Consider the following 144,179-nt stretch of genomic DNA (forward strand, 5'->3'; position numbering starts at 1 on the left):
GTATGCCCCCTCCTGTTCCAAAATGACCACACACCATTGCACAAAGCAAGGTCCATGTAGACACGGATGTTTGTGTGCACCAGTAAAGGTCTTCTAACAGAGTCCTGGCCTCTCACCCTTTGAGATTATTCATAGCAAAAATGGCCAGCTGCCTTATCCTCCAACAATAGCTTCGGACTTTAAAGATCTTCTGGGAGAACGGTCAAACATTTTGATGAACACACTCTTTTACCTTTATGGAAAACCTTTCTAAAACAATTGCAGATGAGTTGAAAAAGGTGGGCTGATGTCATTAATCTTCAAAAAGCATACTCTAATCGGGATGTCATTTAAAGATCATGTAAAGAGAAATGATCTAATACTTTGGTAAGAGATTATTTTTGCGATCACAGAAATTTAAAATGCCCCATATAAATGTCATATTTCAGTTTTACGCAATTTTTAAAATATGAAAATGTTATTTTTACTTTATATTTGTTCCTTATCATTTTATTTGACTATTGATCTTTGAGAAGTGTGTTTGGTTTTTATAATGTTTAATTTTTCTTTTTTTTTAGTGTGTAGTAGATTTTTTTCTTTATACATTTCCTCTGGTTTTGTCTATGACAATGTTTTTTTTTTTAAGTTGTGTTCTTAAGTTATGCGTTCATAATTTTCTCTTTTCTTTAACACACACAAAAAAATTGGTTACTGTTCCTTTAAAATGTGTGAGGTTCCTTTTTACGCACCAACGTAATGACGAAACGGTCATAGCAACCAGCATGGCGACGGAAAGGCATTTCTGTAGCCCCGTTTAAGCTACTCGTGGTTACGGCTTTTGCGTGGGTTCGTTGATTCATTTACTGCGTGGACATGTTCACAGTGGAGCCAGCCGGAGTTCCTGCATTTGACCGCACACTTCCGGAGCTAGCGCGGGATAAACCTGAAGAACATGGGATACGCTAAACTCAGCATAACTATGGAATCGAGAACAGGTGTGAAGCTACTGTTAGCTTTAGCTAGCAGTAACTTGATCTCTAACTAAGAAAACTTGATAATTATTTTTGCTCGTAGCGCATTGACAGCTTAGTATGAAGCCATGCTACATATACCAACAGTAATTTAGCGATAAATAATTGGAGCAGTTGATTAATTGTAACATTTTTAATGGTTAAAAGTTTGTATTTTACGTTTTTCTTTTGTTGCTGTTTTGCACTTGTTTTGATTGGTCATTTATTATCGATAAAAAAGCATAAACTAAAACTTTTTAAACTTTATTTCGATAATATACCTTTATGTAGTACCTGATTTTCCTCAGAAAATAGGACACTTACATTAATTTGGATAAATAAAACAACTTTTGCAAAGCAGGTTGCCAAATATTGTGCTATTTATTTTACTGTGATTTCTTTTAAAGAAATTGTTACTCTTTTTAAGGAAGTGTATCATCTGGACGAGCTTTTAGTTTTAGCCCTGAAGTGAGAGGTCAGGCTTTAAAGAGTAGTTGTAAGTATCTGTTGTATGTTTTTTTCCTGAGATCTTTTTCATTTGTAAGTTCAGCATTGACGTATTTTCCTTTTCTTTGTAGCTTTTCATCATCACTCCTCCAGCAAGCTGACACAGTCCATCATCAAAGACCACATGGTGTCTCATTACAAAAAGATTTACTCTGCCAAAGGTGAGCTACACGGACGCCATACAGTCAGGAGTGGTTTTTCTTTTGCGTTATTCTTAATATTTTGATTCTTTGTCCAACAGCGGCAGTTGATACCTCAGTTCCCAAAAGCTTGCTGCACAGTGTGAAATGTGAGTTCATTCATTCATCCATTCACTGACTTATGCTTCAATGAGATGCTCACAGAAAAGTATAGCCTTTTCACCAGAAACTTGGATGAAACCTCCTTTTTTAGGATTTATGAAATGGTGTTGTATAATAAATAACTGCAGTATTTTTTTCATCTTTAACGTTGTATGTACGGTAAGAAGAAGGCGTCTGTCTCCTTCCCCTTTCTAAAGTTGTCCCTTCATTCACTCTGCATGTATTTGTTAGGAATTAGACATTAGAGTTGAGGGAAGGATAGATGTTTAGTTTTTCTTAATTACATTGGTGGTGAACTTTTTTTTTATATATAGAATTAGTTATATGTGATTGATTTTACTGATTCTTGTTGGTGTATTTTATTTATTAAAGACAATACATTAGGGTTTCACATCTTTTCCTCTCATGTGATTTGATACTAAATTCTGTCCACAAATCGATAAATAAAAGATTCAGTTATGCAGTCCAATTCTTTTACCAAAATGGATGTAATCCAGGACTCCCTTGGAAAAGAGGGTTGTAATATCAATGGGACTCTCCTGGTTAAGTAAAGGTTAAAAAACACTTTAAAAAATCCAGATATGTTAAATTAAAACTACAACTGAAAATGACGTTCAACAGAGATGTTTTTTTCCCTTTACTGACACTTTTTATTTTGATCAACAAAAACTAAATGTCTAAAGGGCATAACGGCGACTAACATCAAAACCTGGCATTTTGGGTCTTTTAGACTGTTTTGTTGTTTGTGGTTAAAAAAAGTGAGTTACATGAATTTATTCAGGTATTGTTTGCAGTGCTGTGAAAATAAAAAGGGTTATCATATGTTTAGTGAACACAACACACATGTTTTTTCATACCTACAGCCAGTAATTGACCTGACTTGGTAGAAGAAAGCCTTTGATTGGAGATCTTTTTGTTTGAATCAAGTTCATAAAAAGGTTAAAAACAGCATAGACACAACAGGAAGAAAACTTACTAAGTCTGCCAGAATTCAATTATTTACCCTCTGACCAGTTTCATATCTTTTTACCAACATGATCTTTTTTGTATCTGTGGTTTTCAACCCTCATAACTAGACAGATTTTTTTTATACTCTTCCATCCCTACAATACGTTTACACTTCAAATCCATTTATTTTTTTACTCTCGAAGTTCATGCAACAGCTGTATACAAATAGTCTTTTCTACATCAGAGGATCTTCATTCCTTTGATTCCTGTTTACAGACAAAGACCAGATTAGGCGAGAGCAGCAGAGGAAAGATGGACGTCCTCAATCTGCCTACTCCTTCCCACAGAGGCATAGCAGAGCTTCCTGCTCCTCGGCCCAGGTATGAAACGAACAAAGTTTAGTCATGCATATCAGCAGCACTAAATGATTTGATGTTGAGATTTAAATATTATTTGTTTGCACTCTCATTTTAGAGTAAATTGTCATTGCAGTATGATGACAGCCCCTACCTCTGCTCAAGGAGCTCCATTCTCTCCAGCCCTCGGTTCAACACCTCTTTTAATCCCAATGAAACAGTTTATCCGTCTTTTAAAGTCAGCTCCCATCACACCCGTGCAGCATCGGAGACAAAGTACCGGAGCCCAGATGTGGCTCTGCAAAGAAAACATTCAGCATCTTCACTTGCAGCTTTGAGAGATCAGCATGGCTTCCAAACTTTCCAGGACCCCATCCAGAAGACATACAGTGGAGATCTGCTGCAAAAACATTCCCAGTGCTTTACTCAGGAGAAGCCTTTCACTCCCAAGACACTGAAATCAGAAAGGAGTTCATACCTGTCAAAGTATCGCTTTTACAGAGCACCACAAAGAAAACATGTCCAGGATCAAAAACCTTCAAAACGGAAGCAGGAGACCCACCATGAAAGGTATCGACCAATTACCACATGGCAATTTTTGTGAAAGATTTAAGAAGGGGTTTATCTTAAAGTCAGATTTGATATTATTTTGTGTAGCACAAATAACATGGACTACAACGAAGAACTGGACGAGCCATCTCAGGTAGTTTTACAGTCTTACTATTTAGACCTAAAGACATACAAAAATTGCCAAAATAACCATGCGAATCATCCACAACACTTTAGACATACCGGATCGGTCGAGGCCCGGGTTAACAACGACCGCCACCGATGCTGTTAACCTACAGGGTGTCGGTGGAAATTTGACTACTGTTGGTCGAAGAAAGAGGGGAGGCAGAAGGGTCCATGGCCAGAGAGAGAAGGGAAAAGGCAGGAACATAGGTTTGAGAATAGGGACTCTTAACGTTGGCACAATGACAGGGAAAGGCAGAGAGCTGGCAGACATGATGGAGAGAAGGAAGGTAGATGTACTGTGTGTGCAGGAGACAAGGTGGAAGGGCAGCAAGGCACGTAGTATTGGAGGAGGATACAAACTGTTCTATCATGGCGTTGATAGGAAGAGAAACGGGGTAGGAGTGATTCTGAAGGGGGAGTTTGTAAACAGTGTTCTAGAGGTGAAAAGAGTCTCAGACAGGATGATGAGCTTAAAGTTAGAAATCGAAGGGGTGATGGTGAATGTAGTCAGTGGGTATGCGCCACAGGTTGGCTGTGAGTTAGAAGTGAAGGAGAGATTCTGGAGTGAGTTGGATGAGGTCATACAGAGTTTCCCCAGAGGAGAGAGAGTTGTTATTGGAGCAGACTTTAATGGGCATGTTGGTGAGGGCAATAGAGGTGATGAGGAGGTGATGGGCAGGTTTGGTGTGAAGGAAAGGAATCTGGAGGGACAGATGGTGGTGGACTTTGCAAAGAGGATGGAAATGGCTGTAGTCAACACTTACTTCCAGAAGAGAGAGGAACATAGAGTGACATACAGAAGTGGAGGTAGGAGTACCCAGGTGGACTACATCCTATGTAGACGAGGTCATTTGAGAGAGGTTATTGACTGCAAAGTGGTGGTAGGAGAGAGTGTAGCCAGACAGCACCGCATGGTGGTGTGTAAGATGACTCTGGAGGTCAGGAAGAAGAAGAGAGGGAAAACAGAAAAGAAGACCAAGTGGTGGAAGCTACAGAATGAAGAAACTTGTGAGGAATTTAGGCAGAAGTTGAGACAGGGTCTGGGTGGTCAGGATGAGCTTCCAGATGACTGGGAAACTACAGCAGAAATTATCAGGGAAACAGGTAGGAAGGTGCTAGGTGTGTCATCTGGAAAGAGGAAAGACGGTAAAGAGACTTGGTGGTGGAATGAGGAAGTACAGGAATGCGTCCAGAGGAAGAGGTTGGCTAAAAAGAAGTGGGATGTAGAAAGGACTGAGGAAGGTAGACAGGAGTACAAGGAAGCGCAGCGTAGAGTGAAGAGAGAGGTGGCAAAGGCCAAACAGAAAGCTTACGATGAGCTATATGACAGGTTAGACACAAAGGAAGGAGAGAAGGACTTGTACAGGCTAGCCAGACAGAGAGACAGAGATGGGAAGGACGTGCAACAGATAAGGGTGATTAAGGACAGAGATGGAAAGGTGCTAACAACCCAGGAGAGTGTACAGAAAAGATGGAAGGAGTATTTTGAGGAGCTGATGAACGTGGAAAATGACAGGGAAAGAAGGGAGGAAGATGTGGTTGTTGTGGAGCAGGAAGTAGCAGAGATTGGAAAGGATGAGGTTAGGAAGGCTCTGAAAAGGATGAAGAGCGGAAAGGCCGTTGGTCCTGATGACGTTCCTGTGGAGGTATGGAAGTGCTTAGGAGAGGCAGCAGTGGAATTTCTAACAAGGTTGTTCAATAGGATTTTAGAGAGTGAGAAGATGCCTGAGGAATGGAGGAGAAGCGTTCTGGTCCCGATCTTTAAGAACAAGGGTGACACGCAGAACTGCAGCAACTATAGAGGAATAAAGTTGATGAGCCACACAATGAAGCTGTGGGAAAGAGTAGTGGAAGCCAGGCTTAGGAAGAAGGTGGAGATCTGTGAGCAGCAGTATGGTTTCATGCCCCGTAAGAGCACCACTGATGCCATTTTTGCTTTGAGAATGTTGATGGAAAAGTACAGAGAAGGTCAGAAGGAGCTGCATTGTGTGTTCGTAGATTTAGAGAAGGCGTATGACAGGGTGCCGAGGGAGGAGCTGTGTTACTGTATGAGGTCGTCTGGAGTGGCAGAGAAGTATGTCAGAGTAGTTCAGGACATGTATGAGAGAAGTATGACGGTGGTGAGATGTGCTGTAGGTCAGACAGAGGAGTTCAAGGTGGAGGTGGGACTACACCAAGGATCAGCTTTGAGTCCTTTTTTGTTTGCTATGCTGATGGACAGGCTGACAGATGAGGTAAGACAGGAATCTCCCTGGACAATGATGTTTGCGGATGACATTGTAATTTGCAGTGAGAGTAGAGAGCAGGTGGAGGAACAGCTAGAGAGGTGGAGGTTTGCTCTGGAAAGAAGAGGCATGAAGGTCAGTCGTAGTAAGACAGAATACATGTGTCTGAACGAGAGGGATCAAGGTAGAAGCGTTAGGTTACAGGGGGCTGAGGTGAAGAAGGTGCAGGAGTTTAAGTACTTGGGGTCAACAGTTCAGTGTGATGGGGAGTGTGGAAAAGAGGTGAAGAGGCGAGTGCAGGCAGGTTGGAGCGGTTGGAGGAAAGTGTCAGGAGTGTTGTGTGACAGAAGAGTGCCAGCAAGACTCAAAGGAAAGGTGTACAAGACAGTGGTGAGACCAGCTCTGCTCTATGGGTTAGAGACGGTAGCAGTGAGACAGAGACAAGAGGCTGAGATGGAGGTAGCGGAGATGAAGATGTTGAGGTTCTCCTTAGGAGTGACCAGGTTAGACAGGATAAGGAACGAGTACATCAGAGGGACGGCTCATGTTGCCTGTGTTAGCGACAAAGTCAGAGAAGCCAGACTGAGATGGTTTGGACATGTTCAGAGGAGGGATAGTGGATATATTGGTAGAAGGATGTTGGAGATGGAGCTGCCTGGCAGGAGGGCAAGAGGACGGCCAAAGAGGAGATACATGGATGTCTTAACAGAGGACATGAAGTTGGCTAATGTTAGGGTAGAAGATGTCCATGATAGAGTGAGGTGGAAAAGGATGATTCGCTGTGGCGACCCCTGATGGGAAAAGCCGAAAGAGAAAGAAGACTATTTAGACCTAAAGCTTGTTCTTCTTACAATTAAAATGTTTTTTTTCTAACTTAGTAAAATAAAAAGGGACCCAAAAAATAATTTCATACTAACTACAGTTTTAGTATTAAATGCTGACCAACACTTCCCCATTTTAAAGGAATATTCTACAGAGCATGAGTGGACTGAAGATGAGGCCAATGACACTCAGTTGTCAGGACGACTGAGCAGAACAACTAAGAGCAGAGATTGTTTGTTGGAGTCACTAAGCAGGTAGAATAATGAAGCCATCGTACCATGTTGCATTTGATGCTAAGGCTTTAGTTTCATAAATGAAACAGTTCTAAAGGCATTTGTACTCCCTCTTTAGGGCTTCACCAGAAGATAATAAATCTGCTTTTAGCCAAGTGTCTGCAGAGTAAGTTCTCTACATTTTCAAGGTTAGGTGTTACTTTAGAAAAAAACGTGTATATGCAATTGGTTTAAATGTGATTATGACATTATAAATACAAATGTTAAATCAATGTGTTTGTGTCTACAGGGAGGAAGAGTTGATGTATCTTGAATTTATTTCTGCCGTAACAAAAGATATTTTGTCAAGAGGGCACATCTCTAACAGGTATTTGTTTGTTTACCCAAAATATTACTTAAGTTTCTGTTAAAAACCCACTCCAATCATCTTTTGATCTATTTTAAAACCATTCCCTGTGGTCTTTTAACTATGATTATTGTTGTTTTTAGCCAAAATTTAAAAATCCTCTGCCATTTTCCAGGACATAGTTTCTGAAGAGCGGCAGTAGACAGTTCGCCTCGGAGTTGTGGGCGGGATCCTGTCCACTTCCCGCCATCCATCTATTTCCGTGCTTCCCCACTAGCTTACAGCCCCTCACACACCCACAACCTAGCATTAGTGGTGCAACAAAAAAGGGGGCCATATTGGAGCTAACCAGCTGTACAGTCATCAGAAAATTCAACAAGAACATGATAAAAACACCAAAAACATGACCCTAATTGAAGTGGATCTTTAAGAGGTATTTTTTATTTTGAGAAATGGCTCATTTGTGTATTTTTGTTCACCAAAAGGGTCATCGACCGTGTGATGAAGAGGCATATCGAGATGAATCTGCATAAACTCGATGAGGTCGGTGTTTAATTTGATGTTTTGACTTGAACATTTTGAGCAAATCTTGTGTCTTAAAGATGTTGTTGTGGCTCTTTTAGGGTAAAATGCAACACCTTCTGGAAGTGCTGCATAAAGAGCTGGAAGATCCATCCAACACATTCCTCCCATCAAAAGAGGCTGAGAGCAGAGAAAATGATATGGTCGGTGCAATATTTTCCCATCTGGACTTTGAAGGAAAGCACAGAAAGGCTAAAGAAGAAGATAACGACTTGTTCCCTTATGCGTCATTTACTAAACCTGGTATTTTAACAAATGGAATTGATTTTTTGTCTTCAACACCTGTATGCTCCCCTGAAAACACTACTACCTCTTCAAACAAGTTATGTGGAAAATTCAATGAGAATGTCCGAGAGAAGAGCAGAGCCAGTTTTTGTTTATCTAGTGAAGAAGATACCAGTGATGTGGGAATTGGCCAGCAGGACTCTGATCAGGTAGATGTCCCTGAAAGTAACAATGAAAAACAGAAGCACACTTCGGAAAGCAGTGATACCAGCATTCTTTCTGGTAGTCAGTCTAAAGAGCTGGATGATCTGGGGAAAGGTCTGTCAGAGTGGCGTCTTTCCAGCAACACGCACTCTGAAACAGAAGAACCTACCAAAGAGCAACACAAAAACTCTGTCAGTGATGATGAATTTTAAATGTAACTGGATAAAACAAGGTTTAAGTCAGTGTTATTTCTGAAACAAAAAGTCAAATTAGTCATTTTTGATTATATAGATTTCTCAGACGTACATATTTTACTGCCATTTTTCATTGTTTACACAACCACTAAAGTTTGTATAGTTCTCATTTTATTAAGTTACACAATTTGGATTTAGATTTTTTAAGTTTAATTTGGTCTACTTGGCTAAAACTGCAACCTCCTTCCAACCAGCAGAGCAATGCTCTGCACTTTTTTAATTATTCACCTTGTAGCTATTTGTTAACTGTTATGTATGTTACTTTAGTTTTCAGCTGATTTCTTAGTTTATTTGTTTTCTATGGTTGTGTGGCTGTTCTGATTTAAAGCATGCCTCTGAAATGTAGCAACTTAAAAATGACTATCACCAGAAAGTGTCTTTCAATTAGCAATAAATCTGTTTTTCCTTGCTTCTTGTTTGCTTTTATTTGACAAGCAAAGTCATCAGCAAAAGGTAGTACACTTGAAGTTTATTGAGTATAAGTATAGCAAGTATAGTACACAGACCATTAACGAGTCAGAAGAGTAGGCTACTTAGCGAATACTTACTTAAAAGAAATGGGAAAATTTTAAGTTTAAAATGTATAGATGGTATATAAAAGTTTGCATCTTTAGTGTAGTTCTGGGCTCTGCAACCTTTAACACTAAATGAGACAATCAGTCCAGTTTCTAACTGACCAAAACTCGGTGAGACCCCCAATGGTTTAGCTCACTGTTTAGAAAAATACACCTTATTTATGTTAAACTATTCCTTTATCAAATGTATGCCTTTTAAATATAGGCAACTATTAAATTAGAACGACACATTTCTTTTATATGTAACAATTTATTTTTACTTTTGACACATGCACATGTTCCTTTCAAAATAAAATACATCCTGTGTTGAATACGATCCCATTGAAGCAGATTTACTTGTTAAAATGCAAAAAAAAAGTCAAGTCAAACATGGTGTTTTAAATCATTGAACTTTAGTACATCTTCCTACTTTGTCTCATTTTACTATTTAATATAATCTTGACAGCAATAAAAAGAAATCAATTTTTTAATGCAATTATATATTTTAAGAACTTTGCTTTGGAACAGCAACTAGACACTGTTGTGCAGCAGAAGATAACAATGTGTGATCAGAATAATTTCAGATTATGATTATCCTAGTGAACAACTATCACAAAAAATAAAAAACCTAAAACACATACAATTTCAAAATAAGGTTCCTTTTTTTCTATGAGTAATCATCAAGCGTGCTGAGACCACCGGGCAAAACTGCATTACGGGTCGTGATTTGGTTCAAGTTAAACTGAGTTTAGGCGAAATTCGGTAACCGCAGAGCCCGATGCAGAAAGTAAACAAACAGGTCAACCGCCCGCAGTTTGTGTGCCATTCTGGCATTTTCATCGTCAGCATTCCAGCCGTCTGATGTCATAGCACTGAAAACTCCCACATATCCTTCCGCAGTGGCGATAATATAAAGTGTTGCTTTTTGTTTTAGGTAATATTACCAGTTATGTAATTCAAGTAAGTTTGTTGCAAAATTCGTGCGTTCGGTAGCTCCATTTTGACGAATAGCAACGTTTAGGAGGATATAGGTCTGATATAGTGCTGCGGATGTAGACGGAACCACTTGTTGCTCTTCCAATCCCAGGAAGCGAAACACGCTTGGAGCTGGAGTGAACTGTTCGACCAAAGCATGGGGCGCTTCTTTAGTTTTGGTCCACTGAGGAACAACAGACCATATTACAAGCTGCATCAAACTCTTACCCCTACTGAAAGCACCTATATCAATTGAGTTCGACGACAAGATCTTTAAGGACCGACTAATAGTTGGACTTCTACCCTGCATTTGGCAGCTAACGGTAATGTTAACTTTTTTGTCCTCCCCCTTTTCCAAATATATTTATCTGCGACCCTTAGCCCTGGGGGTTCCGTCTATTTGCTGGATTAAAGGTTGGCGGGTCACCAATAGTGCTTCAATTAGGGGTAATTTAAGAAAAACGACCCTCTGAAATAGGTAGTTATGTTTTGTGAATGTCAAATATTGTCTTAAATAGTTGAAAAAATAAGTTTTAATTGCCAGGAAAAGCAGGACCTGACGGGGTCAGAAGGTAGTCATGATTTTCTGCAGTAGCCAGTAGGTTGCTGGGACGGACGGTGTCGGTTCAGACCATTCTGTGGAAAGGGGTCGTCTAACCGTTTGATTTATACTAGCGATTGGTTAAATAATCATCCTTTAAACAAGCAGAGACTTGTTTGGGTGACAGGATACATTTCTGCGTTCTTGTTTTTAACTCCGGGAACTGACCAACTGTCAAAGTTCATGTCAACTCGGTTGCTAAAACTATTAAGTTATAGGTAGAGGATTACTTTGCGTCGCAGATTGGTGTCTTCTAGCAAATGTTTGACGATAACATACTAAGTGGGCGTGTTCGTGTCACATACAGAGGCTCCGTGTCATATTAGTTCGTGATGAGTGAAGCTAAAAAAACCTAAGCAGTGAGTGTGTTTCACGCTGCTGCTGTGATCATGCGAGGTGTTCTGAGATGTTCCCTCTCTTTTATATTTTCAGGTCTGTCAGTTAGCGATGGTCCCGCGCGCGCAGAGGAGAGGAAGGCTTTCTATGGACTAAACCAACAGCAGGCCGGCCCGTGAGAAGCGTGAATCATGCCCTTGCCATTCGGCCTGAAACTCAAAAGGACTCGAAGGTACACCGTGTCAAGCAAGAGCTGTCTTGTCACTCGGATTCAGCTGCTCAATGGCGAGTTTGTTGAGTTCACACTGTCGGTGGAGAGCACCGGACAGGAATGTTTGGAGGCAGTAGCCCAGAGACTGGAGTTAAGAGAGGTATGTATGCGGTTTCATCCAATACAAGCGCTGATTGTCCCTCTGATAGACTCCTTTTTTTTTAAGGACTTCTCAGCAAGAAGGTATTTTGGCTAAGAATGTCCTCTGCTCACATTCTTTCTTTAAAAGCAGAACAACAGAATCATAGATGAGCAGTTTGTCACTGGTTACTCTCATAAAGATCCTCCTTGTGTTATCAGGAATGTGTTACCTATATACTGCAACTTTTACACAAATAAACAACCCATCCGTCTGGTAAACAAGCAAATCCTATAATTATTTGCATTTTTTTTTCTAGCTATGAGTTAATTACCTTCAATTAATCTTTTCATTTGCGCTTAATCTAGAATATATAAAGTATTAGTGCAAGTAAACTAAATTATTCATCATCAGAGTATTTTTCTGGAATCTGGAAATGCTTAAACAAGCCACAGAATGAATCACTTTGGATTCACAATTACATTTACCGTTTAAAGGTCCACTCTGATTAAAGTCATGTTGGGTTTTTTTAAACGTGTTCTTTTGGCATTTTTGCTTGATATATTAGGAAAATTAAGATGAGGTCTTTTTTTTTTATTCAAATTGTTGTGAACCAGGAGCAGACAAAAAAATTCAGCTTGAAAAAACGAAGAAACTTGAATGGGTGGGCCACAGGCTCCCTGCTCTGCTCCATTCTGATGCATCCACTTGTACGTCTTCCTCGTCCAAGCTGACATCAAAAACCGGACGTCTGGATGGCTGTGACATTGCTCCCCATTTTTGTTGCACCTGCAATGTTAGTTTGGGGTTGTAGAAGCTGTAAGCAAGCATGTAAACAGATGGGTGACGGGAAGTGCGGACTGGTTTGCTTCACGCCAACAATCTTGCCTCAACTCTACAACTTGGAGGGGAATTTCTTACAAACTACTGCAGAAACTATGTCCTAGAACAGTGTTTTTCAACCAGTGTGCCGCGGCACACTAAGTGTGCCGTGTGAAATTGCCCTCATTAACTGATCTAAAAACATTTCCCATCTCCAGGATTTCAGCTCTGTGTTCATCCAAACAGGCCCTGATAAAACACTGAGGAGTTAGGAATATAAAAGATCGTAAAATACTTTTTCTTTGCGTTTATTTTATTTTATTAAAGACATTTTGATAAGAATGACGGCAGCGCGATTCAGCTGCAGCTCCGGCTGTATTTAGGAAAAGTCCCGCCCCTTTACTTGTCTCCACCAATCATTCATGAAGGCTTAATCACATGTCATCAGTCTGCCCAATCAGAAGTGGTTAAAGTCTTCACTTCCTTGTCCCGATTTAGCTCGTAAAGTCGCTCAGTTCTAACAAAAATAGCAGCTAAAGCTCATCTTTAGCGGTGTAGCTTTCCACAGAATCCAGTATCAGACCGTGGAACAAGTGAACAAAACCATGAAGCTCCGAAAAGCGATCTCCGCCGGCCGTTTTTATGCACTACATCTCCCATGATGCATTGGGTTGTGAGAGTGACAGCGTAAAAGGAGTTCTGTTGTTAAACGTCTTGAAAACAACGAACACACTTCAAACTTTTTTAAAATCTTCTAACTTAACTTTTATTGCATCTTTTAGAAAAACAGCTGCAGCTTCCAGCTTTTTCTGCAATAATTATCACAAAAATGCATGTGAGATTGTGGAGGGGCTGTAGATCAATACAGACTATGAGTTTCTCCTTTTTTTTTTTCATTTTTGGATGCTGGTGTGCCGCGGGATTTTTTTTAACCTTAAAGTGTGCCGTGGCTCAGAAAAGGTTGAAAAACACTGTCCTAGAAGACAACATGTTTTTGGATTTGGCTGAAAACAGCATGATTAAATTAAAAGACCACTGGGAACACTTGTCAATGAACTCAAAAGAGGATTGGAGGGAGACAAATTTCTACTTATTTTTTCAAATTTCCATAAAAAGTTAATTATTTTTTGGTTGTGAAAAATCAGTTTCACCAAAACCAAGTGAACAGAAGTGGAACTTTCACTAATCAAATGAGAAATATTACTTTTAAAACAAACTGGAAGCAACTTTTTTTGACTGGAAAACCAATAATCCAGCTATAGAAACAAATTGTGATTTTTGTAGCTAAACTTGATGTCCAAAAACCTTATTTATTTATTTTATTTTTTCAAACTAGGCAAAAATTTCCTTTCTTTGTACTTTTTTAACAAAGATGTCGAACTATTCCAAAACTAAATACAAAGTATTAGTTAAATGTATAAAAAAAGGAATGTTTAAAGCTTAGTAAACCAAACAGTCTGTTTGCCAAAATAGAATAAGGGCAGCCCATTACAAACATAAGTAAGAGCATAAAAGCAGAAACCTGTTTGTCTGCCTACAAATGCTCGGCATGTCTTTGGAAAAGTCTATTTCTGTCATTTTCGGTTCAATCCCTGACCTTTCCAGACCACAGGTTACTGATTGACCCAGATGAGCAGTTTTCCCCCAAAACCCGGTATTTGTTTCCATTCTTAGCTTACATTTAGTTATTGTTAAAGGAGGTAGAATCACTGCAGGTTCCCTGCACACATTAGAAACCTGCAGAAACCTTCTTTGCTGAAAGTTCAGAGCGTCTGCTCTGCAGTTCTTCTCTCCATCCCAGTGACCTCTTGTAAAATGCTAATTACAAAGTTGTTACATTTTATTTGCATTTATATCTGCTGGTTGCAATGTGTGTGATTGTAACAAAAAGCATTTTCAAATCCAATAAAGAAATGCAGAATAGAGTAAAGGGCAAGTTATGAAAAGTTGTAAAACTATAAGTGACTACACGACTGAAGAGAGTACAATCCTCTTTAACTGTTTTCAACAGAAAAATCCAGTTTGTAAAAAAGTCTAATCTTTTACCCCAGAATGTTTTTTTAAAGGGGATCAACGATACGGACACTGTTGTGACACTTTTGCTTCACAATACCTTCAGCCTGAACCTCTGGCATTCAACTAAATCAGTTGTCACATTTGCTCGGATTTGTACAGATTTTAAATTGCTCTTGTGTTTTTTGTTGTTGTTTAGATAGTAATATAACCCCTGGTATCCAGAGATGTCTGTACTTTACTGAGAGTTTAATGTTTGCTTTTATTGATTTGGAAAGGAGCTTAGAGTTTTCTGTTAACCACAGTCTTTGTTACTTGACCAAAAATGATAAATGATGGAAGATATTTAGCAAAAACAATTATATTTTATCATGTTCTTAGGAAACTGGCTCCAACGCAAAGTTCAACTAAATCCAAGCTGTAAGAATGTTTGTAGATCAATGCGGCTGATGTTTTGTGAGCTACCGCTAGCTTGAGCATCTCATAGAGAGAGATACTAGAACGCACTCGGCGGAGTGTTTTTGGTAGCAACAGCCTTGAAACAGATTTTGCTGCATTTGGATAAAGTCACACTCACAGTAACCAAAATCTCATTTTTGATTCACTGGCAAAGTTGGCTGGTAGATTTAAAAAAAAAAAAAAAACTACCAACCAAGTGATTCCATTAAATGCAAACATAATGAAAACATGAGATAAAAACAACAGTTTTTTTAAGGAACTCCTGTTCTGGTGTTTTATCCATCTTTGCTCTCTGTTTTAGGCGTTTTCACGCTGTCCATGAAATGTTTTATTTTCAATCACAAATGAGTTGTTTCTGTTTTCCTGAAAAACGCCCCCATGAGCTGAGGGGTTTCAGTCAGTCCCCCGTAGTCTGAATCAACTGTAAAGTCAAATTCAAACCTGCTGAGAAAACGAGGGCAGATTTACTAAAGGGGAGCAGATTGACAGAAAATGCAGCTTTTTCCCAACTCTGCATCCAGGTGATATCTGTTTTTTTGGAAATCATAGCAAAAAACATGATAATGCATTGGACTCTTGTTACGATGTCATAGACAGTAAAGACACGGGGCTTTCATAAGGGGGGGCTTTTTTAGTAAATGTAAACAACCTAATGCTTTAAATACTGTTGTTCTGATCATAGTTACTAAGGCCCTTATGCATCCTCTTGTGCCTCTTGTGTTTTAGATAACGTTCTTCAGTCTGTGGTACTTCAATAAACAGAACCAGCAGAGATGGATTGACCTGGATAAGGCGCTGAAAAAGCAGCTGGACAAGTATGGGCTGGAACCCACAGTTTACTTTGGAGTTGTGTTTTACGTTCCCACTGTCACCCAACTGCAACAGGAAATCACAAGGTGATTATTGACCCGAAATGTCCCGACAAAGCCACAAAAACGACTTTGATGCTGACGTTTGAAGAGTAACGTCACAAGAAGTTTCCAACAGCCAAATCAAGGGCTTGAATGTTAGTTTTCTTTTTAAAATGATGCACATTTTTTAAAATAGTTGTTACTGTAGCTCATCAGATGTATATAACATACCACAGTTCTCCTCCAGTACCAGTAAATGAATCATTTGCATCTAAAAAAGAATTTTTGCTCCTCACACTGCACTACTTTAAACTGACGCTCCTACCTGCAGATATCAGTATTACCTACAGGTGAAGAAGGATATCCTGGAGGGGAGGGTCTCGTGTTCGCTTGATCAAGCTATACGTCTGGCTAGTCTGGCTGTGCAAGGTAAGATGCATGGCTGATATATAAAGCTTTGGACATCATTATTAAATGAAGAGGAAAGGAGAAAAACGTGTTTGCCCCATGCATGACTACATGAACTTCAGCAGCAACTGCAGTCAGAATTTTGCTAAAAGGGAAACGTTTTTTTTAATTTTTTTCCACCACTGCAGCTTCACTGGATAACTTTCAAGTAGGAAAGATCAGTTTGGGTCATGCCAAAGCTTCTCTTTTAGATTTCATTCTGGACTTTGACCCCAGAAATTCTGTCTTTTGAAATCAGCCAGTTAAAAGTGTGTTTTTGTTGTTGCTGGGCTTGGATATCTGTTCCTCTGCAAAACTCAGATGCTCTCCAGTGTTCGGGCATCACCTAAATATTTCAAAATCACTTTTATATTTTTAAGAAAATGTGGTTTTGTAGATACTTATAATTCACTTGGAGATGTAAAGTATTTCAATTAAGGTTGGGTAGCTTGCTTGGTAAGGTAAAGGGCTGCCACACAGGAATCCAGGCTCTGGATTCCCGGAGGGGAATAAACAATGGTACTGGGGCAATTACCATATCAATGGCGAGCAATTAACATCACTTTGGGCAAGACACTTGCGCTACTGCCTCACTGCTCCCCCAGGGGATGGGTCAAATGCGGAGAAGAATTTTCCCATTGTGGAATAAATAAAGTATCAATTATTATTATTACATTGCAAATATAACCACATCAGTTCAATCAACCTTTTCCTATAAAAAATGTAACAATCAAATTAAAGCAAATGTTTTTTTTAAATTGTACTTAAGTCATATTTGGTCAATATACAAATATGCATGTGTTACAAAATGCTAAAAACCTTAAAATACATTTTTTCTCATGTTTATAAATGTAAGGCAGTGCAGGCTACTTTACCACTGAGGTAATTTTTTTTTTAAATAATAGCTTTACAAAACATGTTTCTTTAGTTATTATTCTTAACTTAATTTGTTGGAAAGTTTAGTTGGAACTTTTTTCTCTTCTTCATCCCAAATGTGAGGGTCATCTGCAGCTGTCAAACCCGTTTTCCTGCCAAAAATACCTACCACAGCTGGGAATGCTGCCCAAAGGCTGCTGGAAGCTATTATAGCCTCAGATATCCATGTTGTCTGAAGCAATAATAAACGGATCTGTCCTCCTTGAATAAGTCCAACATGTCATCATAGGCTGCTGCTTTCTGAAAGCCATGACATCATTCTGGCTGTTCAGCTTTGTTCTAAATGCAGCGGAGCTTGTCTTACCTTCATCCCGTCTTTGTGTCCACAGCTGACTTTGGAGATTTCAATCAATATGATTCTCAGGAATTCCTTCAGAAGTTTGCTCTGTTCCCTATTGTAAGCATCAACTTTGAATTGCTCATCATCATTTCTGAAGATTGGATCAGATTTCTTTTTTTTTTTTTAAATAACAAACTCTGACTCTTTTCTCTGCAGGACTGGATTCAGGACGATCGAGTCCTGGAGGAGGCTACTCAGAAAGTGGCTCTTTTTTATCAGTCTTTCCGGTGAGCCTGTTTTCAGAGCAGAAATGAAAGAAACAAACAGGCCATTGACAAATTAAATAAAAAAAGAAGAACTTGTTTCCATTGCATTTTGATAGTTATTCAGCACATGTAAATGGCTAATGTGTAAAAAACAAAACAAAAAAAACTTAACATTTTTTTAGTAAAGAGAAAAGCATCGCACCAACAAGCAAGAAGTTTAATTATTGTGTAACTATTAGAATGTAATTGTTTGCTTGTTTTTCTTAAGCTCGATAAATACATATTGGTGTTATTAATCTGCTTTGTTTAATAATGTGTGGAAATGATTTCACAAACATTGTCAAATGGATTTGATGATAGATTTCTGCAAATGTATAGAAATACACTTTGGAGCCCAGTTATAGTTACAGGGTTTGATAAAAAATCAGAATTGAAATCAGCAAAAAAAATACAAAAATTGAACACCATTTATAAAATGTTTCCATACATGGGCTAAGGCAGACATGCTGGTACTTCTGCAGGAATGCAACAACTAGAGTGGATGCGTCTTTGCTTCCATGGAACTGAATGAGTAAAGTGATTCTTAAAAGGTTTTGGAAGTGGGACCAACTCTGACCTTAGTTCAGCAGAAGCCCTGAAACCGAGGGTGGAGAAGCCACTCGGAGGGCATTTACTAAACTGTAATGCACAAATCTCTGGATAAGTATCACAAACAAAAGAAAGCGCAGGAAGCTGAAATGTTGGTCTGAAAAAGACAAAAGTGATGGTTTTGAAATGGCTGAAGCCGTTATTTTTTTTTCTCTGTCTCAGAGGGTTACCTGCTCCAGATGCAGAAATGTTGTACATGCAGGAAGTTGAGAAAATGGAAGGATATGCTCAAGAGAACTATCCCGCAAAGGTAAAGCTGAAGTACCCAGTCGTCGTCCCCCCCCCCCCCCCCCCCCCCCCACACACACACACATACACACACACATAAAACAACAATTTTCCTTACATTTGTTTCTGTTGGAGCAGGACAACACAGGCACAGATGTTACTCTGGGTTCCTGCCTTGATGGTATCTTCGTTAAGTATAAAAGCGCTCGCCCGCCTCTGTTGTACAGGTACGTCTGGACCCCGTGTATGTTTTAAAACCTGGGGGGAACTTTGTGTGCTTTCTTTGTCCTGAGACTGCGGCTGCTGCAATTAAAGAAATCTGTGGAGAAAGTTTGAGTTTTGTGGCACAGCTCTGAACTATTCTCAGAATGTGTCATCTCCATTTGAAATTCCGAATTGAAAGTGGCTGAAGGCTAAATGAGTGAAGATGGGAGTAGAAATTGTGGTCAGATCATTTACCCGAAAAGCAGGAACACTTCAGAGTTGTTGTTGTTTTTCCCCCCATACCACCGTGATTTCTAAATATCTATCAAGTGTTCCTGCATATTTCTATTTTTGATTATGAAAAGGCAACAGCAGACTGAAAATGCTGCAGGGTTTTGCTGTGATGGGAATAATGTTTTTTCTTTATTTTCCCTCCCTCCCTCCCTCCCTTTATGTGGCTCTGCGTTAATTGGCTGTGTAGGTGGCATGAAATTAACAACATGAGTCACAATAGGTCCTTTTTTGCCCTGGAGTTGGCCAACAGAGAAGAAAGTGTTCAGTTCCAGACAGTAAGTTTCAACGGCAGCAGCACCAATACTACTCTACTTCGTACTAAAGAACAAGTTCAATTAAAGAAAACATTTAAACATTCTTACCATCAACTGGTTTAAGTTTGAAAACAGCATTTTAATGAAACTTATTTCCTTTCTTCTCATTCGTAGGAGGACATGGAAACATCTAAATATGTGTGCCGGATGTGTTTGGCCAGATTAAAGTTCTATAAGATCAACAAGAGCAGCCTGTGAGTGTTTGCTCAGAAATCCAGCCCACTTCCTGTCTGTGTGTGTCCTGCATGCGTTCTCCTCTTTGATGTTACTTCAAGTCTGTCCTCCTCTCTTTAGAGAGGAGTGTGACACCCAAACTTCTGAGGGCTCCCAGAAGTCTCTTCTTACTTTGTCCTTTCCTCGTTTTCCCATGCTCTCTCGTACCTCTCTGCTCTCTAATAAGGGGTGAGCAACACGTTAGCCACCACCTTCATCATGGTGCTTGCTGGGACGGTGCTTCCCTGTACAGTGTTCCCTTGCTACTATCACCTTTCGCGGTCTTGCTTTTTCCTGTATTTTTTTTTTTTTAGCGCAACTTTGCATGCTTATTTTTTTATTTTTTAACACAGTGAACTGTGTTCTGCATCCTGATTGGCTGTTGACAAAATGCATTCAGGTTGCCACGTTTCTATAAATCTTCAATCGCGATCAGGTCTTTGTTAGTCCTGGACTTATTTTTCTATGAGGGGTTTGAACGTTGAACAAGAGAGAAAAGTGTGAAAATGTTCATGTGTGTCTGAGAAAAGTCTGTAAAGTGTTCAGCGAGGGGTTTAACAGCTTTAAAACATTTGTAATCCTGCATACGCCCTGTGATAAACGAGGGAACACTGTACTATGTAAAGGTTTAACATCATCATTTTACTGACTAACTTAATTTATAATTTACATGTGTGTATAACACACATGTAAATTTTATTTTTTGCTGATCAGAAAAATATTTTACATTTGTTTTTTATCTTTATTTGCAAGGGGAAGTTCTTAAAACATCAAATTTGTAACATTTCTGTCAAACATTTTTGTTTTTTGTACTTCAGATAATTGAGCTGCAACAAATGTAGTTTGCGTTGTAAAAAAAAAAATGAAGGCACTTTATTGTATAAAGTCATGAGATTACGAGTTGTAATGTGGATTTATGATTTATTTATTCTCCTTTTCAGCCAAACCCAGTCTACAGCTCTAAACACAGTCAGACGGAGATCTTCCACCAGAATATCTCTGGTAATGTCCAAATGTGTGCTCACGCAGTGCTCTACATAACCATTCTATGGATTTATGTTCATATAACTGCATAAATCCTGAAAACAGTCTTTTAGTTTTTAATCTCTGAAGAATTGTTCATTCAAGTCATCGTCTGCTTTTCCTGTGTTCTTCCATCATTTTTGAAGCATGTGAACGTTGACTGAATCGCTCTTCTTTGTGCTCGCAGTCCAAGCCTCAGGCTTTCATGATGCCCCCCCCACAAATGCACTACAATGGTCATTTTACAGAGCCTTACTCATCATCACAGGGTAAGTAGTCACCATGGTTACGGCTGCAACTATGGGGCTCCAAACAGGATGTTTGGGGGACTAAAGGTCTCTGGTGTTCCTGCTGCTTTTGTTCCTCATGATTCTGGATCATGACATGTTCTGGCCTCTTCCAGATAACCTGTACCTCAACACTCAGAATGGGCTTTACTACCACTCTCAGACCAGCCTGGACCGGTCTCCCCTTGAGTACGGCAGCGGAGGCCGCTTGCGTAACGGCAGCGTGTACAGCGCCCACAGCACCAGCTCACTGACCAACCCTCAGCACTACCTGCAGCCCTCACCCATGTCCTCCAACCCCTCCATCACCAGTGACATCACCAGACCCGACTACGTTCCGTCCCATCGCCACAGCGCTCTCATCCCTCCCTCGTATCGCGCCACTCCTGACTATGAGACCGTGATGCGTCAGAAGACCCGGGGCACAGGGGGAGGAATGCTTCTGTCTCAAGAGCATCGGCAGAGCCACTCCATGAGGAACTTGAACATTGGGAACTCTTATGCTTACAGCAGACCAGACCCTCTAGTTTACAGCCAACCAGAGATAAGGGGCGAGCACGGAGAGATGTCCCAGTCGCACCACTACCCTTTTCACCTCGGCTCTAGTTTCCATAGCCCCTCACCTTACCCCTACCCTCCAGAGCGTAGGCCCGTTGTGGGGGCAGTCAGCGTCCCAGAGCTCACAAATGTCCAGCTGCAGCAGGCGCAAGAGTATCCCGCTCCGAACATCATGAGGACACAAGTGTACCGACCACCGCCTCCTTACCCGTATGCTTACCCTCGTCCTGCTAACAGCACGCCAGATCTGTCTCGCCATCTGTACGTCAGCAGCAGCAACCCTGATCTGATCATCACCAGGCGCGTGCACCACTCAGTCCAGACTTTCCAAGAGGACAGCCTGCCCATTGCTCATTCTCTGCAGGAGGTCTCCGAGCCTCTGTACAGCGGACCTCCCCCCAGGCAGCCGTACCACAGTCACAAGCGCAACTCCATTGAGATCGCTGGTTTGGCACAGAGCCTCGAGGGGGTGAGGTTCCAAGAGCGGACGTTACCCTCCTCAGCAGCAGAAACGAACACTCCCCCTCCAGCGCCACATGGTGGTCCCTCCCAGGGCTCGCAGCTGAACGTGTTTCTGGAGCATTCGAACACCGAGGAGAGGGGAGACGTCAAACAGGAGGTGCGATACGGACACAAGAAGTCCCTCTCTGATGCCACCATGCTAGTTCACAGTAGTGGAGAAGAGGAAGAGTTTGAGGACGATGGCGGACGTCACACTCCACTTTCAGAGGAGGCCATATCCGCCATTGTTCCCGAGCAGCAGCCACAGCCCCGTCACAGCCTGCCATCTCCTTCACCTCTCCCGCCTCAACATCAAACCCACATAGAGCCTCCTCCTGCGTATCCTATCGGCTCAGCGCTGGACCCTTCCATGACCAGCTCTATAACCTACAAAGTTCACCCCCGCATACAAGAAAGCGAGCCCCTTTACCTCCTGCAAGACCTGAGGCAGCCCAGGATTATGCCCTCGGTGTCGGAGGGAAACCTGAGCGACCAGGCCAAGATGAAGCCAAAGAAAGAGCTGAAGAAGAGGCCCGTGTCTGATGTTCCTTCTGGGAAGAACACTGTGGAGGGTCTGCCACCTGCGGTGAGTGCTGCTGCAGAAAGAAAAAAAAGAGGCAGGTTTTCTCCAGGGTTTGGAAAACTTGTGCTTTCCCTATTTAAACTTGGACAGAAGCAAAAGTTAGGAATGTCTCCATTGCGTGTTTGAAAATTGGGGCTGATCACATAGGATCAGACTATTGGAATTTGATGTTGCGTCTTGATCAGGGATTGGACATTTATTGTATTCCACCTGAGCGACAGTGGCTCAGGTGGTTGAGCGGGTCGTCCAATGATCGAAGGGTTGGCGGTTCGATCCCCGCTCCCACCAGCCAAAATGTCGTTGTGTCCTTGGGCAAGACACTTCACCCTCCTTGCCTCCAGTGTGGCTCCACTGGTGTGTGAATGTGTATGAATGATCCCGGTGATGGTCAGAGGGGCCGTAGGCGCGAAATGGCAGCCACGCCTCTGTCAGTCTGCCCCAGGGCAGCTGTGGCTACAACCGTAGCTTACCATCACCAAGTATGAATGAGGAGTGAATGAATAATGGACATAATGTAAGCGCTTTGGGTGTCTTGAAAAGCGCAGATAAATCCAATCCATTATTATTATTATTATTATTATTATTATTATTATGATATTTCAAGCCTATTCTGCATTTCACGAACAAATCACAACGTTTTATTGCTGTAAAACTTACAGTGGAATACAGCTCGAGGAGTCAAACAAACAGGAGTCAAACAAAAACGGTTTGGTAAAGTTAGCAAGATGGTGCCAAGCTCTGGGTAGAGTCATTTAAAAATATCCATGTTGTCTCACAAACAACCTTAACAAATAAATGGTTAGTCATGAATAATCATCATTTATGCTACAACAGATATTTTATAAGAAAGTCATTATTCATTTTAAATATTTTTTCCCTACTGGTTTATGATTTTTTTTAATAGTGACATGAATCACATGTTTGAAAATGTTCAATAGTTCTGAAGATCCTAAAGTTACAGTCACCAAACATCTTTACTTGACTAATTATCACCTATTTTACTAGTTAGTAGATAACTAGTCCATCTAGTTAATAGTTGCACCATTTTTTCTTGATTGTTGAAGCTACTCCACAGAAGTGCTCTGCTTAAGTGACGCATGATACAATAAGGCTAAAATTAAAATAAATAGGGGGAAACCTGGATCTGTTAATTAGACTTGTCAGTTTGTTTTAATGATTTCAAAAGTATCAACAGATACTCTACGTCAAATGACCGAATCAGATTCGGACCAAAAACAAAAGATAAGAAATAATCATGTGATCTCTGTAAAACTGGTCACGTTTTTTTTCCCGTTCTGTTGACAATAGTTTCAGACTCCATCCAGGCTCAGCAATGTACCAGAACAGCTGACTTCTATTTAGCTTCATTTTGTTCTGCCTCTCAGTAACCTGCTTAATCTATTTCTACTTGATCTCCATTTGCTGATGCCAGTTTCTATCTCATCAATAATTTCAAGAGATTATTCATTATTTTAGCAGGTTTCTCTTTAGTAAATCTTCTGCATTTGGACTGTTTTTGTATCTGAAATATGTTCATTGGACTGTCGTTCCAAAGTACAACTTTTCTTTAATTTTCTTTTCAATGTCATTAACCTGTGCCAGCTCTCACTTTCAGGTATTATTTACACAAATAGTCTCACTCTGACGAACTGGGTTATGTAGGTGTAGCAGCTGGATAGACCAGACAGGTGACATATTTTTCTAGAACCGCCCCGTTAAGCCGCAGAGATCCTCCCCCTTTGTCCTTCTTTGCTTCTCTCTCTGCTTCAAATGAAATTCCTGCTCACCTTTTCTGCCTCCGCTCTCCCGTCTGCCTAGGGAATGAAGAAAGGACTGAGGTCAGAGGTCAGGAACATGGGCCCCCTGAAGATGGCACACCTGAACGGACTGTCTGTGTCCAGACAGCCGGTGTATGAGGAGGCCAAGGATGACCCGGAGCGAGCGTCTAACGATGACAGGGTAGGACCAGAGGGCTGAGAGTGTGTCTGTGACTTTAACGTCAACACTGAGACGGTTTCAAGTTGAGTCTTTGGTGTAAATGTTAGGCGTTTATGGTCTATAGTGGAGGTTGTGAGGGTCGTCCAACAAGAAGCAAACTGTCGCTGCTTCGACTGTCTCTACCCTACTGTCAATCAAGATGATTCCACAAATGGAAATCCCTGTAAAGTTCAGTAAACAAACTGAATGTTTACTTTTAGATCATTGAGGTTATTTTAAGCGTTTAATTATTTTTGTTTTTTATGTAAAATCTAAAAGTCAAGCAGCAATTCCACACACCAGTTTACAGTAAACTGTTCCAAATGTTTGTTCACTGAAATTAGAAAGTAGAATTCAGTCACGGCTGCTGCAGACCTGCTCTTTGGAAAAGGGTTTGTGTGTTCGTATCCGAGTGCCTTTTGGTCCTGATCCTTGAAGTTATACTCCTGCAAAGAAGCAGCCCCACAGCATCATACTCCCACCGCATAATTCACAGTTGGAAATTGTTAGACACAAAAATGTAACAAAAAAAGGAATGTCACTGAATTAGTAATGCATGTTTAAAGAATGAACTAATGTTTACATATGGACACATGTTAGAATTTTGAAGATGTGCCGCTATTACATCACCTTTATACATCTCCTTAGTTCATTTTATTTGTTGTTGAGATTTTTAATACTTTCCACATTCCAGCAAATTGACAGAGTGGGGATTTGTGGAAAAAGACTGAAAACACTTCAAGACATTCTGGAAACCTTGTGGTGTTCTCTAACCAAAGAGAGTCATTGTTTCCGTTTGCATGTCAGGGTCAGCAGACAACACACACCTGAAAAACTCTGCTTTCTTATCTACGCTGTTAAAGCTGAACTAGGAATGATGCTCAATAAAACCCCACAGAAAGACCCTCAAAGTCATTGAACTTGATGTTAGACTGTAAAGAAAGGAAAAGATTCAACCTCATTTTTGAATTTTTAATTGTGTTTTTAAAATTGAAAACAGTTAAATCATTGGAAAATGATTGAAACTGCTTGAAAAAAATACATATTTATAAAACACACAAACACACACACCTTTGCTGCCAAAATACACTGTTTTTGTTCGAAAATAACTTTTTTACTCTGGAAAAAACAGAGGAAGAGACGGTTGTAAAAACCGTAACAGTTTTTGAAGTGTTTGAATTTGACCAAGAAAAGTACAGTGGACATGTAAGTGTGCTCGCTTTAAGGGGCGACATTTAGTAATGTTTGACCTTTGTGAAGTGTGTTAACGTTAGGCTGTATCTGTTTTCAATGCTCTGTCAGCACCTTTAGCTGGCCTTTGCAGTGCTGACCCGCACTGATAAGCAGGGAAAGGGAGACAAAAAAAGCACATTTCAAAGCATATAAAAAAAAAAAAGTTCAAATGAATTTATAAATTCATCTCTTTTATATGTTTTACATATCTATGTATTCTTTAAATGTTTTTCTTTGTGCTTAATGCTTGAAATAAATCAAAACCAAACTGAAATAAATGAAAATGCATAGACTTTCTTTCAAAAACATGTGAGTGACCTCTCCTCTCCTGTTTTCAGTGTAAACTGCTGGAGCAGCACATGGAGCGGGGCGAGCTCCTACGAGAGTTTGAGAACATCCCCAAGCGTCGCCCAGGGGGGGAGTGCACCATCGCCCTGCAGCCGGACAACGGAGACAAAAACCGTTTCCAGGACGTTCTGCCATACGATGACACTCGCGTGGAGCTGGTTCCCACTAAAGAGAACAACACGGGTTACATCAACGCATCACACATTAGGGTGAGTTTGCTCAAAGACATCGTGAGAGGATTTCGTGCTCTGGTTCTCAAGGACAAAAAAATGGCGGCCTCTTCATTAGGTGACGGTCGGTGGACAGGATTGGAATTACATCGCCGCGCAGGGTCCCCTCTCAAACACGTGTCAGGACTTCTGGCAGATGGTGTGGGAACAGGGCATCTCCATCATCGCCATGGTTACGGCTGAAGAGGTGGGCTCATTTCTCATGAGGCGTCCTTGTTGTCTGTGGTGTGTTGCTGCTGCCTCACATCTGTTTCCATCTGCAGGAGAGCGGGCGAGAGAAGAGCTTTCGATACTGGCCCCGAATCGGCTCACGGCACACCACGCTGACTTTTGGTCGCTTGAAGATCACCACGCGCTTCCGCACCGAGTCTGGCTGCTACGCCACCACAGGGCTGAAGATCAAACACCTCCTGACGGGACAGGAGAGGACGGTGTGGCACTTGCAGTACACGGACTGGCCCGACCACGGCTGTCCGGAGGACTTCAAAGGCTTCCTCAGTGAGTCTTGTTTTGTCAGATTCTCACACCGCAAACCTTTCAAATATTTTGGAAGTTTATTCCCAACCTTCCACATCTTTTCCCAGCCTATCTGGAGGAAATCCAGTCTGTGAGGAGACACACAAACAGCATCAGTGACCCAAAGCAGACCATCCCGCCTGTGCTGGTCCACTGCAGCGCCGGAGTGGGGCGAAGTGGGGTCGTCATCCTGTCTGAGATCATGATCGCCTGTCTGGAGCACAACGAGGTAGCGAGTGGTTTTTGTTCTCGCCCCGTCGACTCAGTGCTTTCAAATAAAACCAGCTCTTCCTTTCAGACGCTGGACGTTCCAAAGGTCCTGATGGCGCTGCGGGCTCAGAGGATGTTGATGGTTCAGACCTTGTCTCAGTACACCTTCATTTACAAAGTCCTCATCCAGTACCTCCGTAACTCCAGGCTCATCTGATCTGGGGTGCATGTAGCATCAGTGTAGCTTTTCCACACGACGAGATGCTGAAACCAAACTTCTTTTGAATCCATTTTCGGCCAAGTATTAACTTTCTTTGAAGGACGCTTGGAGACACGAAGGATAAAACGGCACATGAAGAAACTCGGACTGTGATCTGCTTCTAAACAGTGTTATAAACAGATGTGCTTCATACCAACCAGCACTTTCATAGTATTGAGCTGCACCTAGAATATTAAGCAAATCCTGGAAATGTATAGATGTCTACTGAAAACGGCTGATTACTTTGCTTTTGACTTGGGTCACTTTTTTAAAGCCGAATGACTTGGAGTGCTTTGAAAATGAGAAATACATGAAAGGTATGTGTCATGACGCAAAGATAAAAACTCAAACTTCTGGATATGACATATTTACTTCCTGCATTATTAACAGGTTTGCTTTTCCCTTAAAGGCAGTTTACAAAAAAAAGCAGATTTGCTGAAGGACGGACTGTTGGCTTCATTCTGCACTGACGGGAACTGTGATGTAGTGACGTGTTGCACATTTTCATTCTTAACTGGAAAGCTTTATCTGAGCGTTCAACTTTTAAAGCTATTGTTTTTACGACAAAGTGCCGAAATGTTAGCGGTGGCACGGCAGAAGGGATGGTCTGGATACGGGCAAAGTATGAAGGAGAGCAGCATTCTAGATGAGGCGTAGCTTCAGAGTCCTGCTGCTGAAACGACACAGCGTTGGTTCATGAAGGAGCAGCTACAGAAACGGGAGGAAACGGATGCTCAGGAGAGACTTTTTCACACTTAAACACCTTCCATGGTATTAATGAACGCCTGTATCATCACGCCAAACTAGAGTCAGACTGAGCGTTTATTTACCGAGGCTGTAAAATAGGAACTAAATCTGCACAAAAACTATGTTTACAGACGCTACGCATAAACTAAAGCTATCCTCTCCCCAACAATTACAGGTCATTTCGCTCTGATTTCTCGTATCCAAATCTTTCCTGGTAGATTTTTCATTGCCTTTTTTGTGTCTTTTTTTGTGCAATTTTATAAAAGATTTGAGTAAACAGGAGGGGAAAAAAATGCTTTTGTTATTGAACTGTAAACGTTTATGTACAGGAATGCTGTTTATAATGTACACTATGTAAAATTCTGCTTTAACTATTGGTTACTGTATAAACTAATGAAAAACATTTTCAAATTGTCTCATGAAAGTGATAGGCCATGAATAAACATTTGGAGAAAAGTTGATTATTTTGTTCTAGAAAACAAACATGCCACCTTGTGGTACATGTTTATCATTACACATCCAATAATCACATTCCTATTTCTTTTACTACATTAAATCAAACATTATTTAGTGTCTTTAATTCAATGCAGATTTATTTAAAAATAATTTGACATTTATCCTTTTAAGTTTCCAATCCCCCCCCCCACACACACACACACAATGCTTGAGTGGTTTTAGTGAAGGTGAAGATTTGGCTGCAGTATGACTACTCACATTTCCTAACATCACTTTAACAAGTGTGGGTTCTGTCAAAGGGCTTTATAAAATCATTTAAAATAAAAAATAAAAGATGCTTTCACTGAAACCAGGAAGTGCCCATCAGTCCACTTCAATGTAGTACGGTGTTTCCCAACCCTGGTCCTCGGGGAACCCTGCTCAGTCACCTGCCTTTGGTGACTGTTGGGCTTCTGCAGAGCCTGATGATGAGCTGAATCAGCTGTCCATAACCCTTGTGCTATCCTAGGCACTTTGACATTGGGAGTAATGGTCATCTAGACCCCACAACACAGAACCTTTTTTCTTCAATGATATGTGATCTTCACTGGTGTCCATGGATTACATGAAATCTTTCCACCTTTATCCACCTTTGTCGTGGTAGGGAGAACATGTCAATCATAGGGTCATAGGATAGCACAAGGGTTAACAGACGCTTTTATCCAAAATAACTTAAAAAAATGAGGAAAAAATCTTGGATAGGCAGTAGCGTGACGGGTATTGCTGTAGGACCCAAACTAGATGCTGGTAACAGTTGCACCTATTTTTCTCCAGGGAATCAAACCCTCATCTCCTTGTGTCCCAGTCTATTGAGCTATGCAGCTGCTGCTCTAACACTTGCTGAGGTAAAATTGCTGTTGTGTTTAAACGACATTTGCTTCCACTGATGCTAATACTGGTATCGTCCCCTCTTCCCTCCATGTCCTCCGTGATCTCCATGTCTGCCGTGTCCTCCTCTCCAACCACCTCCCCATCCACCTCCCCTTCCACGGCCTCCTTGCCCCCAACCTCCACCTCGTCCTCCATCTTGCCTTTTCTGCCAGGGCGGCATCTCTGGAGGTGGGGGGCTTATCTCGGAGGGTCGTCCTCCTCGGTCTGGTACTCTTCCCATTAGAACCTGTGGTGAAGTGATGGAAATGCATTTATTTACCACCAAACCGACAAATCCATTTTTGGTTGAAAAACGATTTACCTTGTTGACCGCACATGCAGTCTTCTTCCTGCTGGAGCCGCTGCTGGTCTTCACCACGTTGCAGAGATCCTCCCTGGCGGCCAGCAAGTCGGCCACGTCCACGGTGGACTTGGGCCTCAGAGTGTGCCTCCTAGGCTGGTAGGCGCTCGCCATACTGTCCACCTTTACCTGGTTTAGGACAACAGTTCTTTATGTAACAGAATCAGTCAAAATTCTCATACAAATGCCATGGGCTCAGGGGACGACGGCGAACGTGCCTTAGCTCTGTCCGACCACCCGAAGGACTGAACGGTGACGTCCAGACGCTTGATCAGCATCCTGCGGCGACTCTCGTACTCTGACGACAGTACTTCATTGATGTTTCGCAGCTTTTCCTGCAGAAGCAAACAAGGGTCAAAAGTGTCCCAAGTTATCTAGAAACAATAACTATGTTTACATGCACATCTTTTTCAACATTTCTGGATGTTCTTTTCTTATTCTGAACATTTTCCATATTTTCTGCTATGGCAGAAATATAACAGTTTCTCAATCTCCTAGAGGTCTGCAGCCTTCAACACTTAGAGAACCATTCAGTTCAATTTCTTACTGAAACAGGAGCCACAAGACACTGCGTTGAATTACTGTTACACTCTGTACTATATCGGATCATCTCAACGCAGCAAATGTAATGGTAATGTCAGCACTGGAATTAGTTTAACCAGTGTTGGTGCATCTCAGCCAGAAAAAGGTAAATCAGAACTGTGGTAAGTGACCCTTAATGGATTGTTGGAGCATTATGGGTACTGTAGTCTGGAGTAATAGGTACTACTGCATGCTTCAACTCTTTGTGAATAAAGTTTGGCTGTTTTGTGTTGCTTCACGCACTCTGTGGTCCAAAAAGAAAAACAAAACAAAACATTACTTTTAATAAATGACGTGAGGATATCAGGATGCATACCCACTGCTCACTGCTGAGCGACTTCTTCAGGACTGGTTTTCCTGCAGAACCGACGGGAAGTTCTTGAAGAACTTTTTCAACCTGCAAAAGCCCAACTCATGTCAACGTACAGCTCATCTTCTTGTTTACTAATATACTGCTTAATATAAAATTACAAATGATGTGCGTTCCTATTTTTAACAAAGGAGCAGGTGGTGTGCCTGTGGAGATTTAGTCATTCAGGTCATGTTTTCACTGGATTCTCCTCTTTAGGGCAACTGCAGTTTAAAGGTTCATGGAGGAGCACGGAAATACCCTGAAATCCCATCGGCGTTTAAAACTGAAGCAGCCGCTCGGATGAGCAGCAAAGGAGAAAGGAATCCTGGGAAAAGCTCATCTGTGGCATCTATTCCTTAATGTTTAAATGTGTGTGTGATTTTTTTTTCCTCTCCAAGAGAAATTGAAGTAACTGTGAACTGAATGTGTCAAATAAGCAAAGCAAAGACAAAAAATCTCAGAAAATTCCATTAGCAGAGGAATGCAGTGGCAAGAACCGGCGAAACCGGTTTGGCGTGAACAAACTTCAAGTGCAGTCAACCGCTCTTACAGCACACATACCAGCAGCTGCCACATAAATATATGTGCATTCATAGAGTTTTCTGGAGAAGCAGAAGCAAAACATATTTTATTCTGAAAGGTAACTATAGAATAAACAACATTAACGGTTTTGGATGGGTCAAAGACTGAGAACAAATGTCACATCCAGGATGGGACAGATGATGATTTATTGATTTAAAAATACCATCACCTATCCTACTGCCCCCCAAAAAACATGTCTCTTTTAAAATATACTATAAAATCTGCTTTCCAATTATTTTTATTCTATACTAAGAGGAGATCAAATAGACTCACCCTGTTCTGGACAGCAGAGAGGACTTCTGCAGCCTCCTGTCCTCTGGGCTCTGGCAGCCGCAGAGCTTCACAGACGGCTGAAAGCTCCCGATAAACCGGACTCCTGCTTTGCTGTTTATCAGACGCCTGCCTGCAGCTCACAATCTGGGCTGCCTGAAGCTCGGAGCTCAGGAACACTAAAAGAGAAAACAAATGTTTCAGTTTTCACAGCTCACCGTGACCACACAAATACAATTTGGATTAAGGAAGGTGAGTAGATACAGAGGAACTGGAGATGCTTCTTGGTATTTCCCACGGTGCCTTTAGGAGTTCCAGAGAGGCCTTCTTCATAAGGACAGTGAAGTTCCCTCAGAAGCCCACTCATCTCAACCTGGAGGCTCTCCAGGTCATCTAGAAGCAATGAGATTGGTGCATCTTCAAAATCAAACTTTTCATACTCATGTAATGCAAAGTTATTTACATGTTAAAAACATTGTAAATTAGAAAACCATAAGTAAAAACCAACATGTTAAAGCATAAAATGATTTATAAATAAGATGCTAAGTAGAATTCTGGATTGATACTGGAGTGGGGACACAATATTATGGGGGACCCATCATCCACACCAGTGACACCCACCCACTAACCCACCCACAGCAGATGTTTGTAAAAATTGAATAAAGTATCGCCATAAGTTTTGGATGTAATTTTAGGAATTGCTAAGGGTTAATTTAGCAGAACCCCCTCACTGGCATGAAGGATCCAAACTCATCAGCCCCTGAGGATGTCACAGGTTTAAATCAATAGAAAAAATGAAAATAATATTTATAACTATACTATATAGAAAAATAATTAGAATTTGCCAGGTAACAAATCTGCTCCAATCTTCCCACAAATGCATCTTCTTCGCTCTGACACCACTTTTAAATTGGAAATAAACAGAGTTTTCATCAAACTGTGTCATAGGAGCGCCTTTTCAGCATCAAAAATATTTTTTCATTTTTATGTTTATTTTATGCTACGGTTCCATTGTGGAGTTTCTGGTGTTGGTGCAGTCAGATGGCTGACCTGATCCGGAGGTGATGCTCTCCTCCAGGCTACACAGCGGCTTCAGTCTGGACGCCAACCAGCCGCAGAGGCTCACGTACTCCGGCGAGGACAGGCCGCTCTCTGCGGCGCGAAGAAGCGCCTTCTCCTCCAGGAGAGGCCCGTCATAGCTGCACACCGTAACAAATGTCAAAATCGATTATTACAGTCAGTGTACATGGTTATATTCCGCTAAGTACGTAACGTTATTTATAAACTAACTGCTCACGGGTTCGGGTAGCGGAGACAGTTACATGCTAATGCCTGGCTGGTTAGCTTACCCGAGCTGATCCAAAGAGTCCAAGATGTCACATTCCATTCCTAACAGCGTGAGTTTTTTATTCCAAGTTATTTAAAACTCGATGATGTGAACACATGTATGTCAACAAACAGCGTTTCAACCCATTCATTTCCTTTGTACACCAACGGACCCGCTCCGGTTAGAAACGGAGGCATCACAAATACATGGTTCCGCAGTGGAACTATTTACGTCGATTCTAGTACAGTCCCAATTTTTTTAAAATAAAATGTACAATCATCTAACCGCAAGAAAGATTTATATTAAAATCTTTTTTTTTTTTTTACTTTTGAAAAACAAAGTAAGGAAATTTGTGTGTGGTGATTTCTCTGTTGTATCAGGACACCTGGCCATGGTAAACCACTTTTAAAACCCTTGTGCTATCTTAGATGACCCCACCCTTACATTGACGTGTTATTCCTACCATGACAAAGGTGGATAAAGGTGGAAAGATTTCATGTAATCCATGGACACCAGTGAAGATCACAAATCATTGAAGAAAAAAGGTTCAACGAACTGTCTAGTGGGTCTAGATGACCCAACTCTCAATGTTAAAGTGCCTAGGATAGCACAAGGGTTACAATGCATCTGTGTTAGAAAACAACAAATAAAATCTCCTGCATAGACTTGAAAATAAAACTATAATTGGATAGCCTGTTTTTCGTCCCATTAAAGTATGTCATGTTTTAAAGCAGCATGCATTCATAGTAGCTGAGTATTAATAGTGCTGCCATGACAATTATTGCTAGATCTTCCAGATCAGCTCTATACATCTCATTCTGTTTCAGATTCTTCTTTGGTGGTTTGAAAAAAGAAAACAAACTGACAGATTAATAATTCATCATTCAACATATGTAAGCTTTAGTAGCATGTGGAAGACCTTTACAGTCATTTCCTTCCAGGAAATCAATAGCCTCATTTGCTCCTCAAAAAGATGCTGCCCCATACCATCACACTCTCAATCAGTACAGCACAGCATTCTCAGTGTCCTACAACTATTTGTTGTTAGCTGAATCTGAACATAATGTTCCTCTACATGTTCAGGCTTCAGAGCACGTGTTAGAGACAGCAGCACAAACGGGCCTGAGGGTAAAGGGCAGGCCACCTGGAAACCTGTATGAAACTGGTGATTGACTAGCTGTGGGAAGATCCTTGTGCAGAAGCTTTGACTTAAAATCTGCTGAAAATAATATACTGTATCAACAAGATGACAGTATTTGATGACTCCAGTTTGCAGAAGCTCAAAATAAGAGTCAACAATGGCAGAAACATGAACTACTTCGTATTGGTGAAAGAAAATCAGACAAATATTTCATGGGCACAACCCACATGCAGTATTTAGGTTCTAGTACTTCTCCTGCATGGTCCCCACAAATGAAGCATCGTTCAAAAGGGAAATAAAGGATTAAAACCATTTACCAAACATAATTTCCCAATTTAAATGACACACTTCAGGAGGAGTACCATCTTAAGACCATTCCTTCATAGCCAAGAAGAAGGAGACTGAGTAAATGTATTGATGATGATACCTTATTTCTTTCATATACTTTAAGAGGAAAGATAAGGGGAAAAAATACAAGCGATAATCCCAAGGGAGTGGGAAGAACACACATATAACAACACTTATAGGTAAATATACACAATACACATAGAAACATACACTCATGGAAACATCCGACACACATTTGTCATGTATGAATACTCATTTCGTCCCATTTAAATCCTATATACCAACTCATATACAGATTGTTTGTATATCTGCGTGTATATTAATAATTCTATATGTATTTTTTTATGTTTAAACATGGTTTAAATCCATTTTCTGTTGTGCGTGCCTTGTGTATAATAAATTTACTGTTTTCTCTAGTAATGAATAACTTTTATATATTGTATAGGGTTCAAATACAATATTCTAGGAGTTCATAGTCACAGATTTATCTTTTTTTTAAAAATCCCAGTTGAAACCCTTTTGGGTCATATACCACAGGAAATAAGTAGGAGGGAACTCTTCCCTTTGTTTACAACAGTTGTTATGCCTTGTTGCTAAGCTGAAGACCTGTAACGTTACCGCATCCATCACCCACGCAGAAGAATTCATCGGCTGACAACAGCTAACCTTTGTTTTCCATCCTAGTCTTCCAGATTACTCATCTTCATCACCCTTCGTATATTTGACGATGTAATGTTTAGATTGGCTCAAGGCTGGGTATTGTTTTGTGAGCATCTGTTCCGTGCCGACTTTGCAGCAGAGCGTCCTGGGACCCGACGTTCAGAGCGAGAAAGAAATATTTTCACACAAAATATTGTCCGACTTCTCCAGACAGGAAACAAATAAACGCACGCCACCAAAGAATAAAACTCACCATTTTATTATGATAATGTTATTTGATATGTCAAATTACAAGTGTATTATGTAACATAAAAACAGTTACAAACATATGTATGCATATTTACATTACACATTTATGAAAAGTAACAAGCTACATCTGTATAAAGAAAATACAACTATGACATGAGTTATTTGTACTATAAATTTTACATCAGATACTTGGTATTCTCGAACCATGATAAGAAATACCTAGACATGTAAAAACCGATCAAACCGGAAAGAGAGGTGTTAAAAACGAAAAGTAGGATGGACGTGAGGCACTTTTCTGAGGTTGTCAGGATGCGAAGGCCGTTGGCACTAAAATGAAAGGAAGAAAAGGCAAAAATAAAAGGTATCTCACAGAAAGGAAACATGCACAGGAAGTGCCAGAAAGAAAGAAAAGAAAGAAAACAGGCAGTGTTTACAGAATAATCAAGAGTAGTACCATTTATACTGCAAGTTTCAAAAACACAAATGTCCTCCACTATTTAGAAGTAATCACATAAATGTTACACCAAGCGCCGTAAGATGGGAGAAAAGCTTACACGTAGTATCAGTGCACCAAAGCATCGGAGAATCCAAACCACTCAAATGCTGTGAAAAGTAACCTTTTTTTTAAACAATACACTGAAGAGAAACAGGATTTATATAGCTTCTTTTGTTTTTGTTTTTTTTTAATCTACACAAGGTCAAGAATGTACACTTGTATGCATTCACAAAGATATGCACAATTTCCAAGATTGAAAGAGAATAGAAGACTAGCAGCAAAGTGGTTAAAACTGAAGTCTTATATAATGCAGATCAAAAAATATATATATTAAAGCAGACAGACACACGTTGCATATATAATACAGTACATGACAGGAGGTTGCCCTGTGCTGGTTAATGCAGAAGAAGAAGGGGTTATTTCAGCATTCTCTACACTTTATAAAAGCACGCCCTCTTTTGCTTCTCAGCCAGCAAGTTTTAATCAGGTTCACCACACCTTGGTTCGACTTTCAAAATAAAATAATAAAAAAAAAAAAAAGCAGCAGGGAGGGAGGAGGGGGGCAAATATGACAGGCAACCAGACTTTTGGTTGCACACCAACCCCACACAGCCACCAACCTGGGTGCACGCACACACACACACACACACCTGTGGGTAAAATAAAATGCACAGAGGAATCGAACGCATGACTGCTGTAAGATGGAGATTTAGGTTTAACAGTCGATCCTGCTGATTTTCTCTGTCAACACAATAAAATTAGTGATTGTATCTAGCAGCTTTATACGTGAATGTACACATGTGATTTTATATATAGAGTAGTACATGTATGCATATCTACTACTCTATATATGTATATATATATATATATATATTTATATGTCTTTAAAAAGAAGCGAACTGTCACTACTGTACTGTGTTAGCACTATCCTTCTGTCTACCATACAAAACTACAGAAGCTCAATAGTCCATCAGAAAGCCCTCTACCTTTCAATGTGAAATAATACTAAAATGTGACCTATGTACAAAATGCTGTCATTCCAAGCTACAAGATATGCTGACAGCAACAATAAATACAGCTCTATTTTCCAAATCTCAAAGACGATAAAGCTGGGATTATTAGCAGTACTTAAATATAGTATTACTTATTTACAAGGTTGTTTAGTTTGGTACCGAGGGTTGGTCAACTACCTACAGAGCATTAAAGTGTCCTGTTTCTTCACTGACTCAGTTTGCAGAGAGGTCAACGTGTTTGCCACACTTTAGAGTTTGCATAGAAAGTAAAAGGAGCATTGACCAGAGAGGAGTAAGGAAAGATCGTGTGCTTATGTCCAGATTGAAGTTGCATTCTATCGTTTTAACAGGGAGTGTTCAGACGTTTTGGGGGGAAACGGGGTTTAACCCTCATTTACACAGGTCTGAGTGAGTTAGCTCTTGTGTTGGGGGTCTAGATGTGGGAAAATGTGGAAAGAATGATCACATACATAGAAAGACACACGAGCAAGCTCTGACCCTGTTTGTTTACGTTTTTGACTGACTGACTGACATAACTCCTGTCTGTTTGCTGATATTACCGTCGTTCAGCCAATCGCTGCTTATTTTGGCTCCGCCCTGGAGATGCAGAAAAGAAGCCTGGGTCCATTTCAAGTCCAAAACGCTCTAATCAACATGGCCTGATCATGCATGTTCCATCACCCTCCAAAAGGACCCACTGTGGTTTTACACAACATGTGGGACCAATTTTGGGATCTCCAGATTGCCTTGATGTCCAATCCCAACACCAGGAATACTCAGCCCTTGTAATAGAAAACTGCAGCTTTTTTCTAAAAACACACATTATTGGAAAACGTGTATTAAACCTGTTATCTAACTTTACCTAGAACTAAACGAGAACCCTGTAACATGTCCAAACAAAAGGAGGGAGGCATGGATCTCATCATCCGAGTGTGATTCCTTCCTTTGTTCAGACCTAAAAAACCCACATGCCATTCTCCTACCAGTCGTGGTCAGCGGTGACATTATAACATGAAACCGGCTGTGAACAGGAAGACATGTGACATAAATACACCCACACACACAAACACAAAGATAACTTTTTTGTAAGAGTGGAGATAAAACGCATTCATTCGGGGTCTTTCACATGAAGAAAAGAGAACATGGAGGAGAGGAGAGGAACAATGGAATACCACATTTACCAAGTACATGAAGAACAAAAAGGGAAAACATTTAGAGGACAAAGGGGAAGATCCGGAGAGGGTGCTGCAACCAAAGGCAAGCAGTGCTTTAAGGTTGTTGTTTTTTCCCCCCATTCCAATCCGGGTGTTAAATTAATGACATTCATCTACAGACTAATTCAGAAATCTGAAGGTTCTCAATTTTTAAATATATCCTAATTAAGTGCCTCATCGTTTAACCAAGGAGCACTGGAACCCCTTTAATCACCAAAACAAAACTTGCTGGTTGAGTAACATACCAACCTTTGCTTCAAAACTAATTACAAAAAAAAAAATAAAAAATACAGGAAAATGGTATTTCACTACAGCAGTAAATAAAATCCTGAAACAGTTCACCAAATTCAATCATATTATGGGTTGATTTCAATTCAAATAGCTAAAGATGTTTGTTTTTTTTCAATGCTGGGGGATTCATAGTTGTAATGTTGATGTTTAGCTCTTTCTTAAAATGGAACCAGTCCCTTTATTTTGGAATGAATCTAATGTTTACAATCAGCCAAGCAAAGCATAGCTAACATGTTACTACAGTGAAGGTTTGTTGCCAGATCAGACCTTCTAAAATAAGAAAAAAACAAAAAAAAAAACAGGGGAGGGGGTCAGTTGGCCATACGTCCACCCAAAAAAAATCTTTTTAAATGTTAAAGTTGCACTAAACATGGTAATGTACCACAACAATTCCTTAAAGGTTACTTTTACTTAGGGGGGGGGGATACCATTTTAGTGCACTTTTCCCTGTCTAGTCATTGCATTGTCAGTGAATGCTCGAGCCACGAAGGAAAGGCCACTGTTCCCCAACGGCAAATTCACCCAAAAAAAAAAAAAAAGAGTATATCCCTTTTAGCATACTCAAAGTACCTTTTACCGCAACACATCAGAGTTTTGTTTTGTTGTTATCGTTAGCTTTTTGTCTGTACAAGGCGTTTTCCTTCATAGTTACACTTTACTTGCAGTAGGATTCTGGTATGTGGCCTGGCTTTGTCAACGTAGAAGACAGAGTAGGAGACGAGTGTATGTGTGTTTGTGTGTGTACAGGTGTATGTAGTAGCATCTTCAAGTCTATTGATCATGATGTCTTTCAACTCAGATTAAACTCCTGCACTTAGCTTGCTGCTCAGAGCCCCCACAAAGCGCATGGTTTGTCCTCCACAGCTGCTCGACAGCGACAAACTCAAACTGAAATCTCCAAAAGCTCTCCCAGAGCTGGGGTTCAACATCACATCACCCCATCCGAGAGGGGAATGAAAAAAGGATGCCAGCTATTCATTTTCCGCTTCTATGCTCTGCCTTTGTTAGCTAGCTTTGAGGGTGTCCCAGTGTTCGACGCGGGGTCACCCTGCGGCCTTGTGCTTGCCCCCGCAGCAGTGGCAAGCCTCGCCGCAGTGGTGGCAGGCGCGCAGCGGCAGGTAGCAGCACATGCAGGGCGCGATGAAGGAGAGCGCCACCAAGGCGAGCCAGCGGAGGCAGAACTGCTCGTCGGAGGTGTCGCACGAGCAGGGGTCGGAAAAGTCCCCCTCGGAGTCAGACATACAGTGATACAGCATGCTTTCCGCGCAGAGCATGCAGCTGACTTTGTAGATACACTGCTTGATGGGGTCGGGGGCGTCTTGGCACTGCCCCCGCCAGTTGTCTTCGTGGTTGAACATCTCTCGACAGTAAATGCAGCGTGAACGCTCGCCGTCCTCTCTTCGTCGACGACCCTTTTTACACTTGAGCAGGGGTGACGGCTGAGTCTTAATCGCCGTGTCCTTGCCGAGACCCAGGCCCATACCTGTTCCTATGCCCATACCAGGGCCAGAGTGGGAGTCTCCACCGGGGCCGTCGGGAAACAGGTACTCGCACTTCTTACTGTCCAGTTTGGGAGAAGGAGAGGAGAAGTCCAGGTCTTCCCGGTCCGCATCGCGCCTGCACATGACGGGGTGGCGGTAGTCCTCATAACCTCGGATGAGTACGTCTTTGCGCGGGTTTATGCGCACAATCTCCTCCTCATCTATACGGAAACCCACGCGGCGAGTTGACTGAGGGGAAACCGTCAAAAGAGAACATTTAATCGAAGACTTCGACACAAAAAGGAAACTTTCATGCACACCAGAAAAGAAAAAAACACACCTGAGGTGGCAGGTAGCGGCGGCTGTCATCGAACGCCTGAGCGCGGACATAGTAGCCCCTGAATGGCTCGATTGGGTTTAGAGGAGAGAAGGGCTCTTTGATTGGGGTACAAATGGAGGGAGGCTCTTCACATACCTGAAGGCACACAGTTTCAGATTAGTCAACAAAAAAGTTCAACTGAGATCGGAATAAAATAACACAAATATAATCCAAATCCAGATTTTTGGGATAAATGTGCTTTGCTCATGTTGTACAGCAGGGGACTAGAAAGTACGGTGGCTCTGAAGTTCAAATCGCATCAACAGGTCACTCAATGCAGAAATGCATTAAAGAAATATAAGGCAATTTCCAGAAATCAATATGAAATGTTAAAAAAATGACACACAAAGAAACCGGAAAAGGTGATGATTGAATGATGACGTTTGTCCATCATTTTTTGGCATGAAGTGAATCACAATATCACCATCCAAACTGAGATGTCCCATAGTACAAACCTTTTCTGTTTTTTCTTTTGTTTCGTTTTTAACATTTCATTTAGATTTCTGGAAATTACACTTGTTTTCCAAAATTGTATTTTGGTTTCTGGGATTTTGCCTTGATTTTCAAAATTTAATGTTACTTTTTCATTATTTATCTTTTTGTCGTTGTTGTTGTGATTGTTAACATATTTTTGGGTTGAGTGATTTGATGGTGTGATTTGCATTTCAAGACCAAACAAATCTCAGTGCATTTAAACTTTTTACAGATATAAATTTCGGCTTTGATCAGAAAATAATCAAAAAAGTCCAAATGATGCTAAAAATACACAGAAGGGAGAGCTAAACTATCTGAACTAAAGCTGCCAAAGACATAGATGAGCAATTTGGCTTTTATTATAAAATCAGTTTTATTTAAAGGCCTGTGAACTTATCTTTGTGCTAGTCCCCCTATAGCCACCAGGGGGCATCCTGCTGCTGCACTTTGCCTAGCGACTGTTGTGTGGCAATGACTCAAGGCCCTTCTGTTAAGAACTAAGAGTTCCCATCAGGCTTGCATGTGTTCACAAACAAACAAAAAAATGAGGACAGAGAAACACGCTTCCATATTCCCACCACCTTGTGCCAATCCATCCCATGATTACACATAGGAAGCTGCCTCATGTGTGAGAGGAGGACCTCCACCTCCTAAAGCCACAGATGGCGTCAAATAAAGTTATTTTTGTATGACATCTACGAAACTTAAATATCTCCATCTCCATTTTTATCATTCAGAAAAGTCAAATATAGCAATTTAATCCACTTTGAGATACTTTAGGCTGGTACTTGAATGCAGCCACCTTCCAAACTTCCAGCTTGTTTCTGTGGCCGGTGTTAAGTACCCTCATATAGCTTCAGTGTGAGCATAAGCGCTGTGCTCTGTGGACGGTTTACGCTCTTTTCTCACACACATCCCGATATCATCAAGGCAAGGTTAGTCCTCCTCTCTGCTCCTCTGCTCTCCTCTCCGTGTGGAGGAGGCTGCTGGCTCTGGTTAGTCAGTGCTGTGTGTAAAGTAGCCCACGCTTTAACGCACAGCGGAAATCTGGTTTGCTCCCAGCTGCTGCTACAGTAATTACTGTCCTGTGGTTGCTAAGAGATGCTTCCTTTGACTCCCCCCCCCTTATTTTTTTTCCCTCTTTTTCTCCTCCAACTGCCCCCCCCCCAGCTCGTCTCCCTAGACTGCTAACACATGGTACGTGCATGTGTGATTTTTGCTCTTTCTTTGGCTTTGACATAACCAAGCGGTGTAACACACGTCCAGCGTGTCTGCAAGGGAATGTGAGGAAAGGGAGAGAGCAAAGAGAAAGAACAGAACAGGAAAAAATGAGATTGTGTTGTATTCTTGTGTGTGTCTGTGTTTGAGAGCCAGAGAAAGAGGAACACAGAGAGCACCAGAGGCCATGAGTCTGCAGAGGGAATGTCATAAACCAGCTCCAGCTGGAGAAATGCAGCTCAGAACTTAAAAGCCAGATGACAGCTGTGTGCGTGTGTGTGTGTGTGTGTGTGTGAGTGTGTGTGAAAGAAAGAGGGAAAAAAGAGAGGGGTGGAGAGGTAGGGGGCGAAATGGGAAACAGATTTGGGCTTCCTTTTAAAGCGCTTGCCTAAGCCCAGCCATTCAAAGGCATGCGTGGGGCCAATCTGGAGCTGATCTGACCCTGGAGATGTGGCTGGGTGAGGGAATACAGGAAGGGGGGCTGAAAGCCAGAGGCAACCTGGCTCCACACCAACATCAGAAGTACATGCACTTCCGCCCTTAAAGGTACAGAGGTTCAGGACGGGGAAGGCTGAGGTCAGGCCACATGCAAAAACTCTTACTGAGAGCGCAAGCTTTGGTTTTAAAGGCATCATTCAAAGGAAAGTTGAAGTGATATTTAAAAGTCAATACTCCAACTCGGACCAGAACCACGTCTTAGCCGCAGAAACAGACACGCCAAAGTTAGGAGAGTACAGACTCGATTGTTTCGATGCACAAAAACTACCATATAAGTCACTTTTTTTTAGCATAGTTTGGTCGGAGGTGGGGTTCTACTCAGGTGCAATCTATTTGTGACTTTTAAAAAAGAAATAGCAACAACCACTAGAGGGCACTGTAGATGTGTATCGGTATTTGTAACAGACGGCAACGAAGCGCCGCTCAGTCTTACGCCGTATTCAGCAGAATTGTTCCAAAACGACTCAAAGGTTCCTCCTATGTTTCATGAAGCTAAATAAGCATCAATGTGTAACGGTAGTGAAGCGTGTACATATATTCAGTATGTTGTTGTGATGTATTCTGTTATTAGTATTTGTCTTTCAAGATAAAAGGTTCCCGTATTTTGTTAAATACATTTCTCGCCAAAGTGCAATTTGTACTCCAGTCCCATTTAAATAGGTTTTCTTTTTTATAATGCATTTTTAGGCCGCTGCGACTTTTACTCCAGAGCTACTGGTAGTCTGAAAAATACAGTACTCCAGGGGGTAGAATCTCTCTAAGATGAGCACAAACAGCACCAAACAACAACACAACAAACAAAAACTCTCCCTAACATTAGCATTATGTAGTCATCACAACTTCAAGTAAAAGACGAACCACAATTAATTTTCTAGCAAAACAAACCTGACGTAAGCTGAAAGGACTTTTAAAGAACCACTCCGATATAAATCTTGTGTCTTTAACATGTTCTTGTGGCCTTTTTCAGATGACGGAGGACATATTTTAAGATAATTTAGATTAAAAATGGAATTGTTGTGAATCAGGAGCAGAGGGAAAAAGATGCTGTGTTTGTTACGCTGGATGAGCCAAAAGCTCCCTGCTCCGCTACATGTTGATGTTTGCACTTGCAGATGACTAGATTAATCGTAACGATTACAATTTTCAAAAACCATAAGGGACTTTTAACCTAGTTTCTGTTTGTGAAACCATACTGTAAAGGTCAACTGACCAGTAAACAGTGCTTGCAGAAAACCGATGGGACAAAGCTTCCTGCCAGTTCTAAATTAGATGTGGACGTCTTCCTGTGGCATAAGGAAAGGAAAAAGACAACAAAGTTGACTTTGTTCTGGTGGAAGGTGGTACGGCGTGACTCCTGGCAGGGGGTCATCACGGCTGAGGACGGTGTTGTGAAACAACTTTAGAATTGAAACGTGTTGCGTTTGCACACAGTGTGTTGAGTCAGTTTGAAGTGAGGAGAAGAATGTGGTAAGTTTGTGAAGGGCACACATGTGGTTGCTCAGCCTCAGTGGGCAGGATGTGGGTGGAGGAGACCAGGAGACCATCATCACTGCACACACATGCGTGAATGTGCCTCATTATACACGGACTGGTTAACTGGTTTGAAAAAGATACCTGAGGCCAGAAAAATGAGCAGAGTGTCCATCATTAATGAAAGACATACTCTTGCTTGCAGACAAACCCTGATAAAGTACACTATTCGGCTTCACAGGAACCGTTAATATAACTAGTTACTGTCTGGTGGTGTTTGCAGCTCCTTGCAGCACTTGCCACTGGTTCACTTCTCCTTCCCTGTAGCCAAAGCCTCCTGACCGCAACATTCGGATGCCAAATCACCATGGTGACACCCTCAGTGGCTCACTGAACCCCGTGAACACCCCCTTCTTCCACTCTCTAAATGCATCCCCCCTGCTGCCTAGCAACAGTGGTGCCAATGAGTTTCCTGTATGTTCAGCTTGATTCTTTAAAGAGGAACTTTGCCACGAGAACAAGAACGTAGCTCTCCCTCCTGTTCTGGTGTTCCAAAGCACATGATGGAGAATGTGAGGTGAAAGGATGTGGCAAAAACTAATTCTGTTTCTGAACTAACCCAAGGATACTGTAAAGTAGTTTAGAAGAGCTCTAGGGTTGCTTTTGGTTAGCAAACCAGCTAAACATGCTATTTTTATAACATTGTTTTCGTTGTCTTACTTCTGTAGTAGAACATAAAGGAATATTTACAAATAAAACCATGCTGAAAAATAAAATTTAAGAGTCACATCTAAAACAGTGTTATTATCCAGAAAATATCGTTCAAAAGTTGAAGGATTTTGTACAACGCAGTGGTTCCAAAAACTTCTTGTTAATACAAATTTTTTTAAGAACTGCTTCTCACGTCTGTGATAAGGTCTCACCGTCTTAACAACCCAAAGTAGAACAGATGACCGACTTTTCTGTGACAGGCGTGATAACTTAGACAAATGATAAAGGGCGTGTTCACACAAGCCTTTTTCTTTGCTTAAGAAAACAGAGCATTCATTACAACTCATACCTACAGACTATCCTGCCACATGACAGGTGCTAAGCACTGCAATGATGTCAGTGTACACAGTTGTGCAAAACTGAAATATAATGTAATCCAGGAACGGTAAGTTGTTCACAAACATTTGATGAAATCTAAAATGTAGAAAGCCACCTAAAGATAAGGATTACACACTGTGGGACAAAAAAAGAAAATCAGCAAGTTGTCCCACTTAAAGTCTGCATTGTTGATCATAGGTGCACTTCAACTGTTGGAGACGGAATGTAAAAAAAAGAATCCAGGAAATCAAATGGTTTGATTTTTAATGAATTTATTTGTATAATGGGTCAGCAAACAAGCAAGACATCTGCCCCTCACTGAAGTTCTTCTATCCTCCACTTGTTACCTAAAGTAATGTCACTTGTTTGAACTGGTTATCTGTATAAAAGACGCCTGACCACGCCCTTAAACAGTCAGACTGCAACCTGTCCACCATGACCGAGACCAAAGAGATGTGAAAGGACACGTGCGATGAGATTGTACAACTGGACAAGACTGGGATGAACTAATCTACAATAATCAAGCAGCTTTGTGAGAAGAGATAAACTGTTGGAGCAATTATTAGAAAATATGAAGAAATGCAAGATAACTGACAACCTCCCTTCACCTGGGGCTCTATGCACGATCTCACTTGATGTGGAACAAATATACAAGGGAACTGGACAGTGGTCTGAAGAAAGCTGGGACCACAGTAAAAAAGGTTACTATAGTAACACAAAACTTCATCATGGATTCAAATCCTGCCTTGCTCCAAAGGTCCCTCTGCCAGCACATGTCCAGACTTGTCTAAAGTTTGTCAGACAACCTCTGGATGATCCAGAGGAGGATTTTGGAGACGGTCATGAGGCCAAATGAGACCAAAAAGGAACTCTTTGGTGTAAACGCAAACCGTGTTTGAAGGGGGAAGAATGCTGAGTTGCATCTCAAGAACAGCAGATCTACTGTGAAGCACAGAGATGGAGACATCATGGTTTGGGGCTGCTTTTCTGTAAAGGGGACAGGATGACTGATCCATATCAATGAAAGGATGAATGTGGCCACGTTTGAGATTTTGGTCAAAAACCTTCTTTCATCAGTAAGAGCACTAAGGGTTGAAATGTGGCTGGATCTTTCTGCATGACATTGATCCCAAACACATTGCCTGGGAAGGAATGGCTAAGTAAAAAAAAGCATTTCAAGGTTGGTGAGTGGCCTAACCAATATCTGGACCTCAAGCTAACAGAGAACCTGAGGAGAGAGTCTGTGTTGCCCAGCAACAGTCCTAAAACATCACAGCTCTTGAGAATCTGCATGGAAGATTGGACCAAAATACAGGCAACTGTATGTAAATCTAAAGCAGTCTTAAGGTTATCAGTTATCTAAAAAAATGTGTTGATGTCAATAAACTTTTTTTTTATCCCTGTTTTGTCACATTTAAAGACATGAACAAAGCTTAACAGCATAGAGAACAGACCAACTTCACACTACATCTACAAAACTGGACCAAGAAGGGATCAAACTGGTTTAAATCATCATGTAGTGACAAAAGGTTCCTGCTCATTTTTACATCAGGCAATAATACACAAAAAAGTGCCAAGCTCATCCCACTTGTCTCTTTGACTATCAAACTTTTGTAACCTGATTCAGCCTCTTCACTAAAGGACACACTTTCAACTGTTTCTTTGTCATCTATGTGGTAGTTTTTGTCTTTTGTTTGACATGTTGTCTACAAAGTCAAGACTCTGAACCTACTTACCGGTAGTACATCCTCAGGAGTATCTCCTTCCCCAAATGGACGACAGCCTTAAAGAAACAAGATGAGAGAGAATTACTTCAGCATTTTACTGGTTTAAATCAAACCAATAAACTCAGTTTGATGCGTTACTAAACCTTTGTTTTGATTTAAATATCGAGTCTTTCTTCCATTACATAAAACAATTTAAATGAATGAAATCTGTGTTTTGATTTTTCTTTAAAGCTATTTCTTGTATTTTTCAGACAAAGTCTGTTTTTGTTAGTTTGAAATTAAAAAAAATCAGAAATGTATTATGGAAGCTTTTGTTAAAATGGTTAATTTGTTAGCTTTTTGAGAAATGTTCGTAAAATTGGTATTGGAATAAAAATTTGAACAAGTGATATTTACTTCATTCATAAATTAAATTTTATTAAAAAAAATCAGCAACACCCCTGTTCTTTTTTTAAAACTGGATTTTGTAAGAAAAACAAAAAAACTAAATAAATATCTGTAGCAAAACCCAATAATCTCAACTTTGCAATAAATCAAATGAATGTATTTCATACTTTATACTACATACCTAAGAAAAATTATATTAGAAACAATATAATTCTGCTTAATGTGTTACTAATTTAATCTGATTTTAGCTAGGTCACAGCAGATCAAGACTTCTGCTTTCCTATATCTGTAATCTAAAAGGGAATCGAAAGCTGCTAAGTGTTGGTGTGGCCTAAAGAAGTTCATAATAACATGTAAAGCTAGAACCATTTGACCTCAACATTGAAAAATGTATGGGCTACTCTAAAAAGATGTCATCTTGCTGATGGTGCAGTCCAAAGCTTTTATTTTAAATAATACAGTTTCTATGGTTTTGATTGGTAGACTATTTACTGGCTAATGTAGCAGCTTTTTATTATTTCATGTTTAAAGCAGGCATGTATTATGGACAAATGCACTGCAAAAACGCAATCCTAGAATAAAAAGACCACCATTTCTAGAAAGAAATTCTTATAGTGTCTTGCATGAAAAATAATTTTACCAAGAAAGATTAGCAAAACAATCTTAGTTTGAGAAAACAAATTTTAGGCACTAGAATCTTTTCTGAAAATTAGAACCTGGTCAGACCATTTTTCTTACCCAATTGGGAGATTTTTTTGCTTATTTGAAGAAGATCTGTAAATGGTGTAAGAATTCTTGACTTATTTCTAAGAGGCCTGTATTTGCAGTGGGATTTGGCTCCAAGAAGAGCAGATATCAGCCAATACCATCACAAATATTAGTTTTTAGTTGAGGTACACAGTGTTGGTTTTTTTCTAATATGTCATTTTTTTCAAAACATGTTGGATACAATCAACAACCAAGTCCAAGCAACCTCTAAAAAAAAAGACCAAAAACCTTTCCAGCGAACAAGCACTTTGCAGAACTTGTCAAATTGCATTAAAGGCATCAGGCCAATCGTCGTTTTCTTAGACTTTGGTTAAATAATAACATAGACATCATTGAAGGGATGGCTGTTGTGATCGGTCTCAGTTTGTTTTTTCCTTGCTGTCACAGTGAAGACCAAAGATGAACAGGGCTTGTGGTAAACAGTCTGTTCCTCAGTCTGTACATAAGTCGCTCAGAAAGGTGTTTGTGTAGGCATTTCTCCAGTACTGAGCAAAAGAGGCCTCCTGCAGCACGACTTAAAAAGTGATGGGCCACGAAGCTGCCTGAGCCATGTGCCCGCCGTTGCCATGACAACAGAGGACTGCAAGACTGATGCACACACGTGCTAACGCACGCACGCACGCGCAAGCAAAAACATATTCTCCCTACACACACACACACACATTCATAAAGCTGTACAGCAGCACAGCAATGCAACCAGAATACAGAAATTCTCGCCTGCCTTTGCTGATGAAAGGCATTCACAGCACCAACAGAAGACAGGCGAAAGAGTAAAAAAAAGAACGACAGCAGGGGCAGCGAGGAATGGGAGAGACAAGTGTGGGAGCTTGGGAGTCAAAACCTATCATCCACTGCTGCGGATTATAATCACAGGAAAATTTGGAAGCATTTTAAAGCGTGTCAAAATCGGTGTTAGGAAGAATATGTATGATATACTGTACTTATTCCACATGAAAGAGACATTCTGATTTTTATTTTTGTTTACTGAATAGTGAAGTCTCAAATACTCCTTTTTTATTCTGTTGTGAAAAAAACGTGATTGTGAACTTAAGTTGATGATTAATCGTCTGGCTGAACCACTAAAAATGTCCAGCCAGGTTCCTCCCTTCACCCTATCAATATGAAGAATGACTGTTCATACAGAACACTTGTAACCAAGTTGTTGCAGAAATCTTCCTTCTTCTAGTCTGTGTCAAATTGACCAGAAACACCGTTTATAAAAAAAAAAAAAAAAACTTTCTCCAAGATTGTGTTTGCCCAGGAAGTTCAAATCTTAGATAAATGCTTGCTAGCAAGAACCAACTGATGGCCATCAGTGATAGGCCTTTCTTTTTTGTTCTGTTGTTCTTCCTCTGTGCTACCCAGGATTTTAAGATCTGGAGAGCAATAAACATTATAGCTCTGCAGCCAGCCAGAAAGCTCACCTCTTGTGCAACATGGAGCTTGGCGGCAGATTTCAGAGCTGCCAGCTTCCTGGCTAAATGGATGACTTTACAACCACGGGTTCTATTTGTTTATCAGAATCCAAGGCTTACAGTTTGACTCAATGTATAAACACAGCACACGACACCTCCATATCCAGTTCTCACATGTACCTGAGTCTGACTGACGGACGGGGGGGGGGGGAGGAGCCGGGTCAGGTTTCTTTTACCTGAAGCTTGGTCGTATCTCAACCCCCTCCCCTCTAACCACCATAACTTACCTCCCTTCACTGTGCGATCCACTCCTATATCTCTTATATCTGCCACAACAAAGTGTTGAACAGCCAGTCTGTACAGGAAGTAGCAAAAAATGTCTGGGCAGCTGGGGCTGATAAGATAACACAGGAGTGGTCACGATTGGGTTCAATGAGCAGGTAGCAGTGGTGATGGAGTCAACAATGCTCATAGAAGCTAGGTCAGCCATTACACAGCAAAGATAAACAAACCCAAATTACTGGCAGTAAATGCTCACCATTCATGACATATTCACTTTGTCAACTGAAAAGGCTGCTAGTGTATGTGCACCAACAATTGGAGGTCATACGAAGTATATCTTGCTATTTGCAGATTGAAGGAAAAGGCCAATAAATGCTTCATTTTGATGCAAATATTTAAATATTTACCTTGTTTGATGTCTTCGATGGCTCGGCGTATGCCTCGGTCAAAGGCGCGGGCGTCAGCAGGGCTCTGGAACGTCAGACCAAATTTCTTGTCATTGATCCTCCAGTGGTGGAAGATAGGGTTGACCTTGTTGTATACCAGATCTCTCTGCAGAACACACTCCAGGACCACCTGAAAGTAAACAAGAGGGACTCTAGTTCACAAAGCAGGAAGCTGGATTTGAATCTCTAAACTTTACATGTGGGTTGACACTAAACGTTACACAGGAACACATTTAATTCTCCATCCTGCTTGGTTTCATCTGGTCTTTTCAATTTTCCTTTAATGCCACATGAAAAAAGCAACAAAAAAAGAGTATCGAACAAGATTTCCACATCTAGAATTAAATATGTACCTCCAGATCTATCACCGAAAACTGAGCTTAAACCCTTTAATTTGTCTAAGATTTTTTGGATAATTTGTAAAACACATTCTTAATGGCAGGGTTCTGATTACAGATGATGTTAAAATTGAAGAGCAAGGCAGCAGGGGGGTGGGAGTGTGTGGGTAAGTTTCGAAGCCAGGAAGTCTATGAGCAGTGCAGAGAGAGGCTAAGTTTCTAAAGCCTATTATTAATCAGGGCTACTGAGCTGCCTCCTGGACTTCTCCTAGGCGGATTAAATGAAATGAGACGGCCATTAAAATCTGTGAGGTTTTAACTGACGTAAAAAAAGAGGTGGCTTAACAGGGTGTGAATGTGTCAGCATGTGCAAATGGATTGACATGAGACAATATGTAAGCATCGGAATTATTAAGACAAAAGGCTTAAACGAAAGCGTTCCGAAAGGAAACTATTCACGATGACAATAGACGACGGCAGAAAAATGGCAACGATCCATTTCAGGTTTGTGCAACTAATAGTTTAAGAGGCTGATGATAGAACGAAATGTGTCAGAGGAGGAGTGTACCCGTTTTCTATACACGTCACTCATCGGTGTGAGTTGTTCTGGAATCTCAGTGCTTGTGTGTTTGTAACTCACAGCTTTCATCTCCGTGCAGCGATTGCAGAATGTAAGGACCAATAAAAGAGGCCAAGGTAATGCCTATGCTCCTGGAGCTTGTAGGTGAGGTGAGGGAAGACAGCAGGAATGTTTGGAAGAGGATGGGGTGGCAATGAATGGGGGAGGAGGGCTCCACAGTGCCTCTGGGAGTGACTGTCAAGGCGAGACTGAATGGAGCCAAAGCAGGAAAGGTGAGCATGCAACAAGGCCTGACGGAGGAGGAAGTATCACAGTTGCATGGCAGGATGACACTTAACACCACATTCCACAATGTGCCCAAAGAAAAGAAGAGAAGACGAGCCACCTTTCAAGAAAGAGAGACAGAAAGGGAACACGGACAGGATATGTTAGAAGAGAAGAGGGACAAAGACGGAGGGATGTGAGACATGCAGGAGATAGCAAAGACATTGTGTGACTGCAAAAACTGGGAACGGAGGGAATCCCTTTCACTGCTCGTCCACAAACACACAATGGATATTATGTCTGTACAAATACACATACACAGAGTCTACACGTATACATGTCATTTTGTTTATTCACAAATGATGTTACAATAATACATTTATTATCGTATTACTAAACACCACACTGACAAAAAAATTGACAAAGGAGAGACATTTAAATAGCATAGTAAAAAAACTTAGCGTGAGATTTGACATAATTGAAGAGCCGGTGCGTTAACTAATCACCAGCCAGTTATAGCTGTACTTTTCACAGAGCTAGAGAATCAGAGTAAGAGGAAAAGGGGGGGGGGGGGGGCAGGAGGAGACTGATTGGTGGCTATATGGAGAGCCAGCTGAGTCATCACCAGCACAGTCTGTGCCGCATCACTGCGCTTATAGACAGAACCCCTCCACCTCTCTCGTCATCTTCTGTCTCCCATCTCATTGGATCCTCCCCTATTTCCTCTCCCCTACTCCATTCTCAAGCCCTCTCTATCTTCTGCATCCCCATCACATCATTCCAATATAGCTACACATGTCCTCACTGTATTTTTATGTGTGTATATACGGTATACATACAAGTTTGTTGTACACTGAGCATAATCACACTAAATAGCCTTCAGGTGTTTCCTTTCCCTTCTTTTGGCATTTCAAATTTGAAGACCAAAGGTATATCTCTTTAAAAATTATTACTGTTTTCTTCACTGTGTGATTAATGGAAACACAATAGGTGGATTCTGACAGACACACACATGTTTTAGTGTGTCCTCTAGCAGTCATTGACAGAAATGCTTTTCTATGAACCACAGTTTTCCATTCACACCTTTTCCTTTGCTACTAACACATACAAATATAAACACATGGAGTGAATTGAAATAAAAAAAATGCTACTTATGATGTTTTAAAGAAAAACTTATCTGTTTTAGGATGTAACCATTTCTTTTTACCTATGAGGCCCTCTTTATGTATTCATCAAATCCCACTTACATCCTCCGACCTTATAGACAAAATTACTTTCTAACAGATGACTCCTATCTGCATTTGTTTTTTAACTCCAGGATTTAAAGTTTCTTTTATAGTAACATAATCTAAAAGAATAATCATTGATATTTTTAAAAAAATAACAGTCTTCAACCAACAGGACAAAGGCAAAGTTACTGATCCAAGCAACAGCCTTACAAGGGAAGGAGGATGAATGTAAAGTGGTGGGGAAATGGTGGTGTTTTATTTGAATTCTTTTATACTTCATCCTTAGCTTTGTTTCCTGATCTTTGTTTCCCACATCCATCTACCCACATTCTTTTCTTGACTAATCCGCTCTTTTTCCTTCATGACGTCATGATGCGTCACACATTTATTTTCAGGAGGAAAAAAAAGGGAGGAGGAAGGCCAAAAACACTTCCTGTGTGTTTGAGAGAAAGATGGGAGTCTTGTATAGTGAGGTTTCATGCCATTTCTTGCTCATACAAATATTCGCAGAACATGCATGCTTAACATTTTCTTACCAGTTTGTCCTTGAGCCTTTCACCCTTGATGTGAAACTCCACAGCAGTGGGACTTGGACTAGGGCTCGGACTCGGACTAGGACTGGAGCTACACGGGCTTAGGTTGCTGCCACTCTCACCGCTGTGAATGCTGCCATTGTCCTCTGCACGGCTAACCTTGTAGACAGTGACACAGCTGAGGCCTCCACCTCCCAAAGGAAGCCACCCACCACTGGAGTCATCCCGAGTCATGACCACTGCTCTCACGCGCGCGTAACTGTCACTATATGGGAAAGAGGGGAGAAGATAAGAGGAAAAATGGGGTTAGTTTCCAGAATGAAGAACAGCCAGCATATGTTGAGATTTCTGTCAGGAATCTTTTCTTTGATTTGATCATTTAGACCACAAAACTGTAATCACAAATAAACAACCTACATGAACCATCAGCCCACATACTGCAGCTGAATCAAGCACAACAGAGCCTTCCCAAAACACAATTTTTGGCATTTCAAAGCCCCATGGAGAACTTCCCGTACAAATGCGAAAGTCTCAATCATAACACAAATACTGGATTTTCTATATTAATTATCATAAAAGCAAATTAAGAAAACAAAATTCTAATCTAAACCTCCAAACATAACAGGCAGTTTTGTGATTTTAATATAGGAAACTGTCACTTTAGTAAAGCACAAATTACCTGTACATTCAAATGGGAGATAGAAAAACTATTTCTAGTTTAAAAAGATTCTGCAATGTAAGAAAATGTTCCTTTTTACCTTTTAAACATTTACAAAAGACTTAAACTACTTGCCAAAACATTTAAAAGGCACAACAGCTTCTGATTAAAACTGGTGAGTACTGATTTTCAAATATAATTTGTCCCTTGTATGCATCAGATCAACTGACAGGATATTAACTGTCTAAAACCGAGTATATTAACCCCAGCCAGAGGGTACTGACCATGTGGTCAAGTTCAGGTTTTGGCCAGTGCTGATTTCCAGCTTTCCCTCTGAAGCGAGCTGTTTTAAACCAGATAGCACACGACTTGGTCTCCAGCTTGCTTTGACCTCTTTCCCACTATTACTGCTCCCTGTTGGTTCAGTGAGCTGTCGGTTATTTCTGATGCCCTGACTTCAGTAGATCTGAAGGTCACCAGGTAAGAAAATGGTAAGAAAATGTCAGATCTACTTCAACTGTTGCTTATTATTTGTTTTACTCTATCCCATTTCCTTAGTGATAGTATTTGAGCTTCCTACACAAGCTAGTCCACTCCAGCTGTAGTCTGTAGTTTTAATAGCAACGTTACCACAAGTTTTAGAAAGTCTGGTTTAGTTAAAAGCTTTTGGGGGGGGGGGGGGGGGGGGGGCAAGGAATTCTAATTATTTGCTACCACCTTCAGAGTACACTAGAAGACAAAAATATGATATCATCATATTTCTAAAGGAGAAACTGTCAGTCCAAAAAATGTCAATTACTGATACAATAAAGGCATCATGGAATGCTTCATGTGGTAACAACTTAGGAAGCCTGGATACCGAGGACTTTGCCTAAATATTTTCAACTATTAGAAGAGTGGCACGTGTAATGTGTGTGAATTGTAAAATTTCTGTTTTTTATCCTCGTGTTTATTCTGTCACCCCTGACTTTCCTGTTGTGGCCCTGCTGCCGTGAAGTTGCTGCCCACACAACTGTCTTTTATATACTCTATCTTTCCGTGTTGATGTCCATCCATAAACACAGTATTTTTTTTTACCTCGTATTTGGTTTATTTGGTGGTCCTTTCCAACTTTACACAAACATGTGCAATCCACACATTATAAGACAATTATTTGTAACCGTCCATCCATTTTCTAAACCTGCTTTATTCGTGTTTGGGGTCACTTGGATGCTTGAGCCTTCCCAGCTACAGAAGGCCGAAGGCGGGGTACACCCTAGTCAGTTCCCCAGTCCATCATTGGGCTTGTTAAACCATCATTAGTTGTAATTTAAAAAGTGTAACTTGTGGGTCTGCAATGTGTCACTTCAGTTTTGGCTTGGACTCATTTAAGAGTATGTAAACCATTAACATAGGAACCAAGATGAAAATTGTCTTGTTTGGCCAACAGATCACACCAGCTGAGAAACAAAGGCTGAGTCATCATTGTCAGCAAACCAGGCATTACCTTTACACAGGCCTGTGTCATGTTGTGTGAAGAAAATCTCACAAATCGTTCTCCTTTCTCTTTTATGTATTCATTTGTGAAACTTTTTTTCCTCTAAGATGAAAAAAAAAGGTATGCCAGAAAGAAAACTTGTTTTAAGAAAACTAAGTACACATTAATTTTTATTTTTAAAGAAATGCAAGACTAGAACTTACAAACAAACAAAACTTTGTTGGAATTTTCAATGCTATAATTTTTTGCAATGTCATGTTGAGGTTACTGAGTTTGCCTTTTTATTTACTGAGATCTGGTGCCTTTATTTAACAGTCCGTGAGGGCAGAAAGGTGTGGGTGGACATGCAGTAAGGACTGACAGGTTGAGACTCAAACCTGCACTGACTGAAATAAGGACATTAGGCCTCAGTACATGTTACACCTCCCTAGTTACTTGTGCTAAAAGGTGCCCAGAGTTTTGAGCGTATCTGACAACCCAAAGTTGATTTTACACAGACTTAGCGTAAGGGCTTGCAAATTCTTTGTGATGAAAGGATAATAATCTATAGTCAAATCTGCGGAAGACACATAGGTCATTTTAAGATTTGCAGACATTCTTTAATTAAAAAAAAAAAAAAACAATAAAAAAAGTAATCAACATTTTTTTACTTTACAATCTGCACGGTATATTCACAACATGAAACCCCTTATCTCTGCTACAATGTTTAATGAATTGCAGTGTTGCAGAACAGAGCAACATTTCTGTCCACCTCTGTGTTCTATCATGAGGCTGAAATGGAGGCAAAACAAGCCTCAGGCAATCAGGCAAGCAAAAGTTGCAAAACAAGCCACTCTTCAATAAGGGGCCAGCTATCACTCAGCTTATTCCATGTTGCAAATTTTGCTTTGCAGCATTGTTCTGCCTATCTGGTTGGTGATAAGTAAACTACTAAAACAAGCAGCAATGTTTAAACAAGATTTTTTTTATTTCTTTTTTTTTTTTAACCAACATATGTGCAAAAGTTTCTGGCATGCAACAACATTTTAAATGCTTTTCCCCATTAAATGACAATCAAGACAATTTCACAGGATTCTGTTATCCAGGCCAACAGAGCAACTTGTATGTGGGTAACACATGGGTAAAATCAAAACCCAGGACGTGGAGGAATTTTCTAGCCACATCAGTGCAGTGGACAGATCCATCAAGGATGGCTGTTTATCATTCTTGGACTATTCTGTACATATTAAAGAATTCGGTAATCTGAACATTGAGGTGTGGAGGAAACCCACCAATATCTCATGTTTTGACTTCCATCACTCACTTGAACATAAGATAGAAGTAATTAGAACATTAAAGCACGGAGCAGAAACCATACCAACAAATTCAGAAAAAAGCCACAGCTGGGATATCCAGTGCCTGCTAGAATAAAACAGAGAACCAGTAACACCACTGATTACTAACATCCAAATCTAGTGCAGATAATTTTTTGTGTAATACCTGACACATTATATTTAAAAAAAAGCCATTTTCAAACACACAAAATAAATTGAAATTAAAACCTATCTAATGTCATAATTTAAAAAAAAAGTAAAGAACAGACCAAAAGTTTGGACACACCTTCCCATTCATTTGAATGAAGTATGTCCAAACTTTTGGTCTGTACTGTATATTCTAATGAGTCCCTGATTAGGGGGGGTTGTGGTGGGTATGGGGCTCTTTTAATGTTCGTGCTTGTTAAATTAATTTTCGTGCTTGTTTTTATATTATTTATGTGGTTTTGTTTTAATGTAAAGCACTTTCTGTTATGCTTTCATAGGAAAAATGCTTTATAAATAAAGTTTGAGTTGATTTGGTTTTGATTTGATCTGATGCTTCAAGCTGCTCAACTGTACTAAGAACCAACAAACTATTTCAAAAAATATAAATACAATGCAATACACTTCTCCACTCCATATTTACATTGATTTAACACTTAAGATGAATCCAATAAACATTATGTCACTAAATGATAACACAAGCTGTCTTCGTTTCGTTTTTTTCCCCCTTACCCTCAGCTTGTGTTAGGTGCTTCTCCGATTAGATAACAGTGCTTTGGGCACCGGAAATGACAAGGGTCAAGGTGTGCTGAAGGCAGCATTTTGCAAAAATGGCTGGTAACATATTAAAAGACAGAGGACAAACAAACCTTACTGAAAAATGTCCCAGATATTTTCAAATGTTATTTTTTTCCTTGAAATATGTTAAACTAATGAATACTTTACTGTAAAATTATTCTCAAGAAATGTCCAAATCTGTAGTTACTCAAGAAAACTGTGTAATAAAGGGAAAGTACAGTGAAAAGATTATCAAGTATAAGTTGTTCATTTAGAGAAAACATGTCTAAATTGCTGCTACTTTTCTTAGCAAACAAATTAAGATCAACCCTAGATCTCCTACCTTCCACACCCTTAGCAAATGTTGATACAATTTCTTAGTGTTTAGTTTAAAGCCAGAGACGAAATTTCTTTATCTTAATTTTTATTCTTTAAAAATGCAGTCAAACTATAATTTTTTTAATGGGATTATATTTTGGTTAAAACTGATATTAAGAACTTTGCCTTCAACAATGAAAATATAACTAGAATTGGGTTAACTGGTTTATTTACCACAGGTCTATTTGGTCAGAGCTTTTTTTCATTATGGACAATTTGGACAGGGCTAAGAAATCCCCTTAACTCTGGTCCAAACCAAACAAGAATGGAAACGGAATGGGCAGTCTGACAATTGCTGTTCAGTTCCTTGCAAGTGAATCTTTGCTCAACTTACTACAGTGTGAACCATTGATTGTATATGAGAACTGGACTGAGCGACCCTCTTGCGTTCCGAATAGGAAGTGCTTGCTGGTCCCAAAAAGCTGAAATCCCATAGAATTCTACTAAAAAATAAACAGCTATTATTACTCAGACACTATATTTGTTAGAATAACCACTCTTACTCTAATATCCTTTTTAACATGTTCTTGCTAATTCTTACTTCTTTCATATATTTTTGCTGACGCGCAAGTTATTCAAGTTTTAAACTCACCAAATCAGATGCCTCAAAAAAACATAGTTGGTGTCACGCTGCACGTTCAAAGTGTTTGATTCACAGGTTCCACTGTGGTCTTCTAACATGCTCACTCCTAACTGGAGAGAATGGTAGCCATAGAAACCTTGACTCAGACTGACTCGGACCAATCACTGCTTACTGACATCTGGGGTTGCATGAAAAATGAGGACTGAACTGTCACACTCGCTTGGTCCAGTTCTCTTATACAGTAAATGATGTGAACAAAGAAATGGAATATACAAATAACCAAAGAGTTAATGTAAGAAAATAAAAAAATAAAAAGTGACATAAGCCCTGTAAATTTTAAATAGTGAAAAAACAAAAAGCCTATAATTGCGATCTGAAATTTCCATTGTGTCAGGTCAGGCCATTGTTAAAATATTTTTTAAAAAAAATCTTAATCTGCCTTGCCTGGATAAACAAAATAAAATAAACAAATAAATTTAATACAAATAGTTTTGATGACTTACAGACACTATTTTGCCAACAGACCACGCCATAAAACCATCATACAGGAAAACAACCGAACACTATGCAACAAATAAATGGCATCAGTTATAGTACAGTAAAGCAATAAAAGTCAATAAAAGCAAATTAAGAGCTGATAAAATAGTTAATAAATAGTTCCGAGAAAAAAGGACAGATTAGGTATAATTACATTTGAATGAATATATCGATGCATCAAGCAAAAAAATATTTTTTTAAATAGGAAAGCAGTATAACTGCATAAGCTGCAGTAATATGAATCATAATTAACTTTAATCAATGAAATGTATAATTAAAGCAGGACTAAGAGGAGTTCTGAGTCGCTCAGTGGAGCACAGAGGCTAAATAGAATGACATAGGGAGTGACAATAGAAGATATCTCTTTAGGGGGAAAAAGGCATGGAGTATGCATGCAAGTATGCATGGAGCTATGAAGCAGGTCATGGTAATGCTTCTTAACTGTTCAATCTAGAATGTGTAAATAACTCAATGATCCCAACAGAAAATGTGCAATACAGTTAAAAATACAACACCAATATTTTCAAACAAACAAGTTTATGTTTTAGAGGTTTTTCCTGGCTATTCTCCAACTCATGCGATGATGAGCAGTTCTATGACTGCTGCCACCAGTTCTTTAGAACAAAGCATTTAAGACATGGCAGCCATTTAAAATGTCAGCACTGCAAAAGTATCAGTGTTTTATCTGCAATGGTTGGACAAAAGATTTAAACCATTTCCAGACCTTTTATTGGCTAAAAATAAGAAAACAGTTTTATAATAAATGCCTTCAATTCACTAATACAAAAATAATTTACAGTGTACTTGTGATTCATAATCTATAAGGTACTTAATTCAAGTCACACAATATATCCAATTAAATATAAAATAAATAAAGCCTTCTAAGTAACGTGTCAATGCAAAGTATTTTTAATAGACTTCCTGGTCATGCAATGAAGGTAGGTTAACATGAAATGGAAAACAAAGCTTTATTTGTGCTTAATAATAATAACATCACAAATTAAGGTTGATTCTGATTAGAGAACCTAAGAAAAATCTTAAACCTTGTCTTTTGAGATTTGCAGATAGATTAGCTGTTCGGTTTTTTAAAGATGCCATTACATAAAAAAAGTTCCACAGCTTTATAATCCGGTGTTTCTGATTATAAAATGCCATAAACTTCCCCTAATTCCTGTTTTGTTTTTGTGAGAGATCTAAAGAAAGTTGGCAAAAGGCAACAACTCAAAACCTAATGAGAAAACACACAAACTGTTCCCAATCTTCCTAAAGATTAAAAAAAATGTTGTTTTCAACAGAGCTCTAATAATACCTTTAAGTTTATGTTAAGCAAAGTACTAAGATCTAATTAGTACCTAAAATCAAATGTATTTTCCTACAGTTTCCCTTAGTCTTAAATGTAGACCTTACCAATTACATGAACGTAACTGATAAATAGGAAACTTTAACAACAACAGTCTCCCTATTGCAAACCAGAAAGATGCAGACAGCCTAAAACTGCAATGTCCCAGTATGTGAGAACTACAACCATGCTTGAAAGTTTTTAATTTAGAACTATACCAAGCAATGCAGAAGGGAACCTCTGTTGCTGGTACACCCTCCTTTGGGTCCAATAAAGGATGCGGGTGATGGGTGCAGAAGGGGCTGTCAGTCAGGCAGGGGTCCCTGGGGTGAACAGAAGGCAGGCGGTGGTGTCGCTCAGCCATGACCAGGGCACAATGACCAGGACCTGACCCTTCAGGCCTACCATCCCACAAACGCCAGAAATCCTGACAATCACAGGAAAGGGGTCTAGGCCCTGAGAGGAAGTCAAGTGGACTATGGATATGTAAATTTTCCTTCTCCAAAATAGTTGGTTGTGTCGGTGTATTTTCCAGAAACATCAACATGACCAGCCCTTCACCAACCAAAAAAGATTGTGTTAAATATCAATTCACAAATTTCTCTTAGAGTGAAAATTTGTTATCAGAGAAGATAACTCAGCACAACATGAACACAAAAGCACACAAACAAAACACACACATGAAGTTCAGAGTGAAATGGTGAAGACAAAGGCTGGCCTCCACGCCCCTCGCTGTGAGCACACAGTCAACTGGACACAATTGAGAGCGGAAGCAAATCAGCTGGCCCTGGCATGCAGGAGAGAGAGGTGGGGTGAGAAGAAAGAAAGAAAGAAGCCCCCAATTCCAAATTATTCCAAGTTATTCTGCTGGATGACTGACTTCATTTCCGATAGCGGCAGGCGAGGAGGACAGGGAGGGGGTGACAAAGCAGCACCAAGTGTGGGGAAAAGTTAGTCTGGAAGGGAACGAGGTAAAGAAAAGAGGAACAGTCAAAAAGCCTGCACTCTCAGAATCTAGCTACAAAAGTGTGTGTAAAGGTCTTTTTGAAAGATCTGCAGCAATATAGCAGACATATCAATAAAAAGGGTGTACTTTAACTCACGATATAACTTCTACCAAAGTTGTTGAAATTATTAATTTTAGAATGTACACAATTTTCAGACCTGCTCCTATGAAAATCAAGTCTTGTTGTTTTTAACATGTTTTTGTGGCATTTTTCTTTTGAAACGTGTGTTTCTGAGTATTTCTTTATTCAAATCATTTTAAATCAGGAGTAGACAAAAAAAAATCAGTTGGGAGAAGTTTGTAGCTGTGACGTAGGTGCTACAGTCAGCAGGACATAAGCTTCCTGCTCCGCTCCATTCCTATGGATCCGCTTACAGACAAATAGATCCACGTACGTCTTCGTTTTTCTAGCAGTATCTAGCTCAAATCTGTAAAGCCAGATAACTCCACTATTGTTTGCCATTATTGTTGCACCAGTAAAGTTGTGTTGGGGTTGTGAGGTAAGCTAGCATGTAAGCAGATTAATAATGGGAAATGGGGGCGGGCTTACTCCACGTCAAACAATTTCTAATGAACTACTGATGCTCTACAGATACTATGTCCTTGAAAATTACAGTTTCTTTTATTTTGGCTAAAAACTGCATAATCATCATTTTAAAAATAACTGGAAACGCTTTTAAAATAGATCAAAAGATGATTGTAGTGGGACTTTTAGTGTTTTGCAGTCATATGTAGAAGCTCACAAGAGATAAACCAATAAACTGAAGACAGAAGTGAATAATTTTGCACAGAGGACAATATGTTTCTGGATTTTGCATTGATGAATTGTTGATCTGAATTCATTAATGTTGTTAATTATAGCACCAACAAAGAAAATATTGTGCAGCAAAAATCCGTAGCAATTGTGCATTAACACAACAGACTGCAAAAATTGTGGGATGGTAACAACATAACCAGCTGACCAATTTTAGTTCTATCATTTGAACATGCGGACAGAAAATAGCATATTACACAATATCCTGTTAAAAGGAGCACATTCAGTGTGTTAAGAAATCTGTAAATCCATTCCCAGCTGTAAAAATGTGCTTAAGGTGGTGGATATGCAGTGAGAAAATATTTTTGTACTAGATGAATAATTGAAAAAATGCATTTTAAATATGAAAAAGAGACATATAAATATAAAAAAATAAAAGGTGGGATGTGAAGCCAGTTTCAAGAGCAGCTGCTGAAGCTATTATACTCAAGGTTTTTCAAATATTTTGAGTGACCATAAAAGTGGATTTTGTTTATTTGATTTATATAGACAACTAGCTGATCACACATTAGAGAAGAGAACAGAAGTGAAGCATGTGCACTACAGGCAGCCAAAGGCCTGAAGGCCTGTTGCTTCAGTGTGTGGTGGAGAAGGGGGATCCTGGAACAACCATTTCCTAAGTGGACAAAGTGGCCGTTTGTCTGCTGCTCCAGCCATGGCTCACTGGGTTTCCAGCAGGCCTCATGCTTTGCTCCTGTCTCTAACATGGGCTTTCCACCCAAACGGGGAATGAAGCAGAGGAGTGTAGCTATAAGAGGATAGGTTCTTCAAGAAAGACAAGAAGGGGGCTTGAGGAGAGCAGGAGGAAGGGGTGAAGAGAAAGGATGTAGCCTGAGCCTTGGTTTCGAGCCAAGTCACCCTCCCTTTCCTCCACTGTGTCTCCCCCTCCTTCCCAGCCCCTCCCTGGCTGTCTCTCCATATACAATGGCCGCTTCTCTGCTGAAATTTCACGTTATTGGATCCCGAGCCCGGAGTTTTGTCCTCCCACAATGTCCAGGCAGCAGAGCATGCTGCAGGGGAGACACACTCTGCAAGCTAAAAGCTGGAAAACCATTCCTCCTTTCATTAGCATTTGAAAAGGATAGAAAAGCCTCCCACCACCACAACCATCTCTTTTTCCATCAAGCCCTTTTTTTCTCCCAGTCTCTCCCTCATATCAAAACCAGAGGAAAGCTGTCAAGCTCAGTCAAACTACACTAAACCTCTTTAGCTTGTGGTAGTTCTAAGGGAGGGAAAAATCATTAAAATATCATTGAAAAAAATAAACACAAGCTACTTATCCCAATCCGATACTATAGATTATCCTCTGAAAGAAACGCAATCACCAGTAAAGTCAGGGGAACATGAACGATGGGATAGAAAGCTACTTTGTGTGTGATTTATTATAAAAATGTATAGCCATCTGCAAGTTGTCGTAAACAAAATAACATTTTAAATCAGTTAATACACAAAAAAAGGTCTATGTGCTATTTTTTTAGCGAGACTTCCCAAAGAGACAAAACATGTTTGTACATACTATAAAGAACCTAATTCTATATCCAGAAATGACGTGAATCTGAATACGATTTCAAACTACGAGTACGTAAAGACTTGAGGTCATAAGCCAACAAAGTGGTTCAAGTTTTGTTGATGTGAACATGCCTCACTGAGGCAATACATGCAATCTGGGTCTCAGCCATCGATTCCAGCAGTGAATCTAATCTAAATGGTGCAAACAAGAGGACCAATTAGGCACAGTTCAAATCCCCTAAATAACCAGAGGCAAACGCAAGGGCACAGACATACCCAAAACAAACACCAACATGGCCTATCACAGATGCAGTCCAAATTACAGCATAAATTCAAGAGCAAAATACTTTTTAAAAAGCACCGTCTGTCAGCCATTGACAAAACACTGATTATTAAGGGACAAAGAGAAACACCAAACCTGCAGCACAAGTCTGCTTACATCAATTGCTGTGAAAACTAATCTGTTAGCTATAGAAAGAGAAATTTGCCCTATCTCCTCTCAACACCTCAGGCTGCTGGTGAGTCATCTCCCTCACAAGAACATTCAGTTTAGCTACCAACTGACTCAGAAAGGAAAAAAAAAAACTATTCTCCCGCTGCACCACACAGCGAATATTAACTTCAAATATGCTACTGTGCTTCCTACAGAACAATTCTACTCAACATGATAGCAACGCTCCTTCGTACTGGATTTAGATAATTCAATATTAAATCCTTGAGGCTAAATTTAGAAAATGTACACAAAAAAGCAATACTTTCAGAAATGACCACTAAACTGACATTTTTGCCACGGATTTTTAAAACGGACTTCTTTATTGCATACAGAATTGTGCCTCCACTCCAAGAACCATCCATTCTAGATAGCATTGTGCTGTGCTCTATAAATCATGAGAGACTCATAAGTGCAGCAGAAAGAAAAGAATCTATTCTAAGACATCAGTCAAAAGGCACATATTGAAATGATCTTAATTTAAACCACAAGCATTTGGAAAATTAAAACCTTACGCTTGCCATTACAAAAAGAGGAACCACGAAATTAGACTGCTGCTGCCTCTTAACTGCTTTGATGTAAGAGAAGTCCCCAGAGACCCAGCTGTGTAGCTGCAGGAGAACCACTGATACATTTCAGGAGTCACTTGGAAAAGATAAACCACCAAACCCAGATAATGACCAGTGGATCTTAGGAGAAACTGCTATAACAAGTTGTAAACCAAACCTGAATGCCAAAACACAATCGGCAGCACACATTTCAAATGCCAAACAACCTAATTAGCTCAGAAAATCATACATTCTTGGTTTATTATTTATAAGGAACTAGACTTGACCAATGCCGCTTAGAACTTAAAGGATCAAGAAACATTTACCAAACTGAAACAGTTGCCAGGGCTGTTAAAACTACAAATAAATATACAATGGAGTGAAAATGTGATCAGAAGTTTAGAAAGCAGAATATATATTGAATAAAGTGCAGAAAATTTTTGTTGTTATACTCATTTTTATAAAAACTAGCAAATTCCCACCAAGAAATGGACACACTTTCCAAGTGTTTCCAAAAAAACAAACACACAAGTGTTCCTGTTTGTTTATGAGTGTGTGTGTGTGTATGTGAGGGCCTATATGTACGTGCATGTGCGCAGTGCTGACACAAAAACCCCTTCCTGTTTTCAAAGTGCTTGAAGATTCAAAGACCCATGGTTTAGGATTTACATCTGCGCTCTTTTATGTTTGTGGTTTAACAGGAAAGAACCATCTTAGCCCAGCTGCTGCCAACAGCTTACAACAAGGTCCAGCCTTCATGCTCCCACATGCAGTACAACTGAAAACAATATCGACAATTCAGGCCCTCTGTGCCAAAAGCACCTCCTAGAGACATGAAGATATGGCACAAAAAAAATACAAAGGCTCCCCCCAACAAAGAAATAAAATATGAGCCCATCTGTAAAGATGCTTTGATAGACAGACAAACACACAATGGGTTTATTGTTGGCATTGCGTCTGCACAAATCGCACACATCTACATCAAGTTTTTGTAAAGAAAATATGAAAACCATATTGAAAGATAGCCTTAAAGACAGCTGACGTTTATACCAGTTAAGTCTTGCTCCTACAACACAGTTCAGGAGGAAATGAAAACTGTGAAAGGGAAGTGGCTGGGGGTTGAAATACACAGAATCCAAGACACAATTCAACCTTGGGAATCAAGCAGTCCATGATGCAATGCATGGCTCAGTAGATCAGCTAAATCTAAATAAAAGGACATCTTACGCCCTTCAATTATACCCATTCATCTCGTCTAAAAATAAACAGACGAATAAACAAGAAGGTAATAGGACAACCTTTTTTAATTTCATTTTAGACTGAGTGAAATAACTTAACACAAATAAGCATCTTAGAATTGTAGAAACCCATACACCAGTTTTAGTTTTTTCATTAAAAAAATAGTGTGTTCATTTGTTATTGCACTTAAAATAAACAACAAAAGAAAATAAAAAGCTAAATAAAAAATTTGTCAGAGGCAAGGTTTTTGTAGCTTAGACAAGGCTAAGTAAAAAAAAAACGCAGGTTCATGGAGGCCAAATCCAACAACTGACAGTAACCCCACATAATACCATCTATAAAAAGGCCCAGGAAATTATTTAGCTTAACATAAGGGTCACAGGATATAGGCAATTACTCAGGCCATAAAGAACTTGCTCTAACAGCTGAAGTATGTCTCCCCTTGTCGTTTCAGAACATGGTGGTGGTTGTTTTTTAGGATTGTGTTGGGAATGTTCTGCAAGAGGAACGGGATCACAATGCAGCAGACTGATGATAAGATCTAGACACCCACATTGACAGATAAAACGCTTAGCTGTTGAATTCATCGCAGAGACAGGAACAGAAAACGAAGAAAGGAATGATTTCAGATCAATCAAATAACCAAACAATAGAAAAATACTGGTTCAAGTCAAGTCAGCAGAAGATGCAACCTGTGTGCATTGTCAATAAAGTTCAGAGGAAATCACATTTCATCATATTTATTATTGAAACAAAGAGGTAAACTCAAGGTAGCGTTAAATATTTCAAAACCTGTCTATGGACCAACGGCCGTTTGCCCAGGATAGTCTGGAAAACTCGGATGAACATTCAGATTTCCTTCACATTGCCCAATTTAGACACTGCTTCATAGGTTTCATGCAGTATACGTCTTCAATTCCAAATACCGGTCCTTGTACCGGTCTTTGTTATTTCATCTACTGGTGTATGCTGGTGTTTGAATGAGCCATTACACTGGTGAACATTTACATTTCAATTTGAGAATTTAAGCAAAAACAGAAGTGAAGTCATATTTCAGATGGTGTTTTTTTTTCTTTGGTAGTTTAAAAAGCAAAAACACTAAACTAGCTGCTGGTGATCTAACAACAAACTGAACTGGAACTAAACTGAAAATGCAGTAAACCTGATAAATATGAGATTCAGAGACACCACTTTAACAAACAATAGTATTTGTCTATTTCTTTAGATCGTCACAGTTGTTGTAAGATATTCATAAAGGCCTCAAATCATATAACTGTCTCCGCAGCAACAAAAATGTCAGACAAAACACAAACCAACATCTCACAAGGCTTCTATGTGCGTTCCTGTCATTTCAGCCTTGTGAACACCACTGCACCAAGGCCAAGTCGGAAGTTCTCAGCAGAGGGTGTGCTGTCTGTACAACGGCTTGGCTTACCACCTATCATTCAGACAAAACCACTTCAGGGCTATCTCCTCTAAAATCTTGTGGAAATGCTCAAACCAAATGCATGAGCGCAGACAAAAGGAGAACAAGCATGTTTGTCCACAGTTAGGGAAACAAAAAATATACGATTTACAGTAGTTTAAAAACGCTGCTCAGCAAAGAATGCCTCAGATTGTCCGTGGTATCTGCTCACTCTATTCCTATGAATCACACAACTGCTGAAAAGGCTGTGAAATCATGGCAACCAAAACTGGCATCAGTAATCCATCTTTGCTGTAGTCATTGCAGTGTGGAACAAATGTGGCATATATTAGACTCCCTCCCACACACTTAAAAAACACAGGTTTGTTTGTAGTGGTGAACCTGCAACTCAACATAGAGTCTTTATAAAGGAGTTATTTATTTTGTATATATTTCACAACACATTTTATGTCACAAATGAATGTAATAAGAAAGATGAGGTTTAGAGTTTTGAATGCAATATTTGATATTAAAAAAAGCTGCATGCCATATGTTACAAAAGAATGCATAAGTGCAATTGAAGGACAAAAGCTTTCTTGTTAAAATCAAGCTAAGACAGAAAGATGGAAGGAAGAATGACATGGGTGTGTTTTCGAATCGTGCATCTTAAGGGCTGAAAATGGCATTTGTCGTTTCTATTTTCAAAGAAAATAACTCAAAAGATCATAAAGAAATCTCGTGGAAATTACGCACTTGTGTACAAAAAAAAAAACAAATAAATCACATAAACGCTTGCTTTGATGTTTATATCTAATTGCGTCGTGTTGCGCAACTGGCTTGCATTTCTGTAAAATGTGTCTTTATGAGGCCGTCGTTGCAATGCGAACCAGTGTACAGTGCTGTGAATGAGAAGGCAGGTACTTTATGAATGGAGGAGATCATGTGACCGCAGCACCTCCCGAAGCAGATATTTCTCACTGACTGTCAACAAGCGCTCGCGCGGGGGATCGGGCCATTAAAATAAAACCAAACTGCGACTAAAAATGGGCGCGACGTGTACAAAAGCACGGCATGTACACTTTTCACCGTCGTGCCAGGGGAACTGTGGAGATTGGGGCGTGAATGTGGCGTCGTTCATAGCTTTTTTTTTTTTTTTATGAATGGAAATTGTGATATGTAAATGAGTGCGATTGAGAAAAAAAAAAAGGATCTTCGGATTTTCAATGCTCTAAGAACCGAGTCTTTCCTTTAAGAAAGGCTCGATTGAAACGTGTACGACACAATTATAACCGATGGTTATATGCTGAAAATCATGGCGGACAGCAGTTAGACAGATCCAGACAGTCAATGTTAGCGTCGTCGGATCATAATGTTCGGAACAGGTAATTTAGCATTACATTCAAACAGGATTAGTGCTACTTTATCCAGTTTAACCTTTCACAATCATCAAATTGTGGCGATAATTGACACATATTTACACGTTGAATATAAACAAGTAAACACACCACCACATTGTTGCCTATATGATATATATATATATATATATTACAGGAAGATATCCTTGTTAGCATAAAAAACAGCAGTGACTCAACAAAATTGGTGAAATTAGATGAATATGGCACGTTCATAAATATCACAGGGAACGCATAGTAGTGCACTGGAAAGCGTATGTTAACGTGTAAAGCTATGCGAGGACCTATTATTAAAGGTGCATTAAAAAAAGCTTAGTATAAATGTGTTCAAAATACTCACTCGTTGTTGGGATTTGTTGAATCTTCACTCATTTTTTTCCTCAAGGGGATGCAAATCCTAGCAATAGCATCGACGACGCAGCGACGGCGGGATAAAATACCACAAAAATCACCATTTTCCTCCACAAAAGAGTAATTACGTTTTTTTGGGAGAGTGGGTTAACCTTGTACGAAGAGGCATGCCTAAAAGGCGACCCCGTGAAGTCAAAACTAGCTTAGCCTTAGTCGCTGAGGAGGAATGACAATCGTTGATTCATTTTATCCTCCCTAGTTGAAGAAGTAAAATCCGACCACAACAAACGAGCCAACGGCGTCATTCTTGCCAGCAAACAAATATCCTTGCCTTTCAGAAATTGAATTAAAAAAACACAATGTAAATATCCTTAAAAGACGGGGAAATAGTTGTAGGCTGAACCACTTTGCAGGTTATTTGTGGTTGACTGTCGAGCATCCATTCGCCAACTAAACTTCAGGTCCAGGACAACACTTGAAAAAAGCGCTGTGCAGCGTTGCTCCGTCAACGTGTCCGAGAAATTCGCACTAGAGGAGGAATCCTGTGCGGGCAAAGACGCCGAAATGTCCTCGGTATTCAAACTGTCCCTTTAAGAAATCAAATGTAGCCGTCAACGTTTTCTGGAGAAGTTGCTGTCCATCTGCTTTAATCGAGCTCCATTTTTAACTCGGGGGGGAATGAAACATCGGAAAACTGGGCGGATGTGTCGACCCTCGCTTCAGAAAATCAGATCCTTCCGCGACGTAGTAGAGACTTATCGCTTTTGCAATAAAATACTTATACCTGGCGTAGAGTTACTTTAGTGTTTTAAACGTGCCGAATTTTATGATTAACTGTATCTATTTGCAGCATTTTGCGGTACATTATGATTAATAACGTTCAAGTTGACCTAAAGTAGTCCCTGCACTTCCCAGAAGAAGTTTCCCTTCAATCACGCATTGATACAAGAGGGAAGCGTCCGTGTGATAACGTGCGGAGTAGCAAATAACTTTGAAGTGTGGATCCTTTTTATTCAAGTGTATTTATCTTTAAAAGTAGTCTTTTATGCTTTGGTTTTTATTTATCGAAACAAGCCTGGACATTTCGCTGCAAAACGCTGCGGGTGCGCAGCTGCAGATGCACACATACTTGCAGCACGTGGGACTATCAGACCCCCTCCAGTAGCTTAAGCCAACAATATTAGATTTCTGTCTGTGAATTTTGTTTTTCTTAAAATGCAGAAAGTAGTTTTAGTGTGTAAAGGAAGGACAACATAAAAAAGCACATGCCTTCTTATCTTGAAGAAAAGTGAAGTGTTGAGTTGAAAAGTGTGCAAGAAAATATCCTCTAAATTGATTTTTTTACACAAAAATGGGGGAAATGCCAAATGAACACTTAAGTTTGTTCCTTTTATTGAACTTTATAAACTTTGACAAAATTCTTTCCAAACTAAAAGTGTCTTTGAAGTAACTGAGAAAATCCATGAATGGATTTATGGATATTATATGTAAATGTCTTAAAAGACTTGCATAGTGAAATGGTATCCTGGTTGCACAAGACGTAAATGCTATTGGATTTTGGTGCTGTGTGAAAAGGCAAAAGATCAGGCTAAATTACTTTGTCTGGTTGTCATAGTGACGGCATGTTTTGGGAAAAGTTTCTTTGCATGTTTCTGGCTTTCTTGTGCCAATAGCTGTAACTGCAGCTGTAAGAAACATGTATGTCACTGTAAATACAGCCTTCCTACGTGTAACTTCAATAGTTATTGGGTACTCTACAGTTTGATTCGATTTTCTGAGTTGTGTACTGCTTTCAGGTTGACTGTCCGAGAGCAAAGGTGAACTGTGTTTTTTCGCATATTTTACTAACAGGATCATTAATGTTGACAGGATGTAAATAAAAACTTTATTAGGTGACATGAACATAAAAAAGTTCAAATTCAGAGAAGACATGTTATGTGTTGTAACAACAGACGTCACTTGTCCTCATGTCTGCCTTTTAAATTAGATTAACATTTATCATTGATCCAAAGTCCAAATAAAGTAGTCCCTGTTTGAAACAGGGGGGAAAAAGGCTTTGACCATGATTTTTTTCCCACTAGCATGCCTTTATCCTTTAGAGTATTTAAAGTTCAGGAAGTCAGCCTGTTTTCTCTTCTCAGAAATGCAGATGACCCCAGTGCATTTCCTGTGTTTTTCACACACTTAACCCCACACATAATAGTGCACTAAAACAAGGTAGCAGGATGTTTAGCTAACAGAGGCATCCCTTGACTTAACTCCAATGTGCAATCAGAGTCACAATTCTTTCTAAAGGCCGTAAACAAACTCACATTCCAAAACAAGTCGTATTTAGCTCAACAGGAACCTCATTCAGAGCAGAGCTTTGGGTTTTACAAGGAACTTCAAGTGATCGTCAGATTACAGTGATTTTATTTACCAAGTAGATTTGGGTTGTTGAAAAAGAATGAGCACATCTGTATGAATGATTTAAAAAAAAATTATGTTTCTCAAATGCTATAAGCAACGATTTGTCCCATGTTTACCTTGCATTTTGCACAGTGACCTCTTGGAATGCTTTCAGAGCTATTCAGGAAGTCCAGTTAGAACAGTCGATAAGCTGCAGACATAAACAAAAATGTGCATACATTGGATTTAGGTAAGAGAGTTAAGTGTAGAAATACATTTCTGGAGATCTTTTGCTGAGATTATTTTTTTTTATCACCATTATGATCTAGCGTGATTATGTTAATTTTCTAGGGATAGGATCAGCAACTTCCTATAAGTATGGGCAGTGTCTGGTGACGAGGAAGGAGAAGATCTCTTCATATAATTGCTTTAAAAAAAGGACATACTTTGTCTTTATGGCTACCAATTTATTATCTGCAGGGTATCTAAAAGCAAAATGACTGAGGATGGTTAATGACAGCTGTTGGCAAAAAATAAAAATTATTTAAATGAATAGGTTCGGAATTTAACCACATCAAAGAGCGACTTTTGTTGGTGTTCTCGATAAAGGAACTTTAGTAAATTGATGTGTTCTTAGAAAGAAAGAATGAAAAACAAAGGAAAAAAAACAATCCCTTGAGAGAAACTGCTCAAGTCTTATCTATAAAACTCAATTGGATGACAAAAGTGGGCTCAATGTTGGAGCCAAGAGGTGTGGCTTAAACAAGAAGTGCTGATTTTTAAAGACCTGGCAGCTGAACACAACAATGCATACCTATGATTAGTGTGAGCCAAACCTCAGAAGCCTGCAACTTTTAGTTGAGCTAATTGCAGGGTGGTGAGTAGAGAAGGTGTAGTGGCTTGAGGGGAAGGAAGTGTGAGGACCTTGAGGTATGGTTAATGTGCATTGAACGAGCTTTCATCCGGATTTTCTGTCTAGATGAATGTGTTTGATTGTCTGTTGTCCTTCTGGACTCACATATGAGACTTTGTTTTTCATCTCCAAAGATTCTGGGTCATGAATAATCTGAAGAAAGTTTTTCCAAGTTGGATGGATTTGGAGAAGAACTTGAGTGAACAGTGTCAAGCCTAAATAGCTGGTCTTGTGACTGTGCATGCACAAGGATAATGTTTTAAAAAGAGGGTCATTGGGATGTCAAAGCTACTGAAAGTAAGAAATGTCTGGGGGTTTCTGAGTTTTTACATCACAGTTATAGGAACATCAAAACCACACGTGCTGTTGAGGGACAGTGTTCTTCCCTTCCCCTGAAGTGAACAGAAATCAAAAGCAAACTGTGAGACATGGAAGTCGCATGAAGTTTAGGTGGTTTTAGACTTCAGTGTTTTACATTGACAAGAAATTTAAAAACTGAACTTGGTTGAAACAAATTCTTAAAACCTCCTTTGCACTTGAACCAGTTGCCGGTGTCTGAACTACAGAAGTGGGGTGAAAAAAAAAGGAAACTAAATTAGTTTCAGCCACAGTTGGCCTTTTCAGAGCTCAAGACTTGCGACTCTTACTTCCTATTGCTTGTATGTTGTGCGTGGGTTTGATTGAAACCTGATCTTACAGGGGAAGCTGTGTTTAGGGTGAGGTGGACAGGCCTTTGTTACTGCCTGAGGGGTGTTTATTTGGGCGGCTTCAGTTGGCTTCCCTGTAATCATCATCCAGCCCCACAGGATAGAAGGGATTAATGAATATGTTAGAGAGGAAGTTACAGATGACTGTTTACCATTCTCCTGGGGATGAGAAGAAACAGCATGAGAAACAGGGCAAGAACTTTGGCGTGTGCGCACATGTATGCGCTTGTGTGTAAGTGTGTGTGCATCTGTGTACAGCTTTTGGGAAAAGAAGGGAAAGTAAAAGAGAACAGAAAAAGACATTTTTATTCTAACTATTAAAAAAAATCCTTGTTTATGTATTTTCATTAGAAAACATGAATGTAACAAGTGATAAATTTTTCTTAACTGTAGATAACGTATGAAGCAAACTTTGGTTGGTTAGCATGTTTAGTAAAAGTTAAAAGAGCAATATCTAAGAAAAAACAACTAAATTAAAGGACACAAATAAAGTTGTTAAACAATTAAAAACCTTCTTTCAAACATTAATGGTTTTGCAATAGTGCTGCAGGCAGAATGTCTGTCCTCTTCAGTTCTGATTTAAGGATGTTTTGGTTTGTAACCTCAGTGGTTTTTGGGGCACCATCATATGACAGGCATTTAGGAAGCCCTTTCTGTTGCCAGATAGCAGACTAATGTCTTCCAAATAGAAGTTGCCAACAGATTTTGATGTTTATCTCAATTTCTCCACTTAAAAAGCTTATTAAAGAGCAGTTGTCTGAAACATTAAAGAAAAAAAAAACATTTGAAAGGGAAAAAGAAAGAAGGAAGGATTTTAAGTGAAAGCTTTTCCAGCTTATTTATTTCTCTTGATCTACAGTAAACAAAAATACATACATTTTTGAAATGCAACTATATTCAAATGTAAAAGAAAGTTAAAATTTCTATTATTTTAAGTAAAAAAATCTAAAAATGACTAATAGTTTTACATATACTTCTTATTTTGTTGTTTTCTCTGTTTTATGGTCCTGTTATATTCTTAACTCTCTTCTCTGCTGTTTCTATTTAAAGTGTGAGTATCAAATAACAGAAAGATGCAAACATGCAGTACTCTGTGTTTTTAAAATTCCTAAAACTTTGTTAAACAGTTTTCTCAGATAGCTTATCTTTCCAAATGAACCACTAAGCAGCAGCTGTTTCCTGTTACCATGAAAATAATCTAATGTTACACAAACTCTGTTCCGTATTTCCTAAACTTATGAGTACAATTAGCATGCATAGCATGCTTTTCTTGTTTTTTTTTCATTCAAGGGCAATTTCTCTTTATAAATTCGGTATTTGCTGTAAAAGATTATTCAGGTTTTTCATTTCTTTTTGCTTGCTTTTGGGAAAAGTTTGTGGCTTCACGACTACTGAAAGTTTAAAATTATGGTAGCACCCGTTTTTTTCTTTCTTAAACTCTGTGATAAAGTATGCTGGAAGTGAAACAATGGAGGATCATCTAAAAAAAAACTGATTTTCTGATGTCCGATCTGAAGTTTACCTAGAAATAGAGTTTTTATGGGAATGCATGTCTATTTTTTTTCAAGGGACACTTATGAATTATCCACACTATGGTGCTCATGGAGAAGTGATGGGACTACCACAGACATCACGATCTATTGCTCTAGTCATGTGTTCTGTTTGTCGGTTTATGTAAAACAGTTTTTGTCTACTTGTCGATGCAGTGCGAATAGCAAAGTCATGATGTGTTTCCTTCTGCCTCTGTTATGCATGCAAAAATGTAAGCTGGTATTGCAGAGAACGCTATTCATCATAGCAAACCTGGTTTAAGTCAACTGACTGCTTCCTGTCTTCTGTTTAAGTGCACTGTTCAAAGAAACTGCTTTTTTTATGGGACAAATACAAAATAAAGAATGTCATGATAAAATAGTCTGTCAGTTGTCCTGTCAGTCATGCTGTTTTTTTCATCTAATTTTCTGTTTAAAAAAATAAAATAAACTTATTATCATAAAAAGACATCTTTCAGATTTATTTGTTGATCAGTTTTTATGATGCTGAACAGGAATGAGTGCTTTCCAACAAAATAAAAATGTGTTACAAACAACTCAGTTTTATATAAATTGCTGCATCAAATGGTGGGTAATCCGTTTTTAGTATAAAATTATTAAGGTTTCATTTGTATGCTTAAATAAAACCATGGATTAAACCTTGATGGATCAGTCAGAGGCAACTGTCCTCTGACTAATGGAAAGAAACTCCTTTGTCTGCTTTGAATTTCTTCTTTCTAACATGATAATAAAAAGCTATATCTTGTAAACTTTTAAAGTCCCACTCTGATCAACTTCTGATCTAATATCAAAGCATTCCAAGTGGTCTTTTAACTATGATTATCCCCTCCTATCAAAAAACCTGTGTCATTTTCTAGGACATAGCGGCAGGAGGTCATTAGAACTCGCCTCTGAGTTGTGGACGGGACCATTGGTTTGGAGTAGGCCTACCCCCACATCCCATTATCCCTTTGTTTACACTCTCCTGCTTGCTTACAGCCTCTCACAACCCCAACCTAACATTATAAAAAATATGGCGAACAAAATTGGACCTATCCAGCTGTAGAGTTTTGTACCAGATTCCAGCTCAGACGAGGAAAACAATCTATTTGTCTGCAAGTGAATGCATCGGAATGGAGCAGAGCAGGGAAGTTATGGCCTGCCGATTGTATCTTCTAAGTCACTGCTACAAGCTTTTTCAAATGGCATTTTGTCATCTGCTCCTGATCTAAAACAATTTGAATGAAGAAATACTCAAACCCAATTTCAAGCTTAAGCTTGAAATTGGGTTTGAGTATTTCTTCATTAATTTAGCTTAAGCTTAATTTATTAAGCTTGAAATATATAGGGTAAATGACGCATATATGTCCTGCATCATCTGAAAAATGTCACAGGAACATGTTAAAAAAAAACAAAAGATGGTTTTCTTTGGTTTGTTTCTTTAAGGAAGTTCTGTTAAACTTAAATTTGATCTTGAATCATGGAGACAAAACTACATTGGAAGACAAACTTCCAATGTCTTGACGCTTTCTGATTAGCTTAAAGTGTTGGGAACCCAAAGTAAAACAAAGAAAAAGATTTCATTCCGATGTTTCACTCGACTCCCAGAGAAAATCTCGATTTCCTTTTCTGCTAAACAATCGTCACAGGCGTATTTTGGACAGAAGATAAACAGAATGGTTGGTTTTAACCACGCCAGCTTTGCTAAAAACCAGTGGGGGAAATCAGAGGCAAATACAAAAAAACCCCAGAAGATTATCCAGTCCATTTAAAATCAGTCTTTAGATCCCCCTCCTCAACTGTGCAGCCCCTCGTCCACATCCCTCTGTTTCTCCCCCTGCGGCCTCCTCCACTTAATCCTCCCGCTCATTTGGGAACCACCAGCACCCCTCCATAAAGAGAGGTATTGTGCCCAGATTATTTGATTGTTTTCAGATGTTAGAGCATTCATACACAAAAGAGGAAGGACAGGGTTTGTCCATAAGGCCTAGCCCACTTAGCCCACTGATGGACACACAGGAGGGAGGGAGAAGAGAGCGGGCACACGAGTCAGGAAGTGACCCCTGCATTGCCAGATTACAAACAATGTGCTCTCTCAACGTTTGCAGTCCTCCATGTGGAACATACCACTTCTGTGAGTGCTGAAGGGGTGGCTGCTTAAAGGAAGCGCAAAGCATGGCTTCAGTGCTTCATCCATTCCTATGAGCGGCAGAGGAAGGCAGCCGGGCCAGGAAGGCACTTAACTGATGAGCATGGCGATGGATGAGAACTGAATTTGATGCATGGGGGAGGCGTCATTATGCCTTTATGCTTGGCAGTACATGCCTACGCTCAGCAGTGATATAAGATTTGAGATACAGTTTTTGTTCCCTGTGCCTGCATTACCCTTCACTGCTGTCGATTCATCCTTGTCTGTTTGCAGAGAGACAGCCTGCCATTTTTGACCCAACTCTTTCAGTTCTGCAGAGGTTAGAATTGAAGCAAATCTGTAAAAAAATGAGAGAAAAGGCAGAGATGAACACACGCACACACACACACACACCACCCCCATTTGCATGGTCATGTGTGACTCACAGTGCATCACAGAACCGTATGAACTTCAAAAGAGACTGGCTGTACATTCACAGTGTGCTCAACCTCTGCTCTTTAAATAGCTCAGCCTCCTCTAAACACAGAAATCCATGCATTTGAAATGATTGAATCATAGGAAAAACTTAAGAGGTTGGGTTCATGTTCATCACGCGTCCCAGTGGCGATGCGCAAAGGCAAAACTGGTCTGGCTTGGCAAAATTCTGCAAGTAGCACATGTTTGCATAAACACAAAGGGAAGCACCACATGTCATGGTGTTTTGCCTTCCTATTTGTTGCCATAATAACAAATAATTACTTGTGCTTAAATTTTACATTTAAAGACCCAGTCTAGAGAAAATTGGGTTTTTGGTGTTTGTAACACATTTTAGTAGAACTTTTTTCATGATGGAGGACATATATGAAGAAAATTGTGATGCATTTCTGCATTTCTGAGTATTTCTTTTTTCTGTGAATCAGGAGCAGACGACAAAAATGGTGTTTAAAAAAAAGCAGTATTTGTGACATACAAACTACACTCGGCAGGCCGCAAGCTCCCTGCTCCGCATCACTCTGATGCATCCACCTTTAGACAAATAGATCCACTAACGGCTCAGTTCCCCTCGTCTGAGCTGGGATCTGGATCAAAATTGTACGGCATTTTTTTGCTTCTCTAATGTCAGTTTGGGGTTGTGTGGGGCTGTAAGGTAGAGCGTGTAAACAAAAGAGATGATGGGAAATGAGTACGCCGTCGGTCCCACCCACAACTCAGAGTTGAATTTCTAGTCAACTCCTGCTGCTCTGCAGAAACAATGCCCGAGAAAATGACAATTTCAAAAAAAAAAAAATTTTGCCTAAAAATTTCATGATCATAATTAAAAAACAGCTGGGAAAACGTTTACATTAGATCAAAAGACTATTGGAGTGGATCTTTAAAATCATATTCGATACAACACAAATCAATAGTAAATGTGTTACATTCAAATGGCTAAAATAAAGTTTTGTTACATTTTTATCCAACAAATAAGTTTATAGCACATTTGCATATGACACATTTGTGATTTATCCTAAAAGTATGTTGCTCAACTGTGAATCTCGTCCAAAAGTGAGCTCTCTGGAATGCACCTGGCCTGATAGACAGGCAGAGGAATGCTGAATACTGTCTCTCACCCAGGGAGGTTCAGCTGGAATGTGGCTCAGGCCCTAATTCTTCTCTTCAGTGCTCTGCAAAGCTACAGGTTCACACACACCCATCCCACAGGATGCAGATTCAAAGTTTACAGCCTGGTTTTGCTCACAGCTAAACTGTGCCTATACAGTAAATGTTTGGGGCATTCGTTCTCTTTCTACCAGTCCCTCTCATGTCCCTGAAGGCGCATATGCAAGTACTTGAATGAAGAAACTTCCACAGAATGCAACCTGAGAGCAATTAATTTTTCCTCTCTCGCAGGAGCTGTGTAATTTTCATTGCTTCACGCATTGTTATTAAGTCGTTCCATGGAGCTGCAAATTCCAACCAACAAAGCAAGCACACTGCTCCTTTTAAAACTTGCCAGATCTGTTGTCCCTTGACTTTAACCCTATCACATCTGGAGCCAGGTCTTTTAACACATAGCTCTGAAACAACGCATGACGTTCGTACTGTTGCACAAAACGTCACTGAGCTTGCAACTGCAGTACAAATTTAGCTGTGGGTACAGTGTGCTAAAATGCAAAAAAAGGAAATAATGAAATGCTTTTAAAGTACTAGCTTTAAAAGATATCAACATAAAACATTAAGACTTCCTTTTTTTTAATGCAGCTGCAAAGTGCTGCATGTGACGTGGAATCCCATGTACTTCTCCAACTCGCCCCTTTAAAGCCGCCTCTAGTCTGTACTCACAACATCGCTCGAGGATCAAAGAGTTTATCAAAGTACCGAGGAAATTTGGGGGAAGTTGGTTTTTACAGTATATTTGCCTGTCATCTGACATCCCACATGCAGACTGGAAAACTACTGCATGTCTCGTAATTACATGGCTCTAATTTGTGTGCTTCCCACAGTCAGAATGGTTTATCACAAGGTATAGTTGAAGTGAGTATCCAGAAAAAAAAAAGTTGGATAGACAATTTCCAAAAAGTTTAATTAAAATAACCGCAGATTTGTTTTCTGTGAGTTTTCCCACAAGAGGAATTATAATACCACAAAAAAACAATCACATGTTTTCAGAACAACGTGTCTTGAAAAGTCCCTTGCCATGATTTTAGGGAAAAGAGAACAGCTGCTTCATGGTCTGAACTGACCAGAATTCGCTGGAGTGTTTGCTTGTTTATTCAAAAAGAGGAACTATGATGGAAGAAAAAAATAATCCACATAGTGCTTTCATTCAGCGCCAATTTACAGCATGGCAGTCTTGAGACTTGCAGAAACAATTGATTTAGCATTGCTTTTTCACCCCCCACTGTCATAGTGTCTCCACATTGCTTTGCTAAATAAGGTAATAAATACAATAAATATTAGACACTAGGATGGAAAAATATACAACAGGTTATGGAATTTACCTGCAGATTCACAGTTTATTTGCATAAATGATCATTTTAAGGCAACTTTTGGTGTAGTATCCATATTTTATGTACACAAAGTTGTTGTTTGACTGATATAGTTGTGTGCTTTTGTGATGAATTGTGTGAAAATGGAAATCATCACACCATGCTGCCATGTAGGTGTTTGAATGAACAAGCAGCAGGCCTGTTGCTAGGTTAAAATTAATCTTTTTTGTGGCTGCCTTCTTTTGGTCTATACCTCCACCTTGTGTCTTAAAAGATTATTGCAAATGTTTGCCAAAAGCAATGCTCATCCTTTCGTAAGGGAGCCTCAACAAAGACTCCAAAAGTAGTTTTTTTTTTTAAATTTTATTTATTTTTTAATTTCAAGACAAATCCTACAGCAGGGGTGTCAAACTCATTTTCACTGAGGGCCACATCAGCATAATGGTTGTCCTCAAAGGGCCAAATATAACTTATACATTTAACTAAATGTTATGTAAAATAAATTTAACTATTCCTTAATGTTAAAAAACGTATTTATTTATTACAAGGTTTTAAAGTGACAATTACAGTTGCATAGAAAACATATATTTGCATATTTATATATATTTTCATATATTTGTTACTCTAGCATAAATTCTTTTAAATTTTGTCCGCTTATTAAAACCCATGATCAAACTGTCCAAGGGAAAACAGAAAATAATCTAAAACTGAGCTACAAAGAACATGTATTACACATGTAACATTTAACAAAAAATGGCTGCACACAGCCTTGCATCCAACTGATGGTTTGATGACAACAATTTCTCTGCATACACACGTGAGACCTGCAAACATTGAATAATTACAACGGCAGCTACACATAATATGTTATCAACTAAAGAAAATGTTTATTTTGAGAAATTAAAAAGTTTTATGCTCTCGCAGGCCAAACGGGCCTTGAGTTTAAAAGAGGATACTAATGTGAGATGTGTTTTTAAAAATCAATATGACTACAAATAATTGGGTTCAAATCCTTTTTAGAATCTTGAAACATCTTACAATAAATAGTTCACAGAAAAAATTAAATGTACAATGGGTTTGATTAAGCTATTGACCTCAGCGCCCCCTTGTGGCTGAGCATGTTGTTCCACTGAAGCCTCTCATTTTTCGCCTTTCATGTCAGTCTGGCTTGAGATAAGCGTATTTCCATTAAGAAATATTTTTTTCTTTTTAGATTTTATAGTAAGAGTAGAAACGATAACAAAAGTATTTTTGTAGGATCAAAATTAACATACATGAGGTCAAAGTTTGGCAATAGGAAATAAAAGAAATGTATTAAGTCCTAAACAACAGATAGTTAAAGAACATTGGACATATCTCACATTTCAACACATCTAGTATGTTGAAATCTTCTATGGAATGTAAGCCTTTATGGAGCTCACCTGTTCAGGAATGGTTGACTGATCTAGGAAATCCAGATGTCACAAACTCTGTGAGTCTTTTCTCTTCTTTGAGACAGAAACATCAAACTTAAAGTAAGTGAACTCAAAGAAACTTGGCCCTGTGCTGTGAGCATCACTGCAGCAGGATGAGGGTAGAAAGTGTTTCAAAAGAAAACAGACAAAAAACAAACAAGTGTGGAAGAGATGTATATATTTTGATGTTTTCATAAATGGTTAATGGCATATACTTATATAGCGCTTTCTACCTTCTTTCAAAGGCCCAAAGCTCTTTATAGTCACAGTCCCATTCACCCAGTCACACACATTCACACACTGGTGGCGGCTCAACTGCCGAACACTGGCGCCAACCTCCCACCAGAGGCAAGGTGGGATTCAGTGTCTTGCCCAAGGACACTTTCACACATGGGTGTGCAAGGCGGGAATTGAACCTGCAAGCTTACGATGATGGCTTGACTGCCCTACCGCTGCACCACGGCTGCCCTATGTATTGTTTCACAGCTTTAGCTTTGCATTCAAAGCTCACAGGCTTTTTTGTCAAATACTGCTTTCTGTCCTTTACCCTTCAAAAGTTTTGTCCCCTGAAAGTCGCTGGAAGTGTAACAGAACAGGCAGATGGCTGGTTCCAACTGCAGCAGGTTTATTACTTCAGATAAATCAGGGTCAGGCAAGCAGGGGTGAAAAACAGGCATGAGAGCATCAGAGAAGAGACAGGGGTAGTCAGGATCCAGGTGAGAGTCGCGGCAGGCAAACTGAGTCAGAAACAGGTCCAGATGCACCGCTCAGTGAAGAAGGCAGAGTGGCACAAACAATACTTCACACTGAGTGAGGCTCAGTACAGTGCTTAAGTAGACTGTAAATGATTAAGTGATGACGAGATTCAAGTGCACACCGGGGATTCTGGGAGATGAAGTGTATTCAGTACTCTGGAGATGGCACCCGCCGGTGACCAGAGGGGTAGACAGAGCTCTGACTTCTGACGGGAAGGTTATAACTGGCATTAGATTTCAGTTCTCATACTTACTGTTAGCCTTCTCTTTCTGGCACACAACAAATATTGCAGGTATCCTCAGTTCTCTAAAAAAAAAGGTCCAAACTTCATCAGGTCAGATAAAACCTATACTAATTTATCTTTTTTTTTTAACTAAAACATTGGTAATCATTTCTAAAAGTGAAGGAATCCATGCCACAGGTGTAACCATCCCCACATCCAGAGCTGGAGGCAGTAAGTGGTCTGCGGTGTGGCCCCACCACAAGCCTGACAGCTTTTGGTGGGGCCACACCAAAACCGGAGAGTGGGAGATGTGGACATCATTGACCAATAAAATAATGTGATATAAATGCATCATGGGTGTTTCTGCAGCTGGGATGAATATTGTCTGTTTTGGTTGAAATTTTTGAATCAGTGAAGTCACCTGGTTGATTATTAAAAGATGGTTACAAACACTGAAACAGGAAGATTCCTGCAGCAGCACATTATAAAATATAAACTTCGTGAAACATTCTCCTTAGCTGCAAATGATTACCATGGATAAAAGGAGTTAGTCAGGGATGCTCCACAACCACACCATAGGTATGTTCAGCGGGTCTGAAACTCCAGTCTCTTGTCCGGCACTTTGTGATGGCAGAGGCTTGAACAGTGAAGTTTCTAACAGGGACTTTAAAGCTGGAGGAGGGAGTCCAACTGTCTTCCATAAACTCAAAACATTTAAATGGAACTCCATAAAACCTTTTTATGGGAAGGTTAGGCTGGGCCAATAAACCATCAGACACTTATGTGATGTCACAGCGGCGTGTGCGAGTTCAATAGCTTGACTTGACATCAAAAGGAAATATGTGCACTTTTTCATTTTTCATTTTGTTTTATCACAAGCACGTGCTTCTGACCTGGAAACTATTATTAGGAATTTAAAAAAAAAAGTGTCTTAAAAAGAGACATCGGTGTATCATTAGTGGCTTAAACACTTGCACGTGTGAACGTGTGGCCAAAAGAGAGGTATCCATGGGAAAGAATGTATAGAAAGCACACCGCTTGGACATCCAAAGGTTTGCTAATGATCTGAGCATCATTTTGCAGCTGCATGGCCTAAAGTTAAACACATTTAAGTAATAAGATCACATGTTTTTCAGCATTTTATTCTGGGATAGACTAATCACTTTGTTCATCCAAAGCAAGGGAAATCATGCGACAGAGGGATTAATAAAAGAATTAATGAGTGCAGGTGTCTGGGTCTTGAAGCTGTAAAACAAGCCCAAATCATGAACCCACCACCACAGTTCTAAGGAAAAACATGCAGGTAGGGCGGCCAGGCTTGTGGGTATGGTCGGGCATACGGCGCTGGGGGTCGGTCGGCCGGAGGGGGTTACTGCGTGGCGGCGGGTGTGGGGGGGGGGGGGGGTAACCAGAAGATTGTGAGTATGTGTGCGAGAGTGCATGGGTGGGACGGACCTGGGGGCTGGCTCGCTGGGATCCTCTGGGGCTTTCCCTCCCCATCACGGAGGGGGGAGGGCACTGAGATGGTTGGGGAGGGGGGCTCAGATAATATGGCGGGGGAGGAGGGTTGTAGTGTGTAGGGTTATGGGGGGTGGCTGTGGGTGCGTGGCGATCTCTGGGTTGCTCAGGTCGCGGCCCGGGGCTGGCTTGCGGAGACGGGGCGCCGGTCGGGTGGTGGGCGGCTCTTGGGTTCTGGGGGCTCTGGCTACGTCCTTGGCCCTTGTCTCGGTGTCCGGCGCCTGGTGGCCCCCATGGCTGCCGCCTGGTACGGCTAAGCGCTCCTGTCCTGTGGCCTGGGAGCCGGACGCCGGGTTCGCTTATGCCTCTGGGCGTCGGGGGGGCCCCTGTTGGGGTGCCTTCTCTGCGCCTGGCTGGTTGGGTGGGCGGTCCCCTCCTACCCCCCTCCAGGGATGCCTGGGTCCGGATGCTGGGGGGGCTCCTGGCCTGGGGGTCTCTCCTCCCCTCTCCTGGTCTGGCTGGTCTGGCTGGGTAGGATCTGATTCCCCTTATGATCACACGTATCACGTCGGCAGCATGCATGTATCTCCACCCCCACGTGCACGTGCACACTGCCACACTGCTCCCTGTCTGCTTCATCCCTCCTCCTAATTCACAGTGTATTGATGGACAGACATTTTCCGCTCATCTGTGTCAGATTTTCACATTTGATGTAATATTTGTTTTTCCAGCAGATCTGGTATAATTGTCACAGCTTAAAATAATAACTTATTCAAATCAGTGCTTGTATACCCCACTTTTTCACCTTTCTTCCTTTTACTCTCTTCCACCCCCCCCCCCCCCCCCAACACACACACACACACACACACACACACACATTCTTTCCCTCTCCCTCCCCACACACACTAAATGTAACAAATAAATGAAAAAATAATACGACAAAAAGGGGTTTATACAAATCTACACTCTGGCTTCTAAAGTTCTATAACCTCTTTTTGTGATAGTAAAACCTGTCCAACACAAAAGGCTTTCAGCTCTAATCTGTTTGCTCAGCTGTTGGACAGAACAAGTTAAAAAAAAAGGGAAATAAAAAAAATAAAAAATAAAAATAAAAAAGGAAAAACATGCAGGCAAGTTAGCTTTAGTGAATTTTACGGGAATGGTTTAACTTTCCCTTGAACATGAATATTTACATGACACATCTTGAAGCTAGCTTAATGTGCAAGTGTTAACACTCTTTAAAAAAAATAAGAAAAAGAAAATTTGGTAAGCCTCATGACATTATCAGAGACAAGCACATTTTTGTAGATCACATGTAAAACTTTTATATTTATTGTTTAAGAGAGTCTAAGCCCACACCCTGATGTGTAAAAGACACATCTGCCTCCTCCGGGCGCAGTAACAGTTCTTTGATCAGTGTGATGTGTTCCTGCCGTCGCCATGAAGGGGATGAATGTCACTGTCATTTAACACACCACCTTGGAAAGAATCCCAGCTGTACACAGCCTAGATATACACACACAGGAGCCGTGATTACACCCTCAGCCGTGTTGCTGTTTGGATTTTTCCTGGCAAAACATGTCTGCTTTGCATTAGTATCAGGTGTCAAAATGATCCCAGTTAATGTTTGTTTCAAGAGCGGTTTGATGCCTCCAGGAGTGGACCTCTGAGTTTCTTTAAACTTAACAGGCAGTGCAGAGCACAGAAAGATACTGCATAAACCAAAGAGGTGCACACAGGGTCCTGGACTTCAATTGGCAAGTCAGTTTTAATTTGTCATTTTATTTTTCTTACCAAAATAGAGACAATAATGTTGTTAAATTGAGTCAGAGACGAAATGTTAGCATTTTATTCAAAGATGGGAATTCTGTAGTTTTGTATTGGATTTTCTTACTGTCAGTAATTTAACGTAAAATGTTATATGTAAGAATAATGTTGAAAATATCATGAAATCATTATATTTTGCACAGGGAAAGAAACCAACAGAATTTTAATGTCTTTTGGGTTTTGTTCTATTTCAAAACTAGTTTTAGTCACCAAATGTCGATGCTAAATTTTCATTATTACTCTGCCCTCTTCAAGCTCAAGTATTTATGTTTCTGGAGTTTTCAACTACCTATTCTTTACATTATCAACTGTCATCACTCGTAAGTGAGGTGACGTGAACTTTAACTACCAGTGAAATGTGAAAGAACACAAGGTCGTATTGCAAATCACTAATTTTTATTGGCGTGCTCACTTGTGTGTTTTGCTAGATGGTGACAAATCAACAATGCAGAATCTGAGCTGTGAATTCTGACCTTCCAAAGCTACTTTCACACATCTTTTGGAACCATTAACATTCAGGTAACTACTTGGTTAAACTTTTATTTTAATTTGCCTTTTGCTGCTGTTTCTCTGTCTGTGTCAGCAAGTGCACATGAAAGGAGTGGGGGGCTAGGTACGGGGAGGGGGGCCCTATTTATTTGTTTTTATTTGTTTATTTATTTTTTTTAATTGTCATGCTTGTTTTTATATTTTGCTGTGTTTTAATGTAAAGCACTTTGTGTTATATTTTTATATGAAAAGTGCTTTATAAATAAAGTTTGATTTGATTTGATTTGATTTGATGTGTGTACGTTTGTTACCTTGTCAGGACTCCCAACAGTATAACCACTAACTTGATGGGGACCAGATTTGAGGACAGCAATTTCTGGACGTCTGTCTAGATTTAGTTCTGAAGCAAGACAAACTCCACTTATCAATAGATTCAATGCATCATGTGTGAGTTAAAGATGGCATTGTCTTTTATTTGCTGTATTTTCCAATCAATTTATGAATTAACATCTTAAATAGGATTGATATATTTCTGTATTTTTATTTCTTGTCATTGTCTTTTTTCCTTTCTTAATATTGCTTGAAATAAACCAATAAATTAAAGACAATTTGTGTGATAAATGTTTGGTTAAAATAGGAAAAGACCTCCCCTGATGTTGTTTAAGGGTTTGGATGAAAAGAGTGGAGGTCAACAGAATGTGTGAATATGTGTCTGTATAAACTGAGTGTTGATGTCCCTACTGTCTTCATTTGGCTGCAGCTCATCTATGTTACATCATCACTCCTCCACCTGCAAGACAATCATTTTATTTTACCTTTGGTTCTGTGTGAACCCTTAGGTTCATGTTATTCTATCTTTGACTTTATGTTAAAAAAAACAAAAACAATCACAGAATCTTAACAGAGAGAAGCGCATGAACATGTCGGTAAAAAAAGAGTAATTAAAATAAAACATCAGGAAGTAATGGAGTTGTTATTAAGGAAAACTGAAATGCATTAATAAAGCATTTTGAAAAAATCTGAACGATAATCTGTTATTTACACATTTAAAAGACTCTTTACCCAGCACTATGCTTTTCTTATGCAATTATTGCGTCAGGATCATGGAGAGAATGCTTTTTACCAGTTTTACAAAAAAAACCCCACTGATATTTCTTAGTTTAGTTGATTAATTTCAACTACAAGAAAGTAAGAAATAATCATCTGGCTGGAAAAATTCAAAAATAGAAAAAGACAGAATTTATAAAATTTCAAAAACAAAGGATTTACATTTACATGAAATGAGCAGATTCGTGTAGCCATTATAATCTAAAATTATGCTGAAAAAAAAAAAGGATGCAAGTTTTGTATTTATTTTTATCTCTTGTTATGTATGTTTTTGGCAAACTCTTTGTTTCACCAGCCTATGCATTCAAAATAGAAACAACTGAAATGTAATAAATGGGACAGTGTTTGTTCTCTTACTGCTCTATATTTAAATTGAAATGTCTGTTTTCATAGCTTTCGATGGGACTTTTTAAATAGCATTAAATAGGACTTTTTCATTCAAAAATCTGCCTGTGGACCACAAAAATCTCTGTAAATATTGTTAAAATTAAATATTTGTGCAAGACATTTGTTTGATTCTTTCAAATTTTGTGTTGTCCATCTATGACTGCGGCCTGTTAACCCCTTCAAGAATGAATTTGGGTTATTTTATGCTGAAAAAGTATGAAGTAAAGATAAAACAATAAAATGTATAGTTTTATGTGAATGCAGGAATTTAGGATGATCTAATCTTTTTAAATTAATTGCACTTCATAAAAAAAGGAGTTAATGAGCATGCATTATGAAACACCACCTTTCTTGTCAAATTTATTTCTTTTGGGGGGGGGGTTTGACTACCATCTTGCAGAACAGCTGTATTTTTTGCAAAAATAAACCCATTTGGTAGCAATGACACAACATGTTCACTTAGGGGTGCCAGTGAGTCTAACATGAAACCATTTTTCACCACCGTTTTCAAACATTTGCTATTGAAACATACCTATAGGTATTACTCCACACCCATAGATGCAAAGACTTGTTGACATATTTCATATATTGGTGAAAAATTCCTTTCATCACATTAACGTGTGAATGGCACCATCATTGAGACACGGATTTCACTTCCAAATGCTGTTTGCCGAGGTGTCACTCAGCAAGAATGAAGCTTTTTTTTTTAGAATATAGCAGCGACTGTCAAAGTATTACGTAGTGTGCATAAAGACCAGACTCCAAAGTTATCTCAGGACATTCCGTCAACCTGATGGCAGTGGCCGTCCTCAATCAGTGTTTAATGCACACAAGTGTGTATTGTCATATATTTCTGTGACTGTGCCATAAATGATCTGTAATACTGATGTGGCTATTTGTGATGCTTTGCATTGACAAGACATCCTATAAAGTCAAAACGCTCTGTATCCTGTACACTCTTGATTAAAAATGTCAGAACCACAAAGTTTTTAATTAGATTTTGTTTGGCTTTTTACAAAAATGTAATTAAACAGTAAACCTTTTGATTTTTTATCATTATTATTATGTGTTAATGAAGCAGAAAACAGGAAAAAATGTCTTACTATTTTAACTTTTGATGTTAAATTTCATGAACAAACAAAAAAGCTGCAGTTAAAAAAAAACAAGTTTTTTCCTATTTTTGCATGTTTGGTTTCTATTAAAGTTGTTGTTCCTTCATTCTGAGATATACAAATATGAAGGTGCTCATTGGCTTACATTTAGATTTACAGGTATTTGCATACAACCAAAGCTTTTCAGTGAAGTCACTGCGCTTTTTTTCACGTTTCCCTTTTCCCTGAGCCAGGTGGAGTCCCACATAAAGTTATGAATGTAAAGTTTGAACCAAAAGAGCATCAATTCTTCAGTTTGTGCGCACGTTATGTAGGCCACCATAAACCCAACATTCAATCATTTTATGTGCGCAGCATGCAGTCGGGGATGGGAACTCTCTGCTCCCAAAGAGCCATGCTCTGGGTAACTCCGGCACCGGCTGCGCCTCGTGCTCTCTGAACTTCACCTTCAAGTACAGTTCCAGGAGGAGGGGGAGGAAGTACAAGGAAAGGAAGGAGGAGATAACGGGAGTGGGAGCAGGGGAGGTGGTGGTGTGCCACATTAAAAGAGGAAGTTCATCCTCTGATAAACATATAGTGACACATCCCACTGGACCCACCGTCTGAGATGGCAGCCAGCTCTAAATGTGAGCTTTTCTGAGCTGCAGCACTACAAGGAGGGAAACCACATGGAATTCGTGTTTTGTCCCTAGGTTGTTCGTTTGAGAGCGTTAGAGGATTTTAATGTGCCGCTCTGTACCTCACATTTTCTATTCAAGAGGTTCTCCAGACACTGTGCAGCTCTTCACAGCAGACATGCATAATCATGGCAGAGGGGAGGGGATTAAACAAAAAAAAAAAAAGAGACGTGTAAAGCATCATATACATACGGCTCTTTATATTGTATTCCTTTTAGGTATTCTTATGGGTGTTTTGGTTTTAGGTTTGATTTTTAGTTGTTACACACAAAGGAAACAGCCGCAGCTCATCTTTTCAAAGGGGCCCCTTCGATCCTGCCTCGACTGTGCTGAGCTGAGCTAGACGAGCTTAGACGAGAGTGCTTGTGGAGACTTCTCATTAAAAACGCCAGTGTTTCCTCCACAGATTACAGTGCTCGGCAAAAACTACACAACCAAGACACCTTTGCCACATCTGCGGCTGCAAGATGGAGTGTTTGTTGATTGGAAGTGTCAAATAAAGCACACAGATCTAGGGGACTCAAAACAAGTGTTTATCAAAAAGTGACATTTTATTAAAAATGAGCATTTTAATACTAGTCTATGAGACATTATGTATATTTTTGCAGCTTCGTGACTTCTCCGAAAACAAAAAAAATCAGTCATTAAGCATCTATGCATCCTCTATTCCTGCGTAGTCCTGTGCAGGCATACATATTATAGTTTTTTTTTACAGATTTCTTTTCTCTAATTGGGTAATCAGAAATCTCTGTCTTTTTAGTGCAACAAATCCCTACAAGCGATTGCCAAATTCGCTGTGAAAACTGTACTTTTATGCAACAGAGCATTAAAAACATTTATAAATTCCTCTCAGTGTCTTTTTACCTGGCATACTTTTCCTGGAACTGTTTTTATAGCATCTCTTCAAGGGGGAGATTAGACTTGGGGTGGCAAGGGAGTATATTCTGGCACTTGGTTCTCTGGAGAGCGCAGAGACATTTATTAGTGGAGCCAAGGGTGGTGCACTTTCATTTCCTGGTTTTAATGGAGAGTCTGCAGATCCAAACATGGGTCAAAAGGAAGCTTTATTCACTTTTTTAATGTACTTGTGGGGTTCAGTATATACAGGGGAGGGAGGTCTATTGCTGTTTTTAACCTTTACTTGGTTTACCAGCAGTTGCTTTATCGGTTTGGTTGATTATTTTATTGGTAATTTTGAGCTGCCATTAAAAAAAACGAATCAAGACAACTTTTGTTGCTCAACTTGAAAAAAAAGTAATGTTGCATCTTTTCCTTTTTATTTATTTATTTGGTTAATTAATAACTAAGGACTGGTTGCATGTGTGCATGTGTTTCTATCAACTATATGTTACGTTTATAAGGAAACATTAAGGGAACATGGAAAAAACGTACACATTTGTTTAACAAAAACAATTTAACAGCAAACTCTGCTACTCCCTCTGTAATAAGTCAAGTTGCCAGGAGAACCAAGTATATGTCCCCAGTCATAAGGTCCTTTTTAGCCTCAGTTTCTTATACAATCTCACAGACAAAGCAGTTTAGTTGAGTACAGAAACAATGGCAGATGTGAAATGAGTCCAAACGTTGTATTCAAACAAATGAGGCTCCTTGGGGTTGCTGGGTTCCGCCATTTCCTCTGGATGGCAGTGTCAGGCTGTGTTTTGCACCCACAGCCTCAGCATTCTCATTAGTTGGGTCTAGCAGGCCCCCACCGACATGTCTAATAAATGTCAACGCCAGTGCAGCGGGGGGACAGTGGGCCTCGATGTAACAAACGCAGATGCCATGAAAGTCCACTCTGTCTGTCAAATCAATCACACAGGCGAGCCACAAGCTAAATGTTCACACCTCACTTGGAAACTACCTGCAAGTTCACAATTAGTTAAAGACATAAAGAACACATCCTTGAGGGCTCTTAGAAAATGATTTTGATCACAGAGTTTTAAAAGGTGCAACACAAATACTGTAGAATGTGTGCATTTCTATTCCACTTGTCTATTCTTTTCCGTGTTGTGGCCACTGCCCTTTTCCTCCACTTCATTGTTTCTCTTCTCTATGTGGCCCGTTTTTTTTCCCGCGTTTTTTTCTCTCTTTACAATTACGAAGCCTCTGCTCATCCTCACTTCCATTCTCTTCCAACCGGGCCACTGGAGCAGGTGGATTGGAGATAACTTGCACGCTGCTTTGTTTTCACGCCAACACTGTCAATAATCATTGCCCGAGCCACACTTCAACATATAATAATAAGGACTGGCTGCTGTGTGGGGGCTGCAGCCCAATTGCCTTTCATTGCGTCGATGCCAAATTGGAGGTGAATAGCCATAGCCAGACACTACTCCCCTGTCCCCAGACTGTCTCATCATTTAGGTATTTATCCATCTCAGGCTTGTCTGTGGAGCTTCTGCGTGCCCTCCCAAGAGGCCCAAGATTGTTAGCGGGAGGATCAGATTTGTTGCTCCGGCTTTTTGGCTTTGATTCTGCGCTATAAGTTAGGGATTAGAAGCAAATTTCCCACAGGGCAGTGCTGGATTTGCTGGTGTTTAACTGTTTAACCTGTCTTAGTCTTGTGTGGCAAAGGGTTGTGGGCGATTGTGGGAGGGAGAGGAAGCAGAGTTTGAAGAGAGACCTGTCAACAGGCCCAGAGAGACCTAGGTGGCTTAAGCCAGAGTCAAGGCTGCATTGAAAAGTGAGGCTGACCTATCCATCACATTGCCAGTGGAGTCGTTTGAGTGAAGCAGTGCAAGTGTGAAGGCAAGTCGGGAAATTTACAAGAGGACGTGTGAGTGGGTGTGCAGGGTCGTCAGGTGAACATGGATGAACATGTTGGTCTCCAATAAACAGTCTGTATGTCTTTGTCGTGACACAAAAGAGCTTGAATATCTATTTTGCTGCCATAAATAAGCAGTTTTGAAAGAAAACTTTGGCTTGATTAGATGGCCTTTACCTTTTGTCCCTATTTGTAGTAAGTACATTTATATTTACCATATTTAATTACATATTCAACTTGTTAAAATGGGTTGTTCTGTCTGAAATTTAAAGTCCTTTCAAGAGAATGTTTGTTAATTTTGTGAATATGATACATAAATAGCCACGCAAAATACTGTAAAAGCAGTAAATAACTTTGGTCACATAAAGCCAAATCTGGATACTAAAATGAATAACTGGCTTTTCTGCAGGTAAACCCAATGCTTGTTGTCTGTATTCGGGTGCTGGATTGTAAAAAACTTTGTCAAACCTAATCCAAGTGGAGTAAATGGCCCAATCAGAACTTTAATTTCAATTTTTAATTTATCTTTAACTGTAATTTCCTTTTTCAAAAGATGTAATGAAAGTAACGAATTTTCTTTTATTTTAGCCATCATTCGTGATTCTCTAAATCTTACTACCCAGATGTGTTAAAATGGAGATCGGTTAGGGCAAATATTTGGGTTTTTGCAATTAATATTTATATTTTTAATGTGCAGAGTTAAAAGCCAAGTTTCTTCCCACAAATAAAATAATCAACTGTTGTGACTGTTTGCATATTTTTGCAGAAACCAGAATGTCTGCACTTCTAATCTGTCGATGCATATTTTGTAAATGTCTATACTATGTGGTGGGTAAAACCTCTATATATTCACATCTCTGAGATGTGAAAATATACTACAAAACCATATTGATCTTTAATTAAAGAAGCTCTTAACCTTGGCTGGGCGGAGGACCCTGAGGCCAGTGAGTTAATTAATGTACTAATAGTCATAATATTTGTGCTGTGCACGGTAGGTACATAAAAGATTATCTATTGTATGAGCAGTTTATCAGCCCAATGATGCTGGAGCCCCGTGCTGTGCATATATCAATATTATGGGCAAAAATCTGCAATCCAGACAGAAGACGAGAGAGAGTCAGTCTTTTAATATCACCCTGGGTTCATCAGCAGTTTAGCAAGACCTTATTTTACCTCCGAGGATCCTCCTCTGATCGTAAGGCAGCAGTGATGGGCCCGAGCAGGCGCTAATGCTTTGCTGCCTTGACAACACACAGAAGCTATAAGCCCTCTAACAGATCCACTTTTCTCCAGATGAGTCAGGGGTCCCACTCCACCATTTACACCACACTCCCGAGGTGGGAGTCTCATCCCTGGATCAAAACCTTATGCCACTGACCTTTCAGATGCTCACACCAAACACCACCGCCTCTCATAAACAGATCCCATTGAGGAAAGCAGGAGGCATATGGGAGGAATGTGTGTGTGGAGACCCAGACACTGTGATATCACCCTTTATAGCTTTATTGATTTCCTCTCAGGATGCAACTATTAACATTGAGCTGCCAAGCAAGCTGCCGCTGTTTTCTGCTCCGCAGGTAAGACCACTGGCTCACACCCCCGGCCTTGAGAATTGTATATGGGGAGGGGAAAATAGGAGAAGCACAGGGGAGGCACATGCTTTTATAATTAAGGTCAGCTGGGATGCATTACAGCATTTGGAGGTGTTAAAACGGGTCCTCCTCTGAGAGTATCCTGGCATTGCCAACGCTCGTAAATTAGCCACGCTCCACGCTGATGTTGGCTGTGGGGGTGGGCTGTGGGGATGGGTGTGGAAGCTGGGGGGTGAGGGGTGGTGGATAAAGGTAGATTACTAAATGCTGACATGATTTGGATTTGGATGGCAATAGATTTTTGTGATGTCTTATTTCCAAAATAACAGATTTATTTGTGATATTATTGAAATGCGTCAACTCAATATGTTGTTTTTTAATCAATGAATAAAATAACATGTCAAATTTTTTCTTTATCAACAATTTAAAAGATTCATATATTATGAATAATGGATCTGCATATCTTATTTTCTAATAAAACAAGAATCTGGATAAATAATAGTTTTACATTTTCAAGCAGCATATATAAAAATCTTTTCTGTTAATGTATATATCAATTTAGATTAATTATTTCACCAAAGCAAAAATTTGTTCACAATCTAGAACAAAGAGTACAAACAAACAACTTGAGCTGAACATGTGAAACTTCTATGGCTAAAACTGGCTATCGTGTACTATAGAGCTAAAATGCAAAGTTGGAATTTCAAAGAAAATTAGAGAAAAATATTTTTCCTCAAAAAAAACATTGATTTGCTCTTATTTGTTGCTATACTAATAGTGGCTAAAATGTAAAAAATAAAACTAACAAATACTGAATCAATTATTGAAGCTAAACAGGAGATTCTTGATATGAAAATGTTATAATTAATGGTAAATAGCAGTAGTAAGTAAAGGCTTATATGGTAGCTCAAATTATATTATAGAAATTTGTTTGACAGTTCTTGTGGTAACATTTTGGAAAATAGTACCATTTTAATGTCTATTTGTCAAGATATTACAGTGGAAATGAACAGAATTATGGAAATCTGCTAAACCCAAATGTTTTTAGAGCACACAGAGATGCAATAAGTAGATCTATCTTTAAACCGAGTTTGGAATGTTTAATGTCCAAGACATAACAAGAGCTGGTAAATCAACAGATGCTCCAACAGAATTAGGAGAGGTGTGTGTGCAAGGTCTCTGTGGACCAACGGCGTCTCCAATGAGACGGGCAAAACAAAGCAGAACCCTTCAGATTAACAATGGGTGCACTGTCAGCCAGGGCAGGGTGGGGAGAGGGAACAAACACAACGCTGGAGTTTCACAAACAACCTGCCGAAAGGCATTCAGCACGACAGGTCCGCCTGTGACACTCCGGGTGAAACAAGGGTCAGGAGAAACTACGGCAGAAGGTGAAGAAGTGTGTGGGCTTATAAGGATTTCTTGATGTGGCATTTTGCAAAGTTGTAGGTCTAATTGTCACACAAAATACAGTATTTTATGCTATGATTTGATCAAAAAATTACAGACACAGCATTAAAGGACTGTTTTCTTATAGCATCCTTTGAGTGTAGTGTTAGATAAACTATCTCTATTTGATATAAACAGTTAATTATTTTATTTTGTCTGCTTTTTTTTATAGCAATAGACATTAGAAGAACAAACTCTTCCGAATCAGAAAATATCTCTTACAAATAAGCAAACAGTCTGCAAAGGTCGCTGTGTAAACACGAAAGAAAATTGTTTAAAAATTAAAACATTATCCTTTAAAGCTGACTGTATTACATGTATTTAGCCATAATTTTCTAATTTAAAGGTCACAAATATATATTTGATTCATTACCTACTACATTGTATTGCAATATTCTTAAGGTTTTTAACAGTTTGTTCGAAGACTTACTTCAGGCATGTCCAAAGTCCGGCCGTGTTCCAAAAACAGCCCATGTTCAAATTTCGAATGACCCACAGACTCCTTTCATAAAACAATAATAGGTGGCTCCCAGCACTTTCTAAAAACTGTGTGTACAATTTCTGGATTGTAGTTGGCTAAACAATGTTTTCCTATTCACCATGAAGAGGCATTAACAGATGAGATGCTATCTATGATAAGCTAACTGGGAATGAACGGTGCAAAAAACGGACAAATTAACAGGGATTTTGGTAAAAATGCATCTTGACGTGTTTGTTCTATGGGAAGAAATGACAAGGATTCCATTGCAATAAAATGATAATGAATTAGTTCCATTAAATTTTGTGTTAATAAAAGAGTTTAAAAAATGTCCAGCCAAATGGTTGGTCCTCACACATTTCCAACAAACACCCCTGACCTACCAGGAGCAAAAAAACAAACAAACAAAAAGTTGATGTTTGTTAAGTTAGTAATATTTTATAATCCACAATGACTACGGTAGCTACATTAATCTTTATGCACTCATTTTGAAAAACTAAGAGGATCTGTGACATTTATTTTGTTTTCTTGATAGTACTGATATTTTACTAACTTTAATAATGCATAGAAGGAGTGGGCTACAGTCACATAAAGTTTTAACTTCAGTGAAGTAACAGATTTTTCTCAGGAGAGATTAATATCATACTTATCGCATGTTGTTCCAGGTACAGTAGAGTATGACAAACCAAACGTATCTCCCTCGTGATCTTTTATGCCTCATCTGTGATTTTAAATGTAATCTTCAGGGCATTTTCTATTAAATGTCCAGATTTTTTGCAGAGGAAGTAGACTAAAAGACAGATTTTGGTGAGAAGAACTGATCCACTCACTCTTGCTGAACAACAACTTCCGAAATACCTGATGAAGAATTTTATATGATTTTTTTCTTCCATCTTTTCTATCCTTAAAAAAAAAATAGAAGAATTGTTTCTAAGTTACAGTTTCAAAATGCAAGTGAAACAAGATACAACTTCAGCAAATTTATAGTAACTTGCACTACTAATAATAATAAAAGAAAGAACTATAAATGTTTGGGAAATTACAAGAGAAATTTTCTGTTTTTCTGCAAAAAGTGTGAAAATGAAGATGGAAAATGGCACAAATAGAAATACATTTCTAAGTTAATCTCTGGATTTTTTGAGGTTGCACTGACATGAAAAAAAGCCAATTTAAAACAGACAAAAACTTCAGAAATAGGAAATGATCTCGACATGTGATTGCAAAAATTATACCATAAACGCGCCTGTCTTTAGCCTGACATAACTTTTACTCTGACTCCTTTAGTGAGCTGTACTTTAAACAATTCTGTGTCTCGTTGTAAATCTTAAAATAATAGAAACTATTGAAAACCGTTAGAATGTCACTCACAAAAAACATCTATTACAGATGTCAAACTACAATCACTCTTCAAAAGTGTTTTTTTCTTCAATCACTTGCATTTGACCATTATGTTAAATTGTCCCTATAACGCCAGTCGTGGCAGCACAATCCTCTGCATCTCTTTGAAAACCACTCAAGAACACCACTAAGGGTTAGTGCCTTTCATGGACCTTTAAAATAAAATAAAAAATTAAACCATTTTAATCAGATATGATTCTTTTTTTTTTTCAACTGCGCTGGTGAGTTTTCTGCTTTTATTTTTTCCTTTTTGCTTTGCTAGAAATTGTGTTATCTGATTGAATATTGATGTCAAAATCAATTAGATATGCTTTTAACTTTTAAAGTTTATTAGGGTGATTAAGACTTAAAAATAAAACGTAATTTTTTAAACCCTAGAAAGAAAGTAAGCATTTATAATGAAGGTTAGTGTTTAACAAATTGAGAGCACTATTTATCGGCTCCTGCGGTGCCCCTGTAGTGATTTAGCAGACTGTTTACCACAAACAAGGAGCTGAATGGCCGTAAAGCTGTGGCATTAGCAGCCAAAAAGCCGTATTTGTGAGTCTGAGCACGTCTCATTAGGAGGAGGTCTCCAAAATCTGAGAATAGAATGGCAGAAAAAGTACAATGATGGAGAGGAAGAGAAGTTAAAAGAATACAAGAAGTTGATTTATTGTGAAAATATTGCCCATGACTTCCTCAACTTTTACTTTTCCACATTTGGTCCTTTATTATTTCTTTTCGGCGGAGCCTCGCCCTGCATTATCGCTGAATTTCAGACATGGGACTTTTTTCTGCAGTAATTTACACTCCTACAATTATTGCTCGCTGGCGCAGATATGGTGTTGGCTCCTCCCCCCTGACCTTTGCCCCTTCGTGAAGCAGGCAAAAGTGTCTTTGCTGATTAACGGCTGCCTGCGCTTCATGGCTCGGGCCCTGGCACCTTGAGCTCCCAAGCTGAGCTGACAGTCTCTCAGGTTCTTTATGGAAATGAACTGAAAAACACGGCCAATTAGACCTGTGTTATTTAGAACGACTCAGCTTTTCACCCTGAATAAAAGCAGGCCCAGATCAGACCCGTGCACTCAGACACCGCAGCAAATTAATGTGAAGCTGGGTGTTTGCCAGGTAACCTGTCCAACTGAAATCAGAGCATTAAAGGCATGAGCAAGCTCTTGTAAAAGAGGCAAAAAATGTCCAAACTGAGCCCAGGAGTTAGAGATGTTCTTTTTACAACAGCTATAGAGACATCTAAAGAGTTAATATTTTATGGGTGAAACTGAACCTGCCAGACTTTTTTTTATCAAACCAATTAACTCCATTAGGCTAACTAACAGTTTTTCTAGAAATTAAACACTTTAGGTTCTTGTTTACAGCTTAGTTCACATGTTTTCCCAGGTTCTTTGCTTTTTTTCCGCTAAATGTGAATCTAGGAATTAAGTGTTTCTCTAAGCCTTTTCACTGCCCCAACTAAAGATAGGGCTCTTAGCTTGATACGCTGTCTTAATTTTCCTTTTCTTAGGTCACTGCGGAGCACAGCGACACATGAGTGAGGAGGAGGACCCTTACTCCATGTGCAAGAATTGACTGTGGAAGTTGCAAAGGGCAGAGTCTCTAGGAAATCTACTCTTTCTTTGAAAAAATGTCACGGGAGAGATAGGAGATTGGCACCACAAAGAGCTCAGAATAGCACGGGCCGCTACGCGTTGTCAAACAACATTTGGGCTGAGACATTGACTTTTGTTCTGCAAAGTACTGGCCCCTGGCAGGGAGATGAGCGTGGCAAAATTTGGGGATTTCTCTCCTTTGCTTACTTAGATGCATTATCTTTTTGATAATTCACATTTTTTAGGTAAGTAATGTTGCAATTATTATTTTAAAAACAATAAAAAACGTTTTTTTTTATTTTAGTATGGAAAGGCAATTGGTAAAAGGTCTGATAAATCTTTTATTTATCATGTGTAAAGGGCATTGCTCAGCAGGTTACAGCTAATGACAAAAACTTTGACTTTTTCAAAACTGTAACTGCTTCCACAGTTCCTTGTTGCCTTGTTGGTTAAACATTAAGAAACCTTTACTATGATTCTTTGCTGATTTTCCTCTCAGGCACATAATAGGATTATGGATCATTTCTACAAATTTACAAAAACAAATCACATGGCGGGGCTAAGAATTTGCCCATAGTTTCTCCATAGCTGACAGATCAAAGCAAGGTGCTTGGTACCGCAGAGCCAGGCAGAGGGTTGACCCTTGTCAGGATTTTTTAATGAAAGGGTTAATCTTCTCAGAGGTGACTATTCAGGAGCAAGCAGTGTGACCAAATGAAGAATTTAGGTCTCGGATAAGACGGAGAATAGTCCTTAGGGTGCTGTTGGGTGACAGCAATGAAGCCCTGAGATACCAAAAAAAAAAAATTTCCGATGCTTATTATTGGAGTTTATCTGATCAAACCTTTGCAGCAGTTTGAGAAGAGAGAAAAGTAAAGAAGCTGTTTGTTCAGGCTGCTTTATGGCTGATCACCAACAAACCTGTGTTGGCTCAGAACCACCAAAAAGAGATTTGTGGACACACTGTCGGATTCACGTTGATTGTGTAAATGACCAAGGAGTTACAGGATGTTAAAAGAGCGTGTTATTTAGGTGTCATCTCCAATCTTAAGTAAGGGTTTATGGCTGACGAAGTGTGCATTATCAGAAATTGACGCACGCTATGGAAGCCTGAACTGTCCGACGCAGTCAGTGAGTCAATTTCTGATGATGCACGCTTTAAGGTCATTAACCCGCTTACACCATCATTTACAAAAGAAATAAATATTTGGTTTTTAGGATTTAGGCAAGGCAAGGCAAGTTTATTTGTATAGCACAATCCGTACACAAAGTAATTCAAGGTGCTTCACAAAACAGAAAAATGCATTAAAATCACAATACATCATAGAAATAATCAACGTAAAATTTACTTTAAAAGAAAAGAAAAAAATTTGAAAATGTATTTAAAAATAAAGGAAGGAAAAGAAAGAAAAGTGCAGATAGGACCTTTCAGTCATATACACGGCTAAACAGAAATGTTTTAAGTCTAGATTTGAACATGAACACAGAAGAGGCCTGTCTTACGACTTCAGGGAGTCTGTTCCAGATTTTAGCTGCAGAATATTGGAACGCTGATTCCCCTTGTTTAGTTCTGACTCTGGGAATCAACAGGAGGCCGGTCCCTGAGGTCCTCAGAGTACGAGATGGTTCATATGGCACTAACATGTCAGAGATGTACTTTGGTGCGTGGCCATGGAGAGACTTGTACACAAGCAGAGCTGCTTTGAAGTCTATTCTTTGAGGTACAGGGAGCCAGTGCAGAGACCTGAGCACAGGACTAATGTGATCATACTTCCTGGTTCTGGTCAGGACTCGAGCAGCAGCATTCTGGATGTACTGAAGCTGTTTTACAGCTCGTTTGGAGAGGCCGGTGAGCAGGCCGTTACAGTAGTCTAACCTACTGGAGACAAATGCATGAATAAGTATCTCCAGGTCTGGCTTTGACATTATGTTTTTGATTTTGGCAATGTTTTTCAGATGGTAAAATGCCGCTGATGTTACTGACTTGATATGGCTGTTAAAGTTCAGGTCAGAGTCCATGATTACCCCTAGATTTTTGACTTGATTTGAGGGTTTAAGAGACAGAGAATGAAGGTAGCTGCTGACACTTTCTCTTTGTTTCTGTGGGCCAAAAATAATAACTTCGGTCCTGTTTGAGTTTAGGTTTTAGTACTTTATCTTGTTTCATGTTTGGTTTTTTCCACAAAAAGCGGACTATGTGTTATCTTGTTACCATGACAAAGGCTTGCTTAGCTGGCTAAGCAGGCACCGACCTCGACTGCGGCGGCGATTTATATGCTGGTATAAACTACATTAACATCGCCCCCTGCAGCGTGTGTTCAAGCGGCCATTTCCAATGAGTCAATGCAAACGTATGTAAATGTGTGTTTTAGGCTTCTGCTTTCAAAAATCTCGCGTTATCACATAACAACTCAAGTTTCTATTACCATTTTTCGTAGACGTACTGATCCGATCAGGTCATCTGAAATCTGACCTGTTCACATAGTTTAAGACTTGATCAGGATCGGATGTTGTCTCCCGATTAAGTCTGGCTGTAATTATGTTATGCAAAGTTTTCATATATTTATTCAGGTGGTGGACATGCGGTAGTAAACTGTAGAAAAAGAGAAAAAAAAAAGAAGAAGCCCCTCCCTGGTTTCCCAGTGTGAACACCATGGACCAAATGCACGTTCAAGAATGCGCATTTAGCATGTTTTTGAACGTGTGTCACATGCCTGGTGTGTCTGTAGCTTTAAAGGGTTAAATCCAGAAGACATGCTTAGTTAAAGAGAAACCGTGTGACAGTGGAAAAACAGGCCTCTACTTAATTAGGAACAAATGAAATTGCTTATCATTCCTACAGTTACTGTGTCATTCACTCGGCTGCATTCAGGGGGGATTAATCAGAAGCATAATGATGCTACATTTTTCCACAATTATCATTCATATGTTTTGTGCTAATTGGACGTCTTCTTTCACAGATGAATTAAGGTGCCTTTGTAATTTCTCTGAAAATGAATGTGGGCAAATATGAACATTAGTCAAATCCATGCAATAATGAAACAACTGCTGCTGCTGATGATCACACAACAAAGTGCTGAGACGAAATCAGAAAAATGAGACCGTCAGGATCATTTCAGAGAAAATCTCCACATCAGTTTCGTTATAAATATAAAATTATGAGGGGTGTGAGACCCAATTTTAGAAGATTAAGTGGCTGGAGAAAAAAGTATGTCCAATAAGTTTTTTGTACATTCTCCTTTCATTAAATTACTTTAGCTTTCAAAACCAGTCTTTAACAGTTTATTTGAGTTACAACAAATAAAAGAAGAAGTTATAAGATCCTGCTAAAATGAGAAAACCTGATAAAGCTAAATAGACAACTTCTTTGTTGTAAACTTTTTCTGACACGCTCCAATCCATTTCTACATGTGAAAATTACATGTCATTCTCCTAATGGCCTTAGGTGCATGATAAAGGAAGACTTTGCCTAATGCTTCCATAAATGTGTTAGGCAAAGTCAAGCAGGATGTAATTGCACCTAATATATTTACAAAGGATTGATTTTCCTCCCACGACCCACCCACCAGGCAGCAACAAGCTCCAGTCAGTTCATCCAGGTCACTGTAGATGAGTTCTGTGTCCACTTTGTCCTCCCTGCACAGAGCAACAAGGCTAAGCCACGGAAAGTATTGGAGCAGGGCTTAATGAAGTAATTAGTCAGTGGCCATGATGATCCTGGGAGACTAATACCTGTGACCTCTTGGTCCTGGATTCTGACACACTTCTCTGGAGACTGTACAGGAAAAGATGGCTGCAAAAACAGTCTGTTCTGTTTCAACCCTTATTTTATTCCTTAGAATTTAAGAGATTACAATTTTCTTTTCACTAAAAGAAACTCCAGATTCTCACTGTTTTGCTTAACTGCAAAGTGCTTTGCCCAATTCCCAAACCAGGAGAATAAATTTGAACAAACTTTAGGTGCTTCACCTGTTTATTTAAAAAAAAAAAGAGAAAGACAAAGTTGTCCAAATTAAAACAAAGGCAGCTTGGAGAAGAAAAAGGATACAGAATGCATTACACGATATTTTTTCCTCCTCCTTTTCCTTTTTTTATTAGGTTATGTGACTGGAGGCTTCATTAATCACCACCTCGACAGCCTCTGCCAAGGGGAACTAACTACATTTGGCCCAATTAAGCGCTTTAGAGACAATGCGAATAGCACAAGTTGTGCCTTTATGCCAGGAGCCAAGAGTTGCCTCCCTGTCATTACCTCTAGAAAGGGAAAAATTAACCCCTACCAGCTTCCCTGCTTTCTTCCATTGATCCAAGGCTTTTGTGGTGTCCCTGGAGCGTGGCAGACAATTACAGATATTATTACATCTGCATTGATTCTTTTAAAGAGAGCAGAGTGTCTCCAAGCAATTAAAAAAAATTACACTTTGGAAGTGGGCCAATTAAAATGCCCCTAGCCAAGAGGGGTGGCAGTGGTGTTGGTGCGAATGGATAGATACACCTGACTGTCAGAATGCTGTGGGTTTTTCGTTCCCTGACACAGATATGTACAAAATTTCAAAGTAAAAGAGTTACAACAAAACACAAAGACAACATTTTCAAAAAAAAAGAAGAAAAAAAAGATTACTGTTAAAATAAAGAAAATAAAAAAAAAAGATCTTCAATAATTTTGATGTTATGGGCTACAATAGAAAATAAACCATTTAAACCCATTAGGATTGTACAAGCTTCAGTGGGATTTAAGAAACGCTTATATTGGTAGATAAAATTATCAATTCGACAGGTAGACATTTAATATTTAACTTTTTTTTTTTTACTGAATTTATAATAAAATGATATTTAACATAGTTGTACAAGGTGTACACTGCAATGTGCTTGATCTTTTGATAGTCAAAAGCCAAATATCCCCATTTGTGTTTGATCAACTGAAAATGCATTAATTCATTCCGGAATTCATAAAAAGTCAACCAATGTTTAAAATCTCTTCTTTAAAGCCATCTGCAGCATTTCTTCTTTAAAATTATCTGAAAAATATCGAAATAACTGCGAGAGATCACTCAATCACTTTATAAAGCACTTTTCATCAACACGCTGTTGAACACAAGGTGCTTGACCTTGACCTAAAACATTCTCATGGTAGCTTAAAGTATTTAACGAAACAATCAAATCCCTTTATGTATTTGACCAATCGAATGGACTCCTTTTATGTTAGATGTTTGTCTCCTATGTAGAAGGGGGTAATTTGGAATGCAACTTTAAAACTGTTGCAGTAAAATGCAAATTATGTTTTTGGTTGTTTTGCTATATGTTCATATACCGCAAGTTATATCATCATCGCAATATTAATCACTAATATCTTAAGTTTTTCTCACGTCGTGCAGCCCTAGTTAAAACAACAAAAAGTCATGAGACAGTAAAACTGTGAGCCTTTCGCTCTTATCGGTTTGCTCAGCTATTGTTTAGGACAAGTCAAAAAGATCATGAGACACAAAAGCAATAACAATAAAATACAAACAAAACGGAAAAAAATCTTGCACTCGCATTCATTTCACAAATCCTGCCACATACAGACACTGCACTATATTATCTTATTTTAGTGTGGTCATGTCAGCCCTCCTTCCACATATCTCAGTAAATAGGACTTTGAAAAAAATGTCTTGCATCAGCTCATCTTTCGTTGCCTTTTGCTCATAATAAAACCCAATTTTTTTCATGGCAAAAGCAGAGATTATGATCGGTGTGTCTGCTTGGATTACAGACAGAAGACGATCCACCTATTAGGAGACTTGATTCAACTCATTTTGGTGTCGACTGTAATTGTTAACTGTCAGTATTTGTGCCAAAACCTTGACAAAAACGTGTACCATAGACATTATGCTGGTGTTGACTTATCATGAAGTGCAGAAAATCAAAACAAATGTCTCTAAGGTGAAACGAAGAACAGAAAAAATTAGCATCATGTCATAATAATGTGTTGTAGGGTTTCTGTAGGGTTTTTAAGACACATTTCATTTGGAAATATGTTTTTTAACTCAATGTTTCATTGAAGCACCAGATCTAACTCACAGTGGCCTTGAAGTGCAAATTACATCAACTAACAACTCAACACAAAAATCAGTTAAAGAGTGCAACGACAACTAAAAAAGCAAAACAGATTAAAAAAAAACAAAAAACAACATTAAAATATTGAAAAGAAAATTCCAAAAAAATTAGGCACGATAAAATTAAAACATTTTGGAAAACAATAGTAATTTCCAGACTTAAAAATGAAGCATTAACAACTGAAACACAACGAGAAACCGCTGATGATCCGTGGTACCTCAGTACGTCATCCAATCAGCGATGTCCTTTAGTACCTACCTTTTCCAGCCTCTGCAAAAAATAAAAAAACAAAAAAGAAAAAACACACTTTTTGGAAAGCTAAAATAATTTCCAGTTGGCAAAGGTAGGTATAAGGATATTGCTGATTGGATGATAATGTTTGACTTATGACGTTTGAGTTTTTTCCAAATGCGTCATCAATGTCTGCATAGAAAAGACCAGAATATGTCAAGAATCGCTTCAAGCCAAATACATTTCTGTTGAAATGATGGACAAACGTCATCATCCATTCAGCAATGTCCTTTAGTACCCATTTGTTCCAGCTTCTGCAACCCCCCCCCCCCCCCCAAAAAAAAAAAACAAAACAAAACAACAACAACAACAAACATTTTGGAACCTACGAAATGAATTCAAATGCTAAAACATTAAACAAAAGAAGAAACTGAAGAGGCATTTGGAAGGTCAAAAATGAAAATTATTTATCCAATCAGTGATGTCCCGTAGTACCTATAGCATTTCATTTTGATTTTTGAAATTATTTTTGTTTCCCAAAATGTTTCATTTTTATTTTCTTTCTTTTTTGAAATAGTGTTTTGCTTTTTGGAATTTTGTTTCGTTTTCTAAAACTTGTGTTTTTTTATTAACTGTTTTGCTTTTTTAATGGTCTTTGTGATCTTTAATATGTTTTTACCAGTTGCTAGTGTGATTTGAACTTCAGGGCCACCGTAGTAAGTAAAAGTTCTTATCTTCTCTATGGTGCTTATACCTCACATCTTTTAATTTTGCTTTTCTTTTTCGGACTCTCACTTCCTCCGTGTCTTGCACTTGCACTAAAAAAAGCCTGGACCGCTGGTTTGTTCCATCTCCTGGCCTTCACCATCGTCCGACCAGGCTTCCTGAAAGCACATGGACACACAGAGTGTTAATTGGACTCACACTTAGTAGAAAGACCAGCGGTGAAGTGATAACAGATCAGTGTGGTGCAAAAAAAAAAAAAAAGCTTGCAGCGTTCTCATTGTTTTCTGACTATGCAATTAGAACTAGTGGCGGAATTAATGCAAGCTATTACTCTGCTTGATATTTCACCAGAAAATAACAATAAAATATTAGAACTAAAAGCCTTACACAGTTACTTTCCTTTTTTTTTTTCTAGCAGTTTTGAGCTGAGCTGTTGAGCTTCGGGATTATTCAAACAAGCGTTTGAAGAAGTAAACAATACCCCCAAATAACAATAAAAGCCACCTTTCCAGAGACACCCAGACACTCAGAAAAAGAAAGGTTGCAGTTTGAATAAACAGCATCGGGTGCCTGAAGAGAAGTACAATCGCAGTCTGAGCTGCAGACGGTTTATCACACAACACGCTGCGTTTGTGTTTGAAGTGAGAATCAGGGTTTCTTTAATCCGTGGAGCATTCAAACAAATTTATTTCTCTTGGATTAAAAACAGTTACAAATCGAGACAAACAGCTCCCAAACAAATGGCGACGAAGCTGAGGAACTCGGCTTATGGGTAAGCCCCTCCGTACATTGTGGTCTGTTCTATTAGCTGAAACACATTCTTATTGTTTATCTATTGGGCTTCCAGATTTAAAAAAACAAAAAACAAAGCCATGCTTTCCCCGTGGATTACAGAGTTAGAAAGATTCAGGGGTGGCTCTGGCGTAATCCGCTCGCTTCATTTCCAATAACAATAACCTCCAGAAGGTGCAGAAAAAGAAATTCTCAACACCTGCAGAACACAAGGCCTTTGATTAAAGAGAACTAATTTCATAATTTCATCAAAGGGGAACTTGTGTGTTTACAAAAGATAAATCAACTGGAAACTTTTGGGAGGCTTTTTGACGCAAAAATATACTTGCTTGACAGCAAAAGTTCCTGGTAAGTCTAACCAGATAAGATCCAAATTCCAGCACAGTTGATTAGAGGACAAAGAAGGATGGTTCTCACTCGTAGGTGCTTGTTCCCTAAAATAACAGTAAATGACTTGGATGCAACTTGGAGATCACTATGAGATTTTGAAAAAGTGCTGCTTTGAACTTTAAGATTCCTAAATGCATCATTTGAGATGTTTTTACAAAACTGAAAACTTTCTCCAAAACTAAGAGAAACTTGAGGAAATCATGAGACCTGACTCTCCTGACAGTCAACTCGATGACACGCTTTTGGATCCCATTTGGAAGAGTCTGAATGTGCTGAAATGTAAAAGCCTGGATGCATGTGGGCCCAAAGGGAAAGCTGAGTTCTACATGGGTCAAAGAGAAGAGGACTATAGAGCTGAGATAAATGGAGCGAAGATGGAGGGAGGGATTCTCATGTGAATTGCTGATCGGTGGACACACCATGCCACTTGCATTATAGTCTCTGTTGCATCAAGGTGCAATGCAAAGAGGCCCCGTTTATTCAGAGTGCACCCCGGGGTTTTGGGGCTGCTCTGACTCAAGGAGCCAAGCAGGAATGAGCAGAAGTGAAAATAAAACTCAGCTGAACAGCAGAAAAGCAAAGACACTGATAAGTCTGTGACTTTGGAAACCCACCAACACCAAATAAGAAAAGACGGGTGTGCAAACATGCTTGGAGCTCTTCCTTAGGTCATATATTTCACCCTGCAAGAGTTTTATTGATTTTTATCTTTCAAAAAACAATGTAAGCATCATAACATTTACGCATTCATGCAACAAACCAATACCTTATAAAATACTTGCTAAATAAAATTGATTCTTTTTGCAGAATGTATAGCAGGTAGAGTAAATCCTAATTTTTGTAAGGCGATCCAGAAAAAAAATACACTTTTAAAAAAAATAATAAAGAAAATTTGGGTATACATTTTTAACTTTGTTCAATTTTCACATCAGCTGGTGAGAAATTAATATATGAGCTGTGCTCTGTGACTACTTTAAATGCTGTTTTTTTGACGTACAAAAGAGTGATGGGGAGAAGAAGGTTAAAAAAAAAATCAGCAATGCTTCTCTCCTCCCCAGAGGAACAGGCAGGTATTCCAGCAAGCAAATCGAGTTTCCCCTGCAGCCACTAAGTGCCAAGCTGTGTCAAAAATGACATGCATCTCCTGCTTCCATGTCATGCCATGCATGTGATGTGATGGGCGAATGGAGGCAGTTCCTGCGGAGAGTGGTAGGGGGTCATTATTAAACCTCTTAAATTAGAGCCCCCACCCACATAGCCCTTGCAATTTCTTCAAAAACCCACCATCGGAGAAAAAACAAATAAAAAAACAAAAAAACACTGAACTCAACGCAGCAGACTTGAATAAAAGAAAACGATTTCTAAAGTTTACTTACAGCAAAGTCATTTCATACGAGATTGAATTGTACCTGTATATGGCATGATCCATTTAGACTCCAAGTCACACATGGGCGCTTTGAGGACCTATTTGAGCTGCCTGAGCCAATTGCATGTCATAAGCAATGCAATTTACATGTCTCTCCATCGTGCTCATTTATATGGTTCAGGTCACAAGACCATTTGGATCTGCTGTGGGGGAGGGAGGTGGATGGCTGCAGTATTACGGCAAACATGCACATGTCATGCAGAGAGGGTGGCAATCGTCCCTGAAAGCTTAACCACAGTTGCGCTAAAAGCCATTTTCAGTGGACCACGGACCGTTTAAAGAAGCTTTGCTGGACCTAAAAACCCAACTTCTGGTGTTTGACCTTCTGTTCAGATAACAGATCCAACCACTGCTGTCACAAAACACCTCCGCTTGTGTGCCAATATGAGGGAGTGGCTGCCCCTTTTTCTCTTTGATTCCTCAGACATTTTCTTCATCGTTGTCTGTCTTTGGCTCTCACTTGTTTCCTCCCTTCACCATATACATGTATGCGTATAAGAGGGCACATGACTGGTGTCTGGGGAAGGTTGAGGAGCTGAGGGGAAAGGAAGCCATAATGGGAATAAAGAGAGGTGCTGCCTTACAGCCAAGCTTCACAGGCCAGTGAAGCAAATCAAATTGGGTCTTGTTCTACAGTAGGACTTTCTCTCTCTCTCTCTCTCTCTCTCAAACACACACACACACACACGCACTCTGGTAGGGGCATTCAGCTGACAGGAGGGCCTTGGGGTGGGGGGAGCAGGGCTGGGCATGTCTAAGATTGGCCCACTAAGGGATCCAGCCATGACCTCTAACTCTCCTGAGCCACAGGTGTTCTCCCCATGAGGAATAAAAAAGGAGCGAACCAAACAAAAATATACAACAACATTGACAATTTTTAGGTTTAATAGATCAAAAAATTATGGAAAATTAAAAAAATATATTCAAGTAAGAATATTTAAGATTTTTTGTTTTGGTCCCTATGCCTCTAAAACACCTATATTTTTAATATTAATGACCATTTAGTACACTGAGGCAGACTATCTAACCCTTTAAGCTACGTTCTCACCGTCCTCTGCAGCATGCTTTTAAGTGGCCACTTCCAATAAAAGTCTATGAAAACGCAGGTACAGTAAATGGCTTCCACATTCAAAACTGCGTCTAGATACGTATACAGTATTTTTAAGACTGTTTTTGGGCTCTACGTACAAAACGCCATTGAACGTGCGTTAAAAGCTGAACCAGGTCAAACTTTTACCAAGCAGGAACTCGGATTCAGTAGTGATTGGCGACCCTTTTCATATGCAGAAGTTCTAAAAATGGATCATGGAGGAGAAATTCATAATTGCGGTTTGCGCCCGGCTGGAATTAGATGACACCAAATCAGTCATATATGGCATTTCTGTGAAAGAAAAAGATTTGCGTGATTTGCACGGCTTGGACATTTTGCATCAACTGTAGGTGGCGGACATGGGCTAGTAAACAGAGGATAAGGAAAAAGAAGAAGCCCCTCCATGTTTTTCCAGTGTGAAGACCATGGGCAACATGTGCGTTCAAGAATGCACGTTTAGCGCGTTCTTGAACGCGTATCATATGCCGGGTGTTTCTGTAGCTAAACAGCGGCAGCCCTCCAGTGTTGATACTTGTTCGACCACTGTAACTCTTCAGCCATTTACGCAATCAATGTCATTCTAGTTCTGAAAAGAGGCTTGGAAGTGAGGTGCTCATGCAATCAACGTAAACCAGCTGATTTTGTCGCAGAGACAAGCAGCTTTGCGCCATCATGTACGCTGATCGCATAACATGTCACTGGCGACATCTTTGGTGTTAATGGGTAAAAACAAAAAATTTACTTAATATGTACTGTTAGGTGTAACTATTAAACTAAATAGCATAATACCATCATCTACACTAATGCCCCATTCATGACTTCTACAATTCTGCACATCAGTAATGTTCAAGCTAAAGTTATTAGCAGCCTCACAGCAAAACTCATGATTTGGGAAAAGACCTCAGGTAAAGGGCACTGAAGCTTTTGTGAAAAATGAGATGAAAGTCCATTCTTATCACTTTAACTGTTATTGGAAATACATGGTAATAGCTCCAAAACCTTAGTCAATATAATGTTCCCTGCCATCTTTATAAGATACCTTTCCCTTTGGGGCACCATTCCTTCACAGAGAAATAAAAGGAAATTGCTAAAAAAAAAAAAAAAAAAGGCATGAAATGCTTACACTCTATTGAGCTTCTTTGCAAAATTGCCACCACTCATCTCTTTGGCTAAATTCATTACATGACAGCAAAACGGGACATACATGATGGATAGTTATATGTTAATGGATGTGTCTGTAATAGAAAAATGCCCCATCTTTAATTAAAGAGATGTGGACAAGTGGATTTAGAGTGGATTTGGGAGTAAAATCCAACATAATTGTGAAAAGAGTAGGAAAAAATAAGGACAAAAGTCACAGTGAGGTCCCAGGAAGATCACGAAAAAATAAAATAAAAGCAGAGATAATGTCTTCAAAACTCCCTGTAGGCTGACTTATCTTCCGTAGGTGGGGCATGTGACACTTCTTTTGAGGAAAATACGCCAATGACTTGAAGCTAAAACAAGCTAGAGCAGAAGCAGAAAATTGAAAAACGATCAAACAAATATAAGATGAAGCTCAGCATCTTATTGTTTTAACTGGGACATCATAAATAATTTAAACTCAACTGTTCATCAAGTCAGTACAGAATTCCATAACTGTGAGTTATTTGTCAAAATATAACTCAAATAATCTTTGCTTCCGTAGTGCCATTTATTCTATGACCATCATTATTCATAAAAAAAACTAAATGATCCAAAAAAAAAAAAAGGTTGTAAATATTTATAAACTAGACTTTTGGAGTTTCTTTAGCAATGTATCTTCAAAAGTCATTCAAATGATAAATGATAAAGTAAAAAGAGTCACATAATCATCATTATTGTTTTAGAATTAACAGAAAATAAAATAATTTTATTATCTTTGAGTACACATTTACTGTTGTCTTTATTGTTTTCATTGGTTCACAACATACTAAATAATCAGAGAAATTTTAGAAATGTCATTTTGTCTTGATTTTATGTTTGACAACAAAATTGTGTGATAAGTTACTAGTATTGGCAAGACATGAGAAAAAATTATTTTTTGCCATCTTTGAGGGAAAGAAAACATATATATATGTTTTTTTTCCCTCAAAGATGGCAAAAAATAATTTATATATATATATATATATATATATATATAGATATAGATATAGATATAGATATAGATATAGATATAGATATAGATATAGATATATATATATATATATATATATATATATATATATATATATATATATATATATATATATATATATTACTAATGTCACATGTTTTCAGCAAAGACAAAGGACAAACTCTCATTCCTGACATACAGTAAGTCTTTAAACCTGAAAATGTTGTCCAGTACTTTGTTACATAGAAATCTTCATAAAAGTCCACTGTAAACTGTGGGATTGGGGTAAGCAGTGCGAACAATGAATTTGCAAAGAAAAAGTAGTCAATAAGGCTTTTTGTTTCAACACCCCCGTTGTGGACAATGTCACTTCTTATTTTCTAAAAAGATTTGTGATTTTTTAGAAACAAATTTAAGACAGCCATGTGTGTTCAAAAGCACGTCAATAATGACGAGCTCTTCACATACATCTGTCTAGTCATCAGGAAATGATGCTGATTGAAGGAAGCACTGATACGAAGGAGGCTCTCACTGTAGCGTCAAAGACTCTACAGCTAATCTGGCAATTATTGGGTCTTTTGTCAAAAAAATGCTGTTAACATTCAAAATATGAGACATAATCAACATGGCCACAACATTCTAGCTAAATACCTTTAATTATTGTGATTAATTTTAAAATTTGGCAGTTCTGTTAGAATTTATCACAAGTTTACGTAAATACTTAAGAGAATGCTAATCATTCACTGTGAAATAAAAAAAACAATGAGGCAAGACATTTTTGGAAACAAACTCTGTGACAGCAAATATGAAAATGCAGGAAGGAAAGTTTCCACAAGATACTTTAATCAATGAAACTTGATGCATGAAACAGAGGAAACCAACATCATACTATGAGGGGCCGTATAAGACATTATTTATTCTGAACCATTCACATTCATACATTCTTGCTCTCACAGTCATATATACTCTCTTTCGCATACATATATTCTCTTACGCATCCATATATTCTCTCTCTCACATTCATACATTCTTGCTCTCACAGTCATATATACTCTCTTTCGCATACATATATTCTCACTTGCACATCCATATATTCTCTCTCTCGCATGCATATATATTCTCTTACGCATTCATATATTCTCACTTGCACATCCATATATTCTCTCTCTCGCATGCATATATATTACTTTACACATACATACATTCTCACTCTCATTGTCACTCTTAAAAAAGAATGTATGTATGTGAAAGACAAGTATATATGAACGTGTGAGGAAGAGTTTATATGTGTGTGTGAGAGAGGAGTATGCATGAAACGGAAGTTACTTTGCATGAAAAGGAAGGCACTTTGAATGAAAAGGAAGGCACTTTGAATGAAACGGAAGGCAGATGATTTCTCGTGCTCTGATTGGACGAGAGGCCGCCACCTCCCATTTTGAACACACTCTAAACCCTATCACTTGTACTGACTCATAACTATTAAGGTTACACAACTTAAATGTCATTTTGTAGTTGATTCAACTATAAAGTATTAAGCTCTATCAAGATTTTTTCAAATTTAACTTAACAGTGCTAAATATTTTAAAGCTTATTTGTATCTGGCACTCAAAAATTTTAAGATCCGTGAAGTAGCGTTATGACGTCATCACGTACTGGTGGGAGGGTCTTTCGTTTTCTCTACGTTAGCTCAGGTGGCCATGTTGGATTTGCCGAATGCGAGTATGCGACGTTTGAAATTGAAAGTCGAGCATTTTATTATTCTGCAAAGCGTTGCGATTTCGTCCCGCTTCAAGACGCCCCAACCTCGGGTTTTTTTTTTCATCCGCCTCATCGCTGATGGTGCCGTCTTGTCTTCAGCCCTGATTTAATTTGGTAAGTATCGTTCATGGTTTATGAATGAATGCTTTAAAAATGCTCTTATACTACCGTAAATGTGGTTTACTGTTGTTTAAACATATGTGTGTTATGATTGTTTTAGAGATTAATGTGGAAATGTATACATGATTAGTTTGTCATAGCAGACGTATGGCGAGCCAAACCCAAAATGCATTTCTGCCCGTAAGTTACGACAGTGATGAGGTTTTTTTTTTTTCAGAGGTAGAAATGATCTGTTATGCTGCAATCACACTAAACATGATCCGCGTGTGAAATTCGCGTTGGAGGCCTCTGTCTGTGGCTAAAGTTTGCTGCTGGACATTTGTCCAAAAATGTCACTCAAAGCCTCTAACGGTTGTGTGGGAGGAGCTACCGCCAACAGTTTTAAGCCTGGTTGCTACATGGAAGCATTGGGTTTTGAATGCAGCTTTAAGCTTTTATAAATCACTGATCTCCGTTATAAAAAAGGTTTTTGTAAAAATAAATTAATCAACGTGCTCGTGTTGTGTTCAGGTACCGAACTACAGAGTGTTCAGTGTTTCACCTCCAGGTAGACGCCAAGGCCAGCGAGGTAACTTGTCTCAGTTATTTGTCTAGAGCTATTTTAAAAAAACAAAAAATGCAATAGGTTGTGTAGTGCAATAAATGTTTTTTGATCAGAATATAATTGAAACATTTTTTAACATTGAAAAATCTCTTTTGGACTTTTTCAGATACTGAACTTCAGAAAGTTCACCAGAAAGTCACCATTTCACCAGAAAAGACCTGTCAGTGGGTGAGTTTTATACTTATTTAATACATTCATCCTGAACTATTACCATTATTAGATTTATACGGCAGCATGGAAACATTTATGCACATTTTAACTAGCCAAAGGTCTAAATAGAGCTGAAATTATTTACAATTTAACTAAACATATTTAGATTGCAGGCTGAAGGTGGCACAATGGAATGGAGGTGCAAGTTGTGTTCTGTTACTTTGGCACTATGCAGTACTACATATAATACTGCAGTACTACATAGCCAATATTCCAAAGTGTTTCCACTGCCATGTATGTGGAGACACTTTGGAATATTGTCATGTCTTTATGACAGTATATTACAATAATAAAATGATGTTGCATTAGCACCATTCCATCATTTGAAACCATGAAAACTCATCTGTCAAGATCTAAAATGGATTTATGTAGAGTAGATGCAGTCAGAGGAAATTGTGCAGTTTTTACATGTTTGTGTAACTTAAAGCTGCCCTTTTCTGAGACTAAGTCCACCAAAACAGACAGGAACTGGCCAGCTTGGTTAGGATTTATGACCTCCAGGTGAATTTCTAATGTGCATAATTCAAAAACGGATAACAAATCATTTGTAAACAGCTGTAAGAAGCCACGGTGTAACTTGCCTTCAAATGACTTTGGGTCTTTGACCTGAAGTGGATCATGACATAAACACTGTATTGTCCTCTTACTAGAAATAGACATCTAGAAAAGGTATCATTTTATTATTTCTTAAAGTTCCTTAAGTAAATATTGGAAGTGTTTGCTCTGCATTTGCTTCAAAGGTAATGGATATTTCTTTTTATTCTTTTAGGACCAGCGTGACGTGAACATGAGACGGGCACTTGTCCTCCTTGCACTTCCTGTTTATCTGCATGAAGATGCCTCCAACTTCTTAGAGACCTGTACAGTAAGTGCACACGACTCCCTGTCAATGGTTTTCACTAATCCTTTAATATTGATTGAGATTTTATTGAGTGACATAATAAATAGGGCAATTGTTTGTAGTTTGTAAACTGAGTGATATTTTTAAATGGTTTTAAAACTGAGACGGAAGATGAAAGGCGAACATCAGGGACTCCTGATTGGAAGGAGTGGAGTTTCGTTTACCTTTTCTGCTCCTGATCCATCATTATTTGAATAAAGAAAAATGAAGCTTTAGTCTTAAATTATTTTATAAATGTCCTCCTTCAGAAAAATGCTAAAGAACTTTTTAAAAACACAATTTTAATTGGAGTTGGTCCTTAAAACATCATAGCCAGTTGATTAAAATTCAACAGAATGTTAGCATGAAAAGATTCCTATTGACAGATGGCAGGAATGTCAGTTTTGGACATTAGTGTGATGAATATCTTTGAGGGTCTGAACTCATCTGTGTTTTTTGTTTTGTATTTTCCAGAATACCAGACCTCACAGACACTGCTGTGGGTATCTTCTCAGTTGTCGTGGTGACGCTCCGGATGCTGCCGTCAGTGGTCCCACACATCTGGCTGACTAATCTCTTCTAACTCTTCGGGGATATCTATGCTCTGGACCTACAGCACCCCAAAAAACTAGAACTTGCCTTCATATTTATTCAGAATGCTGTCTTGAGCCTTGAGGACAGCAAACCACTGAAAGGACATTTATTGACGCTGAAGAATGTTTCGTTGAGTGAGTCTTCCAGAATGGACTATTTGTTGGTTTAAGTGTTATGTAACTAATGTGTTTTGTTGTGATCATTTGCTTTTTCTGCCGTAAAATACAAAACCAACTCTTTTTGTCAATATGTTGTGTGGCACTCTTATAATGCAGTTTTATTGCACTTATTGTTTCTTCATCCTCTTGATATTTGTGCTTTTTTTTAAAGAGAAATTAAAAAAAGTGTATTAAGCAATCACTATTGTGTGGCCTTCACGTTTGTTGGTTTTTATCAATGTTAGCCTTTAAAATGTAGTGGGGCAGTATCAATATCTCTGTTTAGAATACATTTTAAGCTGAAGAATTTTAAATATTTTCAATGCTACACATTTAATGAGTTAAAGAATTTATAAAGCATTTGAGTGAATTTTACATATTTTATGAGTTGAGTAATATAAAAATATAGTTAGTTAAAGCGTTTTTTAGTTGGAAAATATTAAAAACTTTAAGTAAATAATCTCTCTTTTATAAGTTGAGGAATCTTAATATTTTTTATATGAAATAATACAAATGTAAGCCAACTGACAATATGAATTTTAATAAATGTTAACTTAAAAGTTTTAATAATATAACTTAACTGTTGCGTAATCTGTTACACAATAATTTTTAAGTTCAGTCAACTCGCTAGGGATTACAGTGCAGACGCTAACATGAACAAGCAAGAAATCCCAAATTAACAGACTTGTGTTGTGGAAAGGTATGTTTTTTAGCTAGCAGTAATAATCAAAGTATCCGTTCTCTGTTTCAAAATGAGATTGCCACAAAACCGTATGTTATCTCATACTGGAACAGCTTTGGATGTAGAATTCAGTGGGAAAAGGTTTGGACCCTGCCACAAAAGTATTTCATCACCAATAAAATCAGAGAAATTTCTTTCAAAATTCTTCACAAATTTTATCCAGTGAAACATTTCTTTACTAAGTTTAAAAAAGATCTGGACATAAACTGTTCATTCTGTCATTCCTCACCAGAAACTGTGCCTCATCTTTTTTGGTTTTGCTCTTTCACTCAACTATTTTGGAAAGATGTGATACATTTTATAAGAACTCATCTATGTGAAGATTATAGATTATTTTACGAGCATATTATTTTTGGATATTTTACACAAGAAAGACTTAATGCAGAAAAAATATATGTAGTTAATTTACTTATAATTATGGCTAAATACTTTATACACAAGTGTAAATATGCCAACAAAAAAACCGTGTTTTATGTTTTTCAGAAAGAAATGGTTTTGTATGTGAACAGTATTAAATCTTCCACTAACAAAAAAGCTGTCAGAACAGTTGAAACATGGTCTCTCCTGAAACTTTAACAGATTCCTTTGCCTTATTATTTTTGTTTTCTTTTTGCATAACCTGTTTTACATGGTTATCATTATGTTTTTTTTTTTGTTCATTCTCATGGCGAACGTGAAGATTGTATTTTGCACACAGTGGAGTTTTGTGTTTGGTATTTTGTATGTGCAAGATATTGTTAATAAAGTTTATTTTTTTAAAAAAACGAACCGGCAAGAAGTAGCCACGGGGGTCCTGCAGCCATCGGAACCTTAACAAATATTTCATCTCCACATCACCGTTGCCTTTTTTAAGAAATGACAGCTGGTTTTCCCACATTTATATGTAGTTATGGATCGAAAACAAGAGGAATTTGTTTTAATGTAAATGCGTGTTCCAGCGTCTACAGGAAGTGTCGCCCATAATTCACGCAAAGGCTCATGGGGGCTAGGAATAAGGTGGATACGGATTTTCTGTTTCGGTGGCACTTCTATTACCATTATTGGTATTTGAGACATTCCTTTGTGTCTCTAGAGATGCAGACAGATTTGTGACCACTTGAGGTGAAGATAAAATATTTCTTAAGGTTCCGATGGCCTTCTTATTGGTTCGTGTTAGCGTCTGTTCAAAATGGGAGGTGGCGGCCTCTCGTCCAATCAGAGCACGAGAAATCGTCTGCCTTCCGTTTCATTCAAAGTGCCTTCCTTTTCATTCAAAGTGCCTTCCTTTTCATGCAAAGTAACTTCCGTTTCATGCATACTCCTCTCTCACACACACATATAAACTCTTCCTCACACGTTCATATATACTTGTCTTTCACATACATACATTCTTTTTTAAGAGTGACAATGAGAGTGAGAATGTATGTATGTGTAAAGTAATATATATGCATGCGAGAGAGAGAATATATGGATGTGCAAGTGAGAATATATGAATGCGTAAGAGAATATATATGCATGCGAGAGAGAGAATATATGGATGTGCAAGTGAGAATATATGTATGCGAAAGAGAGTATATATGACTGTGAGAGCAAGAATGTATGAATGTGAGAGAGAGAATATATGGATGCGTAAGAGAATATATGTATGCGAAAGAGAGTATATATGACTGTGAGAGCAAGAATGTATGAATGTGAATGGTTCAGAATAAATAATGTCTTATACGGCCCCTCATATCATACCCCGGGACATAACTCAAATAAAAACAGCTGCACCCATTCAGGAGCAGAGCAGCCTGCAACAACCAACAGCAAAGCACCCGAGACCACGACAAATTGGATGCATCAAATGTTGTTGTTTTTAAGTAGGACAATTCCCAACAAAGTGGATAGAGGTTCTTACGCTTTGTAAGCATTGCCCTTGTGGTAATTGTGTAAACTAACCTGGCTCCAAATACTTTAAGTGTGATTCATTTGGGAAGTCAGAGTCACCACCATGTGGACTTTTTTGTCCCTTTTGCTGCCCATACCTATATTTCTATGATAGAAAGCAGTTTCCAATGCATACCAGATTCCTATGCCTTGCTGCTGACTTAAGATGGAAACATCCGGTTGGATGTACCATGCGTGACAAGCTGTTTTCTGGTTAAAGGCTAAGATGGAAAAGCCCTGCAATGGTGAACATGATTTTTCCATGCTTTACATTAGACTCCCCAGTAAGAAGAACTGTAGGTTTGTCAATAAACATCCACTTAAATGTGGTATAAATAAAATAAAACAGCAGGACAGCCTGTAATAATACCCAAAACTTCAGATAAAAATAAAATCACAACTTCAAAAATTCAAACTGCCACTTTTCTTGGCGTTATTTAGTTCCTGATCCACTAAAAATCTCGTCTGGTTTTTCTCTTAACCTCTTAGTCTCCACGTCTTCCGCTCTTATGAATGTGATTAATGTCATTGCAATACAATGAGTATGATGTTCTCATCAACCCAGCAGAGACCCAGCAGATGAAAGGTTGCGATATTCATCAAAATTCATCGACAGTCAAACACACTTTTCCTCTGACCATACCCAAGTATAATTCTATCTTGTTCTTTACCTATTTGCAGTTCTTATTGCTGTGAGGGAGTTAATCTATTCCCAGTAATAACTCATTGCATGTTACAGCTTAAGCAAAGATGTCCTCAGCTGCATGTCTTGCATTTTAAACAGGAGGGGGGGGGGATGGTGGTGGTTGTGGTGGTGGAGGGGGGACAAGGAGCCCTGGTACAGTTTTCCAAACACAACTGAGCTAACGCTGATTTATTGCTCCAGTTTATATAACTCGTATTAGGAATTCATGGACCTGGCAAAAGGGATTAGAGCATTTATTTCAGGCAGTGAGATGATCCTGTCATTAATGGTCGATACTTTCATCATCGCCTAAACCAAAGGAATTTGCCCGGTGACGAATCATGGCGGACAGAGCTATCAGGGTTGTGCAGCTGTACACGTTATCTGCCGACGACCCGCTCCGCTTGGAGAAAGTGAACCTGCACCCATCAAACTTGGATTAGTCTGTCAATCAAGCCCCGGCCGCGTATATTGTGTCGCGGTTTCTCCCAAATGTCACCAAGATCAGAGTCATTTCTTGGTTAATTGCATCTTGTCTCCTTTCAAATGCTGCACATTTAATGGTTTTTGTACATCGCGTGACAAGATGGTGTTTCTCTTATATTGGCACAGTGATGAGCAGAAAAGAGTGCCCCGCTTTTGTTTACAAAAAGAAACTGAAGAATGAATGACTGTTGAGGTTCAGAGGGCGTTCCTCTGAAAAGGCTGCAAACAAAGAGAAGGAACTGAGAAATGATCCCAATCTCGCCATAGCGTGACATCAATTACACCAAATTCTCATTAGAAGGGGTTGCTCCAAAAGTCTTCCAGCTTTGCAGGGGTTGTCGAAGCCTGGAAGAGGCAGAATGTTGTGCTTAAGATCTGTGTCAAAGCCAGCTCAGAGCAATATAGAGGATTTCCTCCCCTCTGACACCTACTTTTCTACAGGCTACTGACTTAGTTTGAACATGACAAATACAATTTGAAGCGTTTTACTATGTCCGTGTGCTTCGTGGCTGCTAACAATAGCAGCCACAATGCACCCATTAATTCCCTCCTCTCAGAAATCTCTGCTACGGGAAATACTATTAATCAAGTTAAAAGAAAATACTTTATCACTAATTCCACTGCACATTGCCAGCAGGATTACATTCACAATACTTGTCAAGTTTTTCGGAAGAGTCATGCAAATAATTACTTAAAATCTGTTTCTTAAACGCCTCAAAGGCCAAACATGCGAAGGAGGACTGATTCATTACTGAAGTATTATGAGCATGCTTATGTGCTGCAGGATATTTAGGTGGTATGTGCACACTCAAAACCACCGACAGGCCTTTGACTGAGCTACTCACGCCTTACTTTGCCTAACTTCCCAAGCCTTCCCTATTTCATGCCTTTACATCATAAAAGTATTTAAAGTGCGGCTGGTGTTCTTACTTTTGCATAAATCAGATAAACAGCTCAATCCAAACAAAATTCAAATTTATGAAACGTGGCGCGGTCGCAAAGATAAAGTGGCCGACAAGACAGCCAGAAGCACTTAGCATTAGTTACAGCATCATTTATAAGCCAATGGATGAATTTAAGAATCCCCATTAACACATTCAAGAAATTTACATCCAAGATCCTATGCTATAAATACAGAGAAAGAGAAAAGAGAAGGAAAAAAAGACAGAGCAACAATAACAAACACTTCAGTACTTTCCATTAGTGCACTTAACCTCCTCTTCCTGGAGAGTAATCTCACTTTATTTTTCCTGTGGCTAAATGCACGTCTTTAATTCACAGATCAGGGGACATTTGGAGTGGTCCTCTACCTCTCCGATGAGAAAATGCCGCAATTAAGTTTTCCTTCACTTTTCTGCGGGGAGAAGGTGTTTTAAGGACATTAGCCTACAGTCAACCACTTCTTCCATCGAAAGCAATTTTCTCCATCGTTCTTATAGCTTTAAACTTTAAAATGCAAATAAAATTTCAGAGAATTTAGAGCACGCTTCGATCACATGAATAAAATCATTGCTTCTGCAGCAATTTACAATTTAAAACCATATTTTCATAAAATGTATACAAATGCATTTAGGTTAAAAGTCAAAATGGAAAAAATAAGCTAAATTGTTTGTTTGTTATTGACATAGCAAACTAATGAGCATGTGTCAAGATTAAACCAGATTTGCTCAAATAATGATTTGACTGCAGACACTTGTGAGTGTGTGTGCACTCCGATTAGCATGCCTGTGTATATACATGTGTGTATATGTGTCTCTTTACTATGTGAGCTGGTTGCATCCATGAGTAATGTGGCTGCATAATTGGTGATGTCCGTGACACTGTGCTCTCGGTAGGGGCTTCTTCTCCATGTTGCCCAGACTCTAATTACTGGGTTTTCAGCTGGGAGGTGAGGCGGACGATGAGGAGAAGGCGCCTGATTCTGTCAGCTGACGGGTTACACTCTGTGAGGTAAAGCTAGGCAGCCGAGAATCCCTGGAGTGCGCTTGGGAGAGACCCAGGGACTGGTCATATCAACAAATCTTAATCAAAAGCCCAAAATTGTCAGCTGTCATACACTTTTTGTGATCTTTGATGCCTTGCCCCTCCTCTGACCGAGGCTGACAAATAATACCTCACTGCATACACAAGAATGCACACATACACGCATGCAGAAAAGCATATAAACAGACAATGCACACATAGTCATTCAGCACCCAGTTTTTCTCTTTTTCTGGGATTGTGCACGATGATGAACAAACATAGAGAAGCGGAAACATTTTAGAAAAACAGATATGAGTCACTGTATATTCACAACTAAAAGTATTTCATTGGCAGCACTGCAACAATGCATTCTTAATTTTTTCCCATCTTTTAGTACAATTAAACCTGAGTCGAAAAATGTTTATCGAAATCTGCAAGTTAAACATTCAATACAACAGCATCAAACAAAAACGTTTTTTTTTTTACCCCATCGTCTCTTTTTTGAGAAAATCTTTAACTTGTGCCTCAGTTCAGGAGAGAAAGGAAGGTCCCTGGTGGCTTTGATCGACCGACTGTTACTAAGAAGCTTTGAGGGGGTTTAAGGGACCTAAAATGTATAAAACGGAGGGATCAAGAGCAAGCACAAATTTGACGGTTCAGAGGCAGGTTAAAAAGTAAGAACATTCCCATACAATATATATCCAGTTAGTGCATATTAGGGGATGGCAGATGACAAAAGTGGAATCCAAGAGCCGATTAGTAAAGTAGTAAAACCTTCAATGAGAGAGGGGGTAAATAAGGCACTTTCCTGTCCTTGAAGAGCAGTTCAGAAATTTACTTAAAACCCGAGTCAAGCAACACAAATTGGCATTTACAAATACTTTGTAATGCCGCAAAAATACTTAAAAAAGAAAACTTCTAATTTATTCCACACACATACACACAGAACAGCCCTTTTTTGTCTAATAAATGACTAATGTAATCTCTTAATTTCTCCTTTGCTAATAAGGCTGTCTCCATCAAGGCCCTAACCTCGCTAATAAAACCGGATTGGACTGTTAATGATAACTATTATTTATTCCACCGCTTCCTGGGTTTATTTGGGCCAATGTGGCACCATGAACCTCTCTCACTTTGGTAATTAAGTATGTTGATAGTGCAGGATGCTTACCTGCAATTATGCCATTTTAACGAGCAACAGTGGATGGAAAAAGGGCAAAACGGGGTCAGCCAGAGGCAGCAAAGCATTGGCGTTTTAAAAGACACTTAAATACTCTTAATTTAGCTCCTGGTAAAAGGGGGAGCCTGCCTGTAGAAAATATCTATAGTTTCAGGCATGACCAAGTCACAATAAGGCTGGGGGGTAGTTTTGAGGGAGGGATGAAAATTCTTGAGCTATACTTCTTTTCGTGCCCAGAGGAGGTTCTCCATATCTCTGGCTTGTTATCCGAGGGAGTCTTGGCATGTTTTCAGCTCTCGAAAAAAGTTGATGGGTTTAGGCAAAGGGTTTGGCAGGCTCTCACCTGCTCTCGCCTGCAAAATGTGTCAATGTCAGGGTGAGTGCTGGATTTTTATAGAGCAGGTCTAAAGAAAAGGTAGAATTCAAGTCATAAATGTGTAACACACAGATTTTCTTGGATTGTTCCAGGTACAATGTGGAGCTCCAATTTGTTGCAATGGGGAAAAATTGGAAATTCAAAGTTTTAAGAAGGGCTTTCTTTGGAGTTAAATTTCTTTAGTTTCTGATTTCTTTAGTTCCTGGCACGTATCACTTCACAAGCACACACCACACTGGTACAGTATTCAGGTTGTTATAGCTGAGGCTCTGGAAGGTGGTGTGATAACAGTCATTAGGGTAGCCGTGGGAGGACACTGAGTCTTATTAGAGGAGCATGGAAATTCATTGGCAAAACAAGCACTGTCATTAACAGGTGCGAAGCTATGCAAATACATAAATGTACGGTAGTAGCCTATCATCCTCACACCTGCACAAAAAAAAACCTAAGTCATTAAAGCAACAACCCTGCAATTACTTCCTGGGGAAGATATTTTTTTTCTATAAATAAAAGCCTCTGAGTAAATTTCTTTGTTTTTTTCCTGCTAGTTATGATATAATGCACGTGTCCACATAAATCCAATACGTCAGTATTGTTGAATCTGCTTATTACTTAGGCACCACTATTTAAAAAAAAAGTCAAACTTGCAAAATAACAAAAAAAATGGGTTTCAACACATTGAATGGCAATTTTTCAATATGTTCATGGATGAAAAAAAAGGTTTTTCACTGAATTTTTATTTGACTTTTTTGTTTTTGTGGGTCTTTGTTTATGCTAATCCTTGTTATTTTTTCTTCTTGTTTCTTTTATGAAACCAGCACAACTGCACAGCACTGTGTTCTGGAATCAAATGGCTCAGAAGACGCTTTCCAGTGTGACACATTTAATGCATAACATGCTTCCAGTGAGAGCTCTTGAATGGGTAGCTTTTTGAAATGTGTCTGAGTGGCTCCCCACTGAGTGGTAAGCTAGGTCTTTGATGTTTCGTGCTGTAATGTGGTTGTTATCCATAATCGGCTTGAATTCAGGTGGCCCACGTCTGAAAGAGGTACAGTGACGGTAAGATCTTGTGTTACATCAAAATTTGACCGCATTCCCATTAAACGTGTGGCTCCTTTGCCCACTGTGACCACAACAAGACAGCTTGAACATTCCTGTTGACAAAACACGTGAAGAAATGCATTCAGAAAAATGCTGCTGCTTTTAGAGCTAATGAGATGAGGAGGCACAGTCGCAGAAAAAGCAGCTTGGATATGATTTAAATGCAATAGCCCTGTGAGATGATGCTCAAATGGACTTTTTTAAGCTTATGCAAATTTGCCACACACTTCTGATGTTGTCAGATTTAGAGTCAAAATAATGTCTGGGCGATCACATTAAACTACAGCTTGAAAGGTGAGAGGCAAACAAAAAATTTGTGATACACATCAGCTTGTGAGGAATATGTAGATTATTTGGTGGTGTATGAATAACAATCAACAGTTAAAGGGGAAGAAAGTGTGATGAAACATGAACCCCATCATGCACTAAAATGAGACCTCGAGTAATGGGGTTTTAATGTGGCACCACAATGCAAAAACAATGCTCTGAAAAATAATGACAGAGACGACAATGTCTCTGAATCTTACCATGTAATAATCCAAGAAAATCATTGAGTGCCGTGCATCATGCAAATATCTAAAACTGCAAGAGCTGAAACTCTTATTTGTGCGCCACAAACACTAATCCGGATTGCCTGCGTAATAAATATGGTCAAATCTTTGTTGCAGCTGCCGTGACGGGTGGATTTGCACTGTCTGTGGGCAAAATAAGGGCAAACCTCAAAGGGGCATGTAGGTGGCCGCAAGAAATAACAAGGTGGCAAATCACTTGGTGAGCCTGTAGTAATTGTGAATTTGGTGAGACGCAGGCACGTTGTATGAATTTTTCATTTTTTCCAACCCTCCCAAAACCTGTGCAATGCATAAGAGGGCCGTTTGTGCTGTTCAAATGAAAAGTGCACACTACTTGCACCCCCAATGAGCGTGCCGTGCTTTCAGCCTTAATGTTAGAAATGAGAAAACTAGACCATCAGAGTTTATATAATTTGTTTGTGCGTCGTACAGACACTTAAGTATCACGTCTACACCCTGCGTGTGATGAGAAATGAGGCAGTGCATGTACCTTAGTAATGACTAGAGTGAAGCATAAGGACACACCAGCACTACCCGTATACTTACGCTTACACGACAATGGAACGCCCCTTTTTCATGACGTCCCTTGACCCATAATAAACCCATGGTGACATCAGCGTAACAGAAAAAGATCAGAAATGGATACTTTGGTCCTCTTGGTTGATGGTAAAATACACAATTTTATTTTTAAGAAAAAGTGGTACTGGGTTCTTATGTGTTAAGATGGCTGCACCAGCCACAAGGGAACTTAAGGACACACCTGCACTACCTTTAAGATGTGGCCACTCCCCTCTAGGACCCTTCATGGACAACAAAAAACCCCCGCAGCACCAGTACAGGTGCATGTGCCTAAGGCATTAGACATAATCTTACAGGCTACGCGGAGAAAATAAAACATTTTGGAATGCACATCGCTTCATGGATCTGCAAGATCACAGTTTGAACTGCATAGTTCTAACACTGATAACTAGAGCAATTTTGCAAAAACAAAGTTTGTAATGACAATGTAAGATACACCCAACGATGGACAAAGGTTTGGTACAAAACAGATATCCAAACAGAGGGGGAATGGGTGACATTGTAGGCGTGGCAGAGAGGGGGCGAATGTTTATAAAGACGAGTGATCAAACTGCAGAAAGGGACCAAAATATAATATTAAATGGGGTCAACTCTCTGACATCAGCCAGGCTATAATAGTTAGGTTTGAGGGGCCATCCTCATTATTGCTTGCAGGAGTGAATGGAAGTGTACTAGTTATGCGTCATTACAGGGAGAAGAGCTGTCCACTTCCTGCTGCGAAGAGATGCCCTCTGCTTTCACATTAAGCAGAGTAGTTCACAAAATAACAGCATACCAAGTGTCTGCACCCCCCCATCCTTTGACAGAGCAGCTAAGATGAAGAGCCTGTGGAAAAGGATACACCTCCATTTAAACTTAAAAGCAGGCGCCTAATTCACAGCTTACGAGAGAGAGGCTGCATTGTTAAAGGAAATGGTGTCAACAGGACATAAAAATGCACAATTACGCTGGGAAAACATGCAATTTGCTATTCTTCAGAGAAACGCCATACATTAAAGATTTTTTTCAGCGCGGTTATGAGATGAAAAACAGCTTTTGTTAAAAACAAAAAAAACAAGAGAATTTAGTTCTCCTCTAGCCGAGAGAGCGGGAGAGGTCACCCCATGCATCATCAATCTGTATTGTGAAGAGCTCCTGAGGTTTTTTTCATCACCGACTTATCCACTTCAGACGTTCAACAGATTAGCGATCCACTGGGGTGCAATGGCTTTTCAGCGATGTGCTTAACGTCCAATTTGAAGTGTCTAAGAGCATTTTTGTCATTAGTGTTTACTCGAGACTGTTTTTCAGGGAGCCCAGACTGAGTGTGACATTAAAGACAAATAAAACTCCATCAGGCGTGTTGATCTTTTCCAAGGCTCTGGAGAAACAGGCCCAACATTTTATCTTGGCAGACAGCAGCATCAGAGGTTATAGATAGGCCAGCTTGTTGGTGCTATTATTTACCAATGGAGCAGAGTGTCAGGTCTCCTATACGCCTCTTTGCTTTTTCCCCCCTCTCTCTGCATTGTTTGCTCCCTGTCTCTGTGAAATGGGGCACTTAATGCTGGTGAGTGGTGAGAGAAAATATTTCTATCTTGCCATCAATGGATCAATGAAGATGTGTTTACCTGTCCGGGGGCACAATGTTCGCGTCATAATAATGGATATTAAACAGCGTGTTGACTGAGCTTTTGCTTTGGTCGCTTGTCAGTCCCTCAAACACTCCGTATGGCTGTGGGGTCGGGGCTGACACCTCCTGGACAGAGACCACCAAACTGCAGGCTTAAAATTCCACTCTGATCATCTTTTGTTGACGATTACAGTGTTTGATTAAACAGTTTTTAGCTAAAATAAAATAAACCTGTGTCCTTTTCTAGGGCATAGTTCCTGTATTTGGCTGCAGGAGCTCATTAGAAATTCGCCTCCGAGTTTTAGGCTGGACTGTTGGCGTGGATTAAGCCCACCCCCACTTTCCGTCAGCCATCTGTTTACATGCTCTCCCGCTAGCTTACAGCCCCTCACAACACCAAATTAACATTACCGGTGCAACAACTATGGTGAGCAATATTGGAGCGTACAGTTCTGAGACAGAGGTCAGCTCGGGCGAAGAAAACAAAGACGTACATGGATCTGGTCGTCTGCAAGTGGATGGATCAGAATGAAACAGATCGGGGAGATTGTGGTTTGCCGCAGTAGCTTCTACACCGCAGCTACAAGCTTTTTCCAACTGCATTTTTTGTTTACTCTTGATTCAAAAGAATTGGAATAAAATAAATATGCCACCAGAACATGGTAAAAACACCAAAAACACTATTTTTACCGGAGTGGGTCTTCAAATGTTTCATGGATACCCCTCTCTTCTCTTGTATGATTAAAAAAAGGCGTCAAAAGATTCTTGGTCATTAAACTAAAAGGGTTCATTTCTAGTTCAAACTTTGAAATCCTTGTGGTTTAGAAGTGGGGAGGTCGGAGGGGGCTCCCCAATCAGCTCAATTCTAAGAAGTTGCTCAAGTTTCCGAGTTGAGAAACAGAGACAATATATTTGAAAACAATGAAACTCACCAAGGAAAGCCATCCTCTTTTAGATTAATGCTGCAAATGTGATTAGAACATTAAGATTTCAGTAGCCAGTCATGCTGCACATAAACTCACCCTTACAAATGTTAAGCTGTAGGGAAAGTATTGATGTATTACCAGAAACATCATCAATGACAGATACCTGCTGAATAGTAGCACAAGTCAGCTAAATCCTCCGCTCCCCCCTAGTTATGGTGTGCTCGGAGTGAACCATCCCTTTGTTTTTAATCATGACTCCATGACTCCTATCCGTTCAGCAGCTTGTAATAACTTTCTCTCATGCAGAGCCGTTTTTTAGCTCCTGCCTCCATAAAAGTGAGACCTGTGGTCATTCTGTGGCTGTTTGGGAGCTTTGGAGAATGCAGAGTCGGGCTTTCTAGCTGCTGCAAAGTAGTGTAAAGGGAGCTGTGGATTAAAAAGGCTGAGTTTGTTTTACATAAAGGCTGCAGCCATCAGGACTCAGCAGGACAGGCGTAGAGGGGCTCGCTAGGTCTGATAAATCATGACCTGCGTTCATTCATTCAGCACATTCAGACTCAGAATCACATCTCTCTCCCCCGCCAGCTCTGCTGACTCCTCATTTCTGCTCCCGATTAATACATGCCTTCATGACTTTTTTTTTGGTTTTGCTGTTCAAGCAAAGAGAAAAGTAGAGATGGAAAAGTGTGAGAGAACGTCTAAATGTGCGACAGAAAGCTCAGAGACAGCCTACTTGAAGTTCTGTGTTTCACAAACCCACAGAAACTGCTGGTGTGTATTTTTCCTTTCTTTCAGGTGAATGCTTGGCACCCTTAAGGTTTAATGGAATTCATAGTAGTGAGTGACAGGTTTTGAATAGGCTGGAGAAAATGGGGAGGTAAAAGGGGCATTAGGCAGAGCTAAAGAGGTGGGGGTTGACTAGGGACTGACACCACCTTCTGTCTGTGACACAAGCACACAAACACCCAGAGACTCGCACAGATTTTCAATAACGGGTCAAGGTACATCATTTGAATACATCTGTTGTGTGCATGTGCATGCATCTAATGGGTAAAATCCTTCTGTATTCTGTTTCACTGGTTGACATTATCAGTGTTTGGTGTGGTTCCTGAAAACAAAAGAAAAACAGACTTAAAACCTAAAAAAAACTTCATTTGATTAAGAAAAAACAATTTAATAGTTTGATAAACTGTCTGTTTTTGTGGCATTTCTACTAAACAACAGCACAAGTGAGATCAGCAAAGGTAGAAATGATGAAAGGGTTAATTCTGCTTTAAATAAAGGAATATTTTAAACAGTAGCCATGGTTTGGGTTTAAATAAACAGAGGACTGAGAACTGGCTTACGTCTGGATTTCTTGCACACTAAACAGACACAGTGATAAGCAAAGGCCTCTGCTGTCATTAATTTGTTATTTCTCCTGTGTTTGGTTCCTGGTTGGATAATCATATTTAACACACAGTCCAAATTCCATTGTAAACATTTGCAATTAATCTTCACCTCACCCACCCTCCACCTAGGAGACTCTTTTACATTAAGCTGATCAAATTAAGTTGTTGGCAGTGAATAAACTCAATTTTTTTTCCTGACACAATTTATTCACCAATACAAAAATGTATATTTTAACATTTAATAGTGACTATAATTTCTGTGGACGCAGCAAGCAAACTCAAAGGCTGTGCCAGGATGTCTGCTATAGCAAACAGAGTGATTTACTCTGGAGTAATCCATTAATTAATGTCTATTCTGTATTAGATTACTCAGGACAGCCAGTTAATGAAAGGCCAGGGAGATATCACGTTTTGAATAGTCTGCCGTCGCCGTTTTGATCACACTGACATTCATGTCTTTGGTCGAGGATTTTTTTTTAAAATTAGGATTTTTTTTTTTATTGCCATTTTTACACACACGCAGACACTCACACACACCCACACACAGACACACACACGCACAAATTGAATTTTACAGAGGTTTGTGCAAAATGTTTACATTTAATGAACAACATTTAAAATTCTCCTTGATTTTAATTTTACATATTTGTGAAAGATTTTGTGCGTGAAAAATACATTTTGAAACTTCACACTCTTTATGGTCAAATTTAAAGAAAAAGGAAAAAAAGAAAAACCCGAACAACATTTTTCCTGAGTGCTTTTTCGAATAATCACATATGGAAAGCTGTCAGTCATTTGCTGCTCCCTTGTAATGGCCTGAGGGACAATGAGAATAAATGAAGACATCAGGAATCAAACCCACTAATGGCTCTCTGAGCAGTCATTTCCCTCTGCATGACTGACAACAACAAAAAATTGATGGGTACAGCTTCTTAAAAAGCAGCTGACCTGCATCTGCATGGTGAACCCTCCCGCGCTGTAATCTAAGTTTTGACAGTGTTCAAAGAGAACATGATGGAAAGCAGTAAACCAGAAAGACGGTTTGAAGATGACTGCTAATCTCTCGGGACGCGGCAGTCGAACATGCAGATGGAATCTCTCATCGTGCAGAGAATGAAACAGATATGAATGTTTTGGATAAGGTATTTTTAATGTATGCATTTGTGGTACATTATAAACTCAGGATGCTATCAATTTGCTGTAAAGCAACATTTCAAATTTTTTTAAAGATGGATTTGTTTATGCCTAAATGAGTTATGTCACTTAAACACAACTTTAAAAAAAAAAGAAAAAAAAGAAATTGCCGATAGAAACTGTGAGGGGAGTTTCCTCTTATCACTTTTCCTAAAAGCATCCATTGTCAAGGCCAACAGTCAATCACTGAGTGACAAGCCAAACTTCTAACCAAATTAAACCCTGCGGAATTCTGAGGCTCGGGGGTCAAAACAAACCCAGGACCAACCAACCTTCAGTTAAACTTTAACTAAAAAGGTTGGTTTGAAGCAAAGCAGTCCTTAGGGTCAAAGGGATCATTGGAAAGAGCTCAATCTGTTGTTTAAACCCTGTAAAGCATAAAGTGTCTATAGCTGTGCCAAAAGAACACAGATAGCAGTATGCAACTTGTTTCAAGCACAGAGAAACAATTTATTAAAATTCATCCCCAAAATTCATCCCCATCCACCTTCCCAAAAAAAATAAAATAAGACCAAAAAAACATGTTGTGGAGATGCCATAAGCAGTATTGGAACAAACACAAAGATGCCAAACATGATCCCAGACTATTTCAGTTTTACTAAAGATTTCTAAACTATTTTTTTTTTGTTTTATGACTCTGCAATTTATATTTTTTCGTGTCTTTTATTAACATATTCATTACTTTCATTAATATTTCGCTTCTTTCAACAGAAGTAAACCTCTCCATTGTTGCGAAACAATGCAAGTTTATTTACAAAGACAATTAAAAGTGCTTTACGTAAAACATTAAGAAAAACAATTAAAGAACATTTAAAAGAAATATTAAAGGAATGCTCATTGACATTAATTAAGGAAAGTTAAAGAGGAACAGAATTTGATTAAGACTAAAGTAACAGATCAACAACAAGATAAATAAAAATGTTGGAGCTGAAAGGTAAATATTCTAAACCCTCCATGAATGAATAAGACCATGAAAGGCCAAATAGACAATGGATACAGGCCAAGGCACAGGGATCTCATATTTAGCTCGTGATTGCACTCAGGGAAGACAATAAGTAAGATTCATTAGGCCATTTTTTACTTGCGTCTGCCAAGAATTGGAATGAAATGTTAAATGTTTCATGGGCTAAGAAAAGGGCGGAATTTGTCTTTGTGTTTGCCATCGGAGACACGGTGAAGGGGGGAAAGAGTGAAGCAGGGGACCATAATGGAAAGATATGAAGGAATGGATGTAAGAAACAACAGAATGTGGGGGAAATACTGTAAAAGGGAAAGAAGAAGGAAAAAAGTGGGGGAGTGTGAAAGGAGAATGAGACAGGGAGCATGAAAAGAAAGGAAGATGGCTAGGGTGTTTTGGACTGTCTGATGGATGAGGGTGCTGTGGGTTTGGTGGGGGCAGTGTCTCCTGAATGATGATGGCCTAATATCATCATCCCCCTGTCAGGCCTAATAGGCTTTCCTTGGTAGAAATCAGTCACACAGAGCCGCCATAATGCCCAGGCCCCTGACAGCATCATCCATTCGCTCAAGCCAAGCCAATGTCTCCAAACTAATAAGGAAATGTATAGTTCAAGGAGATCTGAAAAATTAAACAGGTAGCATATGAACAATTTGTTTCACTATGATGTTTATTATATTTGTTGAATGTTATAGGGTTAGTTGTACTCTTGCCATGAGGGATCTTTTTGCGGCTTGGGATGGAGCAGATATGCTGATATAGCAGGTCCATAAAACAGGAAATGATTTCCTGCTCCTTTTCTACCCCACGGCTGTCCTCCACTGTTGCCTACCTCAACTTTTCTCGCTTCTAAAGAAGACAGAGTAAGTCCTTTATCTTTGTAATGTTGCATTTTTGTGAATATCCAAGGGGGGTCATTATCTTTTAGAAAAAATAAAGTCTTTTCTTTTTTTACCTTTATTCCCTGATCTAGCTGCACATCTGAAATATTCAAATGTTGATGGCAGAGCTTTGGAATAGTCACCCACTTTTGTTTTCCTCACAGCGAATGTATCCACAGCCCACCTGTCACTGCTTTCCTCAATGCGTCGGCTGATCAGTCAGTTTTAAACATGGTTACTCTACTCCAAACCCCACTGATCTCGCCATCTCCAGTCGCTGCTTTAATCACATCACGTCTTCTGTGAAAGCTCTCTGCTCTCAGCGTGCAGGAGAAAACTGCCACCATCAATAACTGGAAGAACTTTCTTTTTGTCTTTGTGTAAAAGCAAACGACCCATCCAAATGGTCAGATTTCATTATTCATGGTGTACTGCAAGAAGAGATTCTCTTGCAGAAAAATCATTATTTGGTTTCTTTTGATGAGTTATACATTAATAGCATAACAAGAATATGTTCAGGATTTTTCCCCAGCAGTTTTCCTTGGCATTTAAACTATTTTTTACTCAGCGACAATGGGTATTTCAAAATAAAGGACCTGCTTTTACAGTTAAAAGCATCCACACATTTCTCATCCTAAAGAACTCTGTGTGTAGCTGGGGCACATTAGAAGCACCTAGAATGTTATTTTTTCCACATATTTCTGATCTTAGGTTTTTTGCCACATAATGTTATAGTTATAGTTAGCTTCTCAAGGGTTAAATTGGGCCAGATCTATTAGGATTTGTGCTTTTTGCTTCATTAGAGTCAAAAACTTCTTCAAAAATATGTACTTAAGATTTTCCAGCCTTAAAAGTCATGCAAAGATCTCCTAAATGGCTTTTGTAAACACAGTGCTGAAACTTGCACCGCAGTTTCCAATCCTCCCAGCATGTGGTTGTGCTCCAGCAAAGAGAATTCAAGACTCAAAGCTTTAACATGAGCTATAAATCAGACAAATGAGACTCCTTGCCTGCTGATGTGGCTATGTCACAAAGCACACAAAAACCCTGTTTGCACTTCTGACTTCTCCCTAAAACCTAATTTTCTCTGCCTAAAATAGTTTAAGGGTGAATCCTAATTCAACATTGCGGCCATCTTTGTTTTTCTCGTCCAAGGCTCAAAACTGCACGGCTGAATAGCTGCTCGCTAGTTTTGTTGCGCCGGTAATGGGAAGGGGAAAGGAGTGCAGGGTTGCTCAGTGCCGGCGGTCCAGCCCTCAATCCAGACATTAATTTCTAATGATGTACTGCTGCTCTGCAGAAACTATGCCCTGGAAAACAACATAGAATTTTTGATTTTAGCTAAAAGTAACACACTAATAATTAAAAGACATCTGGGAAAGCTTCTAAAAAAGATGAAAAGATGATCGAAGTGGGACACTGCAATCAAGAGGTGACTGGAAAGTCTCACTACCATAATCAGCAATCATCTAAAAATGTAAACAACCATTGTTGACTTATGTACTTCATCCTGTACCTGTGTGCCATGTATAAAGATATATATTTTAAGGTTTTTCTCCATTTTTCCTAAACCCTAAAACAGAAGTGAAATCACTTTTTAAGAATAGTTTAAAAAAAATCATATTGCCATTAATGACACATTCTTTTTCTTTTAAACACTGCTTTCTTTTATATTTTATGTGCCAATCATTTAAGGACAGATTTGCTTTAAGGAAGAAATTGAGGCCACATTTCTCCCTTTTTTCCACTCATAACCCTTGTCTTAGCTCTTCAAAAACGAATGTGAAGATATTGGATTGATGAGAATAATGAATTGATATTCCCCTGAAGTCTCAACAAACAAACTAAACTGCTTCCATTAGAGACTAAGAGAACATATTTCCTAAAACATTTTCAACAATGTAATGCCTAAAATCAAATTGATCAATTTATGAATTTGATAAAGTTGTATTTTAAATTACACACATGTGCTTACCCAATGGGAACAAAAACACTTGAGTGAAACTTTTCTGTCAAACCAGTTTTACATAAAAATGACCCTTTAAAAATCAATTGTCCATGCAATATGTCTTTTTATACATAAAAGACAGAATTGTTCAAAATATTAAATTTTTTAAATGTAAACAGAAAAAAAAATCAATTTAAAAGTTTGAAGCTAGAGGAAAAGAAGGGGACAAACCTTCTTTACAACTATTGCTATTAAGCATAGGCGTTTCGTTTAAAATTTAAATAAACTCAGAAAATCTTGTGTATTTTTTCTACCAAATATATTAAAAACAAACAAACATAATTGGTATTCCCCATTTTATCTGCTTTGCACACGAGCTGCTGTCTCTTCAGTGTAAACTGATGGTCTGCAAACCAAAGTGAAGCATCACTTTGTTCTATTTAAAGTAGTTGTAGTTTATTTGCACATGTAGGGCAGCTCTGAAACACAGATGCTGCACTGCACAACACTTCAGCCCTCCTAGTTGAACTGATGGTGGTTTAGGACACGTGGCCATAGATTCTGGTCGAACCCTGGTCTTTGATCACCCTCAGAGTTTAAACGAACCTTTGTGTGTTCAGCTGCCACTCAGCAATTAGCTTTAATGCAGGTAAACACTCACCTGAAGCTGTTTTTCTTGCACACGTGGCACAGGCATCACCTTTCCAATGCCCCGATCTAGTTTGTAGGTTGAACCTGCAACATGGAGAATGTGAGTTAATAAGGCAGGGCTTGGTGAGGTGTGCCGTGAGGCCATTGTGGTCTCCACGCTTCTTGGTTTTCTTTGTGCTTCAAAAGCCTGATGATACAGTAACAGCCAGAGGCAGAATGGACCTGTCTGTCGACAAGACGGCTGGTAACACTTGTATCTCCCACCCTTCCAGGGGGACATAGAGAATATAGGAGAGGCAGCTGGTAGGCTTAACAGGAAATGCAGTGGTAACAGTGTCAACAGCTGCCCTCATGGCCACGCAAGCCAAATGGGGGGCAACAAGAGGCCTTATGGGAAGTGTTTGTATAGCTGCAGGGATTTTGGTTCGTACAGTATCTCTCTGTTATGCTACAACAACCAAATGAACGCTTTTGTGTGTTCTCTCGTTAGAGCTTTATGCTCTAAGCTGTCTCATTTTGCATGTGATGACAAGATGGATGCCAGTGAATGTTGAGTAAACAGGAGAAACACAACAGCTGAAGGGGAGCAGACCTAAGCTAGGCGGAGGGCTTTAAAACCTGCTATTTTCCAACATGATTATCACTTCATGTTTATTGAATAAATAATGCTAACTGAGAACACAATTTTGCATATCCTGTTCTGCACAGTTTGTGTCATGTAAAGGAGGGTGGCTCTCATTATCTCTTGTTGCTCCGGTGACCTCAAACTTAGGTCACCATGACCCCCCGAGGAGTCAATAAATCACCGTGTCACCTTTGCTGCCTGATCCTGTCTTGCTATCAGTAACTTTGAGTGTCCTTAGCATTCTTTCACTTCCTTTGCTCCTTGCTTGACCTCTCCATTCAAACAAACCGCCTGTCAGCGCTGCAGCGACAGGTACGACAGCTCCGGCTCAACGTGAGGAGTGATCTTCCCCAAAAAGCAACAGTCTCCTTGCCCTCAACTCCCCTGTCCCCTCTTTCAGGAAGAACTCGTTTCCAATTCGCAATGTCTCTTCCTGTCTTTTTCCATCCTCATGCAATCCTGGTTTGTAATTACCACATGTGCTCTAAGGTTTTTATTTTTCATCCAACTCCAAATTTTATGTGGAAGCTCTCAAATAGGGATAGAAGAACACATTTAAATTCACACTATCAGAGTCTTTATGTAAGTCTTACTTACATCCAATTTGCCAGAAGCTTAAATTCACCCTCAGAGACTGATTTTTGGACGTACATTTTCTTAATCTTGTGGCATTATCTACCATTTGCTAACTTTAATACCTTGCTAGAATTGCTCTGCTTTGCAGCTTAGACTGTGTCCAACTTGAAGATTGTGAGCTCCTTTTATGCGCAATTCATTACTTTAATATGAGAGACTCATTGGGGTCATCTTGGAATGAATGTAGATATTAGTTTACATTCTTTGTCATCATTACATGAATAAATATCAAAGAGATTACCTCATAAGCCTGAGGAAGATCCACCCTGAGAACCCGAAGCTACTGAGCCTTCAGACATGGAGCAAGTATTAAAGCGCTATTATCAGTTTTAAATCCCAGCAGTAAAATTATCCAAAGATCTCTTTCATGCTCCAAGATAGAACAAGATGCATTCTTATTTGAAGCAAAAAATAAAAAATCCACGACTGTGATAATAGTAAAGACGAAGGCCAACAGGCACAAAAATCTGCTTTCAATGACCTTAAATACCTTATCTGCACCTTTGAAGCCAGAGTGAGGTGATTGGCAGGTCAATTTGTGATAGTATCAATTGATGTACTTGGCACTGTTAATGCTCTTTGCTTCAGATAAGTCTGTTTAATATGAAAACTGTCATAATTCATCAGCCTTTTCAGCAGTACACATTTTCCAGCGGAATCATCAATCCAGTCACCTGTCAGAAAGGATGTGGCGGCATTCCTGTCTTGCCGTCCGCCCTTCTGTGATTTCACTTTATGGAGATTATCCCGCACTATGAAGCAGTTAGGATTATTCCTCTGGTACGTTAAATCAAAGTTAGTTTTTCCCTCCCTGAACACAGCGTGTTAGCAGAGATAGGGATGGCGGGTGAGGCACTTGGACCAGCATGGGGATGTTTTTAACTGGACTCTTTGTCCGGTCTGCTGTTTGTGGTCCCATCCTCTCCCAGTCAGTACTCCTGTGTAAATCAACAGTCTCAGTGGTGAACCAGATTCCCCATTTTAGGTGAACTGTGCAAATTAGTCATTTTTTTTAATTAAGTACAGTGCTCTGTGAGAGGGCAGAGAGACTAGTGCTGTGGATGGGGCAGGTGCAAATGTATTCTTTGGGGAAGCACCGCTGCGTCTGTCGTCCAGCCGAGTCGCATCCTCAGCCTAATCATCCCCAGCTTGAGAAACGTCCACATTTCGTCACTGTCTTGCTGCGAAGCACTGCTGAGAGTGGTCAGAAATTATTCATTTTTTGAAGGCTTCATTTGTGATATTTCCATTAAAAGGTTGCCATCATGCAGATCAGCTCAACCTTTGAATTTTGATAATTCTGGAAGCCACAAGACGTTATTGCTAAATATTTAGAGTCTCATTATGTCTGTGGAGACTCATTAGGTGTTGGGACACTTTTCTCTGTGGTTTGCTGCTGCAGGAATGCTGAAACATTTTTCTGCATGCTGGGAGCATTTGATTTATCCAAGGAATTACATTTTTTTAGTTACATCTGACTTAACATAAATACATTAAATTAATTGAATTCAAATGACTGTGTAAATTTTTTTTGTTACTGTAAAACAAACATCCATACATTTTTCACTTTTTAGAGCTGGAACATTGGAGCAGACGTCTGATCAGGGAGGTTTAGATATCCCCCCTCCTCTAGTAACACTGGGGGGACCCTAAGGCACTCCATGCCTCTGAGAGACATAATCCCTCCAGCTTGTCCAGGGTTTTCCTCAGGGCTTCTCCTGGTGGGACATGTCCAGAATACCTCCCCAGAGAGGAGTCAAGGAAGTATTTAAAGGAAATACCTGAGACACCTCAACTGACTTTTCTCAATATGGAGGAGCGGTGGCTCTACTCCAAGCTCCTTCTGGGTGACTGAGCTCCTCTCACTGTCTCATCCCATTGGGGAAACTTATCCTAGCAGCCTGTTTTCCAGATCTTACCCTTTTGGTTAAGACCCAACGCTCATTAGCATAGGGGATGGCAGGAACACAGACTGACCAGTGCACACTGAAAGTCTTGGCTTAATGAAGCCAACCAACCAACACCATCTGGAAAAAGCAGAGATAAAATCCTGTTTTCCCAAAACGCGACTCCTTCCGGTCCCTTACTGTACCTTCAGAAAAAGTGGGATCCCAGCCAGAATCCAACATGCTCTAGGGACCAATTCAACTTGTGAAGAATAGTTAGAAACTGCCTTTAACTTTTATTACACTAATGGTTTAAACTTAATTCACTGAGCATGTATTGTCATCTCAAAATTATATTACATTTGAAGAAAGCACAGGCAAGCTATTGTTTTCACAGTTTATTCTCATCCTCCCTTTTTTCTGTGCATGTGTGTTCTGCTGAGCAGGCCTCAGACTTATCTTCACTTTAGCCTTGGAGTTTCTCTCCAGCAGTAACCTGTGGGCGTGATTTTCACACGAGGTCCATCGGACGATCTTCTGAATATGCAAATGCAGGGTTTTTATACCAACCCCATCCCTGAGCTCGTTGGTTCGGACTTTGAATGCACCATGTTCATCTGTCTGTCCCCTTCATGTTTGTGCGAAGTAAAACCTCCACAAAAGCTAAGTTTTGTCTCTCGAGTCGTTATTCATTTATTTCTGTGTGCAAGAAACTGACGGGTACGAACCTAAAATTTAATACAGTCCTTTCTAGAGAATCCAGTTTCTTCACACAACTTATTGTCAGAAAAGTACAAACCCAGCTCCCCCACAGAACACAGCGAGGGACAAAATTCAGTGCTTTTTCCAAATCCACAAAGCACATGCAAATTTGATATTTAAACTCCCACGAATCCTCAAAAACTGTATGTTAAGTGTAAAGATGATTTGCTGTTCCACAACCAGAACTAAAACCACACTGTTCCTCTTAAAACAGAGGTTCAAATGTTGTGGCATTCTCTTTTCCATCACCCTAAGGCAGACTTTCCTGTAAAGACTGAGTACTGTCCCCTGTAGTTTGAACCTTCCCACCCCAGTCTGCCACAGTCCCCACAGCCTAACAACATCCAGATACTTAAAAAATTCAGGGCGGACCTCATCCATCCCCAGTGCCCTTTTGCTAATGAACCTTTTGATTACTTCTGTGACTTTGCTTGTGGTGATGGACCGGCCCCTCCAGGGTGTCCAAATGTCTATTAACATTTTAAACATAACTTTACAATTTGTATTGATGTATTTTTAACTGAAGCTGGGTATTAAAAATAAAATAGAAATTCTTATATTTAAAACCAAAATAAAGTAATTTATAGTATCTTTTCACAAGTCACATATGATAAGCTGTCTTTAATCAGGGGAGACATTATGTTGATTTCCACTGCATTCGTAGAGCAAGACCTAATTACCATACAGAAATGTCTCATATCTTCATGTCCATTGGATATGATGGTGAGTCCTAGGGCTTATTTGACAGAAAGCAGTAACAAGACCGTCTTTGTTCCCAGCACTGCAAAGCATAGAGTCAAGACAACACAACTGGAAGAAAAAAAAATGCGAATGGAGGATGTACGTTAATGAACATTTTCTGTTCAGACTGATGGCAAAGCAATTGTCATTTGAGCTTTTCTTTAGAAAAATACATGCCTACAATAGCATGTAAGGCTACACTTCTTACAGTTGACAGCATATACATATGAAGGTTTTCAAATTGCGGCTCTTGACAGCTTTGCAGGAACGCTTCCATTGCTTATCAGTGTTAAGCCGTTCACGCTGACAGAATAAAGATGAAACAGTGTACATCAAAATAGAAATCTATCAGGATGCGAGTTGAGTTCGGCTCAAATCAGGCTCTGACTGAAATTGACAGGGATGGATTTTTGTCTAAAAAAGAAAAACTCAAACAGTGAGCAAAGCTGTGAGAATTTTCAATCTTTGTGACATCAAAACAAAGCACGCACTCCTTTATTGTCTCAAACACTTATTTCAGAAGACACCTCGAGAAAGAAAATGAAAATGACTGCATTTTGAAACTTGTGCGGGTTTTGAAACTTGTACACTTCACAGAAAATTGTCGTCAAGCAACAATCTCATGCATTTGATTGGCAAACAGTCTTGATATTGAGCTTAATCTTTCATCATTCCACCACATACAGTGCATTTCTTCAACCCTAACCAACTATCTAATAAAAGTCCTCCTGCCAGACGAAAAGAAAATACCACTAAACCTTCTGATTATTTGCATCCAAAACGTTTTTTGATGTTTGTTATTCCATCAATACCATCTTTCCTATTCTCTGTGTGTGTAATCTCGGAACCTGCATGCAAAACACTTAACAATAACATGTATGTTGTACAAGAAGCCATATATCATCCCTGGATGCATTTACATCCTGTTAACAATTTCTCAGAGCAGATTAAAGGGCGCTGAGGCGGCAGCCCAGATCCCATGAGAGGAGGGCTTTGGGAGCTGATAAGGCCAGCCATAGGAAGGCAGGATTAATACATATGACCAGGACACATGGAGGCTCTCTGATTATTCCAGCAGAATAACGGACCTATCCCCCGCGTGATTAAATACAACCCGAGTGACGATAGGGGGGGAAAAAGGGATGAGGAGATAACCAATTTTATTTATGCAAGCCGGTTAGTCTGGCAGATCACGTCTGAGGATTGTTCACGCTACAGGGGTGAGGAATCTCACCGGGGGAGCTCACCCTTGCTCACACACAGGGATGCTTTAGCTGTCACTTCCCCACCTCGCCTTCTCCTCTCTGCAGAGTGCAGATCAAGCATTGCCAAAATATTTTGTGACATTTTCTGATGGAAATATTTTATGTAGCAGTTCTTTGTTTACTCCTTTTAGTTCAAATGTCTTTAAATTAAATACAGGGAATTAGTGCAGTCTGAATTATCAAAATATAAACAAAGAATAAGTCGTTTTCTGCACTGCTTTGCGCCATTATACAGTTATTTTTACATTAGGGGACAATTACTCCATAGAGGCTATTTTGGTGTCACCATGTGGCTTTTTTTGGATGACAGTCACAAAACTCAAACAAAATAATGTTTCAGTATTCTCATTAAAAATAGCCTTTTTTTGAAACAGCTAAATCATTTTATTTAGTTGTTTTTTGCAGAGGAAATATCTTCAATGACGGTATTTTCATCCACCAACAACAACAGCCATTTTAAACCACTCCCAATTGTTTTTCAAACGTGTATAAAAATATAAAGGAAATTTCTTAATAAAATTGTGATGCAAACACAGGTTTAAAAAGCCAAGGTTAAGCTAAAGTTGAGCAAAAAAAAAAAAAAGAAAAAAATCAACCCATCTCTGAATTAATTCAAGCTCCATCTGTGTAAAGGACACTTCTCGTCTGCAGCTGAACAAAGACTTCAGCAAGTTTTAGCACTTTTGTAGGTCACGTAAGATTCTCAACACAGGACTTTTGTAAGCCTAATTAACTTCTTCAAAAATATGTACTCATTATAGATGGAATCCTTTTTGGTAAAGGGTGCTTAATTAATTAATTAATTAATTGTGTTAATGACCCATTAATGACATTGCACAAGGAATTCTAATTAGCCCCCTTAATTAAATATTATCTCACTGTTTAATCAATGTGTTTAATTATTCACATGATATTTTCTACAAAATCAATTTGGTCCCGGGTCGCCGTGGCAAAATGCTGATTGGGTGCGCTGCGGCTGATTCATTGCAGAATTGGCCATTCAGCTCAAAATCCTCTTTTAATCACAGGAAGAATAAGCTGTTTGGCTCACGTCCACGGATTTTCCTATGAGAGAGCAATTCCGATCATTTTGATATTAGTTTTAATTGACCCTGGGCCACAGTTTACATCTGTTTGAGAGACATGTTTTAATTAAGGATATGAGATCTTGCAATTATGTTGGCATGGTCATGGTGTGGCCCCCGCCATTAGTAGAGATAAATAGTAGGATTCCTCATTTTATGATAGATTTTTGGACAATCTACCTGTTATTTTGTCATTACTCAGTTGGTGGTGTTAAACAACCTTTTTGTCTTTTCTCTTAGCTCAGCACTCTGGCTCGTTCCGTAAAACATTGGGTCGGTAATTCAACAATCTTGAAAGTTTATGTGGCGTTTTGGCGGAGGCCCATTGAAACCTACTTTCTCTCTTTGAACCATCAAGTTTCACTCGATTTCCAGTTCCTGAACTTCTGCTTAGCCCCCCTCCTGTTCTCTAGAGCAAACTGGAAGGCCTCAGTCATCATCCTCATTTTAGCTCAAATTTGGTGGGATCAAAGGTGGCCAGCTGGGCGGGGGCGGGAGCAGATGGTTGCACAAGGAAGGGAACCATGCAAAGGCCCTTCAGGTTTTAACACCTCCTCTCCCCTGGGTGCCTGGGTAGGGGGGTGAATCCGGCTCACGGAACCTACCTGAGCTCAGTGGCATGACCAGCAGGCTTCCCACTGCCCCGCCCCCTGCTTTGCTCGCATATGGTGCCAGCCATGAGGTGCTTGAGCTGGGGTTCTGACCTGAGGAGAACAAAGCATGGAAGGGCAGAGGAAGGTAAGCCTCACTCAGAAGGATGACTGCAGGAGAACAAACCTGCTCTCTTACAGAGTAAACTTTTTGTACTAAAAATGCTTTAAAAAATCCTTTAAAGATTTATTCTAATCATTGTTTGATCTACGGTGTTTTAAAAGCATCCCCAGGGGTGTTTTTAACCAAAATCAAAAAAACTGTTTTAAATAAAAATAACAATAATGTAATGAGCGTCCAATAATGGAATAATGGACGCTCAAGGTGCTCACAATGAATGTGCATTATTCATTCACTCCTCATTGATACTTGGTGATGGTAAACTACTGATGTAGCCACAGCTGCCCTGGGGCAGACTGACAGAGGTGTGGCTGCCAGTAAGCGCCTACGGTCCCGCTGACCCTCACCAGGACATTCATACGCATTCACACACCAGTGGAGCAACACTGAAGGCAGAAAAATTGAAGTGTCTTGCCTAAGGACACAACGATGGTTGACTGGGGGTGAGTAGGGATAGAAACATCTTCTATCATTGGTCGACCTGCTCAGCCACCTGAGACACTGCTGCCTTTCAAGGACAATGGTTCGTGAGAAATTTGAGTGGGCCGAACTGTTGGCATGGGGTAACCCGTCCTCCCCTTTACCTCCTTACTGCTTAGAGCTCTCTGTTTATATGCTCTCCTGCTATCTTACAGCCCCTCATGACCCCAGCCGTACAGTTTTAAGCCAGAACTGCGCTCAGATGAGGAAAATATTAACGTGAATCTCTTTGTTTACAAGTGGATGCATCAGAATGGAGTTGAGCAGTGAGCTTGTGGCCTGCCCAATGTAGTTTCTATATCAATTGACAAGTTTTTTCCAACAGCATTTTTTCGTCCTCCCCTAATTCACAGCGATTCGAACAAAAAAATACACAGAAAGATCAAAAACACTATTTTTATTGGAGTGGGTTTTTCACTCCAAATTTACTATGAATTGGTTCATTCATAGTAAATTTGATGCATTTATCATTTTAAATGTTTCAGAAGTTTTGAATCTTGTTTCTGGTAAGCTGGTGTTTTTGTGGTCTCCCATGCCTGGGGTGAAGCTGGTTACTTAGACTGCAGGTGCCGGTACAGATTAATCTCTTGCCAAATGAGCTTTGCCTCAGCAATCTTTGAGTTCCAGGTAAAGAGCCTCCTGGGGACTTCAAGTGGTAGTTCTTGTCTGGGATTATGACTTTCAGACTTTCTGGCCTTGAGAACACAAAACACAGCCTCTTGAATTGAATTTGCAGAGGAAATATGTTCAATGATGGTAGTTCCATCCACGGACCAGGGTTTTTCTATAGGGATGAGTGTTTTTCTATAAAGCCATCTTAAGTAGTCACATTTTCTTTGTGGCTAATAGGATCATGGGCAGAGTAATCTTTACAAATCTGACAGAAAAAAAAAAAAAGATTGTCCTGGCCTTAAACTTTTTCCTCTCGGTAAATGAACAATTTCAAGAGTCTTTCCTGTGGGACAAGAGGGGAGGGGGTTCAAACTGGCAGCGAAACAAGAAAGTAAAAGGAAAAACAACATCATTTTCCCAGGAGATGGTTGGTCCATGATTACTGGAACCACATAGGTTAAATTGTATGTCTGCGTATCTTCTACATGTGAGAGTGATTACTGAGTTACAAAAAGTAAACAAAAATACAATAAAATTTGCTCATTGTAAAAAACCTTCACTTTTCATGTAAATCTGGTTGGATTTCACTTTATAGGACTATAGTTATATATTAAAATAAAAGTTACAAATAAGTGGTGTGGTGAGCACTGGAACTGGGACCTTTCTGCCTTTCTCTGTGGTATTTGGATGTTCTTCTAATGAATATGTTTGGATTTTCCTCCCACAGTCAAGAAACATGCTTGATAGCTTAACCCTTTAATACCGAAGCCAGCACCCTTAGCTGGCTTCACCCTTGGGTGCTGGCTTCCGGGGCCCGGCAGTCCCCCCCCCCTCCCCCCACGCAGGGAGAGGGATCCTGGAGTTCTCTGCAAAGACTAAGAGCCGGGGATCACATCGCACCTGAGTCGGGGGTGTCC

The 144,179-nt window shown here is 39.4% G+C and overlaps 4 protein-coding genes and 1 long non-coding RNA gene across 9 annotated transcripts; 3 read left to right on the forward strand and 2 right to left on the reverse strand.

Moving 5' to 3' along the window:
• The first annotated feature begins 721 nt into the window (after nucleotides 1–721).
• On the forward strand, nucleotides 722–9,138 carry spata7 (spermatogenesis associated 7). Of its 4 annotated transcripts, none has more exons than XM_011490219.3 (12): nucleotides 722–974; nucleotides 1,417–1,485; nucleotides 1,568–1,657; nucleotides 1,738–1,785; nucleotides 3,023–3,126; nucleotides 3,221–3,672; nucleotides 3,760–3,805; nucleotides 7,026–7,138; nucleotides 7,236–7,283; nucleotides 7,407–7,484; nucleotides 7,949–8,006; nucleotides 8,087–9,138. In XM_011490219.3, exons 1-12 carry the CDS (start codon nucleotides 932–934, stop codon nucleotides 8,684–8,686), a joined length of 1,749 nt encoding a protein of 582 aa, XP_011488521.1. In that variant the 5' UTR covers nucleotides 722–931; the 3' UTR covers nucleotides 8,687–9,138. The 4 variants fall into 4 exon arrangements, with proteins under 4 accessions (XP_011488521.1, XP_011488522.1, XP_011488523.1 ...); XM_011490220.3 differs by having other exon boundaries at nucleotides 3,239–3,672; XM_023951935.1 differs by having other exon boundaries at nucleotides 889–974; nucleotides 1,421–1,485.
• Nucleotides 9,139–10,099: 961 nt separating this feature from the next.
• On the forward strand, nucleotides 10,100–28,449 carry ptpn21 (protein tyrosine phosphatase, non-receptor type 21). Of its 2 annotated transcripts, XM_023951428.1 has the most exons (20): nucleotides 10,100–10,580; nucleotides 11,291–11,565; nucleotides 15,565–15,734; nucleotides 16,021–16,118; nucleotides 17,402–17,469; nucleotides 17,569–17,639; nucleotides 18,429–18,516; nucleotides 18,633–18,721; nucleotides 19,180–19,267; nucleotides 19,421–19,500; nucleotides 19,601–19,708; nucleotides 20,461–20,521; nucleotides 20,730–20,811; nucleotides 20,946–22,474; nucleotides 24,290–24,430; nucleotides 26,020–26,238; nucleotides 26,318–26,446; nucleotides 26,523–26,757; nucleotides 26,844–27,004; nucleotides 27,074–28,449. In XM_023951428.1, the coding sequence occupies exons 2-20, from the start codon at nucleotides 11,386–11,388 to the stop codon at nucleotides 27,200–27,202; spliced, it is 3,726 nt and encodes a 1,241-aa protein (XP_023807196.1). In that variant the 5' UTR covers nucleotides 10,100–10,580; nucleotides 11,291–11,385; the 3' UTR covers nucleotides 27,203–28,449. The 2 variants fall into 2 exon arrangements, with proteins under 2 accessions (XP_023807196.1, XP_023807197.1); XM_023951429.1 differs by lacking the exons at nucleotides 10,100–10,580; nucleotides 19,601–19,708 and having other exon boundaries at nucleotides 11,386–11,565; nucleotides 27,074–27,202.
• fam98b (family with sequence similarity 98 member B) lies at nucleotides 28,192–33,019 on the reverse strand. Its single transcript, XM_004082477.4, has 8 exons — nucleotides 32,853–33,019; nucleotides 32,554–32,702; nucleotides 31,768–31,896; nucleotides 31,507–31,682; nucleotides 30,616–30,696; nucleotides 29,936–30,052; nucleotides 29,679–29,846; nucleotides 28,192–29,603 (listed from the first exon to the last, which is right to left on the reverse strand). The coding sequence occupies exons 1-8, from the start codon at nucleotides 32,888–32,890 to the stop codon at nucleotides 29,376–29,378; spliced, it is 1,086 nt and encodes a 361-aa protein (XP_004082525.1). The 5' UTR covers nucleotides 32,891–33,019; the 3' UTR covers nucleotides 28,192–29,375.
• Nucleotides 33,020–35,222: 2,203 nt separating this feature from the next.
• spred1 (sprouty related EVH1 domain containing 1) lies at nucleotides 35,223–69,349 on the reverse strand. Its single transcript, XM_023951392.1, has 6 exons — nucleotides 68,631–69,349; nucleotides 52,824–53,085; nucleotides 49,838–50,006; nucleotides 46,588–46,634; nucleotides 40,064–40,198; nucleotides 35,223–39,972 (listed from the first exon to the last, which is right to left on the reverse strand). The coding sequence occupies exons 1-6, from the start codon at nucleotides 68,660–68,662 to the stop codon at nucleotides 39,286–39,288; spliced, it is 1,332 nt and encodes a 443-aa protein (XP_023807160.1). The 5' UTR covers nucleotides 68,663–69,349; the 3' UTR covers nucleotides 35,223–39,285.
• Nucleotides 69,350–84,524: 15,175 nt separating this feature from the next.
• Nucleotides 84,525–86,671, forward strand: LOC110017559. Its single transcript, XR_002292984.2, has 3 exons — nucleotides 84,525–84,927; nucleotides 85,422–85,512; nucleotides 85,802–86,671. It is a non-coding gene; the product is annotated as an uncharacterized LOC110017559 (long non-coding RNA).
• The last annotated feature ends 57,508 nt before the right edge of the window (nucleotides 86,672–144,179 follow it).

This window comes from Oryzias latipes, chromosome 22 (assembly GCF_002234675.1).
Source record: "Oryzias latipes chromosome 22, ASM223467v1".
In the NCBI taxonomy this organism is placed as follows: domain Eukaryota; kingdom Metazoa; phylum Chordata; class Actinopteri; order Beloniformes; family Adrianichthyidae; genus Oryzias; species Oryzias latipes.

Excerpts from the sequence above, each read along its gene's own strand:
- fam98b (XM_004082477.4), bottom strand. The coding sequence starts at position 32,890 with ATGGAATGTGACATCTTGGACTCTTTGGATCAGCTCGG. Across the intron at positions 30,697-31,506 it reads TCTCTGCTGTCCAGAACAGG|GTTGAAAAAGTTCTTCAAGA; the intron begins GTGAGTCTATTT and ends GGGCTTTTGCAG. Across the intron at positions 29,847-29,935 it reads GGTGGTCGGACAGAGCTAAG|GTAAAGGTGGACAGTATGGC; the intron begins GCACGTTCGCCG and ends GTCCTAAACCAG.
- ptpn21 (XM_023951428.1), top strand. The coding sequence starts at position 11,386 with ATGCCCTTGCCATTCGGCCTGAAACTCAAAAGGACTCGAAGGTACACC. Across the intron at positions 16,119-17,401 it reads GGCTAGTCTGGCTGTGCAAG|CTGACTTTGGAGATTTCAAT; the intron begins GTAAGATGCATG and ends TTGTGTCCACAG. Across the intron at positions 19,268-19,420 it reads AAAGTGTTCAGTTCCAGACA|GAGGACATGGAAACATCTAA; the intron begins GTAAGTTTCAAC and ends TCTCATTCGTAG.
- spred1 (XM_023951392.1), bottom strand. The coding sequence starts at position 68,662 with ATGAGTGAAGATTCAACAAATCCCAACAACGA. Across the intron at positions 46,635-49,837 it reads CATCGAAGACATCAAACAAG|GCTGTCGTCCATTTGGGGAA; the intron begins GTAAATATTTAA and ends TGTTTCTTTAAG. Across the intron at positions 39,973-40,063 it reads GCCGCTACCTGCCACCTCAG|TCAACTCGCCGCGTGGGTTT; the intron begins GTGTGTTTTTTT and ends GTTTCCCCTCAG.
- spata7 (XM_011490219.3), top strand. The coding sequence starts at position 932 with ATGGGATACGCTAAACTCAGCATAACTATGGAATCGAGAACAG. Across the intron at positions 3,806-7,025 it reads AACTGGACGAGCCATCTCAG|GAATATTCTACAGAGCATGA; the intron begins GTAGTTTTACAG and ends CCCATTTTAAAG. Across the intron at positions 7,284-7,406 it reads TTTAGCCAAGTGTCTGCAGA|GGAGGAAGAGTTGATGTATC; the intron begins GTAAGTTCTCTA and ends TTGTGTCTACAG.